Here is a 123,344-nt window from a genome sequence, read left to right as displayed (position 1 = left end):
GTCAAAGGCCTGACCCAGGACCAAGCAACTGTGTTGAACTCGTATCTCTTTTATACAGCATTTATTTCCTCCACCCTCAACCCCACAAAAATACCAAAGGAGTTGGAAAGGAGAGAAGCTTCAGTGCTAATGTATGGAAGGAGAATAATGAACCAAAACACTGCCCAATTCTGTGCAGATTTAAGTACGTCTACATTGTGGGCCTATACATGTTTATCTGGGGAGTAGGTCCCACTGAATTCATTCACCGAGGCTTGCTTTTGCTTAGACAGGCATAAGACTGTGTGGTTGGTCTATTATAATCAGTAGACTTGAGGGTGGGAGGCCACAAAGTGTGGCTCCTTCAAATAAGTCTGTGTGTTCCCAAAACCAGATGTACGACACTCACTAGGGGGAAAACACATCAGCCACTGTTATTTCGGTAGTGTTGTTGCTTTTCACAATCCATTTATGCCAAGAACACAAGGAGACAAAATGTCTATCAACTTCTGTTACCCTTTAAACATTCAACAAATTTGAGCAATAAGTGTAGCCCAAGGAAGTCATTGGGCTTGGACAGCATCCCAGGCCACGGCCCAATGGAGGGCTGGGGTCCACAGTTGGTCAACCTCCTAGAGCAATCGTTCCCAAACTGGTGAGATGAGACCCACCAGCCAGGGAACATCCCTGCCCTTTTAAGGAGTAGGGAAGGGAAGAAGGCAGCAACACAGACCGGTGCCGTAGCTGGAGGGGGGCGGAGCAGCCAGTCCTGTGGGGGGGCTCAGCGGGGAGGGCAAGCAGCCCCTCCCTTCGGAGCCATTCCCTGCAGGGGGGAGCAAAACGGTTCTGTTTTGCTCCCCCCGCAGGGAATGTCTCCGAAGGGAGGGGCCGCTTGCCCGCCCCGCTGAGCACCCGCCAGGCTGGGCGCTCCACCCTCACTCCAGCTATGCCACCATCACAGACCCCAGGATCATGCTCTGCCAGGAATGGGAGAGTTTTTTCTCAACTTACCAGTAAGCAGCCTCAGGGTCCTGGTGGGGTGGGTCCAGTGGATCCAGGACTGGGTCCAGTGGATCCAGCCCTCCACAGGACTCCCCGTGCCTCCAAAAATATTTTAAAAAGAGAAAAAATGGACACTTCCAGTTTTGCAGCAAAAACTGGATGTGACTTCTTTTTTAGCCACCCCACACACACACTTATAGAACTCTCTTGTAGGAGTTTGGGAAGCACTGCCCTAGAGGCCCACAGGGAGATGCAACAATGGGACATTGGGAAGCATTAGAACATAAGAACAGCCCCACTGGATCAGACCATAGGCCCATCTAGTCCAGCTTCCTGTATCTCACAGCGGCCCACCAAATGCCCCAGGGAGCACACCAGATAACAAGAGACCTGCAAGGCTTCCTGGGAATTGTAGTTTAAGAACATAAGAACAGCCCCACTGGATCAGGCCATAGGCCCATCTAGTCCAGCTTCCTGTATCTCACAGAAGCCCACCAAATGCCCCAGGGAGCACACCAGATAACAAGAGACCTGCAAGGCTTCCTGGGAATTGTAGTTAAGAACATAAGAACAGCCCCACTGGATCAGGCCATAGGCCCATCTAGTCCAGCTTCCTGTATCTCACAGAAGCCCACCAAATGCCCCAGGGAGCACACCAGATAACAAGAGACCTGCAAGGCTTCCTGGGAATTGTAGTTAAGAACATAAGAGCAGCCCCACTGGATCAGGCCATAGGCCCATCTAGTCCAGCTTCCTGTATCTCACAGCGGCCCACCAAATGCCCCAGGGAGCACACCAGATAACAAGAGACCTGCATCCTGGTGCCCTCCCTGATGGTAGTTGCAATGCCACCACCAGCCTCATCTTTTGGGTTTGCCAACCTCCAATGGAGCCAACAGAGCCTCCACTGTGCATACATAGGATGTAGGACACTTTGTGGCCGTTGATGGTGGAATGATTTTGGAAAGCATAAACAGGCTGCTGCATGAGCTCTTAACAGGGAAGAGTTGCCGAATGAACCCAAAGACAAGGAGGAGAAGACGGGTAAAGTGGAAACTCCCTCACTTCTTCGATCTGTGTCATCAAGGGACAATTTGAAATTATAATTATTCATGGCCAAAGACAATGGTTATATTTTATGCTTCGGCCTTTAATGTTACTAAGGGCTCAGTCCTATCCAACTTTCCGGCACAGATACAGCCACAATGCAGCCCCAAGGTAAGGGAAGTAAGTAAGTAAAGTAAGGGAAGGGAAGGGAAGTAAGTAAGTAATGTAAGTAAGTGTAAAGTCATGCACACTGGGGCAAAAAATTAAAACTTCACATATAGGCTAATGGGTTCTGAGCTGTCTGTGACAGATCAGGCGCGAGATCTTGGGGTGGTGGTGGACAGGTCGATGAAAGTGTCGACCCAATGTGCGGCGGCAGTAAAGAAGGCCAATTCTATGCTTGGGATCATTAGAAAAGGTATTGAGAACAAAACAGCTAATATTATAATGCCGTTGTACAAATCTATGGTAAGGCCACACCTGGAGTATTGTGTCCAGTTCTGGTCACCGCATCTCAAAAAGGATATAGTGGAAATGGAAAAGGTGCAAAAGAGAGCGACTAAAATGATTACTGGGCTGGGGTACCTTCCTTATGAGGAAAGGCTACGGCGTTTGGGCCTCTTCAGCCTAGAAAAGAGACGCCTGAGGGGGGACATGATTGAGACATAAAAAATTATGCATGGGAAGGGTAAAGTGGATAGAGAGATGCTCTTTACACTCTCACATAACACCAGAACCAGGGGACATCCACTAAAATTGAGTGTTGGGAGAGTTAGGACAGACAAAAGAAAATATTTCTTTACTCAGCGTGTGGTCGGTCTGTGGAACTCCTTGCCACAGGATTTGGTGATGGCATCTGGCCTGGATGCCTTTAAAAGGGGACTGGACAAGTTTCTGGAGGAAAAATCCATTATGGGTTACAAGCCATGATGCGTATGTTCAGCCTCCTGATTTTACAAATGGGTTATGTCAGATGCAAGGGAGGGCACCAGGATGCAGGTCTCTTGTTATCTGGTTTGCTCCTTAGGGCATTTGGTGGGCTGCTGTGAGATACAGGAAGCTGGACTAGATGGGCCTATGGCCTGATCCAGTGGGGCTGTTCTTACGTTCTTATGGGAACAAACCTTACCTTGAGGAGGCCTCCATGACTGCCTGCAAGCGCATGCCCTTTTGGCACGGCTACATTGGTACTGGAAAGTTGGATAGGATCAGACCTTAATCAGGTTTATAATTTACCTCTTTCGTATTTCCTCTTTCTCAGATCAACACGATTACTTTGTCTTGGGCAAGTCACTAACCAACCTTCCTTCCTGATCCCAGTTTCTCCAGGTTATTCAAAGTTTATCCAAAGCCCCTAACTGAATCCCACTAAGATGCAGGTGAACACTGGCACCTTCCTGTGCAATCAGCATGTTCTCCAAGCCTGAACTGTCATGGAAGACAATTCCTCCCCTTGTCCTGCATATTGCTGCAATAATGGTAACTTGGGAGACAGAATTATTTGGTGGCAACTCTAGCTTCAGGTGTATCACAAATTAAATCCTTGCACAGCTCTCTATAGCCGACTGTGCTCTGTGCCGGGTTTAATGGGGAGCAGGAAGTAGTTATGGGCTCTGTAATGAAGTTAATAAATTTTATTAGGGCTAAGTCTTGCCTCCAGCATCAAATTCTCCACAAAGAGATAGCAGAGCCCAATGTGTCATCTGAACCTGTTCCTTCAAAATAATGTGTGTTTCAGAAAAGTGCCTCATTCTTTCACTTCCTCACTGAGGCTCCAAATCTATGTTTTTCTTCTGCCAAACAATAAACTAGGCAATTGGGTATCTTATTATAATTGCAGATGATGCTTTTGTGGCAAAAGTATGTTTTTGCACATCACCTTTGGATACTTGGATTTCCTTAATCAAATGCAGAGCACAGGGGAAGCCATCAGTCATATGGTGGCGAAGTTGGAAGCTTTCGAGATAAGGCTCAGTCGTTTTATCTTTTTGTGCATTGATTTGAGATCAAGGATTATTTCTGCATTTCAGTACACTCCAGGATCACAAAGCAAAGACAAGTGTGGGGCATCTAGAGTGTTATGACATTTTGAGCCCAATCCTATCCCCCATCAGCCCGTAGCATGCAGTGTTGCTGATGGAACATGTGCTGCATTACATTGATGGGAGGAGCAACCAGATAACCCAGGACAGGTAAGTAAAAATCTTAGCTTCCAGTCCGACACAGGGCTGCTTTACTCTGGGCTGGCTACATAGCCAGCACAGAGTTGAGTAGCCCCATTGTAGGGACACTTCCCTTACTTGGGGCAAGGGAACAAATGTCCCCCAGCAGCCACTTTGGCACCGTTCCAGCTCTGGCACTGGGCAGCCCAGGATTGGGTTGTAAGGAGGTGATTTGGGGCGGGAAAAGGGGGCTAGGATCTTGGCATGCATGGCAGCTGCTGAGATCCTCTTCCCCCTCCCCTCTGAACCACGCCCTACCCAGACTGCTCTCTCTTTGGGACGCCAGTTTAGAGGGCTATAACCCTTTACCCTTGTCCCGGTCTCAACCCAGATCATATTTCTATATCATGGGAGATGTACGTTAAGTTATATCTTAACTTAAGTTGGCGATCCCAGGCAAACAGCTGGAGTCTCGCCTTCTCTCAGAGCTTCCCTCCTGGGAGAGAAGGCAAGACTCCAGCTGTTCGTGCGGGACCGCCAACTTAACTTCTTCAGTGGGCACATAAGCTGCCTGAGCCCTATTGCCAGAATCCCCAGTTAAAGAACTCCCAAGAAACTTAACAGAGTGACTAGAAAATGCTCTCTCAGAGTTTGCAAAGCACTTTACCTGTATTACTTTGTTGTAACCTTTACAGCAAGGTAAGGAAGCTTTATTATCCCCATATTGCAGACGGGAGTACTGAGGCTGAGAGGATGCAGGTTGCCTACAGTCACCTACTGAGTAGCTGCTTTGGGTGCCCATTCGGGAGAAAAGTGGGGTATATATTGAATAAATCAAATAAACAAATAGTGAGTACAGGGACAAGGTAAAACTCAGACTAAGGAAGTCCTGGTTTGCAGCTTCATCTCTTACCCGCAATGCTACACCAGCTCTCTGAAAAAGATGAGAACTTTTCTCTCCAGGGGATTCGTCTTCATCTTGACCCAATTTTAGAAGTGATGGCAGATAAAAAGTCCTAAAGGCTTCATCTCTTGCACAATCATTTTTTGAGCATAAACGGAGGCTCCTTTACCCAGCACCAATGAAACATCATTAAGGCTAATACCTGGATCAGTTGCCTTCTCATCCAGATTGATTCACTATCCCAGAGGGCCACCAAGGAGATTTCAAAAAAATCAAAGGTCATTGATTGTCTTCTAGACCACTCCGATGCATGTTTGCTGAGAAAAAGCAAACTCTGTGGGGCTTACTTCCAGTAGGCATATTTTGACTTGCAGCATTAGAACCTCAGAGGTATCTCACTGGGCTGCTGCCTAATTATTATTTAATTTTCTTTCCAACCGGTTATTGATTAGTATATCTACAACCTATTACACACCAAGGGATTACAAGCAGAGTAAGAAAATTGACAGAGTCAATGTGATCAACGACATAATGAATGCTTTTTGTCTCCCAATGGCGACGTGGTTTCCGTACCATGAAATACAAATTTGAAAGAACATGTACAAAATAGATTGGGGATCCATTCTGGAACTAAAACCAGCAGTAATAACCATGCACTTGCTTGTTCAGACGTGGGCAGCCTGATCCTAAGCCTGGTCAGCACCGGTGGCCAAGTGCTGCCCCGACAACTGCCGTCATGCGAATGCTGTAAAGCGAGGATCAGGCTGCCCAAGGGATCACACCGTTGGCAGGGACGAGCAGAGAGGCCAGCACCAGTTGGTGCCAGGCCTCTACACTGGCAGGACACTGTGGGCAAGTGCTGGGCGGTAAGTATCACTGCGGTTGGCGGGGAAGCTTCTTGGGGCAGGGGGAAAGCGGGGAAGGAGAGTCGGAGGGTGCTTTGGGCCTGGGTGGGGACGGAGAGAGCAGCCACCAGATCCTATCACACCTCCAGAGCCATGGAGCCTTACATGTACCTCATTGGTTCTGCATTAGCACGTGTAGATCTGAGTAGACCCATCAGGGCCGCCAGGGCTCAACATGGGGTTAAGGAACCAATGTTCCTGGAGGTCTCCTCAGGTTCAATGTTCCCTTACCCCAAGGAGACTTCTGACAGCTTCCCTGGCCCCACAGAATACAGCGTTGGGCATTTTGGCACCGTTGTACCACACGGCAGCACCAATTCATAGAATTGGGCTGTTAATCTGTTTCTTCCATGCTTTGCAACCTGACTGGGGCAGCTCGAGCCACCATTTTAACTGCAGTTATTTCCTTTTACTAAATTTTCACTGTATTTTTTTTTCCCCGCACGGCAAAGAAAATGAGAACAGAATGACTGAAGATGCCAGGACAGGAAAATGTATAACTCCTGTATGTCTGCTTAAGGATAAATTTTCCTTTTCCTTTTCCTTCTAGATACCTTATCAAAAAGGACATCGCAAGTGTCTGCCTCATCGGAACAAGCCGCCGAAAACCGATGAGAACATACGACGTACAACTCCCAGGAAGAAGGAAAGGAACAGAGACTCAAGGGTAGAATTATTTGTTCCCCGGAAGAAAGAATGCAGCACAGTCCCAATTCTATACCTTTCATCTTTTCGTATTCGGTACCTCCTTTCTGCCAGTGCATTCAAGACCGGTGGCGTAGCTGGAGGGGGGCGGAGCGCTCAGGCTGGCAGGAAGCCCCAGTGAGGCGGGCAAGCGGCCCCTCCCTTTGGAGCCATTCCCAACAGGGGGAGCAAAACGGAATCATACGGAACCCTCCAGTGCAGGGGGCAGTTCATGGGCAGGAAGAAATGGGCATGATGTGGGGAGGAACCCTGGAGCATGCCAGGGAGGGAGAGGATGGAACTGGCGGCAGTGGCTAAAGACGGATCTTATTCCCTCTTTTTAAAACCTCCCTGCCCCTTTTCTCTCCTCAGATATACACCACCAAAATGGCTGGCATATGTCCGAGGAGACCCATAGGATAGTATACCATGGGGTAAGTAAGAAATAATATCTCTTGCAGGCTGTCCAGTTGCCCACCACCACCACCACCACAGCAAGCCGCGCAGACTCTGTTGTGAGGCTGCATCCTATAACCTTGCAGGGAATTGGACTGGGGCAAAAATAAATAGAAAGGTGGTTCCATGTTGCAGAGGACTCACTATCTTAATGACGGAGTGAGACATGCATGCAAATAAATGCTATCACATAGTATAACTAGCACATATGGGAAAGGAACATGATTAGACTAGTAACATCATCAGGAATTCCTTGCCACAGGATGTGGTGATGGCGTCTGGCTTGGATGCTTTTAAAAGGGGATTGGACAAGTTTCTGGAGGAAAAATCCATTATGGGGTACAAGCCATGATGTGTAGGCACAACCTCCTGATTTTAGAAATGGGTTATGTCAGAATGCCAGATGCAAGGGAGGGCACCAGGATGCAGGTCCCTTGTTATCTGGTGTGCTCCCTGGGGCATCTGGTGGGCTGCTGTGAGATACAGGAAGCTGGACTAGATGGGCCTATGGCCTGAGCCAGTGGGGCTGTTCTTATGTTCTTATGATGAAGTGACCAAGCTCCCCAAACCATGTCCATCCCCCACCACCAGGTCCTCTAATGCTATTAGTGAAAAAAAATAAAATCACTAACGATAGCATGCACTTTCATATGTCTCTAACTGACCGGCTAAGAGACATCAGCAAACACCCCCTAGAAAAGTCTTTATGCTGGGTGAATCTTCTCCTGTTCAATATAAGAGCACTGAGAAGGTATCCCTTAGCCCAATTAGCAGAGGGGCAGAAGCAACTTCAAGTACCAAATCTTAATGTTACACAATGGTTTTAATGACCAGCTGGACTGGCCACTGTGGTAGACCGTTCTGGAAAGGGAGGAGCTCAACCATTTGGTCTTCACCAAGTTGATGGAGGGGAAGCCTCATTTGTGCTCTCCCTCTCTCCCTCTCTCCCTCTCTCTCTCTCTCTCTCTCTCTCTCTCTCTCTCTGTGTGTGTGTGTGTGTGTGTGTGTGTGTGTCTGTGTGTACTGTAACCAGTGGAATGGCTGCAGCTGAAGAAGGCTAGCCAAATGGTAGGTGATCTTCCCAGCAGGGTAGGTCAAGAGGGCTTCACTGGCTAACCTCTCTCTCCTGCAGTTAAGTGGACAGTGCTCTGATCATAGGTATCTCAAAACTCACTATTAACAACTATTCATGAGTTATCTTGGCTCCAATCTGTGATACAGTCAACTGGGAGCTGACCAAGGTCCTGGACTCCCACATCTGGCACGCACTATGACCAAACTGCGCAGCAACACTGGTCTGCTAAAAACCTGGCCACATTCCTATAGGCCTGGCATGGTGCCATGCACACCTTTGGCTGCATCCAAACTGGCCCAACCAAACCTCCCATAATAGGCACACTCCAGAACCACAGAGCCTCTTCTCTGTCATTTTGCAATCTTCGAAAAGGAAAAGTATCAATCGTGTTCTCTGAGGTGTGATCTTTCAAAATAAGGGAGTCTGGTTCCCAAATCAAATCTTTTTTTCTTGGCAAGATGAGTGCTCTGCAATGATGCTCCTCTGTTGTAATAACCCATTTTATCCCAGCTCTGGTATTGTCTGTGACACAGGCCACTACACACAATCATGTCTTTTTCTCTCCATTCGATTCTCCTGAAGACAACATTTATATGAGAGGAATGCGTATGAGATGTTCACAGGTGCAACAGGACATGTTGGGGACAATTTCTGTGATCATGGTGGCATTGTTTAGTTACCAAAACATTAATAAACTCTCACAGAAAGCCAGTGTGGTATAGTGGTTGGAGGGTTGGATTTGAACAAGAAAGACATCAAGTTCACATCCCTACCCATTCATGAAATTTACTGGGGTGACTTAGGGCTAGTCACTATTGCTCAACCTACCTACCCTGCAGGGTTGTTGAGAGAATGAAAGGAGAAGGAGGAGCCATATACATTTTTTCCAAAGATTAACAGCTTTGTGACATCATCAGGCTCCTCCTCTTGTGACATCACAAAGGCCCCACCTCACAAATCTCACAAAATCACAAATTTTGAGGATGTATCAAAAATGGCAGTCCCATTTCAGAGGCATTCTAGGAATAGATGCAGAAGATAAACTGTTCAAAAGCAGAAGGTGAAAGGAAGGAAGGAAGGAAGGAAGGAAGGAAGGAAGGAAGGAAGGCAGGCAGGCAGGCAGGCAGGCAGGCAGGCAGGCTAGGTAGGGTATTGTAGATACAACACCAGTATGCATAGCCTAGACATCAGTGGCATAGCTAAGGGATGCAGGGGGTAGCAGTTGCACCGGGCATCAAGCTTTAGGGGGGCAACAAACTGAGCTTCACACTAGTGACCAAAACTGTGAAAATCTTGGTATGTATGAATAATACCATCATGTTATATATCATTGGAAACGTAACTTAATGTAGAATGCAATGAAACAAACTGCACTGGAATATCTGTTTTCTATCAAACGTTATGGCCAATTAACCAGAAAATGAAAACACAACTGCCTTGTGGAACAAAAAGTGGGTTTGTTTAACTCCAAACTGACCTATGAGACTGTTTGTTCTGAGTGGCAATGAGATGTTATTATGATATAGCATTGAACCAATAACTTTTTATTTATTAATTAAATTTGATGTTGTCATGCGGGGGGGGGGGCTACAAAATGCTCTTTGACCCCAGGTTGTAGATAGATGCCTTAGCTATGCCACTGACTGGGGGAGGCAGCAGAGCAAGTGGGTGGTGAGCTTCTGGGGGGGGGTGGGTTCCTCCCAATGTTCACTTTTTAAAAAGCCTGGGTGTGATGTTACTTCCGGTTGTGACATCACTTCCAGGGCAAGATGTTGAGCTTGGCACCAGGCTACACAATCATTAGCTACGCCACTGCTAGACATGAGTGATTGTCCCTCCCTTGGGTTATTTACCCCAGCTTTATGGAAGCTTTCTTTTCTCTACCAGCAAAGGTTAATACTGCCCTTCCTGCCTCCATTGCTTGGATTTATTGGAGAGCATGAAATAAAGCTCACATAGTTGTAAATTTGTTCTTAATAGAAACATGGGGGAAAGATGCCAGAGGAACTATTATCCTTATGCATCCCTGCCTGCTGGGCAGCAGTCGGACATAAATCAAGCCCAGGAGACTTCCTTTCCAACATCTGTTAGTTCTCTATTCCTTCCCTGTCCCAAGGTGAACCGGAGAAAGAGACCATGTGTGCCAAGGGCCAAAATATACTTTACGCTAAGCACCTACTTTGGGTCTGAGTTACTTTATTTTTTCCCAGTTAAGGCAGGGGCAGGATTTGGACTGTAGCACATAGTGCATGGATATTTCATATATCCTGCTGGGTCCTCAATGAAAATCATGTCCCTGAAGTTCCTGTGAGCCCTGAAAGGGAAGTTGCCATTGAAAACACTGGAAGCTTCCCTTCTGACGCTAATAGCAGTTCGAAGGACACAATTGGGAGCCTTCAATTGGGCTTTTTGTGCCCAATTGTGCCCAATTGGGCACAATTGGGATTTTGTTGGGAGCGTGACACACAGGACATCAGCACACAAGGAACGTCCTGCTGGATCAGGCCCAAGGGTAGTCCACGATCCCATCTAGTCCACGATCCTGTTTCCCACAGTGACTCAACAGCAGAGAAAGGCACATGTTCCTCTTCCACTATTGCCCCCCTGCAACTGAGATTCAGAGGCACAACAGTGGCTAAACCCAGAGGTATGGCATAGCCGTCATGACCAAATGGTGTTTGTTCCCAGTGAATAAGATAGGTTTGCAGCCTAAGTCTTATTGAACACAATGGACTGAGTAAAGTGAATAACCCCATTTAAAAACGCCTCTGCCAATAATCGTTGACAAACCTGACCTCCAGGACTTTCTTCAAAAATGCTATCCACAAGAATGGCTGAGGGCCCAATCCTATCCAACTTTCCAGCCCTGATGCAGCTGCAATGCAGCCAAGAGGTAAGGGAACAAATGTTCCTTTACCTCGAGGAGGCCTCCGCAACTGCCCACCCCACCTCAGGATGCAGTGCGCACCTCTCTGGCACAGATCAGATACATCAGTGTTGGAAAGCTGGGTAGGATTGAGCCCTAAGGGGCAATTGCCTTAGGTGGCAGATGGAGGGAGGTATCTCTGCCTCCATCCTCATGTCTCTACCAGTTCCCCTCTTGCTTCCTGAATTTGAAAAGGAAGAGGTGATCAGAGAGAAGCGTGGAGGGCTGGTGCATCAGAGACTCTCTTGCCCATCACTTTCTTCTCCTCCTCACTTCCTGCTCTATTCCCTCTTCCTTTTTGAATCTAGGGAGCCGGAGGAGGAAGCGCAGTGGAGATCACTGGCATGCTGCTGAGGAAGGGGGACACTATGCGATCCTGGGCTGGCCCTGATGGTGCCAGCCCAAATTCCCCTTCACCATGCATCATGGTCTTGATCCTAACCCCTTTTCCCAAATAAAAGCTGCTACTTACCTGGAAAAAAAAAAACATACTAAATACACAGGTCCAAACTACATGTTTACCAATAACGCAGAGTTTGGCCCTAAGAGAGAGCACAGTTCAGGGGATTTTCATCTAGAAAAAGACATAATGCCTGCATACAGGTGGTCTGGTCTAGAGGGTAGAGCCTCCGTTAGCCTGAAGGTAACATCAGAAGGTCGCCAGTTCGAGGACACCGGCAGCTCCCTGAACAGCTGAGAATGGTGAGACCTTGAAGCAGCTGACAAACTGAGCTGAGTGATTCCACCTGCTCTTGGTGTGAGCAAGAAGCATCTTGGCTGCCCTCCCTGTGAGAGATGGAGCTGCTTGTTGACCTGTGTGGGAGAACTGGAGGCCAGAAGTGAGACCAAACCAGGAAGATCCATTCTGAAACGTTGTTGGTTCTTGAAAGAGAGAACCTCTATGATTGTAAAAATCCCCTTGAGGGGTTTAGATATGCCTGCCTAAAGTCAGAGGAGTAATCCGATGACCAGAAAGGCAGTATATAAATAATGAGTAGTAGTAGTAGTTGTTGTTGTTATTATTATTATATACAGATCATGAAGAGTAACAAGCACATGCTGTTATGATTTCACAGAATGTACAAGTCACAGATGCACACTGAGCAGCCATAAGAATCCCATCTTAAAATCCACCTTTTTGCCTAGCCCTGGGCTTATTTCCTCAATCTCTACTGTAGCCATGCTGTATTTACTGGTATTTGCCCCCCTGCGTTCCCCTGTTGTTTTCTCAATTGGAAGCTCCTTGGTGTGAGATGCCCTTGCACATGATCATCACATCTGGGCACAGGTTTCATACCTTTTTCCTAGAACTGCTTTCTGATTCAGCCTGGAGCATGTAGGAGGAGAGAGAGAGAGAGAGAGAGAGAGAGAGAGAGAGCACAGCTCACCCCCATTACTTTGATAACATCTAGCAGTCATTGATTTATACTCTCCATCCTGCCCTTGAGATTTCCACTCCCCTGATCGCAGCTGAAGATTAGTCTGGGAGCTAAGTTGTGCAGGCTTCCAAATGTGGATGTAAAGCAGCCCCTCCCCTTGCATCTTCAGAGCCAGTCAGGGCTGTGAAAGCTTTGATTTTGCAGCCACCACTGACCCTGAAGGTGAGGGGGTAGGGGCTGTTTAGGCCAGTGTTCAGGAGCCTGCACAACTAAACATTTTGCCCCCATCCAGGAACACCAGTGTATCCATGTGTGTTAATGGCTGCCGTTTGTTGGCATGCGCTACAGGGAGTCTGTTCTGCTCCTGACTCTGGGTGGTCTGCTCCTGCAGAGGCTTCCATTGAAACACAGTGGAATGTGAGGGCAGCTTGGATTGTACCTCTTCAGACCGCTCATGGAAGAATGCCATGTTGGGAAAATAATTACAGTAATAGGGCCAGAAGCTCCTCAGGAAATCCATCAATCCCGTTCTCTGTTTCTCCTTCATTTCAACAAAACCATGCCCTCCCATGCAGCCCTCTATAAATAGTCATTCAGGAAAACCCACTCCCATAACTTCAGTACAGCCCCAGATCTTGGAATCCTCACAATATTCCTTTGGAAATCACGAGATGAACTGAGCTGTCAGCAATGTATGCCAGATTTCTAACATGGCCATAAATGTGTCATGGGGGAATGAGGGGGCAAGTGCCCCCTTGCAAACAAGCCGCGCACCCTGCACTCATCACTGCTAGGCTTCTGTGGTACCCTGAAGGAAAAGTACTTTTCACATCCACAGAGTGCTTTTCTTCTATTATGAAGTTTTGCTATGATTGGGTTTTGCTGTGTAAATCGCATTTTGTGAACTCATTTTGTTGAAAAGCAATACAGGTCTGCCCCGGGGGTTCCGTTCCAGAACCCCCCATGGTTAAATGAAACTGCGGATAACTGGGAACTTCCTCTGCCCTCCAGTGGTGAGGGGAGATTGACTTCCTTTACCTCCAGAGGGTCTTCTGAGGCCCGCAGAGACTGTGCGTGGCCACCCACAGCTACAGTGGGTCTCAGAATGGCTGAAAAGAATGACCTCAGTGGCTCAGAATGGTCTCATTGGCTTCCCTGAGGCTCCTAATGTCATATAAGGCATTTAAAAAGTCACTTCCGTTTTCCCAGAGTGTCATCCTCTGAAAACCTAAAGTAGCTTTTTTTGACCTTTTTGGGCATTCTGAGGCCCAAAAGCCACAAGCAGTCACACGTGGCCTCTGAGAGCCTCAGAAGATCCTCCAGAGGAGAGGAGAGACAAGGTGGGACAAAGTTGGTCCCTTTCCCCAAAATGCACTTTGTCCCAGCAGTTACCCTCCCTCATTTTTTTTTCTTGTGCTGCCCCCTGAACATGGCAAGCTTGTCTTTTCTTCCCTTCAAGAAGAATCTTGGCAATTCTGTGTGTTCATAGTCATGTCTGGTGGACCCAACATAGTTTGGTGATGACTGTCTGTCTGGCAGAGGACATTGACAGCTGAATGTTATAGCTGAATGCACCAGCTGCTGTTTCTTAGTGGCTGAAATGTCCTCGCTTCTACTGGAACAGAAGCCACAGGCTAACCTTCAACAAAACTATCAAAGAAACCCTGGGAATGGTGCATAAAGCACTCCCTGCACTGGCAAAATCATTCAAGAGTCAAGGGACTGAATGCACGCAAGGCCCCCTGAAGCTGTGCAGACTGCCACTAATATTGGTCTGAGCACTCCCCCACGATTCTCCCTGCTGGTGAGAAATTGAGACCCACCAAGTTCCCCCACTGCCCTTTTCGAATTTAATTATTGTTTGTTCAGCAGTGCAGCGAAGTTGCAAGAGCTTCTCAATTGGACTGTGCTTCTCCTTCATCATCGTATTGATCTCCAGGCAATGCCAGGAACACGGTTTTATGAAGTTAGCCTGGAAAATCTACATGGCTGTGATCATGCTGCGAATAATTGAATTTGGCTTCCATCACACAATCTGTTACCTCTGCCAACCTTAAGACTTCCAGCTTTCTTCCATCGCTCTCTCTCTCTCTCTCTCTCTCTCTCTCTCTCACACACACACACACACACACACACACACACACACACACACACACACACACACAGCTTTTAGTTCTCACTATTGTTTAGGAAAACTTACCATCAAAGAAAATATTGCTTTAATAGCTCAGAAGTCAGATAAGGGGTTTTTTTTTGGGGGGGGGGGAGGAGGTGGGATTTGTATAATACTCTTTTGGTAAGGCTTCTGCAGCCTGTTCCTTGAGGGAAGCAGCAGCAGAGAAAATCAGAAATCCCATAAGTCTTGACAGCAAACCAGGCCCATCCAGGCCTATTTGCCTTCTGCAGCAAATTAGTGGCCACTGCTATAAGCTGCACATTTCTGCCACATGTTACCTGTGGTGGCCTGTTCCTACCATGCCTACTTCTTCTCTTGCATTCCCTGGATTTGAAAGTGAAGAGGGTAATGGAGCAGAAGAAGACATGTGGAGAAGAGGGTTAGAGCGTCTCCAAGGAGACTCTCCAGCCCAACACTCTTCTCTCCTCCACGCATCCGCTTCTGCTCCATTCTTCTCTTCCTTTTCAGATACAGAGAGTGTTGTGGGAGGAGAACAAGCATTTGTGGTGGTGGCTCTTTGCACCTCCTGGTGCATCACTGGGTAAGGGGATGTCCTTTGTTGAGGAAAGGTGCCATGCATTGCCAAGAAGGGAGGTAGCAGATGCTTGAAGTTTTTGGGTCACTCAGGTTCAGCAAGAAATAATGCTCCTTTTCACTTCCACTTAAAGAGGAGGCTGGTTAGGGTCCCTTTTAGGGAGAAGGGCGGGATACAAATAAAGTTTATTATTATTATACTTCTAGCTGGCAAGTTTTGCCCACTGACAGTTATGACCTCTCTCTTTTCTCATAGCGTTTTACCCTTGCTTGGGAAGCAGAATGAGAAAACTGGCAGGGAAGGCTGTTTAGCAGCAAAGGTAGAGGCCAAACCCACTTTTGAATTGCCTCCGAATTTGAAGGAGCCTGGACTTTACTCAAACTGTAGCACAGCTTTTCAGTTTGGGAAGAGTTTTATTTTGAACTCCTTGGGTGGTGAATCTACCCCACCCCTTCATCTGGCCATCCCTTTGATTAAAAAAAATAAATGTAGAATTATCCAGGGGGCATATACAATAATACCTTCTGTATGTTGCTTCCTTTAGTGCTGATTCTTTACAACGCTTTTTGCCCCAATGTAATTGACAGCTATTCTAGTCAATGGGAGCAGTGAATTCTGGGCCAATCAGTTCCCATTTCCTGCCTACCAGATGAACAATGTATTTTTTCCCGTACTGTTTTATAGCCCAATCCTATGCATGTCTACTCAGAAGTAAGTTCCATTATAGTCAATGGGGCTTACTCCCAGGAAAGTGTGGATAGGATTGTAGTTTTACACAGCACTCAGCTTTCCAGGACCATTGCCCCCACATTAGGATAAGAATTACTGTACCATCATTACTTCTGGAGTCACCGATTAGTTATTCCTGATCTCAATCTAACAGTCACCAACGCTGACAATTTCTATTATTTTGGGTTCTGGAATCTGAGGATTTAGAATCAGAGAAAATGCAATAAAGGCAAGGATTAGTCTGGGACACTCTAATGATGGCGCAACAATTGGGTGAAGCAGTCACTTTAAAATAGATGAGAAGTTAGGACTTTGGATTTCTGTCTTGTCCAAAGGATGTGTCACGGTAATTGCAGTTGTGTTGTTTGCGAGCAATTCTGGCTACTACAGTTGAATTACTTGTTTGCTCCAAGTAAATAATTGGGGATGTTTTGGAGACTTGGCTTGTACATGCGTGTGTTCAGCCTATGGAAAATGTTGTCCATTCAGTTAAGGGCTGAGAATAACTGCAGTTTAAAATAACTCCCCAGCCATTAGCTCTCTTCCCTTCCTCACTATTAATTGCGATGTCTTTATTATATCATCAGTGGTGTATGGGATAGGTACCCAAGCAGCAGCCAATAGGACAGAAGCTACCCACCACTGCTTGGGAGGGGGCAGTAGCATTGCTAGGAGAGTGCAAGGGGTGAGGACCGGGTGACAGACTCAGGAGGAGGGGATACCACTACTGGCCAAAATTGTGAAATCTTGGTATTTTCGGACAATACCGTCATGTTATATATCATTTGATGTGTAATTTAATCCAGAATTCAATGAAATAAACCATATTCAAATATCTGTACTCTTATCAAAATGTATGGCCAAATAACCTGAAAAGGAAAACACAGCTGCCTTATGTAACAAAAAGTGGATTATCTTAACAAAACTAACCAACGAGACTGATTGTTCTGAGAGCCAATGAGGTGTTATTACGGCAGAGCAGGGGACCAATAAGGTGTTAGCATGAGTCATGTCTATGCATCAGAGCTAACACTAGTACTCATTTCCATGTATCAGAACTAATTCAGCTGCTTGTGTGAGTTCCATCAAGTTGGCCACTACTTTTTTTATTGGTTACTAATTTGTTGGGTAACCTGTACTGTTATATATTTAAATAAATAAATAAATAAATAAATAAATAAATAAATAAATAAAGTTGCCCCAACATAGGCTGGAAGGAGGTCCATCATGAGGGTGACACAATAAGCTCTTGCACTGGGTGACGCAATGAGCTCTCGCACTTCGGCTGCAAATCCTAGTGATGCCCCTGGAGGGGACAATTGAAGGTGAGGGAAACCTGGTGATGTTGTCTCATTATCAGTTGGAATCAGTCCTCAGCCACCATGGTGCAAAGGATTCACCTTATAAAGTAAAACTACATTAAGAGCATTCAAAAAAACTTAAGAGTCTTGCCTGATCACAGCGAAGGCCCATGTAATGTGGTCTGTTCTTCTGTTTTATCACTAAAAAAAAAAAAAAATCCAGTACATAACCCCTCCCCCCCCCAAAAAAAAGTTAAAATGAATCAATTCAGGCAGGCAAGAAACTGCCATAGTGATGTTCTTATTACCGACAATAATATAAAAACTAATAATTTACAAACCAAAAAAAGTAGCAATAAAGCATATATACAGAATGCAAACTGAAATGGGGTGAAATTAGAAGACATGAGAAAATAGATTAAGGGGAGGGAGAGCCTTCCATCAATTTAAATATTCATTTTCCCAATTCGAAACTCACTGCAGCAAGAGAAAAAAGAATGTCTGACATTTTGCTGCCGGCTGCAATCCACCAAGTTTTTAAATGGAGAGGTTTTTTTTTTTAAAAAAAGGGAAAAAAATTAATAAGAAAAATAATTATATAGTGGGCTTTTTTGTAATCTCCAGGATGATAGGAACGCATGAATGTCACCGCAATACAAAAGAAGCAATTTTGCACTTTACTGAGTTAACATTGTTTTCTGGCCCTCATTCATCTGATGGGATGAATCACACCATCCCTTTGCGGTGACCTGATGCACCCATAAGATAAGCTCCTCAAAGGCACAGGGGATGCCTCTAGAAACATTGGGATCTTTCTTGTCTTTTTTGCCTGCCACTGCCAGCACTGGGCCATCCTCCCACCCATCTCTTGGTGGCCCTTGACAGAGGCTCCACAGTTCAGCAAGCTGTCAGACGACAACAAGCACCCCGGATCCAACCAAGAAACTTCTTTCATCCAAGTTGACACAAATTCATACCACTCACATGTGGCCTTCTGCCAAACCCAGCCCCATCTGAGTTTCAGACTGGAGATTTTTCAAGAGGAAGGAATTTACATCTCGACACTCTGCTGCTAAAAAACCTTTTGCTGTGGCCAACCGCCTTATGTTGTTCTCTAGAGTAGTGTTTCTCAAACTGTGAATCGGGACCCACTAGCTGAGTCACAAGCTAATTTCAGATGGGTTCCCTTTCATTTCAATGTGTATTTTGTTTTTAATACATTAGACGTGATGCTACCATGGTATGCAACTGCATTTGGGGAAAAATTACAGATCTATATTTTTAAGTCTACTATGTACAGTATATGCTTTTAAAATGATAGTCAATTGGGCTTACTCTTGGGTAGGTGTGAACAGAATTGCAGCCTTTGGGATGTTTGGGGAATTTTTTTAAAACAGATCAGCAACTGCTTGGAAGGTTGGCAGGGTTCTTCTTTAGTTTAAATAATTTTATAAACTTACACTTATTGCAAACATTTAATTTACTGTGGGCACAATCCTAACCCCTTATGTCAGTACTTTCCAGCACTGGCATAGCAGTGCCAAAGGGCCATGTGCTGCATCCTGCAGTTGGGTGTCACTCACAGAAGCCTCCTGTGGAGGAGGAGGAAAGCACTGACATAAGGGGTTAGGATTGTGCCCTTAATTAATTAATTAGATTTTGTCATATGGGAGTGTCTCAAATGTGCCTTCTTGATGATGTCATTCCAGCCATGATATCACTTCCAGGTTAATGGCAACACTTCCAGTGGGTTCCAACTGTCATTCTAAAAAGTGGTTCCCAGTGCTAAAAAGTGTGAGAACCACTGTGCTAGAGGCATAGAGTGAAATGGGTACAACTACACTATATACTAGGATACCGATTTATCGCATTTGTAACCAACCCTCCATGGAGTCCACAGTATTCTATATGCTGTGTTTTAAATCACTTGATTCCACCATTCTCAACTAATAGCAGATGATCCTGCGCAGTGATGTGAATTGAGGCTCAAGGCTGGGGAGGCACCGTGCACAAAGGTCGGTGACCCAGAAGTATGACATCACAGTCAAACTTCCAGGTTACTGAGCTTCCGCATTATGTTTACCCAGTGCTTGTGCAATCACGGCAGAGGTTGAGCTTTCAGTTCTAATCTCTACACAGGGAGAGACTATTGCTGTGGCAGACAAGAGCTCGGCCTCCCCAATGATCACACAACCACTCAGAAACTGAGTGGAGCACGTGTGCAGTCACGGGGAATCACACTGTGCGTGTGCACCACCTGAGGGGTTGCGTGATCACGGGGGAGGCTTTCTCATTGCCACAGCTCTAGACTAGCTCTTTCTGGCTTCGGAGGGATTCGAACCTCCGGCCTCCAGCTCCGCAGCCCAGCGCTCTATCTATTGGGCTATAGGTGCAACTGTTACCCTGCACTTGCCTGATCTTGTCTGATCTTGGAAGCTAAGCAGGTTCAGGCCTGGTTAGTACTTGGATGGGAGACCGCCTGGTCTGTAGGCGTACCGGGTGCTGTAGGCTTATACCATAGTCTTTCGAGATTGAAGGTTGCCAACCATGAGTCTAGCTCTAGTCTAGTGGCAGCTCAGCCACCCCGGTGATTGTGCAACCACTCAGATAGAGAATGGAATGCATGCAATCACAGGGGAGGCTGAAACTTGGAGTAAGAAAGCTGAGGCTTTGCCTCACACTACCCCCCCTCCGCCGCTCTGCCTCCCCTGACTATATATCCCACCATCGGATCTATACCATTGGTCTGTGTTCTAACACTGCAGTTCCCATTGCAGAGTTTGATCTGGGTTCAGGAATGGGTGGCAGGGGGAGGAAGTTGCAGGTGAAAGCCATGCTATCTGTAAACAAGCCCCCCACCACCACCTTCAAACCATAATGACATCAAGAATCATTTCCCCATGGGTTCACTAGTCAAGGGAATAAGTGTCTTGGACACCACCATCTCAGCCTCTTTTCTCTCTTGTGCCTTCACCTATTGGCTAGATCCATTCTTTGTTGTACACAAACGTATACACAATATGCACACGGCTCTCCAGTACATGGTCTCCATTTGAATTCTTGCTGCATTTTCCCTCCAGCATTTCTGATGATTAAAAATCCTAAGCTTTTGTGGATCCATAGCAAAAAGTCGTGGGGAGGGGGAAAGAGAGAGAAATTGATACATTCAATGTCTGGGCTTATTCGACCATCGGTAGAAAAGCAGGAACAATGTGATTCTGGTTGTTGTTTTTTTTATCCGTTTGTTTTTCTGCTTCAATAGAAAAGGTAAGGCAGGGCAAATGGAATGCTGAGGTTTTGCAGGCAGTTATCTCTTGGAAAGACCATTTTGTTCTGCACGGTTTAGAATTGTGATTCTCAGTGCTAAATGAAGGAGAAAGAGCTTGGGAGGCTTTTGGACGCTGGAGGGGGAAAAGAAATGACATCTGAGCACTGGGCTGTCTATCAGGCAAAGGGGGAAAATGTCCTGGGTTCAAGTCTAACGAGAGAAAAAAAGTGGTCACCCTCACTGCAAAGGACAACAGTACGAGTCAGAAATTATATGGACAGGAAGAGGGGGAAGGGCAGGAAAATGGGACTGAAGTCGACCCAGGTGTAAACAGAGAGGGGACAAGACTTTGGAAGACTGCGTATTCTAGCAATCGGTGTTCTGGAGTGTGGCTACCAGTCATGCACAACGGTGCAGAGGCACCAGTGTGGCAACTGCTGCATCCAGCAGGGGAATTTTGGCCTCCAGAGGCTTCCTTCCAGAGGCTTCTTCCCAGGGGGAGTCTCTGCTGGTCTGATGTATGCAATACTTTGAGCTGCGCATGCAATATCACTGGCGCAAGTGCGCATGGCCTTGTGAAGGTGGACTGAGCCCAGGAAAGGATTGGAGATGGCAAACCCACTGCTGCTGCCAAACCCTCCCCTTTTCCAATCTTGATTCATCCACCCCCGCCTATCGCTCACCCCACGCATGATCTTACTTAAGGGCAGCAATCATCTGGAGTCTGCTGTAACACAGAGCTGACCACTCACTGCTTCCGGCAGTGACCAGCTTGCACACTCTTGTCCTCCTTTGTGACAGCCAGAAAGAACCGGTGCCCCTGGAATGCTCACTCTGCTGGTGCCAGATGCTGTTAGGATTGGGCCCTAAGAGAAGGAACGATGAACACAAGTGATGGCCACACTCCCACTTCCGGAAGCAAACTGTTCTGAAGGGAGCGGAGTAAGGCAGTTTTTTGCTTTAAAGCCTTGCAGAGGAGGAGTTAGCACCTCCGCCTGAAGCTATTCCTGGGATTTTTTTTCCCCAGATGTGATGTTGGAAGTTCCTGGAGGCCCTGTTAAAATCTCCAGGATTGCCTTCATTAGCCAGCTGGAGATCGATACTGCTTCCTGAAGACTCCAGGCCAGTTCTGCAGGGCTGAAAACCCTACCTAGGTGGGAAGAAGGATCCCTTCCCCACATCTCCCTCTTTACCAAGGTTGCCCCCACCCATTGGCTGCTTTTAACAGAAAAGAGGGGTTTCAGTTGAAAGCTTGCCAGAATAGCAGCACACATCTACACGCACACCTAGTTTGACCCTTAGCAGCACCCTTAGAACATCTCAGAACATGGTATCTTTTTACCCTTCAGTGTTGGCTTGCGTCACCCCTCTCTTTAAATAATGCTGAACTTACTCATACCTTCCCACCACTGCAAACAAAAATCTTTTCCCCAAAAAATAACTCACTCACCCACTCACCAACCTCCCATTCATCTGGGAAAGCTCCTCTTCTTAGAGTTCTTCCCTTCTAGTTATTGGTCTATCTATATCAGTCCTTCCCTGATACAGAGATATCTCATCTCCTTGGAAGATCTGCAAGGCTTCAGCTATGCTCGCCAGTCAGAAGGCAACAGATGCCACTCAGGCGAGTGGCTCACTGCGCCTTGGCCTACCTGAGCATGGTATTGAATCGGTTGATCTAAGTTTGCCACTGACGTGCATCAATGTCATGGTTTTATTTCAGGTGTGGCTTAATGCATGCTGGCAGAAACCACAGAGTGTTCATTAGTTTTGCATTTTATACAGCTGTTTGTGTGGGTGGGTATAGGGTGGGCAGTGGAGTTTCTAGGGGGATGTGGACCCCACTGGGTGATGCGCATGGGGGGGTGTGACATCACCACTGGCCAAAATTTTTTAAACCTTGGTATTTTGAATAACACCATCATGTTGACGCAAGACTTCATACAGAATGCAATGAAACAAGCTGCGTTGAAATGTCTCGATTCTATCAAAAGTTATAGCCAAAAATCCAGTGGGGGGGTGGGGCAATGGTGCATCACCATGGCTACCGCCTTGAGTGCTGCCCCACCCACTTCATGGGCAGGAGGTCTGGTCTAGAGGGTAGAGCCTCCGTCTGCCTGAAGATAACATCCACAAGGTCGCCAGTTTGAGGCCACCGGCACCGTGCGACCTTGAAGCAGCTGACAAGCTGAAGCCGAGCTATTCCATCTGCTCTGAGCGTGGGAGGATGGAGGCCAGAATGTGAAACCAGATCGGAATGAAACACCTGAATGTAGTGGTTCTTGAAAGAAAGAAACTTCTTTCAATTGTAAAAATCCCTATTTAATAAGGGATTTAAATAAAGCCTGCCTATGTAAACCGCCTTGAATAAAGACTTGAATAAAGACCAGAAAGGCGGTATATAAATACCTGTTGTTGTTGTTGTTGTTGTTGTTGTTGTTGTTGTTCATGGAAGGCTTTCCATTATGGGGCTGACCTCTGCACCAGGTGATGCAAACCCTAGTGGCACCACTGAGGATTGGTGGGTACACACTGTTTTAATGATTGTATTTGTATTTGATTCACGTTGAATTAATAATACTAATAACTGCTGTTATTGTGAGCCACCCTGGTGGCCCTTGTTGGGGGAGGGGGAGAAGGGTGGGAATAAAAACAAATATTTTTAACAAATGATTGTGGTGGTGTGTTTAAATTGTGCATTGATTTTTTTCTCATTTAATCGGTTTTCATTCCTGTTTTCTTCTTCTAATCATTATCATCATTACAGCCCAAGGCTGCAATCCTATGCGCACTTATCTGGGAGTAAGTGTCACTGAACTTAATGGGACTTTGTTCTGAATAGACATGCCTAGGACTGCACTGTTAGAAAGCTTGTTTAGTAGGTCATTGAAATAACTATCTTAACTCTTTGCCTATCGCAATGCCCCAAAAGAAGACATTCATCAAAATGTGTTGGGCCTACAAAGGAACTTTCATTACATCTTTATTTTGTTGCATCCTTCTGAAGTTTGACTTCTCCATCATTTGCTGCTGGCTTCCCCTCAGATACAACTTGGCCTGAGTAATTGCCCAGAAATCACAGTTCCCAAGGAAGTGGTGTCAGGAGGTGTCCTTTTTTTTCCTTCTTTTTTTCTTTTTGAGAACCAACCACAAGAACATAAGAAGAGCTTCGTTGAATCAGGCCAAAAGGCCCATCTAGTCCAGCTTCCTGTATCTCATAGTAGCCCATCAGATGCCTCAGGGAGCACTCAGGACAACAAGAGACCTGCATCCTGGTGCCCTCCCTTGCATCTGGTGTTCTGAGGTAGCCTACTTCTAAAACCAGGTGGTTGCACAAACCCATCACGGCTTGTAACTCGTGATGGACTTTTCCTCCAGAAATTTGTCCAATCCCCTTTTCAAGGCATCTAGGCCAGATGCCATCACCACATCCTGTGGCAAGGAGTTCCACAGGCTAAGGAAAATTCAGGAAGGAGGCTCATGTATGGTTTAGCCACTCAAAGCAAGGCCCCTGCTGGCTGCCATTGATGAAAGATTCACTCCCTGTAGGTTGGGTTGTACCACTGATTGCACTTACACACAGACACACACACACCCCTGGGAGATGAGATGTTATTTGAAAGCGGCTTTCCAGTAGAGGATGGAACTGGGTGAGGCAGAGGGAACTTGAGGGTGATTCATCCTGACCTAGTTTCCCAGGCAGCTCTACTCATGCAAGAAGTGGAGAGGATTTGTGGGCTAGTATTTTTAGCTAACTTTGGTGTCAGGCTTTTGCTTGCTTGCTTACTCAAGGATTTTTTTCCTTCTTTTCTGCAGGAGGAAAGATCAAATAAACATGGAGCCAAGATGATGTAGCAAAGCCCTCCATTTCCTGTGTGAAGATTTTCAGCATACATGGATGCTACCAGGATGTTCCATAGCCAAAAATTCAGGGTTGGAGATTATTTAGAACAGGCTATATACTGAGTACAGGCCAGAGATTTATCTCAGGGTTCCAATTACAACAGGGGATTGTTTTCATCATTGCCCTATTGGTGAGGCTTTCATTGGCATGGTACTCTACTCTGGATCAATGATGTCCAACCAACACCCATTGGGCTAGTTGTGGCCCAGAAAGCAGTGTCATCTCACCACTGAGTGCCTTGACACTGACTAAAAGGCAGCATGTGAATATAGTACATAAATATGTATTGGTGAAGGGCCATAGCTCCATATGTACTTAATGAAACGTGATGGTTGGGGGATATCAGGGCTGGAAAGACATGCATAAGGAAAGGGACTGATGTAACGTATGGTAGAGGTGTGTGTGTGAAAAGTGCCAGTGTGAGTGCAAAAACAATAGAAGCAGCTTAAGAACTGTCAGGCAGCTTTTTAAAAGAGAAGCAGAGAAAGTGAGTGGAGAGCTGAAGACTTGAGACACAGAGCCTCTCTGTGAAGCAAATGCAATGAAAATAGTTCATTGCAAACAGTAGGGCTGTATAAATGATCAACGGTAGCATGTAGGCAGGAGGATTTAAATGACAAACTCACCATCCTCTCCCGTCTCCTCCCTGCATGCCATTCCTGACTAGTTACACATCTCATCCCGCTATCTTCTCCTTAACGTTAATGGAGCTTAGATGCAAGCACTGAAGTACGTCTAAGCCCTGGAGACCTAAAGGCATTATCCCTCATAACTATGGCCACATCTGTTCATTATTACAGTTAATGATGCTCTCCACACAATGCAAGAATTCTGGGGCCAAGGTGGGGTGAAGCCCAGTGTACTGAACATCCAAATTCTTGTGCAGTTTTCTCTCCCTGCTACCACCTGGAAATATTCTCCAAGGATTTTATGTGTCAAAAGCCTCCAAGCAATACGTGAACACCTAAATCGGCTTAGCAAATCATCCAGAGAAAACAGATTATTTTGGTAGCCATTCACTAGATGGCCCCAAATATTGGCCCCTGCTAACCAAGCAAGGAAGAACTTGTTAAAATGGTGGTCTTCTCATATTCAGCAAGGGAAGAGCTACTGTCCCTTTTCACCCCTTTATAGCAGTGGTTCTCAAACTTTTAGCACCAGGACCCACTTTTTAGAATGAGAATCTGTCAGGACCCACCAGAAGTGATGTCATGACCGGAAGTGACATCATCAAGCAGGAAATTTTTTTACAATCCTAGGCTGCAATCCTACCCACACTTAGTAGTTGGCAACCTTCAGTCTCGAAAGACTATGGTATCGTGCTCTGAAAGGTGGTTCTGGAACAGCGTCTAGTGTGGCTGAAAAGGCCGATTCGGGAGTGACAATCCCTTCCACACTGGGAGCAAGTGCAGTCTGTCCCTGGTCTGTCTCCCTGGCTATGGGCCTTCCTTCTTTGCCTCTTAGCCTCAGACTGTTGGCCAAGTGTCTCTTCAAACTGGGAAAGGCCATGTTGCACAGCCTGCCTCCAAGCGGGGCCGCTCAGAGGCCAGGGATTCCCACCTGTTGAGGTCCACTCCTAAGGACTTCAGATCCCTCTTGCAGATGTCCTTGTATCGCAGCTGTGGTCTACCTGTAGGGTGCTTTCCTTGCACGAGTTCTCCATAGAGGAGATCCTTTGGGATCCGGCCATCATCCATTCTCACAACATGACCGAGCCAATGCAGGCGTCTCTGTTTCAGCAGTGCATACATGCTAGGGATTCCAGCACGTTCCAGGACTGTGTTGTTTGGAACTTTGTCCTGCCAGGTGATGCCGAGAATACGTCGGAGGCAGCGCATGTGGAAAGCATTCAGTTTCCTCTCCTGTTGTGAGTGAAGAGTCCATGACTCGCTGCAGTACAGAAGTGTACTCAGGACGCAAGCTCTGTAGACCTGGATCTTGGTATGTTCCGTCAGCTTCTTGTTGGACCAGACTCTCTTTGTGAGTCTGGAAAATGTGGTAGCTGCTTTACCGATGCGCTTGTTTAGCTCGGTATCGAGAGAATGAGTGTCGGAGATCGTTGAGCCAAGGTACACAAAGTCATGGACAACCTCCAGTTCATGCGCAGAGATTGTAATGCAGGGAGGTGAGTCCACATCCTGAACCATGACCTGTGTTTTCTTCAGGCTGATTGTCAGTCCAAAATCTTGGCAGGCCTTGCTAAAACGATCCATGAGCTGCTGGAGATCTTTGGCAGAGTGGGTAGTGACAGCTGCATCGTCGGCAAAGAGGAAGTCACGCAGACATTTCAGCTGGACTTTGGACTTTGCTCTCAGTCTGGAGAGGTTGAAGAGCTTTCCATCTGATCTGGTCCAGAGATAGATGCCTTCTGTTGCAGTTCCAAAGGCCTGCTTCAGCAAGACAGCGAAGAAGATCCCAAACAAGGTTGGTGCAAGAACACAGCCCTGCTTCACACCACTTCGGATGTCAAAGGGGTCTGATGTGGAGCCATCAAAGACAACTGTGCCCTTCATGTCCTTGTGGAAGGATCTGATGATGCTGAGGAGCCTGGGTGGACATCCAATCTTGGGGAGAATCTTGAAGAGGCCATCCCTGCTGACCCACACTTACCCAGGAGTAAATCCCATTGATTATCATTGTTAAAAGCATATACAGAGTAGCTTGTTCAAAGTTTCCATTAAAAATTTCCCCAAATGCAGTCACATACCATTTTAGCCTCAAGTCTATTAAAAATAAAATATTGAAATGAATGGGGCCCACCTGAAATTGGTTCGCGACCCACCTAATGGGTCTCGACCCACGCTGCATCCTGCAAGGGAATTTCCGCTGCTGGAGGTCTCACTGGGGTAAGATAAAAGGGTACCTGCCCCTTTGTCCCAGGTAAGCAGCTATTGGTCAACTTGAACCTGCACCAGCGATATCACTGGCACAAGTCTGAGTTGATTGGTTCGGGCAGCTCAGGCCCAGGAAGGGGGATAGCTGAGCAAGTCGAAGGGGGGCGTTAGTTGATTACACTGCGCAGGGGCTAATTTTAACCAGTATGGGCAAATTATAATCAGTAAAGCTGATAAGGGCACCTTTGTTTCTGAGGCTATTTTTAATTCTAGTGTATGTTCAAAAATGACCTTCTCCTCTACGGTGGGGGCTGTGTATTAAGTCATGTTATCTAGCACTTCCTACAGTATCTCCAAAAAAAAAAGCAGCTCTATTTTGGAAATATGAAAACATATTTAAAGTTAATGAAACAATGTAAATGCAGATGACTAATCAACTCAGAAAAAAATCATTAATTGACCAGCAATGCTAATCCATAGGACTTCTACATATGGATCTTTGCAGATAATTGTTTGTATCCACTCCAGCTTATAAGGTGGAGGGAAAAAGCAAATATTAGCTCCTTGCCCTTCTCCCACCCAGCTCCTGAGGATTAATTGCACTGGAAAATGCTGCCTTTTCAGCTCATTACCTGTGCGCTCCCCTGTCACTTGCGCTTGATGCATGCTCTCCAGGCTGTAAAATGAATTCCTGTACTGGAGCATATGCAGTATGGAAAAGCATGAGTTTTATGTCATAACACAGGGCTGGCCTATCCAGGAAGTTGCCTGCTGTGGGGTCCTCAGGTGGTTGATGGGTAGATGCCTGCTTCTGTGTGCTGATGGGGGGTACCCTGTGCCAGTGCTTCCCATCTTTCCTCCGGTCTGCCCTATGCCAGGGCAGTGGCGTCACTAGGGTTTGCGCCACCCAGTTTGAGAAGCCAGCATGTCACCTCCATGATGGACCACCTTTCCATGCAATGGGTGGGCAACACCCTGGGTGGTGGCCATAGTGATGCACCATCGCTCCACCCCTGCTGTTTTGGGGGGTATATTTTGATATAATAGAGATATTTAAACATGGTTTGTTTCACTGCATTCTGCATGAAATTACACATCAAATGATATATAACATGATGGTATTATTTCAAAAATACCAAGATTTAAAATTTTTTGGCCAATAGTGGTGTCAAACATATACCCCCGCCTCTACCCCCCTAGCAATGCCACTGAAAAACCCGATAGACTCTACTGGCACCATGAAGGCAAAGTCAGAGTGAGATTAAGCTTGAGATTGAGAGAAAGAGATTGTCCTAGGAAGTTTCCCTCCTCATTACATGGACAACTCTCCAAAAACGTCCCCAACAGCACATAGTTAAGAATCCTAAGGCAAAGATCTGACTCAGTTCAACCAATGAGAGGCAGGCAAAAAGTTTGAAAAAAAATTTTTTTAAGTGTATTAAAACACCAAAGTATTGTATTGGCAACCTTCAGTCTCGAAAGACTATGGTATCGCGCTCTGAAAGGTGGTTCTGGCACAGCGTCTAGTGTGGCTGAAAAGGCCAATCCGGGAGTGACAATCCCTTCCACACCGGGAGCAAGTGCAGTCTGTCCCTGGTCTGTCTCCCTGGCTATGGGCCTTCCTTCTTTGCCTCTTAGCCTCAGACTGTTGGCAAAGTGTCTCTTCAAACTGGGAAAGGCCATGCTGCACAGCCTGCCTCCAAGCGGGCCGCTCAGAGGCCAGGGTTTCCCACTTGTTGAGGTCCATCCCTAAGGCCTTCAGATCCCTCTTGCAGATGTCCTTGTATCGCAGCTGTGGTCTACCTGTAGGGCGCTTTCCTTGCACGAGTTCTCCATAGAGGAGATCCTTTGGGATCCGGCCATCATCCATTCTCACGACATGACCAAGCCAACGCAGGCGTCTCTGTTTCAGCAGTGAATACATGCTAGGGATTCCAGCACGTTCCAGGACTGTGTTGTTTGGAACTTTGTCCTGCCAGGTGATGCCGAGGATGCGTCGGAGGCAGCGCATGTGGAAAGCGCTCAATTTCCTCTCCTGTTGTGAGTGAAGAGTCCATGACTCGCTGCAGTACAGAAGTGTACTCAGGATGCAAGCTCTGTAGACCTGGATCTTGGTATTTTCCGTCAGCTTCTTGTTGGACCAGACTCTCTTTGTGAGTCTGGAAAACGTGGTAGCTGCTTTACCGATGCGCTTGTTTAGCTCGGTATCGAGAGAATGAGTGTCGGAGATCGTTGAGCCAAGGTACACAAAGTCATGGACAACCTCCAGTTCATGCGCAGAGATTGTAATGCAGGGAGGTGAGTCCACATCCTGAACCATGACCTGTGTTTTCTTCAGGCTGATTGTCAGTCCAAAATCTTGGCAGGCCTTGCTAAAACGATCCATGAGCTGCTGGAGATCTTTGGCAGAGTGGGTAGTGACAGCTGCATCGTCGGCAAAGAGGAAGTCATGCAGACATTTCAGCTGGACTTTGGATTTTGCTCTCAGTCTGGAGAGGTTGAAGAGCTTTCCGTCTGATCTGGTCCGGAGATAGATGCCAAAAAGGGATGGGAATAATATAAGGAAGCAAAAATAGAATAAGCAGACTTGGAAAAGAGCTTGGGCATTGGCAGTGATTTAAAAGCAAGCTTAAAAGCGAAATGATTTCCTAATGCTTCATAGCTCACAGGTCCCTAGCTGTGCATACTTACTAAGTGTTGCAGTTCTCCTAATGCCGTTGCACACCTCTGATCCCCAATAGGTGAACTGGCTATGCACAGATACCTGCTAAGGAAGCCCAAACAGAACACACATGAGTATCCCTGGGCTTGACTTTAAGAAACCTGCGTTCAATTATATTTCAGTTCCCATGATTGGATGGTTAGCATCCACCCAGGCCATCTTACCTGGTCAGCTGGGCTCCGATACCCAATGGGCTGGAGCATGTCAGTCCCTAAAGGTAGACCAGCTTAGTTCTTGGGAGAACCAGATAAAGAAGATTAGGAATGCACAAAACCAATGGTCCTGATTTCAAAGATTCACAGGGAGGCTTCTAATTGGAGAATCAGGGAAGCAAGGGACATTCAATCATCATGCTCCATCCACTGGTCTCTACTGCTCTTTGTCTTATTCTTCCTGTTCCCTTTAGTAAATAATAATAATAATAATAATAATAATAATAATAATAATAATAATAATAATAATAATAATAATAATAATAATATTACAGGTATTTATATACCGCCTTTTCATGGTCATCAGATTTCTCCTCAGACTTTAATTCAAGGAGGTTTACATAGGCAGGCTGTTTAAATCCCTGTAGGGATTTTTACAATTAAAGAAAGGTTCTATCTTTCAAGAACCACACCACATTTCATATGGAACTTCTGCAGTCTGTTATCACTTTCTGGCCTCCTCCCACACAGGCTGACAAGCAGCTCCTTCCAAAGAGCAGGTGGAATAACTCAGCTCAGCTTGTCAGCTGCTTCAAGGTCTCGCCATTCATGGTGCCGGTGGCCTCGAACTGGCGACCTTCGGATGTTATCTTCAGGCAGATGGAGGCTCAACCCTCTAAACCAGACCTCCTGCCCTCTAAACCAGACCTCCTGCCTCCTGTAAAGAAAAAAGATTAGAAAAGGTAGAGGGGAACAGAGCAGAGGAGGAAGTGTGGAGGAGAGTGGGCTAGAGCATCTCCAAACACACGATACATCACCAACAAAAATGTCTTCCAGTGTAGCATCATACCAGGAATTTGGGTCAATTTGGACCTAGTTGCAGCCTTTACCACTTACTTGCCCCAGCAAAGATCTTCTGATCATTCCTTCCCAGACCCACATTTCTAACCAGTTTATACAGAAAGTTGGTGATAGATTCAAGTAAGGGAAAAGCCATAGACAGGGACAGCCTGTCTATACGACCAACTGAGGCAGGCAGCAGACAGAGGGGAAGAACTAGTCTCTGTACATCTGTCAGCCTCCACTGCCTCTCCCCCTCCTTCTAGAGCAGTGGTTCCCAAATCTTTTAGCACCAGGATCCACTTTTTAAAAACGACACTCTATTGGGAGCCACCTAGGTTTACCAGACTTTAAAAAAAGGAGATCTAGAAAGAAATAATAAGTTTGTTTATAAGTAATAATGACCAGAAAAAAGACCCTCAAACTTTATCTCTCTATATTTACACATGCTTGTTAACTGCAGGAGATCAGCTCCTTACAGGCCAGTTAGTGGCTAGCCTGCAAACTGCAGGAGCTGAGCTCTATGCAGCATAATTAGCAGCTACAGTATCTGATTTTTGAATAGCCTGGGGGCTTGAGGAAATTAGTTATCTGATCTTTCCATCACCCTTTGGTGACCAACCAAAAATCAGGTTGTGATCCACCAGTGCATCCTGACCCACTGTTCTAGAGGTTTCAGAAAGGAAAGAGTGGGGATGCTGAAGCCATAAGAACATAAGAACAGCCCCACTGGATCAGGCCATAGACCCATCTAGTCCAGCTTCCTGTATCTCACAGCGGCCCACCAAATGCCCCAGGGAGCACACCAGATCTCATCCTGGTGCCCTCCCTTGCATCTGGCATTCTGACATAGCCCATTTCTAAAATCAGGAGGTTGCGCATACACATCATGGCTTGTACCCCATAATGGATTTTTACTCCAGAAACTTGTCCAATTCCCTTTTAAAGGCATCTAGGCTAGACGCCAGCACCACATCCTGTGGCAAGGAGTTCCACAGACCGACCACACTCTGTTCTCCTCTCTTCCACTGTTCTGTTTCCACTTACTTCACCTTTGTACTTTTCAAACCTAGCTGGCAAGTTAAGAAGTGGCTGGGATAACCTCTGGTGCATCGCCTAAGAAGGGGGAACAGCAGTTGACACACCGCCTCAGTGGTCAAGAAATCCTGGAGCATTCTTGTCACAGAATTCTAAGGATGCCAGTTTGACCTTTGAAGTGTTCAAATTCCCTCTGTTTAGACCAGTGGTTCCCAAATTCTGCTGCACGCTCACAGGGGTGCCATGCAGCCTCTTCTTCCTTGCTCACTGGGCCAAGATTGTACAATTCTTGTGCAATTGTGTGAGATCTCACACAACAGCGCTGCCACAGCAGGGCACCGTGGATGAAGGGCACCACAACAGCAATAAGTGTGGGAGCTGCTGGTTTTGACCTTTGAAATGTTCATTTGCAAAGTGCAGGAGATACCCTATGCAGCTTATATGTAACCCACTGTGCAATAAGAAGATTTCCTTATGCTAGGGTGGTGCTTGCCACAGTTGCTGCTGCATCCGCCCTGCAATCAGTCCCAACATTCCCGCTCAGTGGCTTCACTAGAGTTTGCCACCCTGGTGATGGAGGCCAGTGCACCACCCCCCACAAAGAACCTTCTCCCCAATATTGTGGGCGGGGCAATGCCCCAGGCAGTTGGCGTGGTGATACACCATTGCCCGCCCTGCTGGTTTTTTGGCTATAACTTTTGACACAATACAGATATTTCAAAATGGTTTGCTTCATTGCATTCTTCGTGAGATTACACATCGAACGATATATAACATAATGGTATTATTCAAAAATACCAAGTTTTAAAACATTTTGGCTAGTAGAGATGTCACTCCCCTTGTGCGTGTCACCTGGTGCAACCTGTTCCCCCTGCACCCTGCTAGCAATGCCACTGTCCCCACTCTTGTCAATGTTTTCTCTATTTTCTCTTTTTCTGTGGAGGGAATCTCTCTCTCTCTCTCTCTCTGCTGCTATGGAAACAGGAAGCCCTGTTTTAGCAGGCCAGGGTCACCTGGGGCTAGTCTTGGGGGATATGCCTATGAGGAGTGCCACATGCCAGCCTCATGCATGTCCTGCTGCACAGAGATCACTGAGCCATCAAAGACAATTCTCTACTGAGCATTGTATTTGGGGCAAACTCTCCAAACACAGAATGTGTCAAACATATGTGAGATAGGTTATGGCATGGTGAGATCTGGGCCGCCTTGAAGACTGCTGGTTTAGACCTTTGAAACGTAGGCGGCAGTCACCATAAAAGTCAACCCCTCCCTTTGCGAAGGGAAACCTGATCACTGCCTGGATAATCCCTATTATTAAACGGGATCATCTTCTCTTCTTTGCAGCTCTAGGTCTCTTGGTGCAGCAGCCAAAGCAAGAAGCTTGCTTTGCATGGAAATTATGGGGAGGGGGTTGTTCTGACTTAATTGCAGTCTTGCTATTTGGATTGCTCGTGCTTTAATGTGGGGAGTAAAAATGACAGCATCTGCCTCCTGCCAGCTCTGTCTGGAAGGGAGCTGTGCAGACACAAGGCAGGTGACACAAGACTCAAATTGTTCTCCCAGCTCTGTATAATCTGTTGGAAGAGTGACAAACAGGTGAGCCGAGCCACTCAGTGTCAATAGTCAGGAAGTGTAGAAAGGTTGGCCTCCACCTGCAGGGAGAGTTTGTTGCTTGTTTAAAGACTTGTGGGCTGTTCACTCCCTACTAACCTCTCCCTGGGTTCTTTTTCTTATTTCCACCAGACAAAGGGATTTAGAGTTGGAAAAACAGCTGATAAAAAGTTAAGCACCCCTTCCTGCTGTCACTTCTCTGCTCAAAATTGCCCCTTCCCTAAAAGCACAATCCAATGGATGTCGACTCAGAAGTAAACCTTGTTGACTTCAATGGGTGTTGCTCCCAGGCAACTGTGCATAGAACTGCAGCCTCAACTGCATTTCCTTTATTTAAAAAAAAAAAAAAATCTTAGGCTTCAATCCTATCAGACTTTCTAGCACTGGTGCAGCCAGAATGCAGCCACAGCACAGCAAATGTTCTCATACCTTGAGGAGGACTCTGTGTCTGCCTCTCCAACACAGGATGCAGCGTACACCCCATTGGCACAGCAGCACTGGCACTGAAAAATTGGATAGGATTGGGCCCTTAATTAACTATTTCCATGTTTTTCAAACTGTGGGTTGGGGACCCACTTGGTGGGTCGCAGCCTCATTTCTGGTGCGTCCAGTAAAGCCTCCAATGAAAACACCAAGATCAGATAACTAATGGAAAGATCAGATAAGTAATAACCTCAAGCCCTGAGGCTACTCAAAAATCAAATAGCTGCTAACTGTCCTGCAAAAAGCTGAGCTCCTGCAGTTTGCAAGCTTGTGTAAATAAAAGGAGATGGATGTTTGAGCATCTTTTTTCTGGTGTGTTTTTTTTCCTCAAGTCTGTCAATGGCAGGTAGCATGGGCAGGTGAAGGCTGGATCACATAACCAAGCCCTCAAGCCTTGAGGGCTGCCTCATTATGTGAAATGAATCCAGGTTTTTGGCAAATAAATAAAATATTATTTGTAAAAAAATAAAAATACTATCTCTTTTTAAAAGTCTCATAAAGTTAGGTGGGGCCCGACAGAGTATCATTTTAAAAAGTGGGTCCCGGTGCTAAAAAGTTTGATAAACACTGGAACATGTAGTCGAAGTTGGGGGGGGCTAAATCAACCACTATTCTCACCTTCCTCCATCATTTTTCTTAAGAGATACAACCCATGCAGCGATGTTGCTCTGCCCCAGAGGAAAGAAAGCCAGAAAATCAGAAAGCCAGAAAGCCAGAAAGCCAGAAAGAAAGCCAGAAAGAAAGCCAGAAAGCCAGAAAGCCAGAAAGCCAGAAAGCCAGAAAGAAAGAAAGAAAGAAAGAAAGAAAGAAAGAAAGAAAGAAAGAAAGAAAGAAAGAAAGAAAGAAAGAAAGAAAGAAAGGTAATTCAGTACAGGGAGATATTGCGAACAAAATGGTAGTGTTATTCATCAACCAGGTGTAGATAAACCATGGGAGTTTCATACACTGAAGGGTATCCTTTCCCCAATTTTTGTCAGTTTGGCTACAACAGGCAAATTAAATCCACCTCTTTTGTGAGTTGGCAGTTTCCTGAAGCATTTTGGGGACGAGGGAGTGGGGGAAGAGAGCCCGGAAAATGCGGAAAATGAAATTAATATTTCATCATGTGTCGGCTTTTCAAAGGCAGGAGATGAGTAACCTAATTCAATCAAAGGCTGGCTTTGAACAGCCGCCCTGTTATTTTATGAATATGGCTTTTTAAAAAATGTAAAGTGCGAAAAAAAGAAAAAGGAACATCTGTTTAAAAAAGAAGCCATTTGGTTCTTTTTATGTCTCATCCTGCTCGCCGTGCGTCGTTCTGCGTAGCGATCAGACTATGGGGAGTTTCGTCAGATGGAGAGGAATAGGAGAGGCGGAACCCGGTGCAAAGAAAAAAAACCAGTGATGAACACAAGAGATTCTCACCTCCAGTATTGCTTTGCCTTCTCTCTTCTCTGAGGAACGGGAAGATCAGTGTAGGGCAGTGAACTATTTAAAAATTGGGTTCAGTTCTGGTTAAGGCTCAGTCATTTTTAAACTCCCCAGTTGGGTTCCAGTTCAGGCACTTGCTTTAGAAAAGTTACTTCTAGTTCAGACACATCTCAACAGCTTTGAATATTGATGGGCAAGTTGCCACCTGCCACTTTCAAATCTGAATGGAAATGATCCCATTCCTTCATTAGCGGACATTGGGCCCAGTCCTATCCAGTTTTCCAGTGCCAGTGCAGCTGTGTCAATGGGGTATGTGCTACATCTTGTGGTGGGGCAGCAGTCACAGAGGCCTCCTTAAGGTATGGGAGGCTGAATTGCAGCTGCACCGGCGGTGGAAATTTGGATAGGATTGGGCCCATTCTCTTTATGTATCTTGAAAATATGTTATTTATTTTCACTTTTTTTATATACTGCCTTTCCTCCATGGAGCTCAGAGTGGTGTACATAGTTCCTTCACTTCTTTTGTCCTTACAACAACCATGTGAGGCTGAAAATATCCCAAGGGCAAAGGCCCAAGGAAACTTCATGGCTGAGAGGGGATATGTCATGAATATGTACAGTTTAGGCCTAGTAACATGTAAAGCCTGAACCAAGCTAAAACAGTAACACAGAAGTGGCTTGCAGTCCTAGCTGCTAAGAATTTACAACTCAGTGGAAGGTGATTATGTAGCACCTAGGCAGCCAGAAAGACGCCCATCAAGGATGGAATGCAGCTGTGGATCGGGGGGGGGGGGAGGGAAGAGCTGAGAGGGCGAGCTTCCATCCCCACTTCCTGAGGACAGGTCTTTTGGTCTTTGTCTCCTGGTGAGATAGGTGGTGGGTGCACATCCTGCCCTGCCAGGACCATGTGGCCTTAGGTAACTGACCTGAGGATCTACAAAAGAAGCTGACCCAGGTGAGATTTAGAGAATAATAGAGTTAGCCAGTTAGCTTTGTTGTTTTATGCTGATGTGTTTCCTAGAAGTTTTTATGCCTCTAACATTTGCTGCCTTTTGTAACTTTTTGTAACCCTATGTACTTAATAAAGTAAAAGTCCTTTTACCATGTTGGTTCATTGTCTGTTGGGGACAAAGGTTCAGAATCTTGCTTAGCCATTCAGCAAGCTACCAAAAATCCTCATTGTGGACTAGTAACTTGAGGACTGAGACTTTAAGTAAAGAAAGTGCTCAGTGCCTACAAGGGACATAGTTACACCTAGAGGGTCTCAGTATCCCTGGACTGAGGCACTGGCTCTTACAGGGTGGTGGCAGTACAACCGAACAGGGATTCTTGAGGGCTCTAGGGTTCAGAACCAACAACTCTGAGCACCCAAAACCCTGGTAGAGTGAGACCAAGTATACGACAGGATGTGAACTTGGAGCTTCCAGGTCTAACTCCTAAACCACTAAAATGCTTGTAGGCTGGGTCAAATCTCCAAAGGTAGAGTGAGACGAGGCGGTGCCAGTGCAGGTTGCTGTCAGTTCCTGGACATAGCGCTGCACTTGGTTCCTCCAAGCTTCCTGTAGCATGCAGCAGCTCTCCATCAGCAAATGGGGGAATCTGTGATGACCAAATGGTACTGGGAATTCAGGGAGTCGGCTTGATAGTCCCTGTTGTGAGCACAAGTCTTCAGCTGGCCCAACAGGGCCAGTTCTGAAGCCAATCCTGAGGCCAAGAGCAAGGGCTTCAGTTCAGTTCAGTTCAGTTTAGTATTTTCAATCGCTGTGCTCCAAACTTCCATAGCACACCAACAGACCTTTTGTGGCACAACAGTGTGCCCCAGAACACCAGTTAGAAATTGCTGATCCAGATCAATGCCCTGGGTTTGAAGGCGTTGTAGTAGCCTCAATGTAATTGTATTTTGTTGTTGTTAACATAAACTGCATTCAGGATCCTTCTGCATTGAAAGGTGGAAATAAATCAGATGATGATGATGCTGATGTTTAATTTAAGCCCCTCTCCATCTGCACATCCCAGTCAGCTTTGGGAAGCCAGCTTCTTTCCTTTATCATCTGCAGTGCCCACAGGCTCGCAGAGCATTCTCCCTTGCGAGATGCAATGCCTTTCCATCAGCTCTGCTAGCGGGCAGGTTTAGTGGCATTCCCTACTCAGAAAGAGGATGTACCTGTGACAGGAATTTTTTTTTTTTTTTTTAAATTTAAGAGGTGACTTCTGCTCAATACTGGCACCAGGCTGTGGGGGAAATGGATGAAGCAATGTCCTGCACTGGGCCTCCCACTGTCCTGCTTGCCCTGCAACAATGTGTGGGGTACAACTGCTGCCACCACAAAGGAGGATTCAGGGATCCAGTTGGGTCCTCTAACAGGCATGGATTCTCAGCTGGTGCCCATTCTGGAAGATTCCTGGGGCTATTCCAGCTTCTGTGAACAGGATCAACTAAAGGATGATCAAGATAGCTGCCTGCAAAGAGCAGAGAAATCTCAACCTCATTTTTTAAAAAATAAAATAAAAATCTCTGAGCATGACTTCCAATTTTTCTAATTGCATTCCCCAAATCTTGAAATGCTTTAATTATTTATTTGAAGTATGATGAATACGGGTTAGAAGTTGGTTGAATTTAGAAGCTCTCGCCCCTTTTTCTACACCTGGGCTTTAATTAGGCACTCCCATCAGCTATGTAATTCATTACCTTGAATGCACCTGGGTGACGGCACTCCACTCCCTCTAATGACTTTTGACTCTTCATTCCGTCCTTGTCTCCGCACATGGCTCACTTTGTTTGATTCATTCCAGATAATCTCACAGATCTGTTTCCAAATTTAGGTACAAATGCACATAAATTGCTACATCATGCTGCATAATAGCAGAATTGGCCTTATATTACAGAAAGCCTTGCCTGGCCATGGGGGGGGGGGTGTGATCTCAGAGGTTGAACAGGTCAAACATTGGCCCAGAGACCACACTATCAAAGGGCCTGCCTCATTAGACTGACCCATGAACTGTCCATCCTGGTCACAGTGGGTGTTGTAGCATTCAATGACCCATTGAGGACAGGTGGGGTGCCATGGGAAGGTGGGGTGCCATGGGAAGCCCAACATAATGCTTTTTCCCAGAGCCCCTAGCAACCTGGTCCCAGCCCTGCCTGATAACAAATATCTCACTGTCAGGTATTCCTGGCCACCCCCTGGCAACCAACCTATGCCTAAATGGAGAGAGAGAGAGAGAGAGAGAGAGAGAGAGAGAGAGAGAGAGAGGCTATGTGTCCCAGTAGCGATTATATTGTCTGCCACTTGCCTCAGCAATAATGCAATTCCCTCATTGTGATAAAGTACTCTGCCTCCAGCTATGTAAGTTTATCCACTCCAGAATTATATTACAGCCTCATAAAACAGAAGGGCAATAATATTACTGCTTAATTGAAAACCTCATGTTTCAGCCACATTGGACACATTGTCCAGGGATCCAAGGGGTGTCTTTTCAGGGAGGGCAGAAGGCATTACCCCTCTGTGTAATTTGGCTCTTGGCTACTTTTTCCAAGTAAATCATGCTTCATGTTGTAGGACAAAACCAAGAGACAATGGGGCTTACTCCCAGGGAAGTGTGGATAGGATTGCGGCCCAAGTTAACATAGGAAGTAGTAGCATGAAATAGGAACATGATAGCATATGAAGAACTATTCTGGATCAGGCCAAAGACACTACTAGACCAGCATTCTGTTACTTGCAGTGACTAACCAGGTGCCAGCAGGAAGCCCACAATCAGGTCATGTGGGCAAATGGCCCTCCCTGCCAAGATTACTGCCTCTGAATCTGTACGATGACTCTGAATCTGCAGTGCTGCAACTGAATCTACCAATCTAACATGACTGGTAGAACTGCCCTCCATGGATTTGTCCAATCGAATCCCTTTTTAAAGACCATCCCCTTTTAAAGACGATCACCACATCTTGTTGCAATGAGTTCCACATACTGTGTGATGGAGCATTTCCTTTTGTCTATTCTAATTCTGCCCATTGTTGGAGGACCCAAGTTAATGATACGGAAGAGACCATAGAGTTTTTATCTATCCACTTTCTCAGCTACACTTGATCTTAGCCAAAAGGCCAAGAAGTAACTCCTTGCAACTCTTATTCAGAGGAACACTGATTTTGAACCAGAAAGTAGTACACTGTCATCATGATAGGTGGTCATTGATAGACAAGTCCTCTGCGAAAATATATTCATGTGTCTTCCAAAGAACATCTATGGCCTTTCTTTGTATGCAGTAGTCAGTTGCATAGGTTAGGTGAAAAATTATTTCATTTATCTTTCACATTTTAATACCGCCCTTCCTCCAAGAAGCTCAGGGTGGTGCACATTGTCCCTCCCTTCCTCTGGTCTTCCCAACAACCCTGCAAGGTAGGTGAGGCTGAGAGATAGTGACTGCCCAAGTTCACCCAGGAAATTTCATGACTGAGTGGGAATTTGAACCTGGATTTTCAAATGGAAGTCCAACTCCCAAACCACTACACCATCCTGGCTCTCAACAGTTGCATAGCTGACAGGGGGGGGGGGGTCACAGTTTTTTCCCAGCAATATCGTGACATTTTAAGGCCTCAGAATACCCCCTGGATGGGGGTGGAGATAAGGAGGGTGGCTTTCCTGGGCCTCAGAAAGCCTTCTAAGACCTTAAAACTTCACTTACGGTTTTGCTGAAAAATCAGAAGTGACCATCTAAGGCTTTCCAGAGGCCTCAGAACACCCTCTGAAAATGACTGGAGTGCAGCTCTGGTTGTGTTCTGAGGGGGTGCAGGGTTGGCCCAGGTCAGGGGGTAGCCTTGGAAGGTGTGCCACAGGACAGCACACCTTCCCACTACACCGCTAGCTCTCATACAGGTGTAGGAATATAGGGACATGTCCATAACTCTGCAATGCTCACATCAATTCTTACATCAAGAATCACTGCCCAGATCCCCTCCACATTGCTGAAGACTCTACTCTTCTCGCCATATGCTATATCCATGGATCCTGCACCTGTCCTGCTTTCCAGTGTGGAAGGCATTGTCACTCCCGAATCGGCCTTTTCAGCCACACTAGACGCTGTTCCAGAACCACCTTTCAGAGCGCGATACCATAGTCTTTCGATACTGAAGGTTGCCAACTACCTGCCTTCCATCACTTTAAAAAAGACAACATATAAATATAATTCTTGGGAAAACACATTTATAGCACAAACCTATGCATGCCTACTCAGAAGTAAATCTGATTGTGCTGAATAGGGCTTATTCTCCAGAAAGTACGCATAGGATTGCAGCCTGACAGCCCAATCCTATGCATGTCTACTCAGAAGTAAGTTCCAATGAGTTCAATGCGGCTTACTCCCAAGAAAGTGTGGATAGAATTGCAGCCTTAATCTCTCTCTCTCTCACACACACACTCACACACACTTTATTCTGTTGTCAAGCCATATATTGTCAAGTCATTCAGATGAAACTTATTGAGGTATGTAAGCAGATATACAAAGAGATGAAAAAATCAACGCGCTTTATCCAAGATATGGCAATATTGGCTCTAACCGTCACATTTACCACTATACTATTAAAGTCCGTTTAGCACAGAGATAACGAGAACAGAGCTTAAGGCCTTCGCTTGGATTCTTTCTCATCAAAAGACACCACTGATGTACTGTGTTGGAGAAGAGACGGAGCCGTGAAGGAGGACTTTCTTGGTCCCAATATTACCTCTGTTGTGTGTTCACACACTAGGTCATCTTAGGCATGCTTTATATTTGTTTGGCTGTCTCGATTGTGTGAGTTAGATAGCAAAACCTCAGCTCCCAGTTAATTAAAGCTGTGTGTTCTGATCTGGGAGGATTCTAAACAGCTTATCTTACTTCAGGTTAATTCCTTGATCCTTTCAGCCACACTAAGGAAGAATAATACCAGTAAAGCACAATGTTTGAAAGGGTAGATTCAAGACTTCCTGGCAATGGAGGCAGCATCCTGAATGCTGCCCTTCCTCCTTGTACATAAGAACATAAGAAGAGCCCCACTGGATCGGGCCAAAGGCCCATCTAGTTCAGCTAGTCCTGTATCTCACAGTGCCCACCAAATGCTTCAGGGAACACACTAGACAACAGACACAACCTGCATCCTGGTGCCCTCCTCTGCATCTGGGGTGCCCTCTCCTGCATCTGGGCACCTTGCCCTACCCAATGCCCTATACCAGTGGTTCTAAAACTTTTTAGCACTGGGACCCACTTTTTAGAATGACAATCTTTCAGGACCCACCAGAAGTGATGCCCTTAGTCTGGAAGTGATGTCATGGCTGGAAGTGACATCAACAAGCAGGAAAATTTTTAACACCTCCCAAATGACAAAATCAAATCAAAATTAAATAAAAGTTTACAATAAGTATAAGGTTAAATATTTATTTAAAATAAAGAAGAATCCTCCTAACCCTCCTGAGCAGTTGCTGATGTGTTTAAAAATAAATCCGCAAACATCCCAAAGAACTGCAATCCTATCCACACTTACCCAAGAGTAAGCCCCATCAATTAGCATTGTTCAAAGCATATACATAGCAGTCTGCTAAAAATACAGATCTATAACATATCCCCAAATGCAGTCACATACCATGGGAGCAACAAGTCTATTAAAAATAAAATGAACAATGAAATGAATGGGGATCCATCTGAAATTGGCTTGTGACCCACATTTTGAGAAACACTGCCCTATACCCAGCAGTGCACTGGGCCTGTCCACTCCTCCTCACTTTCTGGGTTTGAAAAGGAGGAGAATAGAGCAGGGAGGAAAATGCAGAGGAGAGGAGAGTAGTGGGCTAGAGTGGTGGAGATGCTCCACATTTTCTCTTCTGCTCCACTGTCCTCAACCTTTTCAAATCCAGGAAGTGGAAGGAGGAGCAATAAGCAGCAGAGTGTTTATTAATTATTATTATTATTATTATTATTATTATTATTATTATTATACCGCTTTTCAACTAAAAGTTCACAAAGCAGTTTACAGAGAAAAATCAAATAACTAAATGGCTCCCTGTCCCAAAAGGGCTCACAATCTAAAAAGATGCAAATGAATACCAGCAGACAGCCACTAGAACAGACACTGCTGGGGTGAGGTGGGCCAGTTACTCTCCCCCTGCTAAAAAAAAGGAGCACCCACTTGAAAAAGTGCCTCTTACCCAATTAGCAGGGGTAAAACTACCTACCACTCCATAAACAGAGGCAGACTTCTCAGTCAGCCTCATAGACAGGCTGGTCCCTGGAGACCACTAAAGCCACAAACTTTGACTGGCACCATCTCTGTAGTCTCTGACAACAGCAATTTGGCCAATCTCCTTGGCCACCCCTCCGTGAACGAATGAGCTGGGGAAAAATCATTTCCCTAGATGTAATCCCCCATCTTGAAAAGAGTGCGGTCCTAATTAAAGGGGAAAGAGGGACATGTAGCAATTCACTTGAACATGTGCAACAACGGGATTAATAATTTATGGCGCTAATAACACGACCGCTGGTTGTACCTATTTAATATGGAAATGCAGGAATCAATTTTTAAATGCCCTGAGTTAGTTGGCATCAATTGCCCCCACCCCACACCTGCAAAAGGTTGAATTGTTCCATTACTTCTTCGAGGCACACCCTAGCTGAGGACAAATGCAATCGCAACCCAGGAAAAAGGCAAAGAGAATTGGCATGATGCTCAGCTCAGCTCACTGGAAAGCCGGGCATCTCTTCTGAGAAAGTGACCTATGTCACTCTGCTCTGGTGGGTGGGCTGTCTGATGGCAGTGAATGGATCTATCATGATGACTTGGCCTGTGACTCATGCTGGGACTCGAGAGAAAGGGTTTCATCAAGGAAGCATAATGTGCCTTAAATTGCTGTGGGTGTTCACAGAACGGCCATTCACCTTCAGGAGTGGGGTCTGAGACAATCCTTTGGCAGATGAAAGAGAAGCCGTAGCTGGCAATCCAGGAGAAGGGGAGACAAGAACTTCATTCAGGCATTACTTCCAAACGCATGGAAGTGGGGAGCAGTCTCATGCTGCCTCATGCTTGCCCCAGGCCTGGCCCAAACTCCCCAGAATCTGAGTTTGTGCAACTAAAATTGAGTACAGGAGAGTTCGAACAGACAAAAGAAATGATTTCTCTAAATAGCATGGGATTAATTTGTGGAACTCCTTGCCACAAGATGTGGTAACGACACCTGGCCTAGATGCCTTGAAAGGGAACTGGGCAGATTTCTGGAGGAAAAGTTCATCACAGTACAAATCATGATGCGTATATGCAACTCCTGGTTCTAGAAGCGGGTTACCTCTGCATGCCAGATGCAAGGAAGTGGAAACAGGATGCAGGTATTTTCTTGTCTTGTCTACTCTCCGAGGCATCAGGTGGGGCACTGTGAGATACAGGAAGCTGGACTAGATTAGCCTGGTCTGATCCAGGATCTTCTTTTCTTCTCTTGTTCTTAACAAGCAGATATTCTGCAGGGCACCTTGCCCTGCAAGATTCTGCCCATTCCTGGCAGTGCGCAAGAATCACAATCGCTGCTCTCCCTCCTGCTCCCTGGCTTTGAAACAGAAAGGAGGAAATGGAGCAGGAAAGCAAGTATGGAAGACAGTCCAGCACTGGGCATCTAGGCCACTGCTCTCCTCTCTTCCACACTTCATCTTCTGCTCCATTCCCTTCTTTTTAAAAATTCCAAGGAGGAAGAGGGAAAGGGGCACAGGCAGAGTGGCAATGGCCAGGCTATTCCGACCAGGGACTCCAGGAGGAATTTTTCGGGGGATACAAAGTTTCTTTTGAGTCCTTTCTCTTGTCCCTTGGATCATCATTTCTTACAATCTTTGGATCATGATTTCTACAAATTATGATATAGAAAATGATGGCTTATGCAAAATGTGAGCACTGGTTGGCAACCTTCAGTCTCGAAAGACTATGGTATAAGCCTACAGCACCCGGTATTCCCAAGCGGTCTCCCATCCAAGTACTAACCAGGCCTGACCCTGCTTAGCTTCCAAGATCAGATAAGATCAGGCATGTACAGGGTAACAGTTGAGCACTAGTCTCCACACAATATATGTAAACATTTTCTGAGATCCCAGGAAACTTCCGGCTTCTTCCCCCCTTTGGCTCCCTAGCCCATCTTTTTTTTTAACCCTGGTCACAGGTATGATGTACCCCCTGCACCCTCCCTCTCATAAGCCCTGATGTTGGTTCATGTTGATTAGCTTGAGTGATTGACAGTGATCTCTTATAGCACTCAGGATCTCTGGGGTAAGTAGTAGATCATTATGACTGTTTCTCTGTTGGGGGGGGGGGGAATGCAAATTCCAGTAATTACTCTGCTTATCTCCAACCTTACTCAGAGACACTCTTAACTCACCAGTACATTTGCTTCCCAGGGAAATGAAACCCTGTGCTCTTGCCCCTGGAATTTCTCCTACTTGGAAAAACTGGTAGCCCGCAAGCCTGATTCTGCTTTTGTTTGTGCTGAAATTATGTAGTTCAGCTCGTGTGGGCAGAGGAGTTTTGTCTGGATCTGGGAGAAAAAAAAACTGATCCAAACTTGAATAGGTTTCTTTTTTGGGGGGTGGGGGTCACCTTAAATATATTCCCAATGCACTCTTTTATGCAGGTCTTATTAAGGGCAATCTTAACTTCCCAATGTAGATTCCCTACCACATGTGTGTGCACAAGTTTTTAAAACCCAACATATTATCACCAGGGTTGCAAGGTTTTAAATTAATGAACTGTCTGATGCAATTAGTCAACTCAAGTTTTCCTAGCAAATTAAAACTCACCCACCCCAACCCAACATTGACGGAGTTGGCAATAAAGATCTTTCCAGATGAGCAGCTTGTCACAGAATAAATGGATCACTTTTACTCACCATGGGTTGCAATGGATGCCTTCCATAGGTAGCACTGATCTTGAAAGAGTTGCTCATTTATCCAGCACTGGAAAGTGCAGTTTCCAATGGCTTAGAAAAAGTATTTGCCTCATTTAAAGCCAGGAATGATCCCTCATTCCATTCTTTGACTGACTGACTGACTGACTGATCGATTGCCGTTCCATGGGTTGGTTAGTCTACTCTGCAGTCCATTTCCCCTGCATTCCATTTTATCTTGAAGAATTTTGAACATTATCTCCAACATTGGAACATGCACAGTTCAGTGTGATGTCCATCCCTTTGGTTTGTTTGTATCTTCTGTTTTTTTGCTCATCTATCGAGGGATAGTAGTGCATGTCTGCACTGATAAAACACTTCTTTGTGTGTCTTGGTTGTGTGCCATCCTGATGTGCTATGCAAGTCTGTCTCACGTGTGGTATTTGAATGAAGTACACATGTGCTCCCACACCTTGGGAGCACCCCACTAAAAGAAACCACACAAGCAAGCACACCAGGTGGCTTTCTTAAAACAGTGCTTTATGGGCACATTGCAGGAATGTGCTGGAGTCACAGCGCTGAGTCTCGAATTGAGTCCAGAGTCTTTGCCCTCTTGACTCTTGTTGCACATGAGTCATAACGGAAGGCCATATGACTCATCCAGAGCCATTTTTCAAGTACTTTCAAATCTGAGCTTTTCAAGAAACAAGTCAAATCGTGGAAGTGGTGGGAATAAAAAGCAAGCAAGCACATACAAAAGCGGGTCTTGAGTCTATTTGAGTCACCAGCCTTTTCCGAGTCACTGCCATGAGTCTTGGATCAGCCCCAAGTCACTGGTGTGCATGAAATCTGTTTCTTCATGACCCGAGTCAGAGTTTCAGGTGCAAGTTCCCATCCCTGGCACATCAACAATAGCAGTGGGGAGAAACACAACTGAAGTCAAGGAACTGAAAGCTTTGGTGATTGAGCATGCACAGTACAACATTTGGAAACAAACAAAAAATGGAACAGAAGATTCATCGTGCAACAGAAGATTCATTTGTGATATTTCAGAAACAAGATCAGGTAACCTGCAACTCCAACATTCAGGGAATTTCAGGGGGAAATTCAGAAGAGGAGAATTTGGGAGGTGTCCTGAGCTAGAGTAGACATCATTGCTCAGAGCAGCATGTAGTAGCATGACTTATGTACCAATTGCCAATGTCAGCACTTGCCTGGCATATGATCATGGTGACACATATATAGTCACAAGATCAAGGAGGTTGACTATTACTGAATCGGTCCATCTCGGACGGTATTGTCAACAAAGACTGGAAGCAGCTCTCTGGAGTTTCAGAGAGGAATTTTTCTGTATCATATCAGGGATTGAAACCAGGACCGTCTGCGTGAGAAGCAATCTCCACCATTGCAATACAATCCCCCCCCCACCATCCCCTGAAATTCTCCCAGCCAGGACATCACATTTCTATGCCTTTCAGAGAGAGAGAGAGAGAGAGAGAGAGAGAGAGAGAGAGAGAGAGAGAGAGAGAGAGATGAACAAGGAGAACTTGGACCATTAAGGGTTACATTACATATTAAGTTTTAAAGGATGGATGGCAATAAAAATAATTTGGGTAGTGCCAAGCTGAGTGTGGCTGCCCTTCTCTCCTAATCTATCATTAAGAAGCTCATTTTTCATGGGTACCCAGTGGACAAATAGAACAACACAGTGTATGTGTGGCAGGGGGTGGGGGGGACCGAACAAACACTAGGCGTATTGTGGAATGGAATGCATAAGTTAATAAGGGAGCCGCTGGTACCTTGAGGCTTCCTTTATTGATTGGCAATGTGCTGTAGAATACACAGAGCCATTACCCTCCATCCATCAGCATGGCCTTCTGGGACTGAGAAACTCTGAAGAGAGAGCACACCAATGAATGTGTTCTAGCAGCACCGACTATAAGCATTTTTGGCACTCTTCCAGCCCCTGCACCTTGGTTTTAGAAGTAGGCTACCTCAGAAAGCCAGATACAAGGCAGTGGCACCAGGATGCAGGTAGATTTTTGTCTTGTGAGCTCTCTGAGGCATGTGGTGGGCCACTGTGAGATATAGGAAGCTGGACTAAGTGGGACTGTGGCCTGATCCAGCAGAGCTCTTGTTATGCTATATGCCCCAGGCCTGCAGAGAATTTACAGGCTGGATAGAACAAGGCAAGGCCCTGATGTCTTGGCCTGCATACATACAATGTAAAAGCACTGTTGCATCATGGGAGTGGCTGATGCATTACCATTTCACCAGACATGTCACCAGATGGTGAGTCATAGGATCACCAGACTGTAGCCCGCCTCTCATTGGCCAGTGCCAGTATATATTGCAACCTGTGTAAGCTGCTGTGTGGGAATGATATGTGGAGTGTCTGCGGGAAGCTACGTCGGTGAGGTTGGTGATCGGAGTATCGAGAAAGAGAGCTATCTGTGCTGTTTGCTTGCACAACTGCCTTTGAACTGTAAATATCTTGTACATACTTCAAGTAAAGGAACATCTGGTGGTGGAGCACTGCCATGTGCCTCGTTATTTCCCGGGAGTACTTGCCTGACCTTGAGTCTCTGGAGCTGCGGTGTCGGCTGCGTACAGCAACAGCTCTTCTTATATTCTTAGGGAAGTGACAAGGTACAGCATGGCTGGCATCTGATTCATCTGAGGAGATAGCTTTAAGGGTGGAACACTCTTTGGAACACTCCACGGTCCCTCCACCACTACTATCTTATAGCCAGGTCAGCAGAATGCTTCCCAGTCTTGCTCATACTGATATCTAAGAACCAGGGCATGGCCCCTTTGAGTTGCCACCATTATCTTTGGGTAACTGTGGCAACTCCAACATCAATCACTTCCTGCACCCCATGAGCCATACCCTGAGACAACCTGCATCTAGAAGCACAGATGTTCACCCGAGTTACTACAGATCATGGATTCAAAATCTCCAGCAGAACTAGTCAAAGGCAGCCAATGGATGCTAAATGAGAAACACCGAGGGTGAATTTTACAGCCATTTTACAGATGAGGAACACTGAACTTGAGAGCTCAGAGACCAGACAGGACAGAGCATTGTACAGTAATTGCTATTTGGAATGTTACTATTATTAAATGATTCAGATGGAAACTCTCGCTGACCCACTACAAAGTACACAGAGATATACCTGTAGATTCCAATCTATCTCTCCCCCCCCCCACTAGTACTTTCTCATCCAGAAGAAACCAAACCTCAGCAGCACTAAGAACAAAGGGATCTATTTTCTACTGAGCCTGACTGTTGGACCATCTAGGTCAGGACTGTCAATACCAACTGGCAGCAGTTCTCCAGGATTTCAGACAGGGATGTTTCCTCGTCCTAGCTGCAGATTGAACTAAGGATCTTCTGCCTGAATACATGTACTCTAGTGCTGAGCTACTGCCCTTCCCCTTCCTATTACACTGGAAAGGAATGGGGCTGTGGTTCAACCTCTGCCACCTCCAGGCAGGGCAGAAAAAAATTCCTGTTTGAAACACTGGAACACAACTGCAGGCCAGAGTTGACAAGATGGTCTTGTGGCCTTATGAAGTTCAGACAGCTTCCTATGAGCTCCTTGCCCCTCGGGGAGACTAGCCCAATTGCAAATTGCAGCCCCATAAGAGCAAAAATGCTTTTACGGGGCCCGCGATTTGCAGACGGGCTATTATGAGACGCTGTGAAATCAATTTGCTTTTGTTGGCCCAAAATGACACCAACCACCAATCCCATGGCGTTGAGGAAGCATTAAAGGCATCCGAAACCACAAATAAGGGGCATTCCCCATTAGATCAGACATGAGCTGCAGCCAAGGAGTTAAAAGAAGAGGGGAGGAGGAAAGCCACCCAAGGAGTCATTCAATTAAAAAGAACTTAATAATGGCCTTTGGACTGTATAGAAAATTATCCTCTTTTAATTATTTAATTAGCCCGGGGGATAGTTAATGAGCATTGCAAATGCTTCCCCATAATGTGCCACTTACAGCAAGCTCAAGACACAGGTGAATGAGCATAATGTATACCCCGCTTCATTATTAATACTTGCAAATGCATTGTGCTGCCAAGCTTGCGCTACCTCCTAATGATGTGGTTATTCAGGTGTTTGTATCTTTGAGCAAATGGAGGATGATAAAATGCAGATTGCAAGCAGAGAGCCAGAGAAAAGGGAACATGCAGAGCAGAGAAAGACACACACATCTGGGGGGAGCTTTTTCATCCAAAGACCCTCTTTAGACTCCCTTCTGAGTCACAGACCCAATGCCCTCCCTCTGCAAAGGACTTCCCCCCAATGGGGCCCATATCACCACCAATAAGAGGACTCATTGATGAGGCAGTGTGGCACAGTGGTTAGAGTTCAGGAACAGGACCCGAGAAATCCCCACTCAGTTCACTGGATGAACTTGGCCTAGTCACTGCTTCCCAGCTGAACCTACCTTGCAGGGTTGTTGTGAGGCTACAGGGGAGGGAGAACTGCATGGGCAGCTTTTCACAGATGAAAGTGACATGTAACACTGATCACGTGTGTAGGTTTGCTAACTGATCGCCTGAATGATCTGATCATTTTAAGTTCATGATGAACGTATCACTTCATTAATATAGTAGCACAACATAGTAAATCATGGGGCCCAGGAGGAAGGAGGCTGGAGATTAAGAAAATACAAACATATGAAGCAGCCTAATATCTTGGTCCATCTAGCTCAACATTGACTACGGGTGGTGCGAGTTTCAGAGAGTCAAAGGGTCTCAGAGAGTGGCCTTCTCCAGTCCTACCAGGAGATGCCAAGGATTAAACCCAGAGTAGGTATACTATGTCCCTGCAAAATCAAGGCTTGAAGGAGATCTATGAGCAGATCTGGGGTTTTCAAGAGGCTACAGAGGGAAGAGAAGAAATCAGCAAAATAAAATAAAATATTCCCTTTCCATTTTTCAAATGGAGCTTCTTCCATACATTGAGGAAGATTTCTTCAATAGGTTGATCAACAATTCAAAAGATATCCCAGCAATTGGAAGGTATGAAAAGTAAGCTCCATGCTTGCTGATGCTTTGGTACCCATGTGCAAGCATTGATGCATGCACCCAGGGCCAGTGCCAAGCTCTTTTGCACCCTAGGCAAGGCTAACTACTTGCACCCCTTCCCCGCCAAAAGAAATTGCTAACTCCAATTTTCAAAAACGGGCGTAGAAAAAATGAAAAGCACAAAATTTTTAAAGCGGCTAAATTTATTTTAAATGGTAAGAAGAAGTCTGTAATGGTACCCCTCAAAAGTCAGCACTGCACCCCTCTGAGATTTGCACTCTAAACTGCTGCCTAGCTGACCTAGTAATGGAACCAGCCCTGCATATACCCCCTATGTAGCACTCCCCATGTCGTGATTTCTGGAGACTCTGTGGAGGGAGCTGAACTTTAGCAACACAAACACACACAAAATGAACAATCCCCAAAAGCAAAAATCAGGACAAAATCTGGGAAGGATTTAACCCAGTAATTTTCATTCACTCTGCTGGCCCAACCTTCTGCCTGTAACAGGATCTCCTCCTAGAGCATCTCCACTAGGTGTCTATTGAGCTTCTGCTTGAACAACTCCAGTGAAGGAGAAGCCACCACCTCCCTCGGCAACCTGTTCCACTGCCAAACCACCCTTACTATCAAAAATTTCTTCTCGCTTTCCAACCAGAATCTTCTCTCTTGCATTTTGTACCCATTTGATCTAGTTCTAGATCAATAACATTTGAGCCTAATTCGTGAGGGCCAAGCACCAGAAAAGAGGGCCCAGCATGTGAACTAGACTGTTACCCTGCACATGCCTGGTCTTGTCTGATCTTGGAAGGTAAGCAGGGTCAGGCCTGGTTAGTACTTGGATGGGAGACCACCTGGGAATACTGGGTGCTGTAGGCTTATACCATAGTCTTTCGAGACTGAAGGTTGCTAACCATGTGGATAGAGACAGACAACGGAGGCACTGCTTCTATGATTTCTAGGATCTTGACCCTGGTTCCCCCAAACACTCGGAGCACATCACTAGATAGATGCTAGGCCCAGCGTGCACCATGCTCTCAGCGTGTTCTTCAAATCTCAATGGGCTCAGGCAACTAGCTGACCTTGATGAATGCTGGGGGCAACTGTGATGACTATAAAGGTTCGCTCACCCTTGATGAGAAGCGATGGAGAATTGTCACCGACAGTCATGTGTCACAGCAGTGTTGACTCTGCAAGATTAGTGCATTTTCACCCTGAGCTGGACAGCAAGATGGATGAGTGTTGTGCTGAAGTGAAATGATCCTACTGATTATTATTCAAGGCTTCTGTATTTATGTGCCTGTCACCGCAGTCACCCAACCAAAGCGAGGAACCTGTAACCAAACCTGCAAAAACCAACCTTTATTCTCTGTCACCTAGCAAGCTTTCAAGACACTGGGAAACCAAGCCAAGGGAAGGATCTTCCATCCATGCTGGCTTGCCAGGAAGGTGGCCTGCCCAAATCTTGACCCAAGTCTTGAGGAGCAAAAGGAAAAGCTAGGCATTCATAAGAAGCTGCCAGGCAATATACAGTCCATCCAGTTCTAGCTCAGCCATTTTCAGCCACTGTGCCATGGTCCACAGATGTGCCACAGGAATTTGGGAGAAGGTCATTTATTCGTAAGGCCAACGGGGGGTGTGAGCCCCCCATTGACAGCATGGTGTGCCTTGTCGATAGTCAAAAACATGCTGTGCCTTGACAATTTTAGTGCCTTGTCAGCGTGCTACAAGATGAAAAAGGTTGAAAATCACTGCTGTAGCTGGATCTCGCTCCAATATTATGGTTCATCTGTTGCTGACACTGACCAATAGGGTCTCTCCAGCGTTTCACAGAAAAGTTTTTCTCTGCCACATCAGGCAGGGATTGAACCTACAACCTCCTATGTGTAAAGCGTGTACTCAACCACTAATCTATAGCCCCTCCAGCGCACCTGCTTTGCATGTAGAAGGTCCCAGGTTCAGTCCTTGGCATCTCCAGGTAAGGCTGCCAGGCAGCATGGACAAGAATGACCTAGATGCAGTAGCATGCCGAGGGGACAGGGGTGGTCCTCCCTAAATACCAGCATTGTGTGCCTGTCACATCAGATGTCACTGACTGGCATGAAAATCAGAGCACCTCATTGGTGCTTTGAGATGCCAGCAATGGGGGAGTTGTATACACATTACCTACCTGTAAATTGATCATCCTAGTAGCCCAATATTGCTGCAGCCAGTATGGTCCCACCTCTTCCAACCACATCATGCTCAGGAGCAGAGATGTTCCAGGTGGGTATGCTTATTCAAATGCCAGGTAGACCTGGCCTCAGCTGGGGGGATCTCAAAGTAGAGACCAGGTCTACCCATGGCTTTCAACAGCCAAGGGCGAGGCAGTGGGAGCAGTCTGCCCTAGGTACCAGCGGCACCACTGTCTAGATCGGGGTGCCCAAACCCCGGCCTGGGGGCCACTTGCGGCCCTCAAGGTCTCTCAATGCGGCCCTCAGCGAGCCCCCAGTCTCCAATGAGCCTCTGGCCCTCCGGAGATTTGTTGGAGCCCGCACTGGCCCGACCCAACTGCTCTCAGCATGAGGGCGACTGTTTGACTTCTCATGTGAGCTGTGGGGTGAAGGCTACCTCCACTGCTTGCCGTTTCACCTCTGTGATGCAGTAGTGGCAGCAAAGGAAAAGCCAACCTTGCTTTGTGCAAGGTCTTTTTTAGGCCTCAAGCGATCGCAAGACTTTCATTCATTCATACGTGTTCATCTTTAATATATTCATTTATGTAAACTTATGTAAATTTATTCAAATTTTAAATGTAAATTAATTCATTTTTTCCCAGCCCCCTCCCCCCCCGACACATTGTCAGAGAGCTGACCTGGCCCTCCTGCCAAAAACTTTGGACACCCTTGGTCTAGATGGACAAATGGATTATGACAGCTACTTGCTTGCCTCGGGATTGTTGTTATACATATATTATAAGAACATATACATATATTTACATTTTTTTAAACATTTCAAAACTCTCTGTGAATGTATGCAACCCCATGTGCCCATATTGTGGCTGCAGGGAGTGCATTGAGGAAGTCCCAGCTACAACACTAACCTGTATGGTATGAAATTGGCTTGTACGCATCCCAGTTCCCCCAATTCCAGTAGCACTGGCTCTGGTCAGACCCACTCAGGGGAGGAGGGCAAGTTTGGGCCTTAGAGCTGCTGAGGGGATACTCACCTCAAATTTACCCTCCACCTCCAGGATCTTGGTAATGAAAGCGCGGGGAGCCTGGTAGGTAATGCAATTGTAGAGAGCCAATATGGTGTGATGGGTAGCATGCCAGACCTTAAATGAGAGAGCAGGATTTAAATGCCTCTTTAGCTACGAAGCTCACTACATGAGCCATATTCAGAAAGGAGCTGGGCAGCCACATATCCCGTGCCAATGTGCCTGCTGGTCTTGCCCGCGGGCATCTGCGCATTCTGCATTTGCCTGGAGAAGGCATTGAGTGCCATAGAGATATTAGGCATCACTTTTGTTCAAAGGATCCACGCACAGACTATCTAATGATACAAGGTGATTTGGCCATCTAAAGCTAGTAAGGCATCCAAGACCCCGTTGTCTGGCTGGCTGGCATGTGTTAACTGCAAAAACCAGTGTTGTTTGCTTCAAGAATATCCCTTTGGCTGCCACACTGAGCACTTAAAAAAAACAACCACGCACATTAATCCAATATAAACCATTTTGTTCCAGTCTGTGACTCTCCCTTCTCCCTTGTTGGTTTGTAAAATCAGATGCTCAGCTCCTCTGGATCATTAAATACTCTAATACACTCTGTCTTTTAAAGCCATGTTCCTGTTCGCACATTGTCGCCTTCTTTGTTATGTGCCAGCAATATCCCCATGCTGTATTTCCATTGTTCGGTCTTTAAAATATTCTGTTTTCGCACTTCTCCCCCCCATCTCCCTTCCTTCCTCCAAATTCCAAGAACTTCAAATGTCACAGTTTCTCCAGCTTTCAACACTCAGTCCTAACAGAATGCAGTAAAAACAGGTGGCCCCAGATCTCCTGTACTGGGAAGGGCAGTGCAGATGACCTTACCCCATAAGTAGAGATGGGAAAACCGAGTTTTTTTGAATGTGTGGATTTCGATGTTTTCCAAAAGTTAGAACACAGTATTTTGTGTTTTTATTCAAAATTTAAAATTATAATCACTTTGAAAGTGTACTAGGAAGGCGATATAGGTGGTACAGGTCCAACCTTGTTATACACTCATTTTTTTATACACGGATTTGACTCAACCCGAATGGCCACTGCAAATGAGAAGGAATGTGCTGATCCCTGGAGAAGGGGAAAAATGTATCCCTTTAAAATGCTTTTCTTACTGTTGTAGAGATTTTTATCTCAGCAGGATGAGAAGGGTAATCCATCAATCATTCTCTATCCAGGACCCCCTCCCTTACCCCTGAACACTTGGAAGAAAGATAATCCTTTCTAAGGGCCTGGAGAGAGACTGATTGTTGGATTGTCATCTAAATGACTCTACCTTAACATCACAAAGGTCAGCAAGGCTGTTTTTAAATCACCTGAGCAAAGAGACTTTGTTTTTTAAATTGATTTGCTATAGTGTGATTTTTGCCAACCACCTGAGTTCTGGGAACAGAGCCCTCGGAAATAATAAGACTCAACCTGTATATGGTCAGCAGATGCACCCACAGGCATCACCATGCACGCACGCACGCACGCACGCACGCACACACACGCACACGCACACACACACACACACCCAGTTGGCAACCTTCAGTCTCGAAAGACTATGGTATAAGCCTACAGCACCCAGTATTCCCAGGTGGTCTCCCATCCAAGTACGTACTAACCAGGCCTAACCCAATTAAATAATAAAAACCAAATAAATGTATTTTATTTTTTCATAGATTTGGGGGTGGTTTTATATTTTCTTTAAACAAAAAATGAGAAGTGCAGAAAGCGTGTTATATGTTTTTATGTCATTATCAACGTTTTCTCCCATCTCTACCCAGAAAAAAAACATGGCTCTTTCTATGTGAGTGCTCAAATTTTTGAATTTCTGAAAAGGCATCAAGCTCATGTGCCTTGTCTCATGGGCTGCCGCCAAACAAGCGGAGATAGAATTCATGCTCGGGAGTTGCTGGTTAGTAGGGCAGTTGAACAGTACTGGGTCTGCAGCCTGGTATGGAAGGGGCAGCATCCCCTTAAAAGATCACATTTGCAATTTAGGTGGGGCCCTGGATCCAATTTTGCTCCTGGCTGTGGTCAGGCATGCCTTTGCACAGCTTTGGTCAGCATGCTGATTGCGCCCCTTTCTAGCAAAAGCAGATCTGGCCAGCATAACACATGACCTAATCACTTCCAAGATCAGACTACTGTAACACATTCTACTGGGGGCTACCTTGGAAAGCATTTGGAAGCTTCCAACTGGTTTAGAATGCGGTAGTGGGGGGGGGTGTCCTTGAGAGAGCCTATGTTTAGAAGCATGACACTCCCATTCTGTGTCATTTGACCACATTTTTGTTTTTTGGGCTCAAGGCAGTGCCCATTGTTTTTAAAACCCTAAATTCTTTGGGTTTAGGTTACCTTAGTCGCAACTGAATGTGTCCACCACCATCACCTGAAGCTCTGCTCCATGTTGCCCCAGCTATGGGGGTTAATGTGGGACAGATTCTTCGTGGTTGCAGCCCCCAGCTAATGGAGTTCCCCACCCCAGGATGCCCAATTGGTCCCCTCAATGCTAGTTTTTTTGATACCTAGCAAAGACGTTTTCCAGTTACGTTGATAAATGCTGAGCTGCTTTTTCCCCTTTTGATTTTTTTGGTCACTGTTGAGCTGCTTAGGGGGAAAGATTGGACACATTTAAACAACAAAGTAACTAAACATGCCTACCAACAGAGGGCAAGCTATATAAATCAACTTGGAAGCAATACATAACTCCACATTTCTAACCCCAACTGAGAACATCTTTGGACAACGACATTGTCAAATGTTGCTTCGAACTAGTTAAAATTTGCTGGTTATTTGCTAGTTACACTCAAGCTAGTACTCACAGCTTTTCGTCTGCCCACAATGTCCAGGATGATCCTTGAAGGATGATAAGCCAAAAGCAGACTATGAGCTCAGGCACTGGACCTGAAAATACACCGGACAAAAAGTCTCTTTCCCATTATGCTAAGCTGCTAGCTCTCCGACAGATATTTTTCTGCCTGATCCAACCTACAAAAAAAGATTTCCTATTTGTTAAACAGATCTGATTTATTCATTAGGCACAGGAAGTCAATTTTTGCTGCCTGGGTTGCAAAAAAACTTCAAGCTGAATGTGAAAAGGGCAACATGACATCTGACAAGGACTCTTTGATGCGATTTGCATATCCACTTTGGAGAGTGGAGTCTCCCTTGGATTCTAAAATGGTCCTCGTACTCCTGTATTTGCGCTTAATATGCATGTGTTTGAAACTTACAGTTGAAATAACTACAGATCCTTGAAATTCCTCAGAGTGAAGTTAACAAGCAAGCATCATGGGAAAGCCAGTTGTTCTGTGCCATGGGTGACACAATGACACTGAGTCCAACCTCATACCACTGACTTGGTCATCGAATGGAGACTTTTCAAATGGTCTGAAAGGTGCTCCTGCATTCCGTCCTTCCATCTATTAGTTCATTTCATGACATCGAGTCCTCTGTACCTATCCAATCAGAGCTTATACCCTTTGCTCCCTCCCCTACAAGGGTCACGCCTATTCGCCATTCAGATCCTAATTGAAGTACATCTCCTTGAACTGAGACGTGAAATTCTAGAACAACTTTGGGAGATTCTCCGTGCCTTCAAAGTTTCCGGAAATTCTACATGTCTACCCAAGACACAGGAACCCATTTTCCAAAAAGAACTGAATATTTATTACATCTCCAAAGTCACAGACGACACCAAGGTTTAAAACTTTAAATATTTAAAGTTCAAATGTATTTTAAAAAAAAAAAAAAACACTCAACAAGTTTCTAGCCCTCATTCATTTTGAAAATCATGAAAAAGATACAGGTTATTAAACTTAGAAAGTTTAGAGATGTTCTGGGAGAAACACCTAGTGTTTCATGGTCCAGCAGAGACTGTAGGCTCTTCCCCAATGGTTTCCCAGCCCCTGACCCTACCCTCCTATGAAAATATTGTGTTTGGATGACTTTCAATTCCCCTGCCTCATTCCTTGAGGGTTAAGTACCCTTATACACTCATACACCCCACAATAAACAGAGCTATGAAAAGTTGCACACATCATACTAAAATGTAGAATTTTCTAGCACTGAATTCTAAACTTACCTACTGTTTGGCTGTATATAGAAATGCATAAAAGAAAATGAAGCACACACGTCCCTACTCTTTGGTACAAACTTGAGGCACATTCCTCACAGCACTACAGAAAGGGGACCCATCTGACCAGCAGATTGTCCTGGGCATCAGGGACGTGCGGTGGGTGGGGAGGCAGGTGAGCAGAACCTCCCCACCAGAGACCTTCGAAAAGCACCTCCATGGCGGGAGGTGCGCAAGCACTCACAACCCATGCACTATGCGCTCTCCACACTCTTCATGCTATTGACTTGGGTTGCGAGTGCTTGCCCACCTCACACGGAAGCAGAGCTTTTCAAAGGACTCTGGCGGGGAGGCTCTGCCTCACCTGCTTCTCCACCCACTGCACGTCCCTGCTGGGTAAGCCAACTAGCATCCTGTGTGGCAGAAAAGGAAAAGGCAACTTGCAAACAGTAGCAAAAGAAAACAGCAACCCCAGGCAACAAACTCTCCAAGATGGGAGCTATATTAAATGTCTGCTATAACATACAGTCCCCATTCTTGAGGGTTCATCATGGCAGAAAGTGCTCCCAAAGGCAGTACACCAAACTGCAATGGGCAGCCAATGTTTTTTAATCAAGATTTTTTTTCGGCACCTATTTGGAGGTCCCTACAGTTGTCTCTTACTGCCGAATACCATTAGCAGCTGCACACTCTCAGGCCGCTATTAAAGCAAAAATTCCAAGAATTTCTTTTCATGCCTTCAGCTAAAACACAAGAGAAACCCAAATGAAATTAACTCTGCTGACCTCAGAGGTTAAATGGCAGAGGTGGATCCCAGAAATATAAAATTAAGGCAGGACAGATGGCTGCAGAGGTGTACAACAATCCCTCATACATAGAGAAGATGAAACCAAGACCAGGACTAATATTAAACAAGGTTCATTGTCTTCATCACAGCCTAAGCCAGTCCTGTTACCAGAGTTCCATTTAACTACAGATGTCAGAACTTGAACCTGGGTCCTTCCCCAAGCAAGTGCGTGCACCGCCACAGCCTTTTCCGGTTTTAATCTCATTTTAAAGCCATCTTCCACTCTTTGCAACATCCTAAATATTCTCCCCGCAGTCCCAAATTTGCCCCCAGTTGTGTCAAAAATACTAAAAATTGTTCTGTGGCCCAGTAAAAGCTGCACACCTCAAAGTATTGTAGCTTTCCCAGCATCAGGAAGTGTCCTTTGCTTGAGAACATTACTGTGGCACAGAATTAAAGGTGGGGGGGGCGCGCATTTGAATGAGTACCAGAGTACCATCTTCAGTACCAGAAGATGTGACGTGGATAGAAATCATGAACATATGCAGAGAATGCACATTGTCCCATGTGCCTTTGATCGCCTCTACGGCACTATCACATTATCTTAGCCCATCTGCAGAGTGAAAATGGGGAGAAAGAAGGAAAAGGATAACTGAATCTGGGGCTTCTTAGAAATACAGTTTATCCCTTCATTCACGAGAGCTCAGAGATCAACTAACCCCCAAACTGGGTTCACACTTTTACTAAAGAGAATGATATGCTATTGTTCATATTGTGCCATTGTTGTTATGCCGGGGAGAGTGCTGGACTGATCCATGCTCTTGACCATCCTTTGTGGTACATGTATGTTCATCAAATGACTCCCATTTTGGCAGGTCAGAGTTCACTTTGGAGCGTTAAGGTGTCCATAGGCAGTGAACTGAAAGCACAGCACAAAGTCTACACAGAGGGGCTCTGTGCATCACAAAACAAAAAAGGTATCAGTGAGAAGAATAAACTATGGCCTGGCTTGCTTCAACATGTAGGTGAGAGACCCCCCCAGCCCCAGGAGGTACAACCAGGCCTACTCAGTGTTTTTTTCTGTATGTATAGGAATGAGGAGAGGAAATTTGGTGGTCATTGATCAAGCTGCAGGCTCTGGGTGAGAGTTCTGGGCATGTCACTTCCATGTTTTCTACAGTCCACTGCTGGAGGAGAATCTCACAGCACGTGCTCAGTCAGTGTGAGATCCACGATGTAGCTACTGCCTCTCCTTCATCCCTGTCAGTCAATCTCTTCTCCAATTTCTGCAAAGAAGTAATGAAATCACACAGAAATCAGAAAGCAGATCTAGTAGAAGAAAAGATAGAAAAGGAGAAAGGGACACAATATGCTGACAGCACCAAACTAGCTCTCTCTCCCCCCCCCCCTTCCTTCTTTCCATCATGGACCAAGGAATTTGTCCAAGTCATGAATGGGCATCCAAGAGTCAATGACTGAATGAGGGCAAACCAATAGAAGTTCAATCCGGATAAGACAGGGATGCTTCTGGTTTGTTGAATGACCATTTGGGGAATGCAGCCTGTGCTGAATGGGGCAGTACCGCCCTTGGAAGTTCTAGCTTATAGTTTGGGGAGGGGTGCCCTGGATCAATTTTTGAGCCTCGATGCTCAGTAATGTATGTTCCTGGATAAGGCCGAATCTGGCTACAATAATGTATGTGTTGGTGACATCGCATTTTCTGTGTGGAGCTGCTCTGTGTTCAAGACTACTCAGAAGTTTTGGCTTCTGAGTCCAGAGCACAAGTGGCCCAACTGCCTATAGGTTTTCACGATCGTGCTACTCTACTGCTACAACATCTGCACCGACTGCCAGTCTGCTTCTGAGCGCAATTCAAAATGCTGGTTTTGACCTTATAAACCCTAAATAGCCTGGTTCATCAGAAGAACCTCCTTGTCTTGTACAAAACCTGCCCACTTGATAAGATCACTGTGTGGTATGAGTGGGGAGGGGGGGTCCCTTTAGTGTGTCCCATAAACATCAGACACTTGTTTGGTTGGGGTCCAGGAGAGAGTCTCCTCTGCAGTTGTATCCATATTCTGGAACTCCCTCCTGAGAAAGGGGTGTTTGACCTTATCCGGGTTAGCCTTCCATTAGGCTGCAAAGCCATTTCAGTTCCAGTGAGCTTTTTATCTGTCAAGCGTTGCTGCAATGCTATTTTGCTTTTGGCAATGCTATTCGGCTTTTTGTTTTGGGTTGCGGTTTTATTTTAGATCGGGAACCTACACAAGAAAGAGCTTTCAGTGCCTGGAGATGGCATAACAAATGTTGCCCCCCCCCCGTCTGCCTGGTGACACACCAGCTGTAATTTCCAACATTCCTCCTGCTCCATCTGATCCTGGAGTCAAAAGGGAAGAGGGAATGGGAGAAGAAGCAGGGAGAAAAAGGAAAGTGGTTGGGCATGACTGAGCGCCTCTGGCACTGTAGCCAACCACTCTCCTCTCCTCACTTCCTCTTTTGACACTCTAGCCCACTACTCTCCTCTCCTCCATACTTCCTTTTCTGTTCCATTCCCCTCTTCCACTTCAAAGCCAGGGAGCAGGAGGAGGAGGAGGGGCAGGAGAGGTGCAAGTGTCCTTCACCAATCTAGCACCAGAGGTAACCACTTCAGTTGGCCCCATTGATTGATTGGCCCCCATTTTAGATGATGTATTTTTAAAGAATTATATCACTTTTTTAAAACATAATTTCTGTTGTAAGTCATCTTGGCAGTCCTTTTTTTGTTGGAAAGATGGAATACAAATGTCTCCAACAAATAAAGTGCAGATTTTCCCCCATCCGCACAGCACATGTGCGGCAATCAACAAAAGGAAAAGCTTTTTCCTCACCTTCTTTGATTTCCATGCTCTTCAGAGGCTGCAAAGCTGTCAGAGAAAGAAAGCATGAGATTATTAACCCCCCAGAGCTCAGCATCATGCAAACGGACTGAAAAGAACAGCACCTGTCTAGGCTGATCTCAGGTTCTAGCCACAAGTATTTTGAGATATGTGTCTGCCTTACCCACTTGACACAGACCCGCCCCCCTTCCTTCCTAGTCCAAAACAGCCCACCGTAGTATGCAGGTCACCGCCTCCTACTAGAAACTATGAAATCCAAACCTGAAGATCAAAAAATGCATAAGCCTTGAGTCTACCTGTTTGATTTATTTCTGTTCCTTCTCTGGATAGTCCCAAGGACTTACAGTATTTTCTAGTCTCCCTTCCACCAACCCTCTGGACTCAATTAGGCTGAGAGAGAAGCCCAAGGCCAGTCAGCAGGGTACATAATTCACATGACAACATAAATTGTGTAACTCACTTCCCAAAAGACTGTGCTGCAGAGACACATTTATGGAGGCAAATAGATCTAATCAACAACTACATCTTAGTTCAACATCTTGTTTCACCCAGAGAGCAACAAAATAATTCCAGAAAGTCCACAAGCAGGACATGAAGGCAACGGACCTCCCATTCTTCCCTACCCCAGCCAGTGGCATTCAGGGGTATAGTGAACCTGAACTTGGGATCTATCCACAGAGATCATAACTGATAGCCTGCAATGTGCCTGTTGTCAATAAATTTGTCTAACCTCCGTTTAACGCCACCACCATATCCTGTGGTACCAGATTCCTTAATTACCCAATATTTGAAAGCAAGATTTTTCTGTCTGGTCTGCCTTGGTCTCTTGTTTCAATTCCTTCAGTTTATTTTTCACATTTTTATCCTGCCCTTCCTCCAAGGAACTAGGGATAATGTACATAGTTTCTCCCCTCCTTTTGTCCTCACAACAACCCTGTGAGGTAGGTGAGGTGGAGAGAAAATGACTGGCCCAAGTTCACCCAGGAAGCTTCATGGCTGAGAGGGGCTTTGAACCTGGATCTTCCAACTCCTAAACCAAGATCTTGATTCTATCTGTCGAGTTGATCCCTCGACCTAAATTGTGCCATAACAATAAACAGGAACAAATTTCCTTTGCCCCAGACTGTGACCCTTTTTGTAAAGCTAGAAAGGCATTTCAGTATTCTGTTAACCTAAATGTTTTCTTTCTTAAGAGGTAGATTGAAATACTCTGCTAAAATCTTGTAAAAGTTTGGAGAGGATTTTTTAAAAATGTGTTTTTAACTTGTTTATTCTTGCAAATATTTGACTCTCATCTGCCCTTTTCCCCATGTACTTATTTATTTTTTGGGCTAGCCAACTGCTGTGGCCTTTGGCTGCAATCAAGGAAATATGGACCAAGCATCTGGGTGCCAGAAGAACTCTGTAATCAGGATCAAATATGCAAAGCAGACAGTTTGCATCCTTGTGCTCCAGTGGCACAGCCTCTGATGTTTGCAAAATGTGGATCTGAGGCATAACATAAAGGGAGAGAAGCATAACGCAATCTGGAGCATCGATCAGCTTCTTTAAATAAATTTAATTACACCGGCACTACTCCTGTCTCCCACTGCCAACTCGTGCAGCCAGCCAAGGTACCACCAGACAGGTAGACAACAATGCCCACGGCCTACGCGCTCTCCAAGAGATTAGACATCGGTTAACCCAAGCGCTACGCACCCGTGGCTGCATTGTGAGCAGATAAGGGGAAATCACCAGGCTTATAATTAATCCATTTGATTACAGCAGAGTGCAGCTATCACACTTTATTAAAATGATTATCCAGTTTAGAAAAGGCTGGCTGGGCTGACAGCTTGCTGCAGGACATAAGGGAACCCTTAGCTACAAGACAGCACTGCCAGGGGTAGGAGGTGCCTGGAGTGGGCACTGATGCATGGTGATGCTTGGCTAACCAGTGATGGCAGGAGAGATCTGCGTGGGATCAAAAGCATATGCAAACTCTCGCTCAGCGGTTGCCGTCAACAAGATCTGAAATCTAACTAACCTGTCTTGGAACCTTCTCCCTCCTCCTGTTCCTCGATTCCTGCAAAAAGCACAAATCCATAAACTGAGCAAAATAATTCCGATATACTGCCTATCAGTGCACGTGCTGTGATGTTCAGCTGCTCCCATGCCTAAAATATCAGTGCATCAGACACATTTAATACTATCACTACTACAGCACTTTTGTCTCCAGGACGCACAATCTTGACGTAGACCAGGGGTGTCCAAACTTTTTGGCAGGAGGGCCACATCATCTCTCTGACACTGTGTCAGGGGCCAGGAAAAGAAAAGAATAAATTTACATTTTAAATTTGAATAAATTTACATAAATGAATACATTAGAGATGGAACTTATATGAATGAATGATGGTCTTGCAATAGCTCAAGGCCTATATAAGCCTTACACAAAGCAAGGCCAGCCTTTCCATTGCTGCCTTCTGCATCACAGATGTGAAACAGCAAGCAGTGGAGGGAGCCCTTATCCCATAGCTCATGCAATAGGTCAAATAGTTGGCCGTCACACTGAGAGCAGTTGCATCAGGCCAGCGCGGGCTCCAGCAAATCTCTGGAGGGCCAGAGGCTCGTTAGAGACTAGAAGCTCCCTGAGGGCCGGATTGGGAGTCCTTGAGGGCCGCAAGTGGCCCCAGGTCCGGGGTTTGGGCACCCCTGACGTAGACCCTATAACAACACTGTCAGATGAGCAAATTTTAGTGTCCTTGTACTGCAGGAGGAAGGCTGAGAAGGGATGGCTTGCCACAGACCCCCACCCCAAAGAGAGTTCATGGCAGAGGCAGGATTTGAAAACTTCTGATTTGAAACACAGTCTCAAGGCATAGCTCAAGGTTACAACAGCTCTCTCCCTGCTTTATACATTAAGATGGTCTTTATTAGGGAGGGTGACAGCTCAGTGGTAGAGCACCTGCTTTGCATGTAGAAGGTACCGGGTTATATCCCCAGCATCTCCAGGAAGGGCATGGGATGGGGGAACCCTGTTTGAAACCTTGGAGAACTGCGGCCCATCAGTGTTGTCAGTACTGAGCAAGATGGACCAATGACTGGATGCAGTATCAGGCAGCTTCTCTAAGAGCACCTGGTCAGCCTACTTCAAGGCCAATCCCTGCACACCAGGCCTTCTGGCCCCCTCTCCTCCAAACAGGGTTGGACGAAAATCTTCGGGAGCCTGAGGCAGTATGCTGAATGCCACTTCCCCCTTACCCCAGGGCATGCTAGTTGCTGCCATTTCTCCTCTTCTTGCTCCCTGGATGTGAGAAGGCAGCTGGGAATAAAATAGAACAGGGGGCCTTAAGCCTCCCACTCTCTTTTGCATTCTCCTCTTTTTTGGGGGTGTAGCACAAAGGGAGCAACAACCCCTTCCTAGTAATAAGAGAATTCCTTTTCAAATCCAGGAAACAGGAAGAGGAGGCGGGGGAGAGGTGGGCAAGTGCCCCCTGCCAGCGGCGTCACTAGGGTTTGCGGCACTTGGTGCAGGAGGCCAGCACATCACCCCTATTACGGACCTCCTCCCATGCAGTGGGTGGCCAATCTGCCCCTGAAGCAAGTGTCTCAGCCCGCTTCATAGGCAGGCCGACGCAGCTTTGAATTTTGCTGTCCTGAACAAGGGCACTGCTTCAGCTTCTGCTGCCTTTTCAGCTTGACATTAACTATGCATCATCTTCTTGCGGACTTGGGCTGACAGCCAACTCGCACGGGTCCAAGCAAGACTCTTGCCAAGGATTTATAGGGGTGCGGGGCTATGCGCTCAGGTCCACAGCAGGGTCTCACTTGCACACAACGCATTACCTGCACGTTCCTTCTCTTCTTTGCAGCTCTGACGGATTTTCTTTTGACATACATATGCCAGGGCAACCAAGAGCACAAGGAGACAGATGGCCAACCCAACAGTCACCCAGAGGGCCACGGCCGGAAACATAAGGTGCTGGCCTAGCAAGAACAAGACAAAAAGGACACAGTCTCTGTCAAAAGCCTTATTGGAAGAAAGGGGGGCCGAGTCTCAGAAGGAAAGCGGCTGAATCTGCAAGGGCGCGCAAGGTTGTCTGCGCACATGCTCAAGAGTGCCACGACAGGGACAGAACCTAAGAGGCTCTACAGGCAAACCTTCTCATAAGCAGTCAAGAGTGACACCTGCTTTGTTGTTTTAAAAAGGTATACTCTCCTGTATGAAGCTGCTGATTTGGAATGCATTTGCTAAATTCCTGCCCCTTGGGCTCTGGTTCAACAGGGACTAGGAGAGGCTAACTAGTCCTCTCCTAGAGCTAGACCCATCCATGAAGCCGCCAGGGGCAGTTAATTCCAGCGGCACACAGGTGGGGGCCCGCCAACTGCCTGCCGCTTCTCTACCTCCCCCAAGAGGGGAAGAGAGAGGAAGTGTGGAGGGAAAGAAAGCGGAGCAGTGGGCTAGAGTGTCAAATTCACCCATCACCTCCATTGCTCTGTCTAGCCCGTCACTCTCCTTCCTCTCCACATTTCCTCTTCCACTCTATTCCCCTCTTCTGCTCCATGGATTCGAAGAGGGAGGAGCAACAGAGATGGAAGCTGGTACGTTATTGGGTAAGGAAGGGCTGGCATTTGGCACACTGCCTTCAACATCAGGAAGCCCTGGGCCAGCCCTAACTACAGAAGAGTCATTACCTCTCCCCACCACCATCTGTTAAAATCTATTCACCTTAGTTGGCAATTCATCACTAGCCAAGAGTGGATCACACCCACTCTGGTTGAACTTTTTGCTCTTTCGACTGGATCTCATTTTCTTTTGTGCTCCGCGTAATCATCTCCTGCATGGCTTGACCTTTTGGGGCTCACTTGATGAGAACATCCTCTTCCTCCCACCTCTTCCCTCCAAACCCATCATTCATGTACCTTCCCACCAAGGATACACTGTATGCATATGAAGGGACTGGATCGTACATCCTGTCTGTAACCACAGGGTTTGTATTACCTTATTAAAGATTTTCACAAGTTGTAGAAGGGCAAGCATATTATTAGAGCGTGTCTGGGAGCAGCGGGGGATGGAGCAATAACTGGGCACTCCCTGCGAATCCCGATTCAATCATGAACTTCTGCACTGTGAAAGCCAACAATTCATAGCACGTGACCGTCTTGCCCATGACGATTGCTGGAGCACAATGGTTCTCCCAGACCATTCAAATCCAGAGGTTTAATGATGCCAGCATATGCCCCAATTGCCGATTTTCTACGGGGCTTGCAGATGCACTGGGGAAGGCATGGAAACAGCAGGCTGAATCACCCTATAAAACACTTCATTAACCTTTAAATAATTATGCTAATAAATCCAAATAGATGCTGACCTGTCACTCTGCTAGGAGAGGTGGCTTGGCTAAGGGTACCACTTTAAACATGACAAATTTCCAACAGGGAGCTTCTGTGCAGGAAAAGAAGCAGGCAAGCTTGCACCTTGCGGTGCAGATGAAACAAGCGACATACTTGCAACACCTCCGTGTTCTGTTTGCAACTCCTAAAGGATCTCTTTGCAAACCCCATTCCCATATTACTGAAGGTTCTTCTGCATGCTGCATTCATGTATTAAGGAGATTTTTTTATCCTGCTTTTGGACAAGAAGCCCGGGCTGATTTACATGGCAAAAGAGATAAACACATGAATCTGAAGAAAAACTGAAAAATCGAACTCACAATCTGAAAAAGAGCCACAAGACAGACACCAGCGAACAACCACTGGAAGAGACACCTCACTATGGCAAATCAGGACAGTTTGTCAGTCTCCTGCTGTTAAAAAAAAGTGAGTCACTGCTGACATAGATTTTAAAAATAAGGGAATTGAGAGTGCAATCCTACCTTTCAGCTGGGTTGTGAACATGCCATAAAACATGTTCGCGACTACTCCAGTGTTAGGGAGGCCGGCACAAGGACGTGTGCGTCCGTATGCTAGGTTCCTTCTCTGCGAAGCTAAGTTCGTGCTGGCCAAGGGTGGCCGGCGTGGGGGGTTAGAGAAGGTGGATCAAGGGTGTTTTTGGATGGGGGGAAGGGAGGGTCGAGCCTGGGAGAGGGAGGGGATAGGTCTCAGTAACTTAGGTTGAATCCTAACCCCCCTCCCAGCCAGCCAGCCCAGTGTTACACAGGGTTACTCAGATTTGCACCAGTGCTTTTGCTGGTACAGATTCAAGGAACCCCATGGGGGTGGTTGGGTCATTACTCGGGATCCCCTTGTGCCAAGTTGCATGGCAGCCACCTCTTAACCTGCACTGGATACAGCACAGGCCACTTGGCCTTCTTGTTCCAGCACCCAGGATTGGGCTGTAAGCCAATCTGCTACATCGCTTCGTTGTCGTTATTTATTCCCATTACAGAATTTGGCACTTCAAACTGCAGAGTGCAAAGTGTATTTTGGTGCAGAAATCCAGGCTGCCCCCCTCAGTTGCATGAAGGGAACTCCAAGGCTGCCTTCAGCCCCTCTGGGGCCGCCATACTGTTTCCCCTGCAGAGGAGAACCCAGCGCTCCACCAGGTGCGGCAGGCCCAGCCACGCTCTTGTCGTCGTCGTTCAGGCAGGACCGTGCAGTTAGCCAAAAGGTTTATGCTCCTTGAGGGACCCTCTCTCACAAGCCAGCAAATCGCTGTGCCAAGGATAATTAAACACTAATTAATGTTACCTGCAAGGGAACAAGGTTACAAAGAGCTCGGGGGTATCTATAAAAACCGAGATAGCATGAAGACGACTGGAAGCCACTCAAAGAAACAAGGCAAGGAGTCTGAAATGAGGCAGTCACACATTTTAGAGGGGAGATCAGACATCTCTGAAGGAGGCACCTGGAAGAAGACTTCAATCCTATCCATATTTGGAGCCAACATATACCTAAGTTACGGCAATAAGGCTTCAGTAAACAAGGTCAGGACCGAGCTACCAGGTGAAGAGCTGTGCTACATAGCACTGGTTTTGTGCCATCTACACTAGCTACCAATGTGTTTCCAGGCCCAATTAAAAGGGCCGATCTGGTCTTGGCCTTTAAGATTGTTAATGAACTGAACCAATTGTGTGAAGGACAACCTTCTCTCTGTACCAACCTGCCCAGCCTGAGATCTGCACGGCATATCCCGGCTTGGTACCCTGCCTTTAACAGAGGTCTGTTTGGCAGATGCCAGAGACTGGGCCTTTTCAGTGGTGGGCCCACAGCTATGGAACTCCTCTCCCAAGGGGCTTTTCTTGGCCCTTGTGCTTGCTGATTTAAGAAGAAATCAAATCCTGCTTTCCCAGCCGCCCAATACATTTTACGTTGGTTTGACTTTCCCTATGTTTACAGTCGGGGGTCTCCTTTTGTTCCTGAAGAGTCAAGCAGATACAGCCTGCATATTGTCAACTCCAGGGCTTGCCATTTTAAAATAATGACTGTCAAGTCTCCAGAAGCCGAATCAGTGCTGATACTGAGGTTAGGCTAGCACAAGACTGCCTCACATCTGAAGCAGAACCACCAAATGCCTCCCTTGCACCTCTTCCCGCACGTTGGACTGGAAAAGAGAGGAACAGAGTGCAAGAGGAGGAAGTATGGAGGAGAAGAGAGTGGTGGGCTAGAGCATCTCTGACACTCCAGCCCACCACACTCTCTCTAGCTCACTTCCTCATCCCTTCCAGTCCCCTCTTCCTTTTTGAAGCCAGGGAGCAGGAGAAAGAACAGCAGCACCACCACTACCACCTTGTGGCAGCTACCACAGCTGGCAGAGGCAGGCAACAAAGACAGCCTCCCCTGCTAATCTGTTAAGCGAAGCAAATGCTCCTGTAGGCTGCATGGATAGGCTGACCCTGAGCTCCGCAAAGCACAGGGTAGGGAGAACATCTCTTCTTTAGAACTTAGATCTCCCCCATTACTTCAGTCTCCTAGCACAATCTTCAGGATAAAAGACCACTCTCCCAGCAAGCAGGACTGAGAAAGTCTGGAAGTTGGAAAGGCTGATTGAAGAGAGGGTGTGCTTAAAGCAGCTTCCATTCTAGGAAGCTGATCCTTCCTGCAACATTTGGCTAGAACTACCAGAAAAACCAGCCATTCAGATGGCAAGGCTCAGCCATTTCTTGAACCAGCTCATTCCCGTCTTCAAATCCTGCACTGCTCCGTCCAAGTTCCATGCACCCTCCCTCCCCGCCAGCTCCAGCTATAATAAACAGCACTGAGGAGTCTTTCAGGGTACGAGACATTAATTGTCAGGGAAGCAGCCCCGCTGAAAGATGATGCTGGTGACGGCGCGGTGCCTCCTGTACGATAAACAGAGCTTAATAAAGTGGGGCCTGTTGATATTTATGATCTGTTTTCGCTTCTCCCTCGCTCTTATTACCAGAGCTTGTCACCGGCCAGGAGAACAGCCCTGATCTACACATCACCCGTCTCTGCCTGAATGCAAACCGACACCCAGCTGGGACTTTGGAGGGCCAGGGAAGTGGCAGATCTGAAACGAGGCATCAGTGAAGAACTTTCATCAACCAACAGGGCAGGGGTTTGCCCAGAAATGCTGCCCCAACCTGTGGAACGGAAGTAAAAAAAATACAGGACGTGTTGCAAATTTCCGCTCCTTAAGGAATGCAACATAGCAGACTCTTGGAAAGCTGCTTGACAAAATGGAGAGCACCCGAGCATGCACCGTGTTGTTTTTTTCCCCCTAAAAGATTCTCCACAGTACCACCACAATGAAGAAATCAGATGTTCCCTGCCCCAATGTTTCCTCCTCCCTCCAATCCTTTCATGCTTCTTGGCATGTGCAACCCTTTCAGGGCAGAGCTCACGCTTAGCCTCCCTCTCACACGCCTCTTCGTCTGCGCCTTCCCCCATAGCATTTCTTGCCTTCTAAGGCCTCCTTTTGTCGCTCCCTTCCAGAGCCTCAGCAGAAGCAACACTGTTGAAAGAGTGGCACTGGGAAAGCCCATCTATCACAGGAGCCGAATAAAGAGCTTCCGGGGACCACATTCAGCCCACGGGTCTTATGTCTGACAGCCCTGCTCTAGAGTTGCAAACAGGGGAACTTTCCCAGCCCAGCCTGGAGACACCACAGACAGCATCTGGGACCTTCTGCAAGCATAGCATGCATTCTACCTCTGAACTACTACATCCCCTCCCCAGATTCTGCATCCCCAAGGGCTGACCTGTGATGGTGACCGAGGCATGCGTCTCTTGACGTAGCACAGGGTTCTTCACCAAGCAACTGTAGGTACTGTTGGGCTCAAGGACAACCCGTAGGATGCTCTGCACATCAAAGAGGCCCTCTTCATTGGCCACCTGAGAGGTGGTGATGTTCTCAGTGATGTTGTTGCCTTGGCCATCCTGCCATATCACAGTCGCTTCAGGATAACCAAGAAAAGTGTGACAGGTCAGCGTGACCAGGTCCCCTGGTTTCAAATTCTTGTTGGGTTCCAGGTTCAAGCTGGGCTTGGAGTAGAAAGCTGAAGGAGAGGAAGAAAAAGAACTGACATGTAGGGGCCTCCAATCACTTCCACAAAGACAAACATTGTTGGCCAGCGAGAGTAATAACCAGATGCAGACCATTCCCTCCCGCCCAAGTCTATCCTCCTGCTCCAAAAAAAAAAAAAAAAGCACTGTAGGATACATTTTCCAGAATGCCCTGGGAATTGGAATTATTGGTCAGCCATTTTTAAACCCAACAGACATCTTGAGCAGCTGTACAGGTCCTCCTTTGCTGGCTACAGCTTACATTTCCCCCCTGGTCTCCTTCAAAACACCACAAGGGATGCATGCCTCTCTGCCCAAACCCCACCATCTTGTTCACTAGGCCAGGTGTAGGTAGATTGATTACATGCTGCAGTTAATTACAGACACCAATTAATCTACCCATTAATTCAAGTAGCCAAGAGGCATCCCCAGCCCTCTGCTCCAGCACAGAGAGCTTGAAGACAGTGATTCACAAACCTACCTGGGTCACAATGCCCCTTCCCAGCTGAGCCAGGTGCCCCCATCTTGAGTCTGGTGAAATCTTGGATCTCGTGAAATCTTGCAAGATCCAGGATGGCGGTGGCCAAGGGGGGAACAGGTAGGAGGACAACCCAGGACATCTCACAACGCCCCTGCGAGTGTGCTGTTGACACCCTAAACACACACTTAGAGAACCCCTGGCTTAAGATTGTTAAGCTTTCTCTTAATACAAAAGTGCCCACCATGATGTGATGCCCGCTCATTCCCAAGGACTAAATACAAGGCAAAGGAAGCCAAATAGCATTGAATGCATCAGAGGGGCTTCACTATGGACCTCTAGAGCAGTCAAAGTATGCGGCCCTCCAGCCTATGCTGGCTGAGAAGCACAGTGGTCAGCATAAGAATATAATATGAGCCAGATAACCTTGGCCAGCATTCTGTTCTCAACAGCTGCCAGACATCTATAGGAGAGCCCCTAAGGTCAACTGCCTTCCTGTTACTGCCCTCCAGCACCTGATGTTCAGGGGTTTACTGCTCCTAACACGGAGACACCAAAGAGGGTCTGACTCTGTAGGAACTAGCTTTGAAGGAACTATGAAGGAAATGGCATGTGTTGCTTGGATAAGTAGTGCTAGATACATGGCAAGTGGAGCGCTAGATTCCCTGTCATGCACATCCTTGGCTCATACAGAGCCTTCCACCTTTCTCCACCACCTCACCTGCCACCTGCAGAGTCACAGCAGCACTGTTGTAGTCCTGAACTCGGATGAAGCAGGTAAAGCTCCCTTCGTCGGAGATCTGCACCCGTCGCAGCAGCAGGGACACGTTGCCTCGGAGCAGTTGGTCGTAAAAGAGGGCCGTGCGGTTGGCATAGCTGCTCCCTTGGTTGGCAAGCTGGTCCTGCCCGTCCGCAAAGCTGTGCACCAGCCGCTTGGTGTCCGTCAGCTGCCAGATGAGGCTGAGGTCCTGCAGGCTGAAGTTGGCATCCGGAGAGAAGGAGCAGCGCAAGGTGGCGTCATGGTGAAAGAGGGCGACCACGGGGTCATCAGGGACCTGGATGTCCACAGCACCTGAAGGATAAGGGGAGGAAAGAGCAGCCGGCACTGAGACCTTATTACTAAGCCTTTGTCATTCATTACCAGAGCTGTGTTTGTGGAAGGTGTATGGCTTCCTGACTCTGAACTCAAGAGGCTTGATTACATTTCCTGGCCTCTGGGGAAGTGGACATCCCCCAGAGCCCCTTCCTGCTAAATCCATTTGGATGTCAAACTTGTGTCAAACTCATTTCATATAGAGAGCCTAAGTTTGCATTCAAGGTGCCTGCTGAGGCTGGAAGTGACATCATTAAGCAGGAAGTGACATCATTAAGCAGATGATGGCCAGAAATAAGCACTAGGTGCTCACAGTGAAATGCATTCGCTACAAATGACTGAAGAGAAAATGTGCAAATCTTGGTCATATTTTCAAGATATGAGACAACTCGATTATCATACTGAGAGAGCCCAATTAAGAACATAAGAACAGCCCCACTGGATCAGGCCATAAGCCCATCTAGTCCAGCTTCCTGTATCTCACAGCAGCCCACCAGATGCCCAGGGAGCACACCAGATAACCTCATTCTGGTGCCCCCCCTTGCATCTGGCATTCTGACATAGCCCATTTCTAAAATCAGGAGGTTGCACATACGCATCATGGCTTGTAACCCGTAATGGATTTTTTCTCCAGAAACTTGTCCAATCCCCTTTTAAAGGCATCCAGACCAGATACCATCACAACATCATGTGGCAAGGAGTTCCACAGACCAACCACACACTGAGTGGAAGTATAACGGGGGCTGGATAAATTGCTTCCAGGGGCTGCATTTGGCCCACTGGCCTTATGTTTGACACCCCTGGTCTATTCCATGCATGTTCCTCAAGATGGAGATCTGGGGTGGGTGGAAGCCTGTGTGGATCTGGCTCCTTTGGGGACATTTCAGGCCCTCTTCTCTGTTAAACAGATTTTATTTTGAAAAAAAAAACCAACAAGTTTCTTGCCTAACCCCTTTTTGGTGGTGCTATAAAGCAGGGGTGTCCAAAGTTTTTGGCAGGAGGGCCACATCAGCTCTCTGACACTGCGTTGGGGGCTGGGGGAAAAAAGAATTAATTTACATTTAAAATTTCAATAAATTTACATAAATGAATATATTAAAGATGAACTTATATGAATGAATGAAGGTCTTGCAATAGATCAAGGCCTATAAAAGGCCTTGTACAAAGCAAGGCTGGCCTTTCCTTCACTGCCACTGCTGCATCACAGATGTAAAACAGCAAGTAGTGGAGGGAGCCCTCATCCCACAGCTCATGCAAGATGTCAAACAGTTGCTCTCACGCTGAGAGCAGTTACGTCGGGACAGTGTGGGCTCCAGCAAATCTCCGGAGGGCCAGAGGCTCATTGGAGACTGGGGGCTCCCTGAGGGCCACATTGAGAGGCCTTGAGGGCCGCAAGTGGCCCCAGGGCCGGGGTTTGGGCACCCCTGCTATAAAGGAAAAAGTATGCAAGCAGAATTTTGTCCAATGCTTCACTAAGACAGATGACCCATATTTTTGCAAGGGAGCACATGGACACTGCAATGTCCATAGCAGAGAGATCAAGAAGGGAAGCAGGGGCAGTTGGTGCTCCACTGGTCATTTGCCATGCTAGTTGCCTCTTCCACTATACTTCTTCCCACCCCAAATTCAAAAAAGTAGGGGGGAAAAGTCCCCCAGAGGTGTTGGACTAGTTTTTGTGAAAACTTCTGCACAGCCTCCCCAGCCCGCAGAAGAGATCCTGGGCGCAACTGGAAGGTGCTTCCAGTCGCATCCAAGGGTTCAGGTGGGGCCCTCCAGCGCAGGTTTGGAACTCGTGCCAAGTCAAATCTGCTTGTTCCAAACCCATGGATGAAAAGAGCTCACCTGTACTTGACTCAATACAAAGCAGCTCCCTAAAGCTACACATTTAGCTTACCAGCCAATTTAAACTTAAGAGAGACTCTGAAGCTAAGAAGCTTCTTCGGTCAGTCCAAGTAGCTCAATACTGTTTACACAAAGTGGTAAGAGCGTTCCAGGATGGTTCCCAGGGATTTGAACCCAGGACTTCTGCACGCAGCACAGGACTTGAGCTATAGCCCCTGCTTTCTCACATCCAAGCAGAAGCATCTCTAGAGTTTGCATTACCCAGGCTACAACCCTAACCACAATTTCCTGAGAGTAAGCCCCACTGAACAAAATAGAACTTACTTCTGAGTAGACCTGGTTAGGCTTGTGCCCCCAGTACGAGAGCTCATTGCATCACCCCCATGATGGACCTCCTCCCATACCAGGCTATACAGAATAAATTACAATATGCACACTCTAAATGCAGTGGCATCACTAGTGTTGGTGTCTCCCCCATTAACTTTATTTTATTTATTTTAATATGTAACAGTACAGGTCACCCAACAAATCAGTAACTCGACTCCAGTGGCCAACTTGATGACACTCACTCAACTGAATAAAAGTTCTAGCATTTGCTCTGATACATGGAAATAAGAGCTGACTCATGCTAACACTTCATTGGTTCCCTGCTGTGTCATAATAATACCTCATTGGCTCTCAGAACAATCAGTCTCATGGGTTAATTTTGAGTTAGGAAAATCCACTTTTTGTTACATAAGGCAGTTGTGTTTTCCTTTTCTGGTTATTTTGCCATAACATTTGATAGAATACACTTAAATGCAGTTTGTTTTGTTGCATTCTGCAAGAAATTCCACATTGAACGACATAGAACATGATGATATTATTCAAAATTATCATGATGTCACAATTTTGGCCAGTAGTGATGTCTTGACCACCCCCCTGAGTGTGTTACCCAACGCAGTCTGCACCTCCCACAACCCCCTAGCGACGCCACTGAGTCCATGCATATTGATCAAACAATGATTTCCTATTACAGTGAATATGCTGCTGCTCAGATGCTCATAATAATTGCGATTTGCTGTACAAGAAGGCTATAAATAATTGTCAAAATTGGAAAATGACAGGATGATCAAAAACTTGGGGGGAAAAAACACACAGACACAACATATGGCATCCCACCTACGATGTGCTGCACTGTTACAAGTATTCTGAAACTGGGGGCTGGCCTTTCTCTCTCTTTGTTGCATCCCACATAAGACTTAGCCATGGCATCAATGCCTCCTTGGATCCAAAACTGTCACCCAGCCCTGAATGACAGGAACACAGCTGGCATCATGACAAGCAGGGGAAATAGCTAGTAAAACTGCACTGAACGAGAGTCAGGGACCCATCAGCACTGCCCCCTAGTGGCCATTTAAGCCATCGGTCTTGGCCACAAACCTCTCCAATATTATTCCATTACCAGAACTCAGACACTGTAGACCTCAGTTAGCCATTAAAAAAAAGAAGGGTGGAAGAGAAAGGAAGGGGGCAGAGCTACTGATTTTATGTTAAACATTTCAAATCATATTCCCATCTAATTCCCATCTAATGGGGGCTTTTGAAACAGCTTACCGTTATTGTAAGGTATTACGTAATACTGTCAGGTATTAAGAATCACAACAAGGCTGTGGCAAGTTTTAATTATTTAGGGTTGCAACAAGGCTGTGGCAAGTTTTAATTATTTAGGGTTGCAAACATAAAATTGCAAACCCAGCAGCATAAGAACGTAAGAACAGCCCCCCTGGATGAGGCCATAGGCCCATCAAGTCCATCTAGTTCCTGTGTCTCACAGTGGTCCACCAAATGCCCCAGGGAGCACACCAGATAACAAGAGACCTGCATCCTGGTGCCCTTGCATCTGACATAGCCCATTTCTAAAATCAGGAGGTTGCGCATACACATCATGGCTTGTAACCCGTAATGGATTTTTCCTCCAGAAACTTGTCTAATCTCCTTTTAAAGGCATCTAGGCCAGATGCCGTCACCACATCCTGTGGCAAGGAGTTCCACAGACCAAACACACACTGAGTAAAGAAATATTTTCTTGTGTCTGACCTAACTCTCCCAACACTCAATTTTAGTGGATGTCCCCTGGTTCTGGTACAGTACAAGTGAGAGCTGAGTGGATATATCAGCTCAGGGAAACACCTGACAAAACACACAGATGCAGCTCTCTTCCACCCTCTTGTAATGATTTCAAGCCAATCTTGCATCCTGACACTTGTTTACACTCATGCTTAGAACTAAATTTGCAGTACAGACCCAGCCATGTCTACTCAGAAGTATATCCAAGTGAGTTCAGTGGGTAAGTGTGTATGGGGCTGCCATCTAAGGGACCTAAATTCAACTAAACAGAAAATCGAAGATGATCACACCAGCAAAACATATCACAAGAAATCCAGTGGATACAGGGCACATGTTTGTTAAGGGGAATCAATCATAAGAACGTAAAAAGACAGTCACTGGATCAAGCCAGAGGCCCATCTGGTCCACTTCCTGTGTCTCAAAGTGGCCCACCAGATGCCTCAGGGAGCGCAAAGGCCACAAGAGCCCTGAAACCTGGTGCCACTCCCTTACACCTGGCATTACAAGGAAGCCTACTTTAAAACTAGGACGTCATGTATACCTACCACGGCGTGTAACCTGTGATGAACTTTTCCTCCAGAAATCTGCCCAATCCCCTTTTAAAGGCATCTAGGCCAGAAGGCATCATTCACCATATACTGTGGCAAGGAGTTCCACAGGTTTACATACTGGGTTAAAACAAAAACAAAAAACATTTTGTCTGTTCTAACACTCAATGTTAGCAGGTGTCCCCTGGTTCTGGTGTTGTGTGAGAGGGAAAAGAACATCCCTCTATCTACTCTAACCACCCCCTGCATAATTCGGTACGTCTCAATCATGTCCCAACACTCTCAATCTATTTGGAGGGCGAGGTTGTTGTTGAGGGGAGACAGGGCTCCTTTTGCAATCAGTTCCTGTAAGGAGTTGGTTTCATTGTCAATATTTTCTGTCCTTCGATGAAGGCCATGGCTCAAAATACACTGGGACTGTTACTTGATTCGTCTTCATCTATTTGTCCCCTGCATCTATTGGATTCATTGCTATTTTTAACTGCTAGGACACAGGTTTTTCTTGTTTTCTACCTATCTATCCGACAACGAGTGAGGGTTGAAGTGGTCTGAATATACACCTCATGACCTGAAAAGATAAGTATAGTCATATCTGGGTTTGTTTCTTTTTTTAAGCCAAAATGCTGCTACAAAGTGACTTACAACGAAAGATGCAATTACAACAGGGATAAGATGGCGGTTCGTATAGGCCACAGCCTTCTTGCCTCCTAGTAGCCAGTGAACTAGTTTAGATCCTGGGCTCTTCCTGCCAGAGAAAGGAAACAGAGGCAGCCAGACTTGAGGGCTGTCCACAGTGTAACACTGCCAGCCCACAGAAACACTTGGAGATGCTGCAAATGTGCGTTCAAACCACTTCAAAATTGAGGTCTGTCTTCCATCTGCCTTGATGGCTCTTACAATAGCCAGACAGCCGTCACTCAGTCACTGGAGTCAATCCAGTTGCCTTCACCCAAAATAACCCAGGCTCTTGTTGCTGGGTTATATTTTTTCATCGTTCACACCACAGTGTCTTTTTGCTGGGCAAATGCAGTTCTCCTTGAAGAGGACAACCCAACTTCTGTGCAGAATGACATGGGGGAGGGGGAACGTGGCAGGCAGAGGTGCAAAAACCCAGGTGCCCGGTAGCCAAGAGCACATTTAAAAAGCATCACCTCTGCAGGGACTGCTGAGGTTCTGATCACTATCCTGCTCCCCCCAATCCTGGCAGATTCTATTTAAAGCGCAATCCTTACCTGGTCCTCGGTTGGTGCAAGTCCCTTGCGCTGGCCTAGCAGTGTGACAGATGTGCCCTAAAGCACGTTTGCAAATACTCTGGAGCAGGCTGGGCCAATGCAAGGATGTGCCCCCCTGTGTTGGATCCAGACTGGGGATCGGTGAGTTAGTGACGGCTGAGGCAGGCCAGTGCAGGGGGTTGTAGAGGGTGGTAGGAGGGGGTTCTGAGGGTGGGGAGGGCAGACCAGGAAGGGGTAGATCAGCCATGGTACCTTAAGGTTACATCCTAAACTCGTCCTCTTAGGTCAGGGGTGTCCAAAGTTTTTGGCAGGAGGGCCACATTGTCTCTCTGACACTGTGTCGGGGGCCAGGGGAAAAAAAGAATTAATTTACATTTAAAATTTGAATAAATTTACTTAAGTTTACATAAATGAATATATTAAAGATGAACTTATGTGAACAAATGAAGGTCTTGAAATAGCTCAATGCCTATAAAAGGCCTTTCACAAAGCAAGGCTGGCCTCTCCTTTGCTGCCGCTGCTGCATCACGGACATGAAAGAGCAAGCAGTGGAGGGAGCTCTCATCCCACAGCTCACACAAGAGGTCAAACAGTCACCCTAACACTGAGAGAAGTTGCGTTGGGCCAGTGCTGGCTTCAACAAATCTCCGGAGGGCCAGAGGCTCATTGGAGACTGGGGTCTCCCTGAGGGCCACATTGAGAGGCTTTGAGGGCCGCAAGTGGCCCCAGGGCCGGGGTTTGGGCACCCCTGTCTTAGGTCACCAGAGCAGGCCTTTTTACAAGTGCCGCCACCTAGGGAGGTACGTGGGGCTGCGGCAAGAAATAGGGCCTTCTCAGTAGTGGCACCAATCCTATGGAATTCCCTTCCCCTTGACTTAAGAACTGCCCCCTCTCTTGTAACTTTCCGGCGAGGCCTGAAGACCATTCTGTTTAGATAAGCCTTCTGAGTTCTTGGCCTTTTTAACATCTTTTAACATCGCTCAACATTTTTAACATCTTTTCACAGGCCTGATCCTTTTCTAATTTGCTGCTCTATTACCTGACTGGTTTTTATCTGACTACTGTTTTTGTGATATGTTTTTATCTGCTTTTAAATTATGCTTTTAACTGTTTTAACCTTGTTTTGTAAGCCGCCTTGAGTCCCTTCAGGGAGAAAGGCGGGGTAAAAATAAAGTATAATAATAATAATAATAATAATAATAATAATAAACCCCACTCCCAGCCTGATCAGCCTTACACAGGACGCTCGGATTTGCATCAGGGAATCTGCAAGAGCTCCATAGAAGTGGCTGGCATACAACACGGGGTAAGAGGTTATATATCTCCTTACCCAGAGTTGCATGCAAGCCAGCACCCACCTTGTGTTGGATACAGCACAGGCCATTCAGACTGTCTGTCCCAGCACAAGTTAGGAGTGGGCTGCCTGTTTGTGAAAACATCAATGGGTTTTAAAATAAAGAGTTTGGGAGTTTTTAAAGATAAAAATAGTGTGTGTGGGGGGGGGGGAGTTGTTGCTGTACGCAGCCGACACCGCAGCTCCAGAGACCCAAGGTCAGGCAAGTACTCCCTGAAAATAACAAGTCACACGGCAGTGCTCCACCACTAGATGTTCCTTTACTTGAAGTACGTACAAGATATTTACAGTTCAAAGGCAGTTGTGCAAGCAAACAACACAGATAACTCTCTTTCTCAATACTCCGATCACGAATCACACCGACGTAGCTTCCCGCAAACACTCCACATAACATCTCCCACATAGCAGCTTGCACAGGCTGCCGTATATACTGGCACTGGCCAATGAGAGGCAGGCTACAGTCTGGTGATCCCATGACTCACCATCTGGTGAACATATCTGGTGACATGGTATTGCATCACGAGCAATAACCACTGTGGTCGCTCGTGGGCAATCCAAATCTCAGAGACAAAGCGCTACAGCTCTCCTAGCCTCCACTGCAGTTTTTCCATGTTTCGTGCCCCCTGTGCACATGCAACTTGCCCCCACCAACAGGCTATCATAATTGTTTTTATCTTGTCAGCCACCATGTACAGTGTATATTTTGTATATTGCACCATGTATATTGCCCAGCCACCAAGCTGGAAAGGTGGGATATAATTTTTTTAACTAATTAATAAGTAAACACACTCCACTGCATCTATAAGTGCAGGTCTGGTTTGCATCATTAAAGTGCTGCATCTTTAAGTGCATGCCACTCCACCACACCAGCTACTTGTGCAATCATGGCACTCTGGAGAAAATGCAGCTGGGGTGTAAGTTGCAAAGTCATTTATGCAAGCTTCGAGATCTTGATCAAGCTAGAAGGTGTCACGGTCTACAGTCCAGAATCTCCCTTTATAAGCGCACACTGCATTGGAAGGGATTGGGAGGGAGGTATATGAACCAAGGACAAACACATGGCACTAACAAACTCATCTCAGAACCCAAGCCTCGGAACATTGCCTTTTCCTAAAATACCAAGGTGGTTGCATGGAGCTGAGCTTGCAAACCGCACAGAATTCCATACTAAGGCTTTCAAATTAAGCAAGGATGGAGGTGAAACTGTTCCCACACACATCGCCTTACGAACCAGGCAGCATGTCATGCCATTGCTGCCCCCTCCTGGCCAGATAGAGCTTCTACATCCTCTCCTCAGGAATGTAAATACTGTAGGCAGTGTTTCTCAAACTGTGGGTCACAAGCCAATTTCAGGTGGGTCCCCATTCATTTCAATATTTTATTTTTAATATATTAGACAACGCTGCCAAGGTATATGGCTGCATTTGGGCACTTGTTACAGATGTGTACTTTCAACAGACTACTATGTATATGCTTTTAACAATGATAGTAAGTGGGCACTTAGTGGACACTTAGTCCTGGGTAAGGATGGGTAGGATTACAGGGTAGGATTATTAAAACTCTTCCTGTTGATGATGTCACTTTTGGTGGGCCCTGATGGATTCTCATTCTAAAAAGTAGTTTGAGAACCACTCCTGCACAGATTTGCCTTGTGATAACTGACAAATTATTCAAGTAATTTTTAATTGAATCATTGGTGCGATGAATAAACTACTAGAGTACAAAGGGCAGATTTTTTTAAAGCCCTGTCAACCAGTAGGGCTAATAACAAGCAAAGTTTGCAGACAACACCAAACTTTTCCGAGTGGTGAAGACCAGAAGTGATTGTGAGGAGCTCCAGAAGGATCTCTCCAGACTGGCAGAATGGGTAGCAAAATGGCAGATGCGCTTCAATGTCAGTAAGTGTAAAGTCATGCACATTGGGGCAAAAAATCAAAACTTCACATATAGGCTGATGGGTTCTGAGCTGTCTGTGACAGATCAGGAGAGAGATCTTGGGGTCGTGATGGACAGGTTGATGAAAGTGACGACCTAATATACAGCGGCAGTAAAGAAGGCCAACTCTATGCTGGGGATCATTAGAAAAGGTATCGAGAACAAAACGGCTAATATTATAATGCCGTTGTACAAATCTATGGTAAGGCCACACCTGGAGTATTGTGTCCCGTTCTGGTCACCACATCTCAAAAAAGATATAGTGGAAATGGAAAAGGTGCAAAAGAGAGTGACTAAGATGATTACTGGGCTGGGGCACCTTCCTTACAAGGAAAGGCTACGGCATTTGGGCCTCTTCAGCCTAGAAAAGAGGCACCTGAGGGAGGACATGATTGAGACATACAAAATTATGCAGGGGATGGACAGAGTGGATAGAGAGATGCTCTTTACACTCTCACATAACACCAGAACCAGGGGACATCCACTAAAACTGAGTGTTGGGAGAGTTAGAACAGACAAAAGAAAATATTTCTTTACTCAGCATGTGGTTGGTCTGTGGAATTCCTTGCCACAGGATGTGGTGATGGTGTCTGGCCTGGACGCCATTAAAAGGGGATTGGACAAGTTTCTGGAGGAAAAATCCATTACGGGTTACAAGCCATGATGTGTATGTGCAACCTCCTGATTTCAGAAATGGGCTATGTATCAGAAAGCCAGATGCAAGGGAGGGCACCAGGATGAGGTCTCTTGTTATCTGGTGTGCTCCCTGGGGCATTTGGTGGGCTGCTGTGAGATACCGGAAGCTGGACTAGAATGGGCCTATGGCCTGATCCAGTGGGGCTGTTCTTATGTTCTTATGTTCAAAGCCACCAAGACTCCCTGAAAAATGCACTTGCTCTTTTTTCCTCTGGTACTAAATGTGATGGTGGAAGAAGACTTAAAAGATGTTTACTCTGCATTTGTCTCCAAAGTTAGCAAGCTTAAGGGCATAACAGCTCTCCCTCTGGATCAGACCAAAGGTCCATCTATCTCAGTATCCTGTTTCTAAGAGTGATCTAGCCAGGTCATAAGAACATAAGAACAGCCCTGCTGGATCAAGCCATCTAGTCCAACTTCTTCTGGTCTTCACCACTCGGAAAAGTTTGATGTCGCCTGCAAACTTTGCCACCTCACTGCTCAACCCTGTCTCCAGGTCATTTATGAAGAGGTTGAAAAGCACCGGTCCCAGGACAGATCCTTGGAGCACACCGCTTTTCACTTCTCTCCATTGTGAAAATTGGCCATTGACACCCTCTCTCTATCCTGGTCTTCAACCAGGTCTCAATCCAGGAGAGGACCTGTCCTCTAATTCCCTGACTGTGGAGTTTTTTCAGTAGCCTTTGGTGAGGGACCGTGTCGAACGCCTTCTGAAAGTCCAGATATATAATGTTCACGGGTTCTCCCGCATCCACATGCCTGTTGACCTTTTCAAAGAATTCTGTAAGGTTCTTGAGGCAAGACTTACCCTTACAGAAGCCATGCTGATTCTCTCTCAGCAAGGCTTGTTCATCTATGTGTTTGGAGATTCTATCTTTGATGAGGCATTCCACCATCTTACCTGGAATAGATGTTAGGCTGACCGGCCTATAGCTTCCCGGGTCCGCTCCCCTTTTTAAAGATCGGTGTGACATTTGCTATGCTCCAGTCCTCTGGCATCGTGGCCATTTTAAGGGACAAGTTGCATATTTTAGTCAAGAGATCAGCAACTTCGTTCTTCAGTTCCTTAATAACTCTTGGGTGGATGCCATCAGGGCCTGGTGACTTATTGATCTTTAATTTGTCAATTAGGTCTGAAACATCTTCTCTTTTAACCTCTATCTGATTTAATTCTTTAGTCAGGAGGGGCTGTTCAGGCAGCAGTATCTGCCCAAGGTCTTCTGCCGTGAAGACAGATGCAAAGAACTCATTTAATTTCTCTGCCATCTCGAAGTCTCCTTTTATCTCCCCTTTCCCTCCCTCACCATTCAGAGGGCCAACCGCTTCTCTGGCGGGTTTCCTGCTTCTAACTTATTTGAAGAAGCTTTTATTATTCCCCTTAATGTTGCTGGTCATGTGTTACTCATAGTCTCACTTGGCCTCCCATATCACCTTCTTACATTTCTTTTGCCACAGTTGATGTTCCTTTTTATTCTCCTCATTAGGGCAAGACTTCCATTTATGGAAGGAAGCTTCCTTGCCCTTTACAGCCTCTCTAACTTGGCTCGTTAGCCAGGCGGGCACCCTCCTGGACTTAGACAAGCCCTTCTTCCTTTGCGGTATACACTTCTGCTTGGACCTCTATTACTGTTGTTTTAAACAGCCTCCATGCACTCTGGAGAGATTGGACTCTTTTTACCTTCCCTTTCAACCTCCTTCTAACCAGCCTCCTCATTTGAGGGAAGTCCGCTCGTCGGAAGTCAAGGGTTTTTGTGACAGATTTGCCTGGTATTCTTCCCCCAACGTGCATGTCAAAACAGATTGCAGCTATTGGGGATCACTGTTCCCCAATAGCTCAGTAACATTTACATCTCTAATGGTCCTTCTGGGAAGCCCACAGTCAGAACTTAAAAGTGAACAGACCTTTCCCATTGCCTTCTTAAGAAGCTAACATTCAGGGGCACACTGCTTCAGAACATGGTGACTCCACATTACCAACAACCACAAACTGACCTTTCCTTCATAATTTTGTCTAATTTACTCTTTTTTTCCTGAAGCAAATCGGTTGTTTGCCTTGGAATAGAATAATATAACAAGAAGCAATTCTATAGCACTTTTGAGCGTGCAAAATGCTTCACTTGTCCACGGGAACAGCACTTGGCCATCCGGGGAAACCACACTCTGTCCTGTTCTGGAGAGTTCTGTCCTGTCCAGTCTCAGTAATGCAATCTGCTGATTGTCTCAGACTAGAAAGTGGATCCCAAGAGTAACATGGCTGCCTTGAAGGAGGATTTGAAGGCACTCTGCAAATGTATAGACCTTTTCCTTTTTCCCCTCCACATCACAGCTGTAATGTTGATTTGACTCCTGCCACTCTGCTGCTTTTTGGTGAACCACAAGGGACCATCGATTACGTGCCTTGCTGCTAATGTAGAAAAGAGAGAAACTCCATTATCTTTTTTTTCCAGCAGCAAACCGCCAGGTGATTCTGTGAGTAACAATGTTCATTGTACATCCAGGGACCGGCTGAGTGCCCTCATCATTGCTGCAAGGGCGAGAATTTCAATGCAACAGGGTCTCTGTCCACACAGCAGTCAGGAGCTGGCTGGTCGGCAGGTAGGCAAGCAGAGCTTCAGAATGCAAGCCTCCTTCAAAGCGTCTCTCTGTGCGCACCACCATTGCATGTGGATAGGAGACCCCAGAAACGTGCTCAGAGGCTTGTTGGATATCACTTTAAGCATCATTGGAAATAAAGGGAGACAGGATTCAGGTTCACTGCTGTGATGTCAGCAGATTTTTCTACACCCGATTCATGAGATTAGCCCCCTAGCATCACGACTCCTCCGCTCAGAGCAGGTGCTGATAGCAACAACTTATTACTACTACTTTCTACAGCACAGCACTATCAATGTATGTGATGCTTTACACAGAGTGAAATGACAGGAACCTGCCCTGAGGGGACTACTGTCTAGATATGGACAAAAAAGAGACAGCAGGAGAAGGGACAGGAAGGGGAATGAACTATTCATGTAAAGAGAGGGGAGGATAATGAAGCTGACTCTTTCTTGATGGCCTTCACTTCTGTGCCACCGTACTGCTGAGTCACTGGAGGGTAAACTCCTCCTAACACTGGAGGCTCACTGGCCATGCTAAGAGCTTCCACCATGGACGCCTTCCACAAGGCAAAGGATGCTGTCTGATGCCAACATTGACCACTAGCTTGATATTGTCTACAAATGGTGGGCAGTGGTGCGCCACAATTTCAGGTGGGGATCTTTCCCCACCCTATCCCAAAGATGCTGAGGACTGAACCTGGGATCTTCCACATTCAAAACAGGCGCTTTCCCATCAAGTGATGGCCTCATCCCCAATGGGAGCAGTTGGCAGTGCTGAACTAAGCAAGCCCACACTCTCATTCCTCATACAGAAAAACTTGTATGGAGGGCCCTGGATTCTCAGACAATGCTTGAGCTATACCAAACGGGTGCAGAGCTTGGCTGGGGTCTAGCAGCATGGAGGCTCGCATTCAAGTCCATCAGGTCTGCTCAGACTAGGTGACTTTAGGTCAGCAATTTTCAACAGATGTGCGCACACCGGTGTGTCATGAATGGTCTGCAGGTATGCTGTAGGAGTTTGGGGGAGGATCTTTTATTAGTAGGGCCACTGGGAGATGTGTTAGCCTCCCACCAGCAGCATGGTGTGCCTTGTCAATTGTCAAAAAATAAACTGATGGTGTGCCTTGACAATGTTTAGCACCTTGTCAGTGTACCATGAGATGGAAAAGGTTGAAAACTGCTGCTTTAGGCCAATCACCATCTCTCAGCCTTACCCACCCCACAGGGTTATTGAAAGGATCAATTGGGACATGGGGGGAATCATTCACAGCATCCCAAGATCCTTGGAAAAAAGACAGGATACAAACATAAGGACATTCTAGCCTACCTATCTCTTCTCCTCCACACTTCCTCTTCAGCTCTATCCCTTTCTTCCTTTGCAAATCCAAGGCACTGAAGGGGTGGTGTAGATGATGTGTCACCCCAGTAAGATGAGGGGTGTCTTTTGGTGCAATGTCACATGCCGGGAAGTCTCAGGCCGGCCTTGGATGACAAGCAGTTCTCCAACTGGGGAAAAAAATGACTCCAGATTGTTTCTATCAGTGGGTCGCCCCATGCAGTGGGCTGCTCATACCACAACAGTCTTGATGTACAGAGCATTTTTAATTGCTTTGGGAAGATCAGCCAGTACTTTAACTCAGCACTCAGTGGAGCAATTACACTATAGGAATTATGCAAACAGACCCAATCCAGGGCTACGCTGGCCAGTAAACACTGCAGAGTAACTGCAGATGAGAAAGCAGCCTTACTATAGGACGTTTTCTTTATAGCGCAGCTATGGGTTAAGCTGAAATTACAGGGAAAAAAAGTTCTCCCAGAGATTAGGGCGAGGAGTAAAGCAACACGAGTCTGTGAATCACCATCACGCTCTTGGCAAGGCAGTCGCCCCAGGGCTTGCCTACAGCAAAAGTGACTCATTATGAACAGAGAGAAGCCGGCAATTCCCCAATTCACACACTAGAGGTCACCCTTGGTCTGGTTTTAGCCACACATCCCAAAGGACTCTCCTGGGTTTGTGCATTTTATGATCAGCACTGAGGACCATGAAAAATAATCATTTATCCAAGCAGGCAACTGTTTTCTGTCCGAGGACTGCAGCCAGCCACAGTGTTTCAGGGAATGGGGGAGACGGATTTCTGGACTCACCACATCCTGGCTCTTCTTATGTATACAGAGCAGAGCCCACCGCACAGCCTTGCAGAGCTCAATAGCGTACTGAATGGGCAATTTAAGAAGACAGAAAGGAACAGCATCCTAGAGCCCCATTCAGGAAGCTTCATTTCTCTGAACTGATCAAAGCACCCACAGGATGGGACAAGCCCACCAACAAACTCCTTTAGCTCATTTCCCTGCCATGTTGGGACCACCCCCCATCTCCAACAATGGAGGTTCAGAAATGAACCTTTCCCAGCTATGCTGCTATCCAAGATCTTGAACTGGATCTTTTAAATGTGAAGAGTGAGCTCCCACACAGAAGGACGGCCATGGCTCCGGACTCCGATGAGTTCCCGCAGCTTATCAGGCCAAAACAAAACTTCACCGTTTATACGTGCACTCGATTCAGTTTTAGAGCAGTGTCCAGCGAATGGCCCAGGCATCAGAATCTGGCAGAAAGGCCAGAGCAGAGATCTCCAACCAGTAGGTTGTGACCGAGAAGTGGGTTGTGATCTGACCTCAAGAGGGTCACAGCAGTGCTGCTGTTATGTTTTGAGAGGTCTAGACTAGCCCTGAACAGGAGTCGGGGCTAAGAGTCTCAGGTGAGGTTAACCCCACTGGAGACATTGCTTTGGCCAAGCCCCCCCCCCCCCAATCTTCAGTGGGCTTTCTCTGTTCCTCACTGATCCTCCTGCTCTCTGCCCTGCCTTCTCCTTCTACCTTTCAAAATTGAAAGCATGTTGTTGTCATGCAAACGCTGCCCCCCTCCCCTCCTCCTAATTGGCTTGGAAGGAAAGAAAGAGGTGGATCACCCCAGTAGCAGTTCATGTAGACTGGCCACCATTGGGCAGGAAAAGAAGAGGAACTGGGAGTGCCCATTTGTCCACCCTTCTCACTTGCTGAAGTTTCATATTGCAGGCTGAAGTTTGCGATGGGCCCCAACTCTTGTTAAGCTGGGATACCCCACCGGGATAGGGGGTATTATAAACACTATTACTCAGCTGTCCATGTGACTCCATGAGAGCCAGGATGGTGCAGCAATTTGGGAGTTGAACTTAGACCTGGAGGATCCAAGTTCAAATCCCCACATGAAGCTTCCTGCGTGACCTTGGGTCAGTCATGATTTCTCAGTCTCACCAACCCCACTGAATTGTTGCAAGGACAAAAGGAGGGAAGGAACTATATACACCACCCTGAGCTCCTTGGAGGAATGGTGGTATAAAAATGTGAGAAATAACATAAAAGCCCAAAATAAGGAACAAGGCCCACCTCATGGCTCAGGCAGGGGTTTTGCACCATCCATCCCCTCCTGCGGTCAACAAAATATTTCAAGCCCGCTCCAACGTCAAACGTCATAAATCACTGCAATTACTTACCAGTCAGAGTGCATACCAGGAGACCCAAGATCAACAGTGGGTGGAGCATCTTTCTTGCAAGACACATTTCCTGAGAGACAGAGGAAGTGGGGCTGGCATGCCCATGCAAATCAGAAAAAGGAATCTTCATAATTGCTGGGAGGAGAGAACAAAAAATAGGAAATAACTTCAATACAAGTTCTCAGTCACAGAGTGAGTCATTTTCCTCCAATAACCCTATGGTTATGTGGGGGTGTGGGACTAAACATAGGAAGCTGCCCTAATGTGACTCAGACCACTGAGGTCCATCCAGCTCAGCACTGTCTACGCTGGTGGTTCTCCAGGGATTCAAACTAGAGGTCTTTCCCAGTCCTATCTGGAGACCTCAACTACTGTAAAGTTCTGGCATGCAAATCGAGTGCTCTGCCGTTCAGCAATGGCCCCTCCCCAAAGACAAGATTGTTCCCAACCCATACATATATACATATATGAGTGAATTTTTACTGGCATGTTCTGTGTTCATTAACTGTCTCATCTGCAGAGTTCAAGTATGTGATCTCATGTGTGCAGCATCATGGGTGAACTAGTCCTGCTGAGTTGCTCTTTGACCGCAGCTTCCAGTTAAAGGGCCAGATTTTGAGAGGTCTGAAGCTTATAGGATGGGCAAACAAAAATGGCAGCAATCATGTCAAGAAAGCCAAGATTATTAACAGTATTTATATACCACTTTTCAACAAAAAAAGTTCACAGTGTGGTTTACCAGATAAAATCAAATAATTAAATGGCTCCAAGTCCCAAAAGAGCTCAGATTCTCAGTGGCATCGCTAGGGGACAGGAGGTACATTGCCCTGGCTACCATGCCTTCTGGGGGCACCAAACCACACCCCCAAGGCAGATCCTGAGGTGCAGGACAAAGTATTATAGCAACAAAGATGCCTACTGGCCACAGCAGTACTTTCTCCAACACCCCCCTCTTCATGAGCACTCAATTTGTGAGCCACTCTGAGCAGCCAATCACCTTTTTTTCCCCAGTGAAAAAAGGAATCAGCTGTTCAGAACAGCTCACAAGAACTCCAAGTGCGCTCTAAGCCCAAAAGTAATTGGTGGTGACGTCACCACATCACCACTATTACTTCCAGGTTAGGCACACCTGGGGACAACGTTTGGACCTGGGTACCAAATGCTCTAGCTATGTCACTGCACAATCTAGCAAGATGCCGAAGAACACCAGCAAAAAGTCACTAGAAAAGACAGTACACTGTTGTGGAAAAGACCGTTACTCTCCCCTTGCTAAATATAAGAGGAGCACTACCTGAAAAGTGCCTCTTGCCCAGTTAGCAAGCAAAGATCAGCAAGCAAAGATCACCACAGTAGCTCACTTGGCCATACTTGAGTTATACAAACCAGGTTGGCTCCTCTCCAATTCAGAAAGAGGGCTGCTTTAAGACTAAGGTCAAGAGATCTTGCAGCTACATCAGTCAAGCTGGCTGCATGACGGTGAGGGCTCAGTCCCAAGCATTTGACAATAACCAGATCACCCCATCCACATACTTAGTAACAACTCCAAAAAGCTGGTAAGGCAGAAGCCATACAGATTCGAAGTTCTCCACAAATTGCACACAGGGGAGGTTTCTTACATCGGGACAAGCACCAAAGCAGACAGAAGCTTGGCACTGAACGTAGTATGCAGCATCTCCTCGCTATTGGCAGGGCTTCCTTCCCTCCATAGCCACAGCATCCTGCCCCAAAGAGAGCCACAGCAGACGGCAGGAAGGACTTTGCAGCTGCAATGACATCCTGCCCTGGGATTCCCCTTCCACCCCCTTTGTCTCCAAAGCAGCAGGTGACAAAGAGGATTCCCAAACTCGGCTGGGCCAACTGTAGCCAAAAAATCAATATCCAGGGCGCTAATTAAGCAGAGGAGAGAGACATGTCATGAGAAGGAGCCCAAGTTAAGCCAACTCATTCAAAACAATGATTTTAAATTACTGTCAAAAACCAGTTACAATTAAGAATATCAAGCAAATATGAACATATAGTATGGAACAAGAGCCAGGAGACTGAACAGTTCTTTTTTTTTCCCTTGGCACCCAAGGAAACAGCATAAATACTTCATGATCTTGTTTTAAAATTAAATTGAATGACTGGAACACACACTGATAGAAAAAGACAAATGTTAACTTTTAAGTGTAGCTATGGTTGAAACACAGAGTAGGAGGCATCATCTTCTAAGTGAACTGCCTAGGTCTAACTGGAATTGCAGAGAGGCAGTGTTAACTTGAAAACTTTATCCATGAGGAAGCCGAAGGAGTGAGTGCCTTATTAAACACCCACACAAACACCATGGCATACTGCTAGACTAGTGACACTAATTCAAGGAGAACAATTCACAAAGCCTCGGTGCAGGTGATGGAGTCTTCCAGGGTTCTTCTGCTGTCCCAACAAAGGGTGAGGAGGTAGTACCAGGCTGGGGTTGTTCACAACTTCCAGTGTATCAAATGGACACACATCAAGAGGAACACAATTTGCAACCTAACACCTATTCTTCTAGCCAAATAAGAAGAGCCCCGCTGGATCAGCCAAAGGCCCATCCAGTCCAGCTTCCTCTAGAAGCCCACCAAGTGCTTCAGGGAACACACAAGACAACAAGATACCAGTTGCCACTCCCTTGCATCTGGTATTCAGTGGTAGTCTACCTCTAAAACCAGGAGGTTGCATATACCCATAGATCAAAGGTGAGTGACCATCTCATGAGCCTTCAGCAACAACAACCAACCAAAAATGGTTGGCAACCTTCAGTCTCAAAAGACTATGGTATAAGCCTACAGCACCTGGTATTCCCAGGCGGTCTCCCATCCAAGTACTAACCAGGCCTGACCCTGCTTAGCTTCCGAGATCAGACAAGATCAGGCATGTCATTAAGCAGCCAACCAATCATATTGGAAAGGTAAGTTTCATAAATGCTCTCTTAATTTGGAAAGGTTCTGTTCAGGATGCTATGGGATATTGTGTATGGTACCATCTCCATGCATTATGACTGCAGTCTTACAGCACAATCCTAAGCATCTCCACTTAGAAGTCCATCTGACTGTGTTCAATGGGACTAACTCTCAGGTAAGCGTGCATAGGGTTGTTGCATTAGTTTTTGTTCCCAGAGGGGTCATTGTGTTCGTCCATTAGAGCAGTGGTTCTCTGACAGCGCTTTACTCCCTCAGTAAGTTTTTGCGGGGAAGCGGCTAGGGCAGCAACACGATCCCCAGGATCACGCCACCAAGGGAGGGCAAGGGGGGGTGCTTGTGACTTTCTTTCAGAAGGCAGGGCTGCAGCAGGCTGCAGGAGGCGCGGGGAGCCCTACGCAGCCCTCTGCAGTACTCCCCGAGGCTTGGAACGTTCTGAGAAAGCGGGCGCAAAGCACCTCCCGCAAAATGGAAGTGGGTCGCGACCCACCACTTTGAGAATCACTGCATTAGAGGCTAATCAATTCATTTCAGCACAAGCTTTCATGGACTACGGGAAACAAAGCAGCTAAAGCATTCCCTAGATGTACTGAGTAAATTAAGCAATGAGGCAGGAACAATAGTTGCCTTTAGTCCAGCCTTGTGATAGAAAGGTCAGAAATGGCGCTGGACTGTGAGTGATACAGCAGGTGACCAATCTGATAAGGACATAGATGCATGAGCTGGATGCGTGCACTATTACATCAGCAATAACAGGTAATAGTACTGCCTCCCTGTTGTAAAGGACCAAAATAGCAACAGATTGGAAGAAATGCAGTGAGTGGCCATTTTCACTCTTCCTGTAAAAATGACATCATGTTCTTATGTCACCTTGTCTCTCTGGTACATGGCAGCATATTATAGCTGTTGCTGTACTTTGGTCTCTTGGGGACGGGGTGGGGAAGAGGGAGACAATGATTTCTACTTCATAAAAATGGGTCCTTTCCTGTTTGATCACACCACAGTGCCACCTAAGCATTCTTGGCTTTGTGGAACATCTAGCAAATAACCTGCTGGAACCAAAGTCTTTCAATAGACAATTCAATCGATAAAACTCTCAAGAGACTTCCAAGATCCTTTGTTTTCAACAACCCAACAGAGATGCATCATCAATGAGCCAATTTCCGTGGCAATGCATGTCCATCAGACAGTACATAAGAACGTAAGAACAGCCCCACTGAATCAGGCCACTTGTCCAAGCTTGCTAACTTTGGAGACAAATGCAGAGAAAACATCTTTTAAGTCTTCTTCCACCATCACATTTAGTACCAGAGGAAAAAAGAGCAAGTGCATTTTTCAGGGAGTCTTGGTGGCTTTGAACATAAGAACATAAGAACAGCCCCACTGGATCAGGCCATAGGCCCATTCTAGTCCAGCTTCCGGTATCTCACAGCGGCCCACCAAATGCCCCAGGGAGCACACCAAATAACAAGAGACCTCATCCTGGTGCCCTCCCTTGCATCTGGCTTTCTGATACATAGCCCATTTCTAAAACCTGGAGGTTGCACATACGCATCATGGCTTGTAACCCGTAATGGATTTTTCCTCCAGAAACTTGTCCAATCCCCTTTTAAAGGCGTCCAGGCCAGATGCCGTCACCACATCCTGTGGCAAGGAGTTCCACAGACCAACCACACACTGAGTAAAGAAATATTTTCTTTTGTCTGTTCTGACTCTCCCAACACTCAATTTTAGTGTAGTGTAGTGTAGGTATGGGGGAGTGGCACAATAAGTATTTCAGGTGCTGCAACACGTTGTGTTAGCAACTCTCCCACTCGCAACACAGTGCCACCGGTGCCCACAATGGCTCCAACGGTGAGTGGGAGGGGATGCTTACGTGGCACATTGCGGCACTCGCAACACTTACCACGCCACCACCCCCTGTAGCTATGCTACTGCCATCGGAACAACTGCATGGATATTAGACCTGGTCAGAGAACAGCAGGTGAGTTATGGACATCAAACGGGGAAAGATCAGAGAACCAGAAGAACAAAGGTGGGGCCTTTGGATGAACTGACGCTACTCAAGCTTTACTGGACAAAATTCAGGATTCAAACGCCCTTCTTATCAAGGCAGGAATGTCCTCCAATTCCAGAGCTACTATAAAATGGTCCAATGGGCTGGATAACTGAGTTAAGACCTCCAGAACCAGAAACCACAGCCTGTCCTCCTTTTTATTGTTCTGGAGCACGAAGGGTGTTTTGTGGAGATGTCTTCTCTGGCCCTGCCCTCACACAGGAGCTCTGGAAATGTCACAGTTGACATTATCTGTACTTCAAAGCAAAAGAGCAGAGAGTTAATGCAAATCTAGACTCTGTCCACGTCTATCTGGGTCATCAATTGTTTCAGATCTATGAGGTTGAAGGAAGCATCCCTTCTGACATTTCCCTCACTATTAAGAGTAGAAGATAGGATTGCCTACAGGGTCACAACAGGACAAACTCTTGCTTCTATCTACATTCATTCAACTATAGTGCCTGCATAGCTCTCATATGTACTTGGATCAGTTGAATCTACTCACCCATCCAAATTCCAGTCCTTCACCATTGACTACACACTGTACACCTCTAGGCACATGGCACCCAACGTTGTGCAGCAAACTATATCAACACAAGGTCACTCATACATGAATTGCACGGTATTTTTTAAGTTGAATATGTGTACAGTGAATGAAAGCAACATCCACCTTAAAGTTGACCATGACTAGGTTGTATTCAGGCACAACGGATTGACTCAGTGTTGTTCCCTTAAGCACAGCCCAGTCTGCAGACACTCCAAGATAGTTCAGGACTCATTTTTTTCTTTGGAATATTTCTTGTGCACACAATAAGCCAAAGAGAGGTCTCTTGAAGCACTATATTTTGACAATCCCTGGGCAGACTCAAATGCCATCCAATCCAGAATCTCATTTCTATGCACTGGTCAACCAAATATTTTCAGGGAGCTCACAAGCAGTGCTGAAGGCAACAGCCCTTCCCTGATGTTGCTTCCCAACAACTGGGATTCAGTGGGGGCACTGTTCCAAAATACAGAGCGTTCACACAGCCAATATGACCATACAGCTATTGATAGACCTTTCCTCCCTGCATTTATATAGCTGGTAGAAGCTTTCTTCTGATCACAGTGGTTGGCAACCTTCAGTCTCGAAAGTCTATGGGATAAGCCTACAGCACCTGGTATTCCCAGCTAGTCTCCCATCCAAGTATTAACCAGGCCTGACCCTGCTTAGCTTCTGAGATCAGACAAGATCAGGCATCATTATTACTATAGCATTTATGAAGCATGTTCATTATGAAAAATGCTTGAGAGTACATTGAACTCTTGATCTAACAGTGAAACAGATGTTTTTTGTTGCATTAAAAATTAGCCATATATATTTGCACCCACACATCTCCATGGACTTCAATGCATGCAGATTTAACAAACTTTCAGAGTGAATGGACACCCCATCCCCTCTATTACTCCATTAAAGTGAGGGCTCACTATATATGCTTCCCAGGTGAGTCACACACATCAGTAAAAAATAAAAAATAAATAAAAATTAGAAGTTATATTTCCTATACAGTAAAGCCTACATATCTTTGCCAGGGTTGATTCAGATGACCATTAAGGGCATGGCTTTCATTAAGCTTCCATCATGTCTTTGCCAGAACCGCAGCCAAGGATGTGGGATCGCTTACACCATCATGCTTGTCATTACCAAAAAGAATTAATTCACTCACTAATGTGAAGCAGTCATCACAACTTTATAACACTGGAGAGAGGGTGTGTGTGCATGGAAAGACTTATTTACCTGATGACCTAAACTAGATTAAGAAAAAACAAGAAAGCAGTTTAGAAGTTTTATTACACTCTTCAAAAAAAAAAAAATGATGATCTTGGCATTTAGAAGACAGACTTTATGTTAGTGATGTAACATCAATCTTCACATGCAAAAGATTCAATCCTAGCATCTCCAGGAAGGTGGGGAAAGGCTCCTGCCTGAATCTGGGACAGTCTCTGTCCATCAGTGTAGAACAGGGGTCTCCAAACCCCGGCCCGAGGGCCAGATGCAGCCCGCAGCGAGCCTCTATCCGGCCCGCAGCCAGCCTCTTGTCCCCTGAAAGCCTCTGGCCCACTCGACTGAACATGACCAGAGCTGTGCTCTGATTGCATCTGGAGGGTGTTCTGAGGGCCGGAGAGGCTGTGAATAAGCCCACTCATTCATTTATTCATTCATCTAAGTTCCATCTCTAATTTATGATTTAAATTTTATATTTAATTTTTTTCCCGGCCCTCAGCACAGTGACAGATATTGCATGTGGCCCTCTGGCCAAAAAGTCTGGAGACCCCCGGTGTAGAAGAACCAATGCTCTGACTCAACAGAAAGCAGCCATGTACATTTACATGTCCACTGGACAAACGGTGAGCACCCCACTGCCAGGAATAAATGTGATGACTGTTCTCAGCTTTCTAGGTCCAGCGCTGGTACTATCAGAGCAGGGAAAAGAAATTTTCATTTCAGTTCAGATTGGCTAGAGTAGTGGTTTTCAAACTTTTTTAGCACCGAGACCCACTTTTCAGAATGACAGTCTGTCGGAACCCACTGGAAGTGACGTCATTAACATGGAAGTGATGTCATGGCCAGAAATGACATCATCAATTTCAGCTTCAAACCTATGCCACAATCAGCCAAAGTTTCCATTACACAGCATGCTTGTGCTGTTATTTTGCATAGCTCAACATTCCAGCTCAGAATTCAAAGCAGAACACAGACTTGGATCCTTCCCCACCCACACAGTCCTCCCCCCTTTCCAGCGTCCCATTTTCCTACCTATTCTGGGCAAAACACCATGCCTCTCTCCCACCAGCAGCCTGCCCTGCCCTGCAGCTCTAACTCTGTATTTTCAGCTCTGTATTTTCAATGGTGGCTGAGGTAGTTGCTACATAACCCACCTGAAATTGGATGGTGAGCCACCTAGCGGGTCCTGGCCCACAGTTTGAGAAGTACTGGGCTGCTGTACGTGCCATGGATTTTTCCTCCTCATTTGTTAGGCTTGTATCATTTCAAATTATCTGTTCTGAAGACACTACAGGCGTGCATCACTTAGCAACCTCCTGCTTAGTGATGAACCGCATATACAACGGTTGTCAAAGCAGAACAAAGAGACTCTTAATGAGGCAGTCAGGACTCCCACAGCTTGCAGCAGAGTGTCTGTTTATACAACAAAGAGGCTCTTAATGCAAAGGAGAGGCAACCTGTCTCCAGTAGCCTGTGCAGCCAGTTAGTTTCTGGCACAAAGCGTCACTTGTTTACACAAGAAAGGCACAAAATTGGGCTGAATGTTCGCTTAACAACCTAATCATATAACATCGGGGATCAGAAAACGTATCCCTGTCGTTAAGTGACACACACCTGCACTTATGAATCCTACCCTCTGCTTCTGATACTGCACTGCAATAGAGGGCACAATCCTAACCAGGTCTACTCAGAAGTAAGTCCTATTTTGTTCAATAGGGCTTACTCTCAGGAAAGTGTGGTTAGGATTGCAGCCTTAGTTTCTTCTTAATCTAGTTTAGGTCATCTGGCACTGCAGCCACTGAGTCAAACCCTTGGCCTGGACATTCTGCCTGTGGTACTACTGTGTCCAGTAAGATCCACTAGCCATTCTGCAAAGCAGAAGCAATGCTAAATTAATTCTTTCCATTCCCCTTTTTTTCTGCCCATTCCTGACAATCTAATTACCATTCCCATTGTGGCAGATCCATTTATTTTTATAAACCCAGGAGCCGCCTATTTTATAAACGTCCAAGTGTGTTTATGTTGTTAGCTTTCTGATGACCCACCTCTTCCTCAGATTCCCCTGGTTTTCCTTTGGCTGCAGATACACCACTGTAATTGCTAAGTCTAAAACACTTGCAGCCAGTCTGATGACATCAGCTCAAGGCCTCCAAAATGCCAGCTGTGTTATCCCACAACCAGCTGCCACATGGCTAGGACAGCAAGTTCTCCTAAAATCAGTTGTGGAGGAGAGACAGAGAATGTGCATGTTTGCAGACTTACAGCAGATAAGCGCACTGCACATTGCCAAGCTCCAAGAAAGAATGAAAACTTGCACATGCAAATTCAGTGGGGAAGCCATGCTCATTTGTTATAGTAAACACATCAAATGTGGAATCTTAAAAACCAGAAATGGTATAGTGGTCTATACTAAATGGGACTAAAGTCGCAGAGCTAAAGAAAATCTTTCCTAGATTTCAACCCATGTATTCAAATGCATGAAGTGAGGATAACACATGTGATGAAGTGAGCTCCAGACCCCAAAAACATGGGCCACAATAAATCTGTTAAGCCCATGTTTCTCAAACTGTGGGTCGGGACACACAAGGTGGGTCATGAGCCCATTTCGGGTGGGTTATATAGCGCCTAGTTCAGCCGCCATTGAAAATACAGGGTATAGAGTTGCTAGGGAGGACGGACTCCCGGTGGGACAGAGACATGGTGTTTTGTCCTGAATAGGTAGGAAGATGGGATACTGGAAAGAGGGCTGTGTGGTTGAGGAAGGATCCAAGTCTGTGTTCTGCTTGAAATACCGAGCTGGAATGTTTTCTTTCTGAGCTAAGCAAAATAACAGCATAAGCATGCTGTGTAATGGAACCTTCGGCTGATCGTGGCATAGGTTTGAAGCCGAAATTGATGATGTCACTGCTGGCCATGACATCACTTCCAAGTTAATGACATCACTTCCAGTGGTTCCTAACAGATTGTCATTCTACAGAAATGGGTCCTAGTGCTAACATGTTTGAGAACCACTGTGTTAAACTTTTATGAAGCACAATACAGTGCCTTTAAAAAGAACCAAAGATAAAATAAAAATTCTGTAAAACATTCCTGTCCCTATCATCCTGTTTACACTGGTGCTCCAAAGCACTGCTATGCAAAAAAAAAAAAAAAACCTGGTGTGCTCCCACACACACACTTCCAGATGGATCTAGTCACAGCTGAGCCAGTGCTCCATCAGCACTTCTGCTCCCTGGAGTCCAGACACCTGCTGACCCCTGCCTGTTCACGCTTCTCACAGAACGGATGCACCCTGCACCCTCCACAGATGGTGCTTCCTGCAGACAACAGAAAAAAAATATGGTTCTTCCCAAACCTTTTGGCTTGACTGCTCAAGTCGCAAGCTCTGGCTGCGGCCAGGAACTTTGTCAGAGCCAAACTACATGTGAGGCAGGAAATCCGATCACTGCTCTACTAAATTTTAAAAAAATAAAATAAAATAACAAGTAGATACAGGTGATGAGTACGTGAGCATGCTGAATCAGGAAAGTACCAGTGCGAAAAAGGGGAAGTTGTTCCCCACCACCATGCACACTGTGAATGCCATTATTGGATTAAATGCCCCCTCAAGCTTCCATTCCAACATACTTGTCTTCCCCTGCAACAAAGCTGGAGGGGCATCGTTTCAACCACACACAAAGTCCTGCAGAAAAGGTTAACCACCACTCACTCCACCACTGCGGTCCTGATCCCCAGTCTGCCCCACCACCACACTCCCCTTTTTAGAACAGATCTCCACATATAGCTTGGGCCTCATACCCCAAACCAAACTGAAGAGCTTTTAGAATCCTGGGCATCGCCAGTAGGCACGCGTCAGGCTGCGCAACCAGTTAATCATCAACCTGAGTGATTTCAAAACAAACATGTAAATCCTGCCACTGCATGTCTGTGGTTGGCTAAGAACTTGAAGGTTGACTAAGAACTCCTAGCAAGCATCAGCAGGACTGTCTCCCTGCCTCCAAAAAGTGCCATGCAAAGTTTCCAGAAAAGCTGAAGCTAGTAGGGAAAGGGAGAAAGGAATTTATCATCCCCCCCCCCCAAGAAACAACAGGCATTGAACTGATGAACTAAGCAATTACACACATTTGAACTTGAGCAACTGTTTGTGGCCATCATCTACTCTCTATCTTTCCCCACAGTCTTTGGCCTGAGCATAGGGCCTTGGAAAAGAGACAGACCCTTCTTTCATCTGCCTTAGCTTCTAAAATAGTAAGAAACAGTAGGAGCCTCTCCAGCTGATCAGAAAGAAGGCCTGTGGCTTTTTACCTTCTCAAAAATGGCACTGGAAATGAGATCGCAGGTGGGGGAAAATTAATGCGCTATTAGGTGTTTTGCTCACCTGAGATCTAGGGGCACTCACCCATGGTGAGCAGTTTTTATGGTCCATGTCGCACCCTAAAGGTATCCATGGATTTTGCTAGTGGGAATATAAGAAAATAATCCATTTAGGACAGTGGTTCCCAAAGTGGTGGGTCGCGATCAACTCCCTTAAGGGGAGTGGCCCAGTAATGGATGTCCGATGGCGCTGCAGCGATCAATATGAAAATCAGAAGTGTGCTCCAATCCCCAAATGGAACTATCAGGGAGGCCCGCAGAGAGGGCTGTGAGCCTCCTGGACCACCCCTGAGGCCAGCGCAACCCTCCCCAAGGTAAGATGAAAAGCCTCTGGGTTCCCAGAGTGCCGCAACTGATATCACCAACTCAACAACAGTATATCATCATCATCATCATATAGCAATACTGCAGATAAGTCCATATTTACCTAGAAATAAGCTTCACTTAAGTCAGTGCAACCCAGTGGCATCACTAGAGGAGTGCGGGGAGAGCAGACCACATCGGGTCACACACCCGGGGGGGGGCGGTTGGTGACACCATTACTGGCCCAAATTTTAGGAAACCATTTGGAAAATTTGTGTTTATGAATAAGTGAACTGCTATATATCACTGAAAAGGTCATTTCAGGCAGAATAATGAAACAGTGTAGAATTATCTGTATTCTACCAAAGGTCAGAAAAAGAAAACATAACTGCCTTATGTAACAAAAAGTGGATTTCCTTAACTCAAAACTGATCAATGAGACTGAATGTTCCGAGAGCCAATGAGGTGGTGTTATGACATAGCAGAGAACCAATAAGGCGTTAGCATGAGTCAGCTCTCATTTCCATTTATCAGAGCTACTACTAGAACTTGTCTTCAGCTGTGTGAGTGTCATCAAGTTGGCTAATAGTTTTTTGTTGGTTACCAATTTGTTGGGTGACCTGTACTATTACGTTTTTTAAAAAATAAAATAAAGTTAATGGGGATTGCAGCAACCCTAGTGATGCCACCACATTTAGACTGTGCATATATTACAAGAGGAGGGCCATCGTGGGGGTGACGCAATGAGCTCCCGCACCGGGCGGTACAAATTCTAGTGACGCCTCTGGGGCAACCCAATTCTGAGTAACCGTCCATAGGAATGGACTTCAGGAATCGTAACTGGAGAAAAGACAGACTATCCTGAAAAAATTTACTTATTTTATATTCATATTCTACTCTGTTCTGCTAAATACTGTTCTTGAAAATCCCAGCAGAAGTGAATTTTTCGAATCAGACCAAGGTCTGAAAGATTCATAGCTTTTCATTTTGGAATTTTTCATTTTGGTCTTCATGGACTTCAGAGATCTTGCAAACATGGCAGAAACTGTAGCTAGAAAGCATGAAATACATAAATGTCAGATTCCTTTATTAGATGTATAAATGGGAATCCAACCTCTAGAATCCCAAAGGGGGGGGGATACAGCTAGTGGGAAGATTTTGAACAGGAAAAGGGTAAAGCAGCTCCGTTACCCATGTTGGAGTTGGTACAACTCTGTCTGCTGTCCAAAGGGGGCAGGATGCTGTCCAGAAGGTGTCAAGCTATGACCCAGTGACTCTGACCTTTCTACCTGTTCTCTCTGATCCTTGTGGGGTGTGGCCCTAACCCTTTATCCTTCCCTTCTCCTCTGAGCACTTCCTCTTGTCCTCTGACCACCAACCTGTTAAGATGGCGCACATCATGGCTCTGATGCCCAGGCCATCTTGAGCAGAAGGCATGCAGGGCAAGGCAGCTCTAGGGCCTTGCTATCTCTAAGTGTTAGCTGAACCTCTGATCCTAATCAGATGCTATAAATATAGACTCAATGGAACTGTAAGTAAATAACTTCCTTTTGCAACTTTTACAAGCCATTGCCTCTTTGTCTTTATGACTGATTAGCAGTCAGCCGGGTGAGGGAGGTTCCCTGGAGTGATACCCAAAAGGGGGGGGGGGGTCTGCTACTTAAGCTACTCTGCTTCCCCCCAAAGAGGAAACTATTTTTAATTTCCTCCAACAACCCATACCCTTCTGTTCCACTACTGAAAATCAGTGCAGCCCGAGGCGGATTTCATTTTAAAAAATAAAAAAAAACATGACAGCTTATGTGAATTCATTTGTGCATAAGATATAGGTTTCCCCATATGTGAATAACGAAGTTACTTATCTGGACCAGTGTACTAAGATCCCACAAACTATTTCTAATCCTGGCTACAAGATTCACAGACCGTGGAACAGCAAGGGAGGAGGAAGGATACCAAGCCAGAAGCTTAATTATTGGTTTCCCAAAATTTGCCAGCCATGGTTGGCACAGAGGGTTGCATAACAGTTTGCCGCTACTGCTGCCCTCTGGGCTCGCCCAGATCTTGAGTGGGTATCGCAATACAGAAAATCCCAATGATTAATTGTGCAACTACTGTGGGGGGAGGGGGTTCGAACAGGCAGTGCTATGAGTCACAGCAGTCAAGTACAGCAGGAATAAAAACAGCAACAGGCTCTGATAGCTGCATAAACTGACCACTGGTTCTAGTGTCTTTTTTTGCATATTTATAAATTATAAGGTGCTTTAATAAAAAACATAGACCCTTGACTGGTGAACAGATGGAACTGCCTTCTACAAGCCAGGCCACTGCCTAGATCCGGGCTGGGTGGTAGTGACTTTCCAGTGTTGCAGACAGGGTTCATGCCCAGCCCAACTTAAAGATGCTGCCAAGGGTTGAATCTGGAACCTTCTGCGTGCAAAGTGCACCAACCACTGAGCTACAACTCAATCTGCCACTCATTCAGATCATCCTCTGAGACCCTTCTCCAGTTGCTCCTGCCTTTGAAGTTGAGAGCGGAGAATCTATTAGGAACTGGTGCTGTCTCCAGAACATCCTCCAGCAGAATGGTTAGAGAGGGATGAGGAGAACGTTGGCATAGCTAAGGCAGCTGACACCCAGGGGCACTAAAATTTTTAAAACCTCCCCCATTTTAACACCCCCACAGTGCCTTTCCAAGGCCTCCAAGAGACCTTAGACCGCTTGTTTTTCCATCTCGGGTCTGCCATCAGGGGGTGCTGGTTGGCACTCCCTCAAGGCGTGCTACCCGAGGCAGTGTACCCCCCAACCTCCCCTCAGCTATGCTACCAAGTGAGACTCTCTGCACACAGTCTCTTCTGAGCTGTTTTTACTGGGCTTCCTCCATCTAGACATTATTCCAGGCCACTGCCTGGAAAATGCCAAATTGGCTGGCGTTTAAGACGTCAATGGTGAGTTATTGTCTGCATGGGCTGCCGTATGGATCTATTGGCCTTCCTGTACAATGAGACCTCTGTGTTTTGAACCCATCGGGAGTGGGCAGACAAGGGGGGAGAAAAATTAACTGGACGCTTCTAGCCAAAGCCATGAGTAGCGATTGATTTTTGTGCTTGAAACGCTGCAGGGAAATCGATGGTGACATTATTTATTGGTTAAACATAAACATCGATTTTGCTTTGAGAGCGCGAGAAGGTGGCAGGGTTCAGAAACTGCTGTGATCAGTTTGTCATAGGCACCTTCCCACCCTAGAAGATACTCCCTTTAACCAATCTGCATAGGACACAAACCACTCGAGCTATTAAGAAACCCCAAATGTGCCACAATTCTCTATTAGGGGAAACAGCCCCGCTCTTCAGCCCTCTTGATTCCAGAAGTCTCTAAGTGGAAGTTAAACAGCAGTGGATCAACAACTGGCTCGGCATGTTCATGTATCCAACAGCCTGGCCAGCATCATCCAAGGTTACATCTAATTTAAGCAGTCCTTTATATCACTCAGACACTACAACTGGTTCAAACGTATGGCAGCGAGTTCAATGCAGGCCAGAATGTCACCTGGGTAGCCACCAATATCTCTGATGGCCATCTAAAAATCAGCCTCCTCGCTACCACCTCAACAGTTTGAAATTTTTTCTTGTTTCTTTGCAGATTCAGAAACAAGAAGCCCAGCCATGGGTGAAGCAAATGCTTCTTTAGTGAAACACGCCGTGTTAACCATTTCAAGAAAGCTAGCAGGACAGATAGCATACTTAAGCCCCTTGAGTTGCCTGTCCGCAGGACGCTGTACACCACAGCCACAGGAGTCACCCACTGCTGAATTACAACCCAGAGAGGTGTACACAAGCTATCTGCCCTGTTTGATTTCTGGAAATTGTTAACACTCCCTTGAAAGATGGGCAGCCCAATGCTAAACAGTGCTGGCCCAGCCAGGCCTCAGTGGCCTGCACTGTATACAAGTAATGGACTTGCCCCTCGACGTGCCCTGGGGTAAAAGTCCACGATGCCACCCCCCCACACCACGCCACCCCCCCACGGAGCCTCGCGTGGTGGTGGGGATGACTCAGAAAGCATTCTGAGGTTTCCCCACAGTTTCAAACAGTTCTTCTGGGAAATACTGTTTGAGACCACGTCAGAAGCCGCAGAAGGCTTCCCGCATGATCTGCAATGCTGCATGGAATGCAGTGCTTGGGGCATTGGCCCCCTGCCCCCCCTTCCAGGCCCACCACTGCTGTACACAGTACAGGTTAGGAGGCTGCTGGAAGTAAGGCGATATTTTCCCCTTACCCTGTGTTACCCAAGTCTGCCCTATGGGGCTACTCAGATCTGCACAGGCTATTTAGCTGACACAAATCCAAGCAGCCTGTGAAAGGCTGCAAGGGCTGGGAATGGAGGTTAGGATCCGACGTGTGCAGTTGCCACCAATCCCACCCGCTTCTGTTCCACCCTCCCTCCACCCAAGAACACTCCTCCCCACCCCAGAACATCTCCCACCACCCTCTCCCCCCCCCAACCACTCAGGCACGGGCCTCTACATCGGCCTACCTGACTCCCAAGTCAACACAAATGTGCCATATGGCAAGTTCGTGACACTCAGGAGCCAGCACAGGGGGCCTGTGCTGGCTCAAGACTGTCTCTGGATTGCGCATTTAGAAGATTATGATTGAGTAATAATGCACATTTACCTGGGAGTAAGCCACACCAGGATTTATTTCCAAGTTAACATACATAGGATTACATTAGGAAACCTTCTTTCTGCCAAAGGCCATTGGGCTCCTGGAATGAAAGAGGTCATCTGCATGTCTAACAGATTTTGTGGATTAGTTTGTCCTAAAACTGTAAATTTTAAGCCAACAGCAAAGTTTGTGAGCTACTGTTTCAGGAGACAGGAATCTCTTTATAGATCCCACTGCTAGAATGCCCACAATTTCTCTTGCTCTGCCTGCACCATCACTCACCCTGCAATACCACTTCTCTGGCACAACGCCCAGCATGGCAGCTCAAACTTCCCAGCACTACAAACATCATCACCTTCCCAGCAACATCACACCCTCAAGGACCTACTTTTCTGAACGTTGGCAACCATATGAGGTTAAAGTGATCCTTTCATCTTCTTCGGTAAGGAAGTGAGAGCAGGTTTGCCTCTTCTTGAGCCTGGGGGTTCCAAAATCAGCTCTTTCGATTATACTGGTTCACAATTCAACAGTAGGATGGCCTATTGCATGTCTCCCATAATGAGGTTGGTGGCACCATTTTGGGTGGGGGGGGAGGCAGCATTGGTTCTTTTTAAATAGAAGGAAAAAGTAACAGCCACCATCAATGGTCAGTGAACCCCCAAACAGTATAACAATGTTGTTGCCCCCCCTCAAATTGTCTACAATCTCACACCACCCCAAATATCATCCCTTATTACAGCTCCATAATTGATTGCACAGAATGGAACTGGATGCAGAGGCTGGACAAAAATGCTAGATCAAGTGAAACACAGTGTCCGGTTGACTACAGATCAGTGGTTCCCTACTTGGGGTACACACACCCTTGGGAGGGGTACGCACCAGGAGACATATGAGTACACACACAAAATTGAATAATGGTGGGAAAAGGCACATATGTCAACAGTGTAAGACAAGATACAAGTCAAAAGTTGTGAAACGAATCCATCGTTACGACAGTTGTGGGTGTGGATTTTCTTTATTATTTAACTTGAGAAAAGTGCCCTTGCTCTGTTATTCTGGCCAACAGTGGGGTGTCCCTCTCTATACAGTGTGATGTGAACATGCCACTGCAACATGCGTGCCAGTGTGTACATATAAGCAGGTACCCTTGCCAGTCCAGCAAGCAGCGCTCAATGTACACAAGTGTTCACCTTATTATTCCATCACTTTTTAATCCGGTGATTGGGCCATTTATTTCCAATCACAACATATAAATTTGAAAGAACAGCATCTACGTTAATGGCAAACATTTTGCTAACAGGAAGGGCACAATTTATGGAACGGGGCTGCCAAGTGGCACGCAAGTGGAAAAAAAGGTTGGAAACCATTGGTCTATATATGCTAGTGTCAGAGGCCTCCAAGCCAAGATCAGGGCCCAGGCAGGGCTGGCCTTACAAAGTGCAGGGCCAATTCCATCCGGTCCTTATGGGACCCTCCTTGCACCTCCACCTACTCACAACACATTGCCTGAGCCATGCACGGCACCTGCTTTCACCACCTACTGCTTTCAGAGTGGCCCAATTTGGGGCCAACTAGAAGCAGTAGTGGGCAGGAGCTGCTTCCAAAGTGGCCTGATTTGGGGGTCAATCAATAGCAGTGGTCGGTGGGAGCAACCCGGAGAGAACTTCGCTTGCTGCACCAGCCTCTGAACGGAGGTGTACCTCCATGAGAGGTGCCAGCTGTGGGCAGCTGCTTCCTACCATAGTGTGGGGCCACCACCAGGTATGGGGCCCAATTGGGCAGAATCACCCAAATCATGTTAAAGCCAGTACTGGACACAGGGATGCCTGGTAGCTCTGTGGGGTCGCACCAGCTCTGCATACAGAAGGTGCCTGGTTCAATCTTCTATTACCAGGGAGGGAAGAGAAAGATTCTTTATTGACACTTGGAAAGCTGCTGCCAGCCCGTGTTGACAGTACTCAGCAATTCAGACAACAGTCTGACTCAGTATGAGGCAGTTTCCTATTGAACCATGAATGCTGACCTGCCATTGCTTTGTTAGATAAGCAATTCAAGCAGCCACTTTTTGCTTCTTTTTGCTCCAAGTTCCTATTGGGAGACTTCCCTGGAAGGGGAAGACATCATCAAAGGTGACTCATCTTCCACCACCCCACAGTCGGGGAGGATTGTGAGATCAGGGTTTAAAAAAAACCTGCAGTTTTCAAGCAGCATCTGAGTGAGGCAGAGAGTTGATTTCAGCCAGACAAAAAAGAGAAGTTGGAAGAGCTGCAGTAGATGGGGGGCCTCTATATCCACAGATCCCAGATTCACTTATCCATGGATCGGGTCTGCAGGGCCCCCCAGACATGCCCCCTCCAGAGGGGCTTCCCCAGGTCTCCCAATGCCTTATAAGACATTAAAAACATCACTTCCAGTTTTTTAAAAAACTGGAAGTTATGTGTTTTTCACTCCAAGGCTCAGTCTGAACCTGGCAGAGGCCGCAGACAGATGTGTGCAGCTTCTGCTGGGCTCAGATGATCCTCTGGAGCAGGGGTGCTCAAACTTTCAACTTTAGGGATGCTGGACCTTTAACAAGTGTATAGAAGAGAGAATTTCAGCAGGTGCAGCTTGTCATCTGTGGGATGACAAGTTGCACCTGCTGAAATTCTCTCTTCTATACACTTGTTAAAGGTCCAGCATCCCTAAAGTTGAAAGTTTGAGCACCCCTGCTCTGGAGGCAAGGGGAGCAGAGCTCCCCTCACTTCCAGGGGGTGTGGGGCAGCATTTATCTGTAACAGTGGTTTCACTTAACCAGGGACGGAGGGGTTCTGGAATAGAACCCCAGTGGATGCAGTGCCACACCTGTATTTTGAGATGCAGGAGTGCCTCTGGAGAAATGATGCAACAAGGAGTGATGTGTTATCAACCTCCATCCAGTCCAAGCAAGATTTGCACACCAAGCAAGTATTGCAAAGATGCTGTAACCCACTCTCTCCTTCCAAGGAAACCAGAATCTGATCTGTGCCACAACAGTGAATTTTCTCACTGCTCAGGGAAGTGCAGGGCACACGTATCTAGATGGGGCAGAAGCCTGGAACAGTTTTAAGAGACTTTCACGGGGCTAGGCATTTATTTTGATGACCACATGATGCAGGAGATCTGAATCTTTCTTTTTTTTTTTTTTTAAATCAACCAATTTAAAGCAAAATAACAGAGGCAGCTCCAAAAGCTACCCCGCCCCATTCCAAGTTGGGAAGAAAAAGGCATAGATACAACATCCTGCTGCCCAATCTTAATGATTTTGCCCTTTCCTGCCACCCTATAGAATTCCAGGAGAAGTTATTTTTTCCACCCCTGAAAGAGATGTATGTTGGGGAACGATTTATTAAAAAAGTAATGCTAATTGGGCATAGAGGCACCATTTAAGTCAGCGATTTTCAACCTTTTTCATCTCACGGCACACTGAGAGGGCAACTAAAATTGTCAGAGCACACTGTAAGTGTTTTGACAATTGACAAGGCACACCATGCTGCTGGGGGGGGATCGCACACCCCCAATGACCCTACTAATATATGTAGGGTCCCCTAAACTCCCGCAACACCCCTTCAAACCATTCACAGCACACTGGTTGAAAACCGCTGATTTAAGTCGTGGGCCTCTTGAAGCTAGCACAGAGAGAACAACTGTACCTCTTCACCCAGAATAGCATCCTTCCCAGTGATGATTTGCTGGTGGTCCCCTTGTGATTATTTTTTCACTGTTCACCCACCCAGACAGACAGCCATCTTCTCATGTCTTCTGCTATGAAAACCACTTTAGGAACTTTTTTGGTGTCATTGCTAAAAAGCAGTGTAAGTATTTTACGTAATAATAATCTGGGTCATCTGGAGATATTTACAATCTATTTTTCAATTAAAAACCGAAGGCAGTGGTTCTCACACATTTAGCACAGGGACCCACTTTTTTAGAATGAGAATCTGTCAGGACCCACTGGAAGTGATGTCATGACCAGAAGCGACATCATCAAGCAGGAAAATTTTTAGCAATCCTAGGCTGCAGTCCTAGCCACACTTACCCAGGATTAAGTCCCATTTACTATCATTATTAAAAGAAGTTAACATAGTAAAAAGAAAGAAGAGAAAGAAAAAAACATAATAGCTTGATAAAAGTACAGGTCCCCAAATGCTGTCACATGCCATGGTAGCATCAAGTCTAATGTATTAAAAATAAAATATTGAAATGAATGGGGACCCACCTTAAATTGGCTCATGACCCACAGTTTGAGAAACACTGGTTTATATAATATATATAGATATTATGTATCAGATTACATCAAAGCCAGAAGGGGCAGCCTGTGCTATGTGAACTGAAAGTTTCATGTCTATAGAATCTCATCTAAACTTTTAACAACTAAGGGCCAAATCCTATCCAATTTTCTAGTGCCAATTTAGCTGTGCCAATGGGGCTTGCGCTGCTTTCTGTGGTGGTGAGGCATTCACAGAGACCTTCTCAAGGTATGGAAATACTTGTTCCCTTACTCTAGGGCTGCACCAGTGCTGGAAAGTTGGATAGGATTGAGCCCTAAAGTAAAGCTGGTTCTTCTGCCTTTTTCTGCTGGCACTTTTGTTGGTGATTGGCAAAGGCAAAGAAATGAGAGCGGCCAATATTATTTCCTTAAAGCAATCCGGCAAAGTTTTTCAAAAACACCCAGGAAGGACAAATGTGGAGAAAGAAGGCAGTGTGGGATCAGTGTAGGGGCCAACAGGTCTAAAGTGGTTCTGCAGGACAAGACTGGAAAAGGATCTGTTTCAGCACAGATCCAGATGCAGGCTGCAATCCTAGCCATACATAGCTGGGAGTAAGCCCCACTGACTCGAATGGGATTTACTTCTGAGTAGACATGCATAGGATTGGGGTCCTCTCAGTCTAGATCTGGGCTTTTCCCCCTTCTCTCCCCCTCCTTGCAGCTCCCATTCAGACCAAAGCCAAGTAAGCACTTACCCAGCCAAGGCAGGGGTGCCGATGCCCTTCCAGGAGCGCGCCTGCAACTTGGCACAAAGAAGTTCCTTCCCTCGCCTTCTCCGCCCTGCCCTTCGCAGCTCCCGCGGGCTCTCCAGGGCGGATCTCCCTGGCTGTGGCCCTGCTCCTCGCCTCCAGGCACACGGATCTGTTGGGAAAGACCCCGCTGAGGCTGGCCCGGGGCGCTGACTTGCAGCTGCCGCAGCTCTGGCCAAGGGGAGGAAGTCTGCGTAGAGCTAGGAAAGGGTAGAGCAGCGACGGCCCCCAGGCTTCCGCCTCGCTGTGCAATTCCCACCGCGCTCCAGTGGCGTAGCCAGAGGGGGGGCAAAGCACTAAGTTTGCCAAGCGGCCTCCCCGCGGCGTGCAAGAGGCTCTTCCATTCAGGGCGGGGGGGGGAGCAAAACGGAGGCGATGCCTGGCTCCGAAGGGGGGCCCGCTTGCACGCTGCGGGGAGACTTCCTGCCAAACTTAGTGCTTTGCCCCCCCTCTAGCTACGCCACTGGGTCCCACAAGCCTATGAAGAAACCTGCGAACTCAGGCCCGAGGCTCATTTTAAAAATCTCTTATTTAAATATAATCCATCAAGCATTGATCATCTCCCACAGTGGCGCAGCTAGAGTGGAGGCAAAGCACTAAGTTTGGCAGGGGGCCTCACCGCACTGGGCAAGCGGCCCTTCCATTCCGGCCGCGGTGGGGAGCAAACAGAGGTGAATGCCTGACTGGGTACTTTTCCCATCCAGAGTACTCAGAATCTTGGTTGTGATACCCACACCTAGCCGGGCTGTCCAACAATCCCTGCCACTGCACCCAATGCACTGACGGAGATCTGGATATTTCTTTACTCAGCATGTAGTTGGTCTGTGGAATTCCCTGCCACAGGATGTGGCGATGGTGCCTGGCCTAGATGCCTTTAAAAGGGATTGGACACATTTCTGGAGGAAAAATCAATCACGGGTTGCAAGCCATGATGTATATGTGCAACCTCCTGATTTTAAAAATGGGCTATGTCAGAATGCCAGGTGCAAGGGAGGGCACCAGGATGCAGGTCTCTTGTTGTCTTCTGTGCTCCCTGGGGCATCTTGTGGGCCGCTGTGAGATACAGGAAGCTGGACTAGATGGGCCTATGGCCTGATCCAGTGGGGCTGTTCTTATGTTTCTTATGTTCTTATGGGAAAATGTGCAAAGTAGGGGGGTGGGAGTATGTGGGGGTGACCCTGTTTTTTATAACCTGTGGGCATTCACCAGGTCCTACCTGTTGAATTGATCACTTGAGGTCACCTGAACCCCTTGATTTTCTGCTTTTTGGTGTTATGTGGACTTTGCAGGTCAGTGAATTGGCTCAAAGCTACAGTCGTATTGTATTGGCAACCTTCAGTCTCGAAAGACTATGGTATCGCGCTCTGAAAGGTGGTTCTGGCACAGCATCTAGTGTGGCTGAAAAGGCCAATCCAGGAGTGACAATCCCTTCCACACCTGGAGCAAGTGCAGTCTGTCCCTGGTCTGTCTCCCTGGCTATGGGCCTTCCTTCTTTGCCTCTTTGCCTCAGACTGCTGGCAAAGTGTCTCTTCAAACTGGGAAAGGCCATGCTGCACAGCCTGCCTCCAAGCAGACTGCTCAGAGGCCAGGGTTTCCCACTTGTTGAGGTCCATCCCTGAGGCCTTCAGATCCCTCTTGCAGATGTCCTTGTATCACAGCTGTGGTCGTGGTTTATCAGGTTTATCAGCTACAGTCCTGGTTTATCAGGAAGAAGAAGATGAAGACGAAGAAGAGGAGGAAGAGGCTGCAGCAAACAACAGGATAAACATAGCTAGAGCATCCAAGTGACTCCACAGTCTCTTCAAGATGTTAATTCGCATACAGGAACTTTAGGAGTGATTTAAATGTCCAAACCTATGTGGGGGGGGGGGAATCATTGGGGCAGGAGGTGCAATCTGAAGGTTAAGCTGCTACCTTGCCAGAAGAAGCTAAGTGGGAGTAACCCTGGTCCTTCTTTGGAAGAGAGACTGAAGCAAGGATAAGCTGTTGTGAGAGGGTGGAGAGGGTGGAGCCATGAGGAGTTGCTCTTGCTACTGATCTCCAGGCTGTGAGAGGGCGAAAGAGTTGGGACAAGAAGCCATGAAGTTAAGGAGTGTGGAGGTCAGCTGCCAAGAATGAATAACTTCTGGCTGATTTTGTGGCTGCTCCTGTTAGAAGCTTGGATGGCATGTGTCAGCAAAAAGAATGATGGCATGTGGAATTGAGGAGTTCTATGAGTTTCTCATAGAACATTAATGGTAAAAATTCCATTTGTTTGAAAAAATGGAGTTTGGTGATAGCCTATCTATGTGAACTGCTGTAAGATTCTCACTCGTGAGAGTCGGGTTGCAATCCGAAAGCACCCCTGGAATGATGATGATGATGATGATGATGATGATAACAACTTTATTTTTACCCCACCTTTTTCCCCGAAGGGACTCAAGGCGGCTTACAACAGATTAAAAAACATAATTTAAAACAAATAAAAACATATTAACACATATCATAAAAACAGCAGTCAGATAAAAAATAGGTAGAAAGAGCATAGAGCAGCAGTACATCATAAAAGAATCAGGCCTGTAAAAAATATTAAAAGATGTTAAAAAGATGTTAAAAAAGACCGAGAACTCAGAAGGCTTGTTTAAACAGAAGGGTCTTCAGGCCTTGCCAAAAAGTCTCAAGAGAGGGAGCCATTCTTAAGTAAAGGGGAAGGGAGTTCCATAGCGTTGGTGCCACTACTGAGAAAGCCCTATTTCTTGCTGCCACCCCACGTAACCTCCCTATGCGGCGGCACTTGTAAAAAAGCCTTATCTGATGACCTAAGAGGACAAGCCGGATTGTACGGGAGTAGGCGATCTCAAAGATACCCTGGCCCAGAGCAGTACCCTGGACCTGCGCAAGTTTGTTGCACCAGCCCAGGAGGGTTGCAAACTTGCCATAAACCATGTTTGCGCCTCCATTCAAGTCATGGAGGCTGGCACAAGGACATGAGCCAGCCTCCCCATGCCACTGCAGGTCCCGGAGGGGTGAGTTTGCACAGGCCTTTCCAGGCCAGCACGGGAGTCTGGGGGGAGTGTGAGGAGGGTGGGGAGGAGGCGTTTTGGGGTGGGGAGATGGAGGGCGGTGGGTGGGTCTGTGGGTGGGCAGACGGAGAGCGGGAGACAGGGCCAGGATTCAGCACTTATGCCAGATCCTAGCCCCATTCCCAAGCAACCTGGGGCAGATCCATGCTGCTTGGATTTGTGCCAACTCTATAGGTGGTGCAGATCCAAGTAGCCCCATTGCTGTGATGTTACTCAAGGTAAGGGGAATTTTTTTCCCCTTGCCTCTGGCTGGCCTGCCTGTTCAGGCACAAGCTTGGATTGCACTGCCCGGGAGAAAGGCAGCATAGAAATCCTGTATCATCATCATCATCATGGGGTTTTCATCACAGATACAGTTCTGGATTTTTCCAACAAGCTGTTGTCATTGTTACTTCTCTAGAAGAGAACTGATGTAAAAAAAAAAAAAAAAGGAAATCAATTCTGCAGTCAAAGAAACAATTAGTCTAGCACTTTTTTCTGTCTATGAGAGTCTGCCTTTATGTGGAATGAGCCCTGCGGGATTCCTCCCTGCCCTCTGATTGGCCTTATTGTCCTTCCCCCTTTTTTTTTCTGTTGGTATACTTAACCAAAATAGGCTCTCTAGGATTGCCATCTGCTGGACACTTAACTCATTGCTACAATGAAGCCTAGAAGCTTGCCATTCAAATCCAGCATTCTTTGGAGTACATAAAAGACAAGCACTGTGGTGTAAGAGTGACAAATTTGGACCCAGGAGACCTTTTCTGTCATTTTCTAAATGAAAGAAAAACTACCTTGTAAAATACCCTTGGGGAGGGGGGGACTGCAAAAAATAGAGCTTGTTGAACACAGTAATCTGAACAATCTCCTTTTTTGCATTATACTTAAGACAAGTGCACAGCGTGTGAGCTGAGCCATCATCTGCGTACAGAACAAAATCTATATCATATTCTCCTATTTGGGAGAGTTTGTAAGGCAGAGCACAGTGTCCATAAAATCACTGGCAGCCCAATCCTAAGTGGGTCTACTCAGAAGTAAATCCCATTATGTTCAATGGGGCTTGCTCCCAGGAAAGTGTGCATAGGATTGTAGACCTAAAGCAATAAATGAATGCCCTACACACCCACTCACATGCTTATAATGATGGCTTTTAGTCATGATGGTAATGTGCTACTATATGCAAAGCAGCAACAGTGAGAGAGGGGTATGCTTTTCTCTCCTGCTTGTGGACTTCTCAGAGCCAACTGGTAGATCACTGTGAGGAAAAGGATGCTGGACTCGATGGGCATTTGATTTGACCCATAACATAAGAAAGGCAGAGCCTTCCTTATGCTGTAGGGCTAGCATCGCCGTTTGGGGAGGGGGTCATTCAATAGTGTGCAACTGTGTGACATCACAGGCCCCATGTTCTGAATCTATCTTGTATGTGGTATGCCTCCCTAATGTTAACCACTTTGAAACATTTGTTTGTTGAATAGTGCTATATAAATATTGTATTATTAATAAAAGTAATTAATATGCATCATACAACAAACCTTTGGGACCAACTAAAATCACAACAGTTTCCTTGTACTCAGGTTGACGGTTTCAGATTTTTTCTCGAAAAGTAGTCAAAGGGGCCTCAAAGAGAGTAGTTTATATCTTTAGAAATTAAAATGCCTTGAGCAATTTGGATTAACTGTGTGAACAAAGAAGAAAAGGCTGAAGGCAAATCATTGTGTTACCAGTTTGAGTAACCTACTCAAGAGTTATCAGTGTGATCCAAAATTATTCATTTGCAGCACAAATTTACCTCTGGATATGACATTTTTCCTCACAGTAATGAATGACACTTGGAAAAAAAAGCAAAATTTGGGTCGGTAGACGTGGGTGTCCTATTGAACAGTGAAAGACTCAGAATGTATAATTGATACTTCAGTCAGACATGATGTTGATGATGTTGGCAACCTTCAGTCTCAAAAGACTATGGTATTGCACTCTGAATGGTGGTTCTGGAACATCATCTAGTGTGGCTGGAAAGGCCAATTCGGGAAACTGCTGCTTCCCGTGTTGTGCCGACGCTGTATGGCGAAGTTGGAGTGTCCTCTCCAGTGCACGAAGCCTGGGTAAAGAAGGTATGGAGGATAGGCTGTTACCCATGCAGCAAATCCCCCCTCTCCACGTCGCTGGAATGGTCCAATGGAAAGGCAGAAGCCAATATGGTTGGTTCCAGTGGTGTCACAGGAGTTGCCAGAGCATGACTGTGTACAGCCACGAACTGCCTCAGCTGCAATCCACCATACAGTTTCAAATCTATAACGACCCACATTTCATTCAAACATGAAAGACACATTGTGGGGAAATCTAAATGCTGTACGTGTCCATCCAGATGATTTGATAAAAGTCAGTTTTGCACCTCCTACTCTAGCTGAGCAATTTAAAGAATGACATTTTGGTTGGCAACCTTCAGTCTCGGAAGACTATGGTATAAGCCTACAGCACCTGGAGTTCCCAGGCCGTCTCCCATCCAAGTACTAACCAGGCCTGACCCTTGCTTAGCTTCTGAGATCAGATGAGATTGGGCATGTGCAGGGTAACAGTTACTGCATAGTAAAATATATGTGCATAGTAGCAGTAATAATGAAATTATAGGAAGGTAAAAATAGAAAATAAGGAGCAATTTATGCACTTATTTTTGCATTCATTCGATAGCTGATTTTGGGCCCAATCCTATCCAACTTTCCAGCACCAGGGCAGCCACAATGCAGCCTTGGGGTAAGGGAACAAATGCTTCCATACCTTAAGGAGGCCTCTGTGACTGTCCCACCACCACAGGATACAGCGCACACCCCATTGGTGCAGCTGCACCGGCACTTGAAAATTGGATAGGATCTGGCCCTTCAGGGAAATGGGAAAACTGTGGTAAAGGTGTTTGATGCATCTACAAACTGATTACCGGTACTCTGTGAGCAAACCGGTTCTGTTCTGTCACATTTTGTCCCCACAGGGTGGCTTTTTGGAATTATTTTCTTTGTACACACATGCAAAATATGCCTTAATCAGCCCACAGGACAGTGAAGGAACAGACTTGATCCTTACCACCAAATATTCATGCCAGCCCTGTAACCAGAGGAGCTGATCTCAGGTGCCTGCCAGCTTCTCTTTGTGGCTGTGACTATAAATTAAATTCATTTGTTAAAGAGAAAAAAAAAATGTGCTTTATATGCAGTGGCTTATGCCTGAGTCATTTGCCGCTGATTGATTTCTGGGCAGTGGGTAGCGGTGCCTGAAGATACAAGGGGGATGTGGACACTGCTTTGTGAGGAGACCACATTATGCTCTGATTCATTGGCCGTCTCTGCTTGTCCGGAACTTTGGGTGAATGGAGACATTAAGTTAGCAGGAGTCAGTGGCATGTTCTTGCATGCTTGTCCAGTTTAGTCAGTTCATTCAGAGAACAGCTTGCTGTAAATGTCTTCTCCGTTCTCTTAGCTTCCATTCCACCCTCTCAACAAGCCTCTGTCTCAGTCAGAGACAGACACCACTACAAAGAACCAGGTTCATGCACATTTAAACAGTTTGAATGCAGAGACACATTAGAATTCTATTTTTTTTTAAACAGAACTAAAAATATTCTAGAAAAGCAAACTGAACAGTCTCACCATCTTTACACCCAGGTAATTAAAAAAAAAAAAAGTTTAACAAATACAAATCCTCTCACAGACCTAAAAAAGCAAGTTTGAGCATTTCTATCAATCTGCGCATCAGTCTCCCTGCCACAGAGCTGGATGTCACTCATCATGCGACAGGCTCTCTCAGAGATTTCTGGGCTCTCAAATCAAACCACACCACTCCATTTAGATTTCCCATTCTCCGTCTTGATAACTGTATACGGAACATGGCCACACTCATTGAAGTCGTCTCTCCGCATTTTCCATGGGAAATCAGAACAGCTCCAGGCAGTGGCATAGCTAGAGGGGGTGCAAAGCACTATGTTTTTCAGGGATCCTCACTGCAGCGTGCAAGGGGCCTTCCCCTTTGAAGCCCTTCCAGATGGTGGGAGCAAAGTGGAGATGTACTGTTTTGCTCCCACTGTCTGGAATGGCTTTGAAGGGGAGGGGGATGGTCACCTTGCACACTGCGGTGAGGCTCCCTGCAAAACTTAGCACCCCCTCTAGCTACACCATTGATCCCCGGCATGTTTCACCCAGAAGCAGCTAGAAAATGGTGTCCTTTGTTAGCAATGTAGGAAGTAACAACACTGAGTCAGCCCATTGTTCTGTCTAGCTGAGTGCTATCAGCACAGACTGGCCTCCAAGCTGAAACTTCCAAGATTACAGTCAGAAAAGAATTTTCTCTCTACTTTGCTAGGGTCACAGGGATTGAACTTGGGATCTTCTACATGCAAAGCAGTTGCTTTGCCTGAGCTAAGGCCTTCTTCCTTACCTTCTTGCCCTTATTATTGTTTCATATTCTTCCATTTATTCTCTTCCTGAAGTGGGGGAGAAATGAGTTGCCTTTGATTGCTTGCCACCTTTTAGTTTTCTCTTCCCAGGGACATCTCCCATTAAGAAATCATGTGGACGAATAAGGAATCTTTGGGCTCAACCCTATCCAATTTTTCATCACCAATGCCGCTGTAATGCAACCCTGAGGTAAGGGAACAAACATTCCTTTACCTCGAGCCCTCCATGACTACCTCCCCTTTACGACAGATGCAGCACACACCCAGTTAGCACCGTTGCATCAGTGCTGAAAAGTTGGGTAGGATTGGGCCCTTAGTCCCTTTGTCAAATCCCAGGCACACTGACCAGGTGTTTCCTTCGGGCAATATTGTAGTGTAGTGTTATTGCAACTGTCAGAAACTTCCCACCCTATCCTACCCACAACCAAAAGCTGTTTGAAATCTTTAAAAAGTTTTAAAGCCCCATTGGAAAGTGTCCAGGGAGGGGGCTGATTGTAATTCACTTGGGAGGGGGTTCCGCATTTGGGGAGCCACCACTGAGGAGGCTCTTCCTCTTATTGCTGCTCTCTCTTGCTTCTGTTAAGCGGGGGGCACACAAAGAAGGGCCCTCTCTGAAAATCTCAGGGGATGAGACAGTCTATACCAGTGTTTCTCAATGTTTGTCCTCCGCCATAGCAGTTCACATAGTCCACATATTTGAAGTACCACCAGAAGCAGCTGGCTATGACATAATCACCAGTTACTTCTGGGTTGGGAGGGCAGATGTGACATGACAAACACAAGTAGGGGTGCAATCCTAACCAGCAGTGATGCCAGTATAGGTGGCCCTGGAGGGTCGCAAACGTGCCATAAAGCACGTTTGCGTCTCCTTAGGCGGGAGCTGCATTGTGAGCGCGCCGACATAAGTGGCAAAGGTAGGCGTGGGGGGCGTGGGGAGGGGGTGGGAGGGTGCGTTACTGGGTGGGGGGAGGGCGGGCCCAGGGGCGGGCGTGCAGGGAGCTGGGGGTGGGGCTGGGACCCGGCGGTTATCCTAACCCTCATCCCCGGGGCGAGTGGAGCGGCTTCAAGTCACTCCACTCTCCTCGGACTTGCGCCACCTCCGGAGGTGGTGGAGGTCCAAGGAGACCCATAGGGGCACACACTTACCCACGGGTAAGGGGAAGAGCTTCCCCTTGCCCGTGGCTGAGCCGCTGCTCGCTGCAGTCCCACATTGGATGCAGCACAAGCCTCCTGGCTTGCCTGCTCCAGCGCAGGTTAGGATTGCGCCCTAAGAGGCTCAAGGTGGATACGAGGGCTTTTTCGAGCATGGAAAAGCATGCTTTGGAGCTCTGCCTGCCAAGCCAGGCCTCCTACCACTGTTTCTTATGTTGCATTCCTGGTCATGCTGCTGGGTGGCAGGGTGCATGGGTCCCACAAGTACTACCAGACACAGGGGTGTTGGGGGACAGTCACATCAGCAGCAGGGGTGTTGAGACCCCAGGACCTTGCCTCTACTGCAGTTTCAATTCCAATCATGATCCCATGCATACAGCATTCATTGCAACAACCAAACTCTTCCATTGGTTTTCAATGGGTCTCCTTGGAGCTGCACCAGCTATTTTGCCTCCAGGGCCTCCAGGCTTGGGAGGGGGCATAGGATACAGCACAGAGTCTGCTGCCATCTTTGCCCCCTCCTGGGCCAGATCCTCCCCCTGGCCCTCCCTCCCCATCCCCCACCCAGTTCCACCCTCCCCCCCACCCACCTGCCCCCCACCCTCCATTGGAAGAGGTATTTTTCCAATAAAAATATGCAGGAGACATGACTAAGACCAGAACGTCAGCAGGAGCAAAGTCCAAAAGTCCCCTTCTCTCCAGCTGTGATTGTGCTTGTTCCCCCTTACAAAAAAAAGAGAAGGAAACCAACTCTAAGGGCAACTTCTCCATTCTAGGTGACTTCTAGTTTGACCCTAATGTGTGATGTGATGACTTGCTTCAGAATAATGTGGCCTTTGGGTTTTGCTTTCCACATCACCTAAAAGGATTTGCCCCACAGTAAATGTGTATCCACTTGTTCTAGACTGCATGGTAATCTGCTCTTAAGTAGACTGGCATATACTTGATAACTGGAACCATTTAATTCACTGCATGCCGTTGGTAAAAATAAGGTGTAATTCTAATATCAGAACAAACATTCTCAGGGCCAAATCCTAATGAGCCCAGTGTTGGTGGTACGCTTGTATCGCTGGTGCCAGGTGTCATAAGGCACTTTACTGCCGGTGTTGACAGGCAGCGCCACTCAGCATTGGGCTTCAGCACTGGACCTGTAGCGGGAGCAACTGGTGGTAAATTTTCCTGCCAGCTGGTGGAGAGGCTTTTTGGGGTGTGAGGAGGGTGGGGGGAAGGTGGGAGCGAGGGCGGAACTGGGTGGGGGATGGGGAGGGAGGGCCAGGGGGAGGATCTGGCCCAGGAGGGGGCGGAGATGGCAGCACACTCTGTGCTGTATCCTATGCCCCCTCCCAAGCCTGGAGGCCCTGGAGGCAAAATAGCTGCTGCAGCTCCAAGGAGACCCACTGATGCTGCCAAACCTTTACCCATGGCAAGGGAACAAATGTTCCTTTACCCCGAAGAGACTCCGGCAGCTGCACTGGACCCACAGGATACAGCGGCAGTCATTTCGGTGTTGCTGCTCCTCTGGGCACTGGGTCACCATTGAATTGGGTTGTCCATTCTACTATCAAGCTTCTCCACATCCCACATTGCCTGGAGAATGCAGAAGGGGACTCCAATACAACAACAACAACAACAACAACATTTATATACCATTTTTCAACAAAAAGTTCACAAAGCAGTTTACAGAGAAAATCAAATATCTAATGGCTCCCTGTCCCAGAAGGGCTCACAATCTAAAAAGATGCAACACCAGCAGACAGCCACTAGAAAAGACACTGCTGGGGTGAGGTGGGCCAGTTACTCTCCCTCTGCTAAATAAAAGCACCCACTTGAAAAAGTGCCTCTTAATACCAGTAACCTGTTCTAGAAAGACATTTAGGACTCTATGTGCCTGTAAACTGAGTTCATATTTGGATTTCATGCAAGCATTCCTGAACTGGGAATGGACCCACCAGCATTTCCACCACTTCTTCCAAAAATGTGGTGCAAACATACAAAAAAAAGTTTGCTTGGCAGCAAACTGAGCTGAACAATGAACGCTGTCTTGATCCAAATCAAATGGGAAGCTGCTGCTTCAGGGTGAAAGCTACTTGACTCTTCTCCCCCTTGATGCTTCTACAAAACAGGAACTCGGCATGGTTCTGTTACTCGCAGTCCAATCCTATGCATGACTACTCAGAAGTAAGTCACATTATCATCAATGGGGCTTGCTCCGAGGAAAGTGTGAATAGGATTGGGCTGTCAGTTGTCAGTCATAAGTCTATAGGTTTCATGCTACAGTAAAGTTCCTGAATTCAGGGTTGTTTATTCCCAGGTATCAGCTAATTAAGCAGTTGCTGTCAGCCTCAGCCGGTCATGGGTAAATTGTGCTGTCTGCAGATCAAAGGAAAGCAGGGTACATGTGTGTTCATGTCTGTGCACACACCCATCACACAGGGCTGGCCCACCCATGAAGCTGATGGAGGCAGCTGCCTTGGGCAGCAGATTGGCAGGGTTGCCTCCCTCTCTCCACCTACTCACTTTCACTGCCCCTCCTACTCTTAGGGCCCAAGCTGATCTAACTTTCCGGTATTGATGCAGCCATTCTAATGGGACATGTGCTGCATCCTGCAGTGGAGAGGCAGTCACAGAGACTATTTGATCGCTTGGTTTGGGGCTGCATTGTGGCTACATCAGTGCTGGAAAGTTGGATAGGATTGGGCCTCTATCCCCTCGCCCCAACCGGATTGGAAGACGAATATGGAGCAGAAGAGGGAGGATAATCATGGGCTAGACCACCTGTTCATCTCTTCCTGTTCCAATCCAGGAAGGAACAGAAAAAGGCACCTCACCAGGAAGGGGAGAAGCATTTGGCATGCTGCCTCAGCACCAGAGGGTTTTGGGTTGGCCCTGGCAAGAGCTCTGTCTTAGATTGAGGTGCAGTTCTCACATGCAACAAATTAAAATACTGAAGTGGTGGTCCTGGGCACATTTACTTGGAGGGTTAATCCTTTCAATTCAGTGGGAACGTACAATTGGATTAGTCTATAGTACTTTTGAATTTGGTGCATTGAGTGAACCAGCCTGCATTTTGCCAGCTGCATAGATACATTTGACAGGTTTGCTGTTGCTAGTTCAATACACAGTAGCAAACTGGTTTTAAACTATCAGTCTATAGACTGAATGGCTGTTGGGCACACTGAAATCTCATTAATGTCTGGCTGGCAACAAGCTCCAGTCAGATGCCAGAGGATGCTCGTGGCTTGATTGTCTTCATTTCACTGTAATTTAAAACGCTTAACAAATGTATTGATGTTTCTGCATGGCTGGCTCCACCATCACTGCTCAATGTATAGTTAGAACATGGGGAAAAGCTTGTGACTTGTGATGAGATAAAGCAATGGATCACCATCACACACCATGGGCTGAATAGTGACAGTTGTGAGAACTGCTTAGAGAAATGACTGTAAAAGGTTTTTCATTAGGTGGAAGAATTATGTGTGAAGGGTGTTATTTATTTATTTATTTATTTATTTTGGTAATGAGAAACACTGGTGTCCAAAATATACAAAATCTTCCTGAATCATTACTGGCCAAGGGTTTGTACGTTCTTTTATTTATGTAATGCACCATATACATTGATAACTCTACAAATAAGCAGTGTATCTCTCTCTCTCTCTCTCTCTCTCTCTCTCTCACTCTCACTCTCACTCTCACTCTCACTCTGTGTGTGTGTGTGTGTGTGTGTGAGAGAGAGAGAGAGAGAGAGAGAACGCAATCCTTTGCATGCATTTTGTTTTGCTCTTTTACAGTGCAATCCAAGGGACATTTTTTATAAAAAAGATCAAAAAACAAACCATAAATCCAAAAACTGAACACACCTATGCACGTTTATTCAGAGGTCAGTTCCACTGTCTTCCCTGCAGTTCGCTTACTTCTGAGTTAGGTTCTGAGTTCAGGACTGTCTCATAAGAACATAAGAAGAGCCCTGCTGGATCAGGCCAAAGGCCTGTCTAGTCCAGCTTCCTGTATATCACAGTGGCCCACCAAATGCCTCAGGGAGCACACAAGAGACTTACATCCTGGGGTCCTCCCTTGCACCTGGCATTCTGACACCCTACTTTTAAAACCAGGAGGTTGCACATGCCTATCATGGCTTGTAACCTGTGATGGACTTTTCCTCCTGTCCAATACTCTTTTTAAGGTATCCAGGCCACATGTATTGCCACATCCTGTGGCAAGGAGTTCCACAGACTAACAACACACTGGGTAGAAAAACATTCTCTTTTGTCTGTTCCAACTCTCCTGACACTCAGAGCCCAATCTTGGGCTCGGCGTCCTCGGCACTGTCACAAACAACGTGCCATAAGGCACATCTGCGGGTCCTACCACTGGGCAAGCACCGGTGGTAGCCCAGCAGGGCTAACCCTAGGCGGGTGCCCTACAGGGATATGGGGGGAGATGGGGAAGAGGTGTTCCAGGGAGGGAGGAGGCGTGCTGGGGAGAGGGAGCAGGGAGGGAGGGAGGTGGGACCAGTGGAGCTATACTGCACTGGATCCAAAGCCTCCATGTTGGGCTCACCGCCTTTTGGTTGGCAGTGAATTGAGCAGCCCCATTGTGGGGCTACTGCGCTTACCCAGGGGAAGGGGACGAAAGCACCTTCTCCCAAGGTGCCACCTGCAGCTGCCCGAGACGTGCAGGATGTAGCGGCAGCCATTTTTGGCGCCTCTGCAACTTCACACCCCGGGCAGCTCAGGATTGGGCTGCCCGTGGCTGTCCCCTGGTTCTGGTGTTGTGTGAGAGGGAGAAGAGCATCCCTCCGTCCCGTCCCCCTATCCGTTCCCTGCATTCTGTAAACATCTCAGTCATGCCTCCCCTCAGGAGCCTCTTTTTAGACAGGGTCTCTAGACCACCACACCACTGCTTTTAGAGACTGCAGCCTCTGCCTTTGACAGAAGGCTCTGCTACTGCTGCTGGTTAGGATCCAGCCAGCAAATGGTTTTGCAGCACAAATCCTATGCATGGCTAACCCCACTGTGTCCAATGGGGCTTCCTCCCAGGAAAGTGTGTATAGGACTTCAGCATCAATCAATCAATCAATCAATCAATCAATCAATCAATCAATCAATCAATCAATAATTCTGTCTAGGATTGTGTTTGCAGCCTTTATTAATTAATTAAATGTTAAACTGAATAATCCACAATTAATTAATTGTGTATAGGATTGCAGCCATTATTAATTAATTAAATTTTAACTAATCAATCAATAATTAATTGTGGATAGAATTGTGTATAACGGATTGCAGCCTTTATTAATTACCTTTTAAATTAATTAGT

General features: G+C 46.5%; 1 protein-coding gene and 1 pseudogene across 1 annotated transcript; both read right to left on the bottom strand.

Moving 5' to 3' along the window:
• Positions 1–44,459: 44,459 nt before the first annotated feature.
• Positions 44,460–44,581, bottom strand: LOC136659719 (5S ribosomal RNA; annotated as a pseudogene).
• A 12,733-nt stretch (positions 44,582–57,314) lies between these two features.
• Positions 57,315–109,563, bottom strand: CD276 (CD276 molecule). Its single transcript, XM_066635542.1, has 8 exons — positions 109,341–109,563; positions 88,263–88,397; positions 72,051–72,401; positions 70,548–70,844; positions 65,230–65,370; positions 63,431–63,469; positions 61,399–61,434; positions 57,315–59,817 (listed from the first exon to the last, which is right to left on the bottom strand). Exons 2-8 carry the CDS (start codon positions 88,390–88,392, stop codon positions 59,795–59,797), a joined length of 1,017 nt encoding a protein of 338 aa, XP_066491639.1. The 5' UTR covers positions 88,393–88,397; positions 109,341–109,563; the 3' UTR covers positions 57,315–59,794.
• Between the last annotated feature and the right edge of the window lie 13,781 nt (positions 109,564–123,344).

The sequence above is a fragment of the Tiliqua scincoides genome, chromosome 8, assembly GCF_035046505.1.
Source record: "Tiliqua scincoides isolate rTilSci1 chromosome 8, rTilSci1.hap2, whole genome shotgun sequence".
Classification (NCBI taxonomy): Eukaryota; Metazoa; Chordata; class Lepidosauria; order Squamata; family Scincidae; genus Tiliqua; species Tiliqua scincoides.
This window is presented reverse-complemented; position numbering and strand designations above follow the sequence as displayed.

Coding starts and splice junctions, on each gene's coding strand:
- CD276 (XM_066635542.1), bottom strand. CDS start 88,392: ATGAAGATTCCTTTTTCTGATTTGCATGGGCATGCCAGCCCCACTTCC. Junction 63,470..65,229: donor AGAAGAGAAGGAACGTGCAG/GTAATGCGTTGT, acceptor TGCTTTTTGCAG/GAATCGAGGAACAGGAGGAG. Junction 61,435..63,430: donor GGGAGAAGGTTCCAAGACAG/GTTAGTTAGATT, acceptor TTTCTCTGACAG/CTTTGCAGCCTCTGAAGAGC.